The 144179-nt window shown below is 40.6% G+C and overlaps 4 protein-coding genes and 1 pseudogene across 15 annotated transcripts; all 5 read left to right on the top strand.

Annotated features, from left to right (window-relative positions):
• The first annotated feature begins 1007 nt into the window (after positions 1–1007).
• Positions 1008–28786, top strand: PAIP1 (poly(A) binding protein interacting protein 1). Of its 3 annotated transcripts, none has more exons than XM_006056203.4 (11): positions 1008–1141; positions 2449–2618; positions 11368–11553; positions 13691–13803; positions 16322–16433; positions 17883–18008; positions 19166–19272; positions 21285–21402; positions 22121–22175; positions 26951–27044; positions 28424–28786. In XM_006056203.4, exons 2-11 carry the CDS (start codon positions 2520–2522, stop codon positions 28515–28517), a joined length of 1104 nt encoding a protein of 367 aa, XP_006056265.1. In that variant the 5' UTR covers positions 1008–1141; positions 2449–2519; the 3' UTR covers positions 28518–28786. The 3 variants fall into 3 exon arrangements, with proteins under 3 accessions (XP_006056265.1, XP_025126332.1, XP_025126333.1); XM_025270547.3 differs by lacking the exon at positions 1008–1141 and adding an exon at positions 1421–1859; XM_025270548.3 differs by lacking the exon at positions 1008–1141 and adding an exon at positions 1444–1613.
• LOC112580700 lies at positions 19662–21383 on the top strand (annotated as a pseudogene).
• A 6082-nt stretch (positions 28787–34868) lies between the features above and the next one.
• Positions 34869–62555, top strand: C19H5orf34 (chromosome 19 C5orf34 homolog). 5 transcript variants are annotated; one of them, XM_025270546.3, is made up of 14 exons: positions 34871–35209; positions 37661–37791; positions 38800–39089; positions 39244–39333; positions 41656–42299; positions 45663–45764; positions 49394–49517; positions 51421–51512; positions 52400–52469; positions 53118–53288; positions 53723–53817; positions 55376–55474; positions 58493–58533; positions 62143–62555. In XM_025270546.3, the coding sequence occupies exons 3-14, from the start codon at positions 38895–38897 to the stop codon at positions 62334–62336; spliced, it is 1917 nt and encodes a 638-aa protein (XP_025126331.3). In that variant the 5' UTR covers positions 34871–35209; positions 37661–37791; positions 38800–38894; the 3' UTR covers positions 62337–62555. The 5 variants fall into 5 exon arrangements, with proteins under 5 accessions (XP_044788572.1, XP_025126331.3, XP_025126330.3 ...); XM_025270545.3 differs by having other exon boundaries at positions 34871–35062; XM_006056205.4 differs by lacking the exon at positions 37661–37791.
• A 1507-nt stretch (positions 62556–64062) lies between these two features.
• TMEM267 (transmembrane protein 267) lies at positions 64063–84824 on the top strand. Of its 5 annotated transcripts, none has more exons than XM_006056208.4 (4): positions 64064–64839; positions 66818–66941; positions 79234–79621; positions 82945–84824. In XM_006056208.4, the coding sequence occupies exons 3-4, from the start codon at positions 79310–79312 to the stop codon at positions 83278–83280; spliced, it is 648 nt and encodes a 215-aa protein (XP_006056270.1). In that variant the 5' UTR covers positions 64064–64839; positions 66818–66941; positions 79234–79309; the 3' UTR covers positions 83281–84824. The 5 variants fall into 5 exon arrangements, with proteins under 5 accessions (XP_006056272.1, XP_006056270.1, XP_044788342.1 ...); XM_044932407.2 differs by lacking the exon at positions 64064–64839 and adding an exon at positions 65070–65170; XM_006056207.4 differs by lacking the exon at positions 64064–64839 and adding an exon at positions 65178–65316.
• An 18591-nt stretch (positions 84825–103415) lies between these two features.
• On the top strand, positions 103416–127443 carry CCL28 (C-C motif chemokine ligand 28). Of its 2 annotated transcripts, XM_006079320.4 has the most exons (4): positions 103416–103575; positions 115809–115935; positions 119374–119571; positions 127013–127443. In XM_006079320.4, the coding sequence occupies exons 1-3, from the start codon at positions 103506–103508 to the stop codon at positions 119564–119566; spliced, it is 390 nt and encodes a 129-aa protein (XP_006079382.3). In that variant the 5' UTR covers positions 103416–103505; the 3' UTR covers positions 119567–119571; positions 127013–127443. The 2 variants fall into 2 exon arrangements, with proteins under 2 accessions (XP_006079382.3, XP_044788349.2); XM_044932414.2 differs by lacking the exon at positions 127013–127443 and having other exon boundaries at positions 119374–120101.
• The last annotated feature ends 16736 nt before the right edge of the window (positions 127444–144179 follow it).

Consider the following 144179-nt stretch of genomic DNA (forward strand, 5'->3'; position numbering starts at 1 on the left):
CCACTCCAGTGTTCTCCCCTGGAGAATCCCATGGACAGAGGAGCCTGGCGGGCTATATAGTCCATGGGGTTGCACAGAGTGGACAGGACTGAGAATGCACGCCTTCATCAGAGCTATTTTCCTCCTTCATTTAGGTGAAGATGTCAATGTTTTCTTTAGTAGCAAGAAGAAATTGTTAACAGGTTTCTTTTTTCCTAACGAATGATTCTCAAGATGACAAAATAGAAAAACATTAAGCCTTGCTTAAAATACAGGGCTACAATCAATTTGTGAAGATGTTTCAATTTCATACTGAAAAAATCATTTTTTTATCCTTTTTATTACTTACATTATTCTCTCATTTGGCTTTAGCACCATCAGAGCTGGTTTTTAAAAAACAATAATTTACACATAAATAATGGATAGAAATTTGTTGTGCAGTGCAGTAGCAACTAGCCTCAGAGGGCTACTGAACACTTCAAATGGCTTCATCCTAAGTGAGATATGCCAGAAGCCTAGAATACACATTGGATTTTGATTAGTATGAAAAAAAATTTCAGTATCTTTATTAATTACATGTTGGAATGATACAATTTGGAATCTACTTGTTTAAGTAAATGATATTATGTAAATTAATTTCACCTGTTTCTTTTCACCCGCATAAGGTGCATTCTAGAAAATTTATAATTATGTAAGTGGCTTGCATTTGTGGCTCTCATATTTTGATTAGACAGCACTGGCAGAAGATGAAAAAGAGAGGCGTTTCATTGAAAGGTAGTGTATTTTCTTAAAATTTCTGGAGGGTAAGAGAAAAGAGAAGAGAGTAAAGCTTGGTCATACTGTGACCTACTGTGATAAACACCTACAGTGAATTGAGAGGAGCGGGGGTGGGAGGCGTATTTCGATTCTCTTCTTCCTCCTTCCCCCGCGGCTAACGTAGCAGGTGGCAGACGAGCTTCCACTGCCCGGCTGCCCGCCAGTCCTCGGGTCTCGCCGGCGCCCGCACATTGAACACACCTGCGCGCCTCCGGAAGGTGCGCGTCCGCGAACCCTGGCGCCGGCTCCACGCCCCCTCCCCCCGTAATTTATTTATTTCCTGGCCTCAACCGTCAGTCTCGCACTTCTCTCCCGAGAACCATCGCGCAGGCCGGGCCTAGCAGGGGTAAGCGCTCCGGTCAGCCCCCCGCCTGGCCCCCGCGGCCTAGGCGCCGCTCGCCGGACCGCCTGCTGGGCCGCGGCTGTCCGCCCGCCCGCCGCGAACGGGAGGAGCCGAGGCCGGCGCGCCCTGGGCCTCCGGGCCGCGGGGGGCCGCTGTGACCCGCCTTCGCCCCCGCCGCGCCGGAGGCGGGGGAGCCAGATTTGGGGGGAGAATCGGAAAGCCGAGGCTAGCCGCGGGGGGCGGGCGCTCCGAAGCGGCGGGTTCGGCGAGTGCTTTAGCTGCCGTCCGCTCCGCCCGCCCGAAGCGCCGAGGAGCCTAGCGGAGACCCGCCGCCCTCCTCCTCCATGAGGCCTGAGTGAGCGCCGCGGCGAGAGCCGGTCCGCGGCGCCTCCCCTCGTGTCCTCTCCTGAGCGCAGCAGCAGCGGCCCCCGGAGGAGGAGGAGGAGCATGTCGGACGGTTTCGACCGGGCCCCAGGTGCTGGTCGGGGCCGGAGCCGGGGCCTGGGCCGCGGAGGGGGCGGGCCTGAGGGCGCTGGTTTCCCGAACGGAGCGGGGCCTGCTGAGCGGCCGCGGCACCAGCCGCCGCCGCCGCCTCAACCCAAAGCTCCGGGCTTCCTGCAGCCGCCGCCGCTGCGCCAGCCCAGGACGGCCCCGCCGCCAGGGGCCCAGTGCGAGGTCCCCGCCGGCCCCCAGCGGCCTGCCCGGCCCGGGGCGCTCCCAGGTACGGAGCCGCTCTAGGGGACCCCGTCCTCCTGGGCCAACGCTTCCCCCACCACGGCCCTCCGCGCGCCCCTGAGGAGGGAGGCGCGCTGTCCCCTCTTTACACCCCAATTCCCTGAGAGCGTTCCCCGAAGGGCCCGGTTGTTTCGGGGTGGGGACGGGCCCAGAACCGGGTTTGGACGGTGGCCGCCGGAATCCTTTGTGCTTCCCGGCGGGGGGAGGGGCCCGTGGCGCCCTCTGAGTTCTGCTGTCCCGGGAGGAAGTAAAATTCGCCTCCCCTTCCCAGCCCCCGAGGGGGAGGCCTGAGGCGGGCACCCACCTCTTTTTAACCGACTCTTTAGAAAAGAAAAAAGGAAAAATAAGCCCTCACGTGTTTATTTAGAAAGCAGTATGTTCATAAAATGATTAAAGCAAGTCTATTGTTCCTTTTTCAGGCTCTCTGCAGCTATCCTGGCGATAACCTTAAATTTCGTGATGGTTCTTGTTTGACTTAGAAACCAGTCTTGCTCAGATGGCTTTTCCGTATATGTAAGTTATTATCCAAAGGAATGAAAGCATCTGACACCAATTTTTTTTTCCCCCTTTCTCAGAACAAACGAGGCCCCTGAGAGCTCCATCTAGTTCGCCGGATAACATCCCACAGCAGAATTCCGAGTCAGCAATGGCTAAACCCCAGGTGGTTGTAGCTCCTGTATTAATGTCTAAGCTGTCTGTAAACGCCCCTGAATTCTACCCATCAAGTTATTCTTCTAATTATACAGTAAGTACACCTTTTTACTATAATTTAATATTACTGGAAGAATGTGGTTATTACATCATTTATCAGTATGCTGGCGTGCTTTCTGTACCTCACGTAAAAACATGAATGTATTGAAATCATGAGGAAACAAAAGTGATTCAGGAATGTATTTATTATATTCGAGGTAGTTATTACAGTCAAGGTACCAGAACATAAGCTTGAGAGTAGAGAGTCTTGTCTATTTTGTTCATTGCTGTATTTCCACCATCTATAGTTTAATAAATTTACAGTGGTCAAGGACATCTTCAGTTTATAAAACTGAAGTCTGTGTCCTGACTTTATGGACGACCTATAGAATAGTGGCCTGGAAAAGTTAATTTTTAATTTGATTTTAGCGGGACAGCTGGATATTCACTGGTAACTTTAGGGTAAATTAAACTGGTTTTCCTGCGGGCTAATTGTGGTAGGTGTTTGAATGTTAAGTACACATCTGGGCTCTGTTAATGTTAAAATAGAAGTGTTTCTGGTTTTAATTAACGGTTATACAGAAATGTAGGGACTTTTGATAAAGTGTTTAGGTATAAACAACTTCTTCCAGATTCATCTTTGTCAATAATATAAATGTTAGAAATTGGTGTCACCTAAATATCAAGAGAAAACAATCAAGCATGGTTGGGATACAAAGAAAAGAATTGTTGTGATAGTAAATGCATAGCAATTGATTGTAGATAAATAGGGCAGGGACCATTCTGGATTGAAGAAATGATAATACTTTAGCATAAGTCCTGTCTCGCCTGTTCATTTTTTAACATGTAAGTATGCGGAATAGTGTAACTTAGGTTTAGCTGAGAGTTTCACGATGTGAAAATACTTGGGCATCCAGATAATGAAAAGGAACGTTACACCATCCCCACAGCCCACTCTGTCTCCTAATCATTACTGCTCTCCAAAGTCAAAGTCGCTCAGTCCTGTCTCGACTCTTTGTGACCCCATGGACTATACAATCCATGGAATTTTCCAGGCCAGAATACTGGAGTGGGTAGCCTTTCCCTTCTCCAGGGTATCTTCCCAACCCAGGGATTGAACCCAGGTCTCCTGCATTGCAGGCAGATTCTTGACCAGCTGAGCCACAAGGGGAGTCCACTGCTCTCCAAAGGTAACCACTATTTTGATCTAACAGTAATTTTGCTTCTGTTCAAAATTCATAAAAATGGAGTCTCATAGAATGTACTATTCTCTTTTCATTCAACATCAGAATTAATCAGTATTGCAGCATGTTACTGGAGGTGATTTATTCTCGTGGCAGTCCACTGTGTGAATATTTGTTGATGAACATTTGGTTGGCTTTCACAGTCGGGCTATTATGTTTGGGGCTGCTGTTCTTGTCCATGTCTTGGTGGATATTTGCCCTGGTTTGTGTTTGGTATATATCTAGGAGTGGAGTTGTTGGGATATACGGTAGCTAGGTTTAGTAAAGACTTCTGAATACTTTTCCAAAAAGACTGATTCCAGTGTATTCATTGAGTACCATATGGTTTCCAGGTAGTTTAATTCCTTATCAGCACTTGGTATTTGCTATTTTAAGTTTAGCTATTCCGGTGGGTGTGTGTCATCTTTTTTAATTTGAAAAGTCCCTGATCAACTAATGGTAGCACACCTTGTTTGTTGCTTTGGGGGAGAGAGTTAGAGGGACTTTACTTCCATATTTGATAGAAGGTATAGGAGAACTTTTTATTCCATATTTTAGAAACTTCATGCATCTTAGACTGCATTAGGAAAGAGCTTTGGGGCTGGAGAGGGGAAAGTACAGGCATAGCAGGAAGAGCAGTTGACTTGGGGTGGGATGGGCCATCAATCATGTAAAGTAGAAATGAGAGCAGCTTGGATTCTTGCCCCAAAACTGTTTTTGGCTTAGAGAAGAAAGGAACCATTTGAGAGCTTTGAGTAGCTGAGTAACTTAAGGATACTTACCTTAACAGCCACAAATGGTTTCTCATTTGTTTGCTTTCCCAGTGATTTGGGCTGTTGCATGGTGAGAGGAATGTAGTTTTTTCATAATTCTCTACCAGCTAGTTTCTTAAATAGTTCAAGTGACTCCCTGAGAGCAGTGTATTGAGCCATGTTAGTCGACTTCTTTGAGCCATTGCCATCTTTTTGGCACTTCTTAATCTCTTGTATATCAGCTCCAGCTTGGCTCTGTTTGTCAGAGCAGACTGCAGACTGGAAGCCCTGTCGGCATGGCTCACATGTTGCCTGCAGGTGTGTCGTCTTTGGCCCTGAGTATTTTTTAAAGGGGGGCTTTATAATTTACCAGTACTTATATTAGATACTGCAAAGCTGATTTTTTTTTTTTTTTTTTGAGGTTTCTTTGAAATCATAAGATCTGGCCATACTGGACTGCTATTTTGATAGAGCAAATGTTGGCTGGAGCTGAATAGAGGCAGCCCCTTTAGATGGTGTGTAAGCTCTAATTTGCTCACCGGCTTACTTCATTTGCCTGTAATCCACCTGGATTCTATAGGCATTCAAGCTTGCTGAGTGCGTGCGTGCTCAGTCATGTCTGACTCTTGGCGACCCCACGGACTGTAGCCAGCCAGGCTCCTCTGACTTTGGGATTTCCCAGGCAGGAATACTGGAGTGGGTTGTCATTTCCTTCTCCAGGGCTCAAACCAGGGTCTCTTGCATTGCAGGTAGATTCTTTACTGTCTGAGCCACCAGGGAAGCCCCAAGAATGAGTCCGGCTCATATCAAAACTTTAAGGACTAGACACAGAACGGGGGACGTGCCCATCAGAGCACCCACAGGGCTACCCAGGAATCAAACCTGAATCTTTTGCATCTCGTGCATTGTCGGCGGATTCTTTACCATTTCGCCACCTGGGAAGCTTGCTACTCCTGCCCTGATATATCATTCTCTGGCCTTAGTCTTTTACCCTCTGTCAAAGCTAAGAGTTTTTCTCAGTCACAGAATAGCAATATCCTTGATTTTTCCCCTGAGTCTTAGGATAAAGTCGGATTATGAGAGAAGCTTTTCCTGACACTAACCATAATCCAGAGTTAGCTGTATTCATTCACTTCTTCAGAAAATAATTGAATACTTAACCATGAATCAAGGGCTGGGGATACAGCAGTGGATAAAAAGTTCTTATCTTTGTAGAGCCTGTATTCTAGTGGTCTCCTGGCTGGATTTCCAGAAATTCCTTGAATCTTCCTTTGTTGTACACGTGAGAAGCTATTGCTTGATATCCTTGAGCAGGATCTGCTCTCAAGAATGCATGTGTTTTACATTTTTTACGATAGTCTTTTACTGTGCTTTCATAACCTTTCTAAAACTCTAGGTCCTTTTATCTTCAAACCTTCCTTTAATCTCACTGCTAGAATCTTCTTGATATGCCTTCTTACCAATGAGTTGCCGTGTCCATCTATTCCTGGCCATTGCTTTTTCTCAGGTAAACTACTACATCTTAAATATTTAATCACGGTTCACTTATGAGAACCAAAAATTCCACATAGGAGTTGATAAATTATTTACTAAGAGACAAAATCCCCCACCCTCCCCAACATACACAAAAAATCCCAGCTTTTTCTGAGAACATCCTCCAAGTTACTGCCCAGTTTTTCTTGCCTTTTAATAGTGACATTCTTCAAAGGAAAAATTGTTCACTGTTGTCACTACTTTACTCCTCACTGACCATTGAAACCTCTGCAGACTGATCCTCTTAATTGTACTATTTTTGTGACAGCTGAGGTTTTTATTTTAAAATTGATTGTCCTCTTAACTCTCATCTAAATAGACTTCTTGAACACTGTGTGATCTGTAAGGTTGACCTCCTGGTGTAGGTCCTGAGCAAGGTGCCAAGGGTACATTTTAAGTCTTTCAAAATTTCCTCCTTTTTAAGAACTGAATATTTATGATACTAATCTTGTCTTAAATTTTTCTCTCTTCACATAGTTTTGATTACCAGGACTGCAACCATCATTGTCTCAGATTTGAACCAATGAAATTATTCTACAGCATTTGCTCCTATGAGCACCTCTCCTCATTTACCTTTTCCTTTGGCTTCTGTGGCAGTTCTTCATCCTTCGAATTTTCAGACCATTCCTCCTCTACTCAGACTGCAGGCTCTGAGAATTGTCTTTTTTCTGTTTTATTACTTCTCTTGATGATACTACGTGTCTCCTAGAATCTGACCATCACATACCTGCTTGCTGATAACTCTGGAATCTAATTCTTCCTCTCAACTCCAGGCTTATGTTTCCATTTGTTTTGCCCTCTTCTGAGGATTGCACATTCAAACTCAAGAACAAAGAAAAATTCATGTTTTGCAAACCTTTGCTTACATTTTTATATTCTAACTAACTGCTCAGGCTACAAGCTTGTATGGTGTATGACTCACTTTCCTCTTTCACACTCTTGCCCGCTTTTGATCAAGTTAACTAAAATAGTCTTGACTGTTCACGTAAGTGTCTGATCATTTCTTTTGTTCCCACTGCTTTGGTTAGGGGCTTCTCTCTTGACAGTGTATTCAAAGTACCTATGATGTTCCTACTAATCTCTTGTCACAGAATTCTAAGAAAAATAAAACTTAAATATTCCTCAACTTGGAAGCCATTTGACTTTACATTAAAGACTGAAGAAATTTATACTTTAAAAAAATCTGGTACTAGTGAACTAACACAGGCTTTGATTCCAACATTGGAGTGCTCATCTGTTCAGAATACTCTGTGCCTCCCTTTTCCCTTTGTGAAACAGCAGGCTTTGAATCCCCTGTTCAGCTCTATTCAGAACAGCTCTGTTTTCCTCTTTTACTTTCACATTTCAGATTCCCTTAAAAGAGTAATGCTTATTTGGGGAAAAAAAAAACAAAAAACAAAAACTGAAGTCAGTGTTCTAACCTGCATTTTGCTTCAACGAATAACATTTGATAAGAACAGTTAGGAAATCAATACCATTAGCTGGGAGATTTCCTGCTTTTCATTGTCATTAATAGTAGGATACCACAAATGTGTAAATTTTAAATTGCATATCAAAATCTTAAAACTAGTTTTTAATTGTAAAACTCACATATGTTTGTAGTTAACATTAAGTAATTATTTAATATAATGCATTTGTAATGCTTAACCACTTTCACAATTTCATAATAAAGTCAGTGCCGTACCAAATTGCTTCAGTCATGTCCAAGTCTTTGCGACCTACAATCTTGATGGACTGTAGCCTGCCAGGCTTCTGTCCATGGGATTCTCCACAAGAATACTGGTGTGGGTTGCCATGCCCTCCTCCAGGGGATCTTCCCAACCCAGTTATCTAACCCACGTCTCCTGTGGCTCCTACATTATAGGCGGACCCTGAGCCTCAAGGGAAGCCCTAAAGAGTGAGTATTTATAATTGTTTCCTCACTCCATAGATAACTTACCCTTTGTTTGTCTTTACAGAAATTTTCATTGCCTATAGCTAAGAGTTAAATAGTATGAAAATATGGTTCTGTATTCTTTTAATTTGCTGTGTTGACAGTATTTCTGTATTGATACTTGGCTTTTCAGTGGCTATATGATATTTTATCATGTGGCTATAAGGTAACATACTTAACCAATTCTTTGAATTGTTAGATGAATTTTTGGCAACTTACATGTAATTAAAAAAAAAGTTTATAAATAAGTAAACTTATGTGTCAAAATTGGGTTATAGGCCTTTGATTTTTTTGGAGTATAGCACAGAAGTTAAAAGCATAGACTTTGTTCTGTGCTCAATTCTTAATAACTTATGTCTATAAGAGCTATATGAGCATGCATAGATTACTTGAGTTGGTACAACATCCTTCCTTGCCTAAACCCACCCTAACCCCAACCCCTGCTTGGTTTTTTCACTGCCTCTTGAACTGGTCTTAGTGTGGTCCCCAAACCCCACAAGATGTCCCCATTTGCCTCATGGATCGCATTAGCAACTGTCTTATCCTCAGTTTGTGTATTCTGGCATCTCTTAAAGGTATTAGGCAAATGCATATCTCCTTAGAGCCTGTATACTTCTTGTCCTCCTTGCATAAAATCTTTCCTCAGATATTTGTGTTGCTGGTTTTGGGGTTTGTTGTTTTGCTTTTTCTTTCTCAGTTCGGATATTAACTGTTCGGAATTCTTCCCTGACAGTTTTTTCCACTATATCTCAATATCTGAAAAGTGTCTGTCATTATGAAATATAAGCCCAAGAGAGGAAGGAGGACTTTGTCTCCTTTATCCATGATGTGGCAGTATTCCCAGCACCTAGAGCAGTCAAGTAAGCATTAACACTCAGATGGTTTTGAATGAGCAACATGATATATTTGCAACTGGTGGCTATTAGTTTATTGATAGAGGACCATCCTAGGTACCAACAAGTGTAGTTGATCATTCTCCTTTCTGGATGCTTTTTACACTTTAGCTTCTTTAGGTGTGAGAACATGGCTGTTGTATTTGGAATGTGTTTCAGTATTTTCCTAGAAATTTAAAATTTGTTGAACACTTAGTGCCTTACTGTGTGCTGGTCCAAGGGCTTTTACTGATTAACTCACTTAACTCATTAACTCATGTAATTCTGTCACACAGCTGTAATGTTTATGACTCATGAATTTGAATTTCATCAACACTGATACTTACTTTATCTTGCAGTACAGTTACTTAATTTGGATTCAAGTGTGTAATCAGATAGACATTTAAAGTATGCAAGGTTCCCTGCTCTTCTGCTCAGTGAACCCTGTCTGAGCATTATAGGCACCATGCTCTGCTCTTCCTGCCTCTGCTCTTAATTCCTGAGTCCTCTTACAGTACCTGCAGTAGGTCATGTTAAATATCACTGTAGTGTCTAGAAGTATAAAAAAATTATGCAACATGGCCTCTAAATGGTGGTCAGCTTAAGAATAGTGGTCAATACCAGCAGTGTTTGTCTTCTCACTAAGATTATACATCCAGCTTCAACATGGGGCTTTCCTAGGGCAAATTCTGACTAGGTATGATTTTTTTTTTTTTTTTTTTTTTTTTCCTTCCTTACTTTACTCACTGACTTTGGAACTTAACTCCTTCATAAAATGCTTCCATACTGTAGTCATAATTGTTTCATGTGGTTTCTCATTTTGACCTCTTTTGGAAAGGGGTAAATTTTATCAAGCTGCATAGTTATTGGATTTCCCTGGTGGCTCAGATGGTAAAGAATTGCCTGCAGTGCAGGGGACCCACGGGTTCAATCCCTAGGTTGGGAAGATTCCCTGGAGAAGGTAATGGCTGTCCACTCCAGTGTTGTTGCCTGGAGAATCCCATGGACAGAGGAGCCTGGCAGGCTACAGTCCCTGGGATTAGAGTCAAGACATGACTGAGCGACTAACACTATCACTTTCATGGACTAAAAAGCAAAACAAAAACAAAACAGATGATGAAGCAGACATCAGTCAACTTTTGGGCTTCCCTGGTGGCTCAGCTGGTGAAGAAGCCGCCTGCAATGCAGGAGACCTGGTTTTAATCCCTGGGTTGGGAAGATCCCCTGAAGAAGGAAATAACTCTCAAGTAAACTTCAGAATGCTTTAAGTGGTATTCCAGACATTGTGAACATAAGGATTGATACTCAGATCTGTTATCTTTTGCACCAGTCACCCTACTCAACATTCTGCCATTATTTAAAATGCTGGAAACTAATAAAGGTGATAGTGGTTAAAAAAAAAAAAAAAACTTTATTGGGAGTATAGTTGATTTACAATGTTGTTAGTTTCAGCAAAGTGAACCTGTTGTACATATATCTACTTTTTTAGATTGTTTTCTCATAGCTCTTTACAGAGTATTGAGTAGAGTTGCTTTTGCAATACAGGAGGTCCTTAAATTATGTGTTTTGTATACAGTAGTATGTATATGTCAGTCCCATTCTCCATAAGTTTTTTTTTCTATGTCTGTGACTCCCATTTCTGTTTTGGAAATAAATTCGTGTCATTTTTCAAAGACTTGATTGTGCATATAAGCGATCATCATATGACCTTTGTCTTTCTCTGACTTATTTTGATAATCTCTAGGTTCATCCATTATTTTCTTTTTTACGGCTGTATATAAGTACCACATCTTTATCCATTCATCTGTCGATGGACATTTAGGTTGCTTCTGTGTCTTGGCTGTTGTAAATAGTGCTGCTGTGAACATTGAGATGATAGTGATATTAATTGGAAACTTGCTACGATCAAGATTGGCTGGACACAGCAGCCAGAAAGTCTCTTACCACTGTACACTATATTTTGTAGTCATTTAAACTATATATATTTTTCTATCTTTGGAGATTGACAGATGACAAACTTTTTTTTCCAATATAGAAATTGTTGAATGTCTACAAGGAAAGAGAATGGTATATGAATGCCCATGGCCTCAATAGTTAACTACATGTGGCCATTCTTGTTTCTATATCTCTGGTCCCTCTCCCCCTTCCATTTTGAAACAAATCCTGAATCTTATTATTAACTCTTAATTTTGATATTGGGTCTTACAGTGAAATATTGGTTTAAACTTCACTTCTCAGTAATCTTGTAAATCTGCCAGAGGTGGGAAGACAGTTCTCTACCCAGCTAGATGGAGCCCTTCTGTTACCACATTTTGGCTGTTGGGCAAGGAAAAAGTGGACTGAACTTTTTGAAGAAAATAACATATTTTATCAGGTTAAAGATTCTTAAAAATACCATTTGAGCTAGAGACATTCCAATTTAAAGCTGCCTCATGTTTATTTTAGCTAGTTGCATGGATTAATTTTTTCTCTTTTAACCTTTGACCTATAGGAATCCTATGAGGATGGCTGTGAGGATTATCCTACTTTATCAGAATATGTTCAGGATTTTTTGAATCATCTTACAGAACAGCCTGGCAGTTTTGAAACTGAAATTGGACAGTTTGCAGAGACCCTGAATGGCTGGGTTACAACAGATGATGCTTTGCAAGAACTTGTGGAACTCATCTATCAACAGGTAGGTTGGCTGACTGCATGCACGCTCATTGAACAGCTGCCCTGATGGTGGAAGATGGTGGCTGCTCCTTGAGGGGAGCCAGGTTCACGTTCACCAGCCTCGACATGCCTTGACTGTTTATGGTTCATGCGAGCTTTTAAGTCTCTTGTACAAAATTTCTGTAGTTAGAGATCCAGGATTGTAGCCAAGGCTCTGTACAGGCATTTGGAAGGAGTTTTGGACACTTAGGAAGACACTACATGAATGTCTTGCTTTTTTCCAAACCCCTGTTTTATAAGAATCTGCCATTATTGGAGTAGGGGAGAAAAAGTCATGGGAGAACTTTTTTGCCTCGTAAATGATTCTTTATTAAAAAAAAAAAAAAAAGACTATAAACACTGACTTGAATCTTAACGTTACTGCTTGTCTTTAAAATTTTCAAGGATTTTTAATTCCTTAAAAAATGTCAGTCTAGGTTATTTACACAGAGTTTAGTTTTAATCTTAGCATATTGGTCATTGATACGTTAATGGTATTTTAAGGGGGAAAACATTGTACTCAATTTTGAAGATAAATCTAAGGTCAGTGAATGAGACTGGCCAAAAACAATAGGAGGTAAGTGCCGCCCAAGGTTATATTTCTTTTTAAGTCATTGCTGAAGGAGCAGCTCTAACTTGGATATATGAAAGGGTGACTTATGATAGCAGGTCATTTTTTTTTTTTTAACTGAGTGTTTCATTTGACTATTTTTCCAGTTTGTTCTCAATTGTTTCTAGACTCCAGTATAACCTGGCCAGTTCTTAGATTTTTTTTTTAAAATGCCTGAGCTTTTAGGAAAATAGAACTGCTCTGTTTGTCCTGAATCCTACTTTTGACATGAAAACTGTTCATCTTCCTTGGTGTGAAACTAGTAAGAAATATGTAAACTCATATCATGGAGCATGGAGATAAAAAGATTAAAACCTTTTTAGCAGAAAGAGTTAAAATTGGTTGTCAGTGGAAGTAAAGTTGAGGTATAGCAGGGATGCAGGAAACTTTAATGACCAATTTTGTTGTCTTTAAATTTACTTTAAATTTTAAGAGCAAAGGCAGTGCCAATAATGGAAAAAGTATAAAATTTGAATTTTAAGTCTTTTGTGGTACCAGATACACATATATGAATGTCAGTACAATCAGTCTTTCTTCCTAGATGAGAAATGTACAGGGTCCTATGTGAGCAGGGAAGTAATTAGAAATAAAATGTTCTAATTATAAAGTACTTCATGCCTGGCAGTGCTAAAGACTTGACCTGTAGTTAACTCACTTAATCCTTGGTGGTTGTAACATACTACGTTTATCACCATTTTATACATAGCTTAACAGAGCTTACATGACTTAAGGTCACACATGCATAAGTAGACCCACCGTAGGGTTGGAGGGGCATTCAGGCCGTTTGTTATATCTAAACCCTGGTTAACTACTGCCTTGAGATAAGTCCCTTAATGTGTGTGCTCTGCTGTTCTTTAAAAACTGCAGTGAAGATAAGCTTCCTGAGTACTTCTTTGGCTATATCACCCAGTCTTTGATATTCAGTGTTTTTCCATTGTCTTATTAAAAATATTTTATTTCTTTTGATTTTTCTCTTTACCTTGAGTGTTGGGAGTGTTGCTGAAATGTTAACGTTTTGCATAATGTATCTTAATTACCTCTATAGGAATCAAAACTGAAGCTCAGGGAGGTTTAGTAATGTCCAGGGTCACAAATGTCCAGGCCTGTCTTGTTTTGGGCTAGATGCCAAAGATGGTGCCATCCTATTCCTGAAAGATACCTCTGATCAATAGTTCCACAAATACTCTTCATAATTGGCACTATGCAACTGGGTACCTGTACATATTTTATGCAGAAATGAGCAAAGAGATTATCTGTTTGCTTTCTGCTAATCTCGGGTAAATGATGGGGAGAGTTTGCCTTAATGTTTTTCTTTGTATTGATTCTGGTTCTTGGTGTAAGTTTGGGAGAGAGAGTTAATTTCCTTATGCCTAACAATCATAAATGACTTGTACCTTTCTGTATAGTACTGAAGGTAGGAATGTTTTTTCTCTTTAGAAAATTGTTGTGAAGTGTTTGCATTAATGACTTGATGTATCTGTGTCATACAAAACTTTTTTCTTTTTGAAAGGCCACATCTATCCCCAATTTCTCTTACATGGGAGCACGGCTCTGTAACTACCTGTCCCATCATCTGACAATTAGCCCACAGAGTGGCAACTTTCGCCAATTGCTACTTCAAAGGTCAGTGTGAATGTATGAGAGTGAAGGAGAACTCCTCCTAAACATGCTAGAATTTGACCATTCTTCTTGCTAAGATTGAGCTTCACAGGAAGTTGCTGGGAAGAATAGGGCAGACATTCTTATTTTTGAATATAGTATTAAAAGTTTATACTCATATATAGCAGTCTTTTTTCGGTAATGGTCTCTGCCTTTGGTTTTGTGCCTGGAAGGGCCTTTTCTTTTTCCAAGATCTTAAAAATGGTCATTTTATGTATTTCTTTGTACTTACTTTTGGCTTGAGTAAGGATCTAATTTCACTTACTGCACACATTGAACCAGTTTTTCCCATACTACATTTTTGAGTGATCCATTCCTTATTGACTAGAAGTGCTACCTTTATTGCACTACATCCTTACATTTGGGTTGATTCTGGACTTGAATTATATTCTGTTCATTACTTTTTCTCTTCCTGATTTATTACCACGCTATTAAAAAGCTCTTAATTTTCTCAAAACTAGTCTAATTAGTTCCCTATTTTATGTGTGTGTGTGTGTGTGGTCTTTGCTGTTCTGCCATGTTATTTTCTCCAGACTTTAGAATCAGCATGTGAAATTACACAGACCTTGTTAGTATTTATTGATGTTTTGGGATGACATTGAATTTATGAGCTAATACAGGGAAATTTTCTTATAATTTGAGTTTTTTAATCAATAACAAATTGTTTTTGAGTTTATTATAATTTGTCTATTAGCTCTTTGAAAATACTTTTAATGGTTGCAAAGTATTCCATCATGTGGTTAAACTGCACTTTAACAGAATAGATTCCAAAAGTACACTCCAGAGACACTTAAAATTAAGTTTTTGGTGAAGGTGAAACTTCACATACTTTAGTAGAAGACAAACTGTGCTGCTGACGTAACTGGCTAGTTATTTGGGGTGGGGGAAAACAAAGATGGGTTCTTGTCTTACTCTCTACACCAAAATGTATTTCAAATATAAAAAACAGTAAATACTAAGGAAAAACTGACAAAAAAAAATTAGGTTGGCAAAGCCCTTTAAAGTAAGACATAATACCCACAGGCCCTAAAAGAAGATATTAAACTTAATTAAATATAGATTATAAAATTGGGGGGGTCATAATTTATATGAAGTAAATTAAATATAGAGAAATTTGTAACACATGGCAATGAGTCCATTTATTTAATATGAAAAGAGGGGCATCTTAGGAATGAGTAAGAAAAAGGCATGTATTTTAGTAGAAATATTTGGAATGACTCCAGATAGGTGCAGTTTGGGAAAATGTAAATGACAGATTTATAAAAAGATAGCTAATCTACCTAATAATTAAAGAAGTACAAGTTAGAGCTTCTGGGAAGGTGTAAAAGTAGGCATTTGAAGAGGTAGAATGGCAGAAAGGCTTGCTTATCTTCCCTTGTGCTGCTCACCCTTGGAAATGGCCTGAGCCCTCACTCTTGGAAATTCTGATACTAGACTGAAGTTGAGCCTGGGCATGGTTTATAAAGCTCTCCCAAGTGATTCTACTGTGTAGTCACGGCTGAGAACCAGTCTTCTGACTCTTCTGATTATATACCCACTGTGTATGCTTCTCTAGTATTGGCATATGGTCAAAGCTATTAACATGGAGAAATGCTACTCATGTAACAAGCAAAAAGGTAGTAATCTTATTAACTGAAAAATATAGGCATACTTTGAAAAAAAACAAAAACAAAACAAGTTACCTTTACAGCAGTCACCTCTAGGTTGTAATGTCTTTGTTCTTTTTATTTCAAAAAGGTTAAAACTAAAATATAACCATGTGTTGCTTTTATAATTGAAAATCTTTAGCTTAAAGTTTTAGGGTCTTTCCTCTCACCAAGATAATCAGTCATGCACAAGGGTAGGGATTTACATTTGTACATTTGTACATAACTGACGTATATTAATGTATAATCTAGTAGCATTGATAGAACCAAAAGGTCACTTCATCAAAGCTCTTTCCTGAAAAGTCATGACAGGAAGGGCAGACAAAGGAAAGTAGCCAAGGTGCATGGTTAACTGAATTGGCATTAATTAACTGATCCTTTCCATTATTAACCAAAGTATTCTATTTATAGATATCCCAACTTTTTTTCTGATGAATTAATTTAATATGTTTGAAAAGATAACCAACAGTGCTTTCTTGAAAAGCCTAGTGAGACAATAAAATGAGGTGGTGGGTTTTTGTTTTTTTTTTTAGTGCCAATATACAACAAACCTCATGAAACCTGTGCTGCTGTAACTTGTTACAAACTTGATCTAATAGGCTTATTTTCAACTATTGTTACCAATTTCTTAAAACTAGGAATCATTGTATGAAAGATAATACATATTCTGATCTCTGCAATAGACAGGAACACTTTTATTACAGAAAATCAAAATGTTGGTGCATTGTGCTTGCCTCTGTATTGCTTGTCAACAACCACACTGACAAATGGTTATCTTACTTGATTATTTTTTTTTAAAAAGCAATATGAGATTACAAAAGGTATGTCTTTATTAGATGTCGGACTGAATATGAAGTTAAAGATCAAGCTGCAAAAGGGGATGAAGTGACTCGAAAACGATTCCATGCATTTGTACTCTTTCTGGGAGAACTCTATCTTAACCTGGAGGTGAGTACTTTTCAGTAGTGACAAAGCCTAAGAATATAAATTGATCTCAAGGGATTTGTGTTTACCATAGCCTTTTACAACATTAGGGATGAAATGGGAGAGGAAAAAAGTCTCAGTACCTACTCATGGTAGTTGTGGTGGTAGTTGTTCAGTCGCTAAGTTGTGACTGACTCTTTTGTGACCCCATGGACTGTAGCCCACCAGGCTCCTCTGTCCATGAGATTTCCCAGCAAGAATACTGGAGTGGGTTGCCATTTCCTTCTTCGGGGATCTTCCTGACCCCAGGGATCAAACCCACATCTCCTTCATTGGCAGGCAGATTACTTACCACTAAGCCACCAGGGTCTGTCCTTCAAATGGAATACGTACACCATTCTGTCTTCCTGTTCATGGGAAGGGTGTTGGGAGATGGTTACTAAGCACTTTAAAGTCATTATATACTTTTGGAAAGCCACGGTTTACATGTGATTTTAAGCTTTTGGAATACAGACAATCACACTTTTTTGAATCCTTGTTTCATAAATATTAGCACACTTAGTTTGTTGACTTTCAGATGGTGACTCAAAAGTAGCTTGTCCTACGGAGCACAAAGTTTTGAGTGAAGAGGGGAGAGATTAAAGTTTCTGAAGTTGTTTTTTTCCACCTAACTCACCCTCTGTAGTTCTTTTTGGTCCTATTGTGTGTATTTTCCACATAAACTGTATTTGTATGAAGTCTGCAGCTAAATTGGTGGTATACTTGAGTAAGTATATGCTTGTTGGTAGGCAACATAAGTGCTGAATTACTTTGTAATGGATTTGCTTGTTTTTCTTTTGACTAGTTACTCCCAGGTATAGGTATAGGGTCTTAAAACCCTGATTTGGGGACTTAGTATTGTAAATGCCACTGAAAAGAGACATGAATCTACCATCAAATGTACGTCTCAGTGCATCTAGATCTTTGTCCAGTCTTGTGCCTGATTTACTATCCATTTTTACCACAGCCTTAATTTTTAAAAAAAACTCGTGCCTTAATCTTAGTTTATTTTGGTATTAAGCCAAATAAGAGCACCAATATCAATTGTGCTTTAAATGAATTGTTACTTTAAGAATGCTGTTGAATTTCCTGTGTAGAAATAATAATATGTGTAGGGAGAATGATAAAGATAAACCATGACTCCTGTGCCTATAGTTCTTCAAATCAGAGAGCCGAGATACATGTTCCATTTGATATAAATTAAAGTGTTTTAAAATAGTATAAAAAGCCAAAAAAAAAGCTCTGTGTTCCCCAAAAGATACTAACTTTATAGACTAGATACTCCTTTATGAAGCAGTAAAATTAAGAGGCTTAAATTATCCTGACCGTGTGTTTGGTTTTAACCTAAAACACTTTATTTTCCAACATTTTGTTAAACCATTTATATATCTGTATTTTGGCATGGTTGCTTTTTCTTTTCTTTTGCCCCAAAAGATTAAAGGGACAAATGGACAGGTTACAAGGGCAGACATTCTTCAGACCGGTCTTCGGGAGTTGCTGAATGCCCTCTTCTCTAATCCTATGGATGACAACTTAATCTGTGCAGTAAAATTACTGAAGGTGGGTTTTACTTATTTTTTTTCTTAAAATTTAAAATGTTTTATCCCTCTAGTGCATAACTTAGAGGAAGGGAAGTACCATACATATACAAATTCAAGATTAAGTTATATAAGTTAAACACTTTTTTATCTCTCGAATTTAAATATTGGAAGAGCAGTATATACTTACTGCTTAATATAAGCAGCAAAATTTAAAAGTAAAAAATGGAAGTTCTTCACCCTTTCTGTAAAGTCCCTTTTCTTCCTTTCCTCTCTATGTATGCTCTCATAAGATCTTATTCTGTTGTGGTTTGTTTTTTTTTTTTAATCACCCAATGAGAATCTTGGATTTTTCATGGCTCTTTTTTCAGTAGCGTCCTAGTGTTCCATTGTATGCATGCACATTGTTTATCCATTCCGTACTTGAACAGTTATTTTCAGTTTAGCCACTGCAGCACTGTCAGTAATCTTTAATTGTATCTTTATATATGCAGTTGTTTATGTAAGTTAAATTCCTACACATAGATTTGGTGGCTTAAGGAGCATGTATACCTCAATTTGATAGGTAATGCCAAATTTCCCTTCCAAATGCTTATTAACCAGAGTGTATTCCCAGCAACAGTGAACGAGCATACCTCTTTCCCCGTATCCTTAATCAGTGATGGGAGAATCAATCCTAGATTTTATTTTATCATTGTGATGAGTAAAAACCAAAACATTTTAATTTGCATTTCCTTGGTGAAAATCACAAGTGAATTTAAGCTTTTTTTGGTTTATAAGCAATTTTTTTTCCCCACAGTTTTTGTGAATTACCTGTTTCTATCCTTAACTTTTTCCTGATGAAGTTTGTGTTTTTTAAGTTCTGAGTTTCTATACATATTGGATGTTGTATATATTTAAAAGTGTTCGTTAAAATTTTATACCTATTTTAGTCATACAGCAAATCTGTATAGTCATTGGCATATAAAACCTGTGATTAAATTTCTGCTATAGCCTTTTCCTTGTCAAGAAGAACAAAAGTATAGTGATTCTTGAATATTAGATGGTAGAAAATAATTGGGAATATTTAAGTTGCTAAATTCATCCTGTTTAAAGAATGCTTGAACTCCTAAGATCTTTTTAGAATTTCGGTACTTCATTGAATTCCTTTTTTTTTTTAACTGATATTTGCTTGTTTAGTTGACAGGGTCAGTTTTAGAAGATGCCTGGAAGGAAAAAGGAAAGACTGACATGGAAGAAATTATTCAGAGAATTGAAAATGTTGTCCTAGATGCAAATTGCAGCAGGTAGGAAAAGAACTAGTATAGACAGCCAGTAGATATTCCTTGCTTTTTCTTTGGGGGTGTTTTTAATCTGTTGTACTTTAACGGAATAATCTTAATAGAGCCACAGAAATTTCTTCCTGTATCTATGGATTCTGCTCACCTAGCCACTTCCTTCAATGATGCTTATAAATAGAAGTTAAGATTTTCCTGTGGTAGTGTGAGTCCATTAAAAAAATTCATACTTTTAAATTCAATAAATACTTGGATAAAGTACAACTGTAAATCCAGTTGGAGGTATAAAAAATGTTAGCAGGATCCCACTGCCTTTGAGAACCATATATAGTCACAGTTACCTAGAACAAGTATCAAGGCTGTTTATTCCCAAAAAAGACAGCAGGAGCTAGGCAGTGGGGTACAAGCACATAGCTTTCACCTCAGTGCATGCGAAAGCAGTTTGTATCCTTTGGCCAGTGCTGGATGCTGCTGACCAAGTGTGGCTCTTAGAGGTGAGGACTGGCCCTTCAGTGGGCAGCACTGTGGGAGTCTGACCTCTATAAAGCGGAAATTGCTGCCACGCACAGTGAGGCTCAGGTAAAGATCTAGAAGTGGTTCTTTGAAGTCCCTCTTCCTCCCGTGGCTTCAGGTCATCTTTTCCACAGCACCATCAGTGAGGGTCAAAGGCACACAGATCTCACTGGAGATCAGCTACCCTCCTGTGAGAGTCTGAAGGGTACTATTGCCATTGGAAGGAAGAAATTGTTCCCCAGGTCAAGGAGACGAAAGAAGTACTGACTGTAGCCCATGGCACCAACCTTCTGGGGCCTTTTCAAGCATCTGGAAAGGGTCTCTGAAAAGGCTAACAGGGAGCTGAGCCTGCCAACTGGCATTCCCATTGTCTATGAATTGGACAGGAACATGAAGCCCAGCAAGCCTGTGCAGTTCCTAGGGCATGAGGAGACAGTGTGTAAAGCCATGGAAGCTGTGTGCCCAGGGCAAGGCCAAGAAGGAAGAGCAAGCAGCAGACTACTCCCAAGGATACCCTCCCTGCCCCCACCCATTCCTCTGCACTTCCCCCTTGCACATGTCACAGCGACCACATCTGTGTAAGTGGCAGCTCCGGATGGAGACTGGTGACTCCCCATTTTGTATTAGCTATTTTGTCTATTGCACCCACTCCCTTCATACACTCTAGTTAGAATAGCACATCTGGGGCAGGGTCCTCAGTCCAAGCTGAGGGAAGCCTTGTTCAAGAAGGTCAACAGGTAGTAATTCAGGGGCATTTGTCAATGCTTTGTTTATTACAAGGCCTTGTTTGAATAATGGTAGGGTAGCCATGTTAAGGTGTGAGCAATGAGGGGAGGCAGGAGAGCCTATTTGTGTTTCTAGGGGCCAGTCCTGTACTATCCTGTAGTCAAGTGACTGCATGGCTCTAGTCATTACAGTGGGAAATGAATGTAACCTGTGATGATTCAAAGAAATATTTCTTCCCTGGCTCCAGGAGATTGGGATTGATCCTGAATGTTTCTGTGTTTTTATTTTTACAAAAAGTTATATAATTAAAAACATTCTGGGGTTTCTGGTGGCAGTTTCAATATTACCACATGTGGTCATCACAAAATAAGCCATTCCTTACACCATCATGGGATAAGCTCCTTAACTTCTAAAGTATAAGGAGTTCATGCTTTGATGTAAGTTAGAATTCCTCCCCTCCTTATTTTATGGCAGTGAAATGTCTCTTGATCAAGTCCAAGTATGTCTTTCATTGTGCCCTGATTTCTGAATCTTGTTCCAGTTGCTTGGCCTGCCACTTGGACCCACAACTCATTTGAGCATAACTGTACCAAATTTTTTTTTCCAGATCAGTATAATAAAGGAGTGATATTCATTTTTTAAAGGAGATAAATTTGTTTCATTATAGGAAATGTCTAGAAAATCAATGCATGTTAAATTTTTTAAACAAAGTTTTAAGCATCTGTGATATATTAGAGAATAACACTTGCTCACCTTAACTCATTTTTAACTTTTGTCTGCAGAGATGTAAAACAGATGCTTTTGAAGCTTGTAGAACTCCGGTCAAGTAACTGGGGTAGAGTCCATGCAGCTTCAACATACAGGGAAGCAACACCTGAAAATGATCCTAATTATTTTATGGTATGCCAGTGGATGCATTTTAAGTTTGGTTATTGCTTGAATTCAGATTCTGGTAATTTGTAGATAAGTTACATAAAGCAGAATTTAATATAACAGTTCTTCACTGACTTAGGGTCACATGGCAGCCATGGAATCCTTAGTGAAAGGGTAGACTAGAGAAATAGCCATTTAAAGGCAAGGGAAATTGATAAGGCTTGGCTTGCACTTAGCTGAATGTAGGAATTCCTTGAAGCAGTTTTTCCAGAGAATTCATGATCAAAGATCTGTGTTTCAAACTTTTACTGGCATTTTGTAGTAAATTAAGAAAATGAAAATCGTTACCAGGCCAGTGATGCTCTGAAGCTCTCAATAAGATAGGCATAAAGAAACCTTGGAGGAATGCTTTTATTATAATCCAGTCTTGGAGATGGCTTTAAAGAAAAAATGGTGGTGGGAACCACAGCTAAAAATCAGTTGACTTTAAATCACAATGCACAACAGACCAAGTCACTTAGAGTGTGACAGGAAGTAGACAGGGTTAGACATAGGAACTGGAGACAAGGAAACAGTCATCTAAAGACTGTAGACTTTTGCAGTGAAATGGAAATGGCTGCTACGAAGTGTTTTGCTTGTTATTGCATCATCAGTTACAGTTGAGTGACCTCAGCCGTGTTCTATTAATGTGCTTTTAAAAAATCAATTCTGAAATAACATTTTAATCACTCTTGATTCCTCCTAGAATGAGCCAACATTTTATACATCTGATGGTGTTCCTTTCACTGCAGCTGATCCAGGTATGTCGTCTCAGCCATTTTCTGCCCATTTATTGGTAAGATATTGAATTACAGAAAACCATACCCTCACCGGCATGAAGTTGTAGCTTTTTTAAGAATTCACATCATTGTAAAATATAGGGTAAAGTTCTGTCTCACTAGAATATTCTCAGAGTTACTGTTTGGAACCACTTCAGATTGAACATCTGATTCAGTATATAGTACCTTGTCACCTTAACAGTGAAGGATTGGAAGAATCCCTCAATTAAATGCAACCATTTTTATCTTTTCTCTAATACTTTTATTTTTAATACTGTAAACTTTCAGGTAGTTAGAATGAAAGGGAAGGATGGTTCTAGTTCACTGTGTAGTCGGCAGCTTTCATTGGTACAGGTTAATACTTGCAGATACTAAGAATTGTGGATTTTATTAATAGTTGGGTCAGTTAATGAAAATCTAAATCTGTGCACACTTCTCCTTCCAGAAAAGGGCCATTTGTAAAATGATTGCTTTAATTGTGGTAAACAGAACTGAACTGTGAGCAACAGAAAATTTTCCCACTTAGTACAACTTTAACAGCCAGCTTATCAGAATTTTCTCATTTGTTTCCTCTGGATTGCAGACACTGACTGTCCTCTGCCTCTAGCACAGAGGTCAAAAGAACTTAACTTCTCAACTTTAAATTATGAATTACAGACATAAGTACAATTTAAAGTTGAAAAGTTAAGCAGTTCTTTTGACCTCTTTGGTGGTTTTTATATTGTTGAGTATTTCAAAACTGGCCACCAAAAAACTGGCCAGTTTGATTCACTGTCAAGATAAACCAGTTTCACTATATCATTATATATCTTGGGTCTTTTCCAAGAAATAAAACTGTATAGATACTACTAAGCCATTTTCTGTTACTGTAATTGATCTTTCACCCTCAAGTCCAATCCTTCCATAATTTCCCTCCTAGGATACTTACTATCCTGACATTGGTGTCATTGTGTTGTCTTTTTACTTCATATTTCTGTAAGTTATAGGTATTAACCATACACAGTAGTATTAACCTAAAAGGTACTTTATTGTGCATGTCTTTTTGCAGCTTATTTTTTTACTCAGTATTTTTGGTGTGTGTTTGTGTTGAGATATATAAATGCCAAATGATAATCTACTGAGAGTAAACCATAATTTATAGATTCCATCCCCATTGGGGGGGCCCCCCCCGTTTTTTTACAAGGGGGGGGTGGTTCATACTTATTACTACCCATAATACCATGCAAACAAACCTTTAAGAATCTGTGCATATAGAGAAATTTCCGTAGGGTAAGGAAGTAGAATTGTTAGATTATAGGCGATATACATCTTCAGCTTCACTAGATGTTGCTAATCTGCTTTCCGTCATGATTATACAGCTTGATATTCCCACCAGCAGCATATGAAAGTTCCTGTTTCCCATTGTTGGTAACACTTAATATTACCAGACTTATTTTTCTTGCACCAGACCTCTTTTTCTGGTTTCTGTTTTGTTTTTATTAACCTTTTGATTTCTTTGAGAATCACCTGCTTGTGTCCTTTTCACATATCTCTATTGAATCATTTGTTTTTCTTACTGATTTGTAATTACTTACATGGTCTGGAAAGTGATCCTTAGTTTCTCCCAGTATGTGCTATCTTTGCATTTTTTTGTCTTACGTAGAAGCTTTGAGTGTTAGAGTCTTAGTGTGTCTATGACTTAGTTTCCTTACTACAGTCAAATTCTATTGTTTTCTAAACCCTGTTTGTTTAATCCATCTGGCTAACTCTTGTATGTGAGATATGGTAGGAATTAAATATTCTATAGTTTCTCATTTCAGCACAGATGATGCTTCCTCTCTTGGATAAAATATCCCTCTGTGTACCTTGTGACGCCTATAAATTGGTCTTACTCCTGCGTCTGTGGATCTTCGTTTGTCTTGACATCAATACTGCATTTTAAAATTTTATTTATTTTCTGGCTCTGCTGGGTCTTTGTTGCTGCATAGGCTTTCTCTAGTTGCGGGGAGCGGTGGCTTGTCTGATGGCTCAGGGGTTCTAGAACACACAGGTTTAGTTGCTCCGTAGCATGTGGGATCTTCCTGGACCAGGGAACAAACCTGTGTCTCCTACATTGGCAGGTGGATTCTTAACCACTGGACCACCAGGTAGTCCCAATACTGCATTCTTAGTTATTCTAACATAGTGTAAATCTTGCTGTGTCTGGTAAGACAGATTTTCCTTCTTCCCCTTATTCCTTGAAGCTGCCTTGATTCATTTTGGTTCTTTGATCTTCCTTTTTGTCTAATCTGACTTTGCTACTTATTTCTGGTGACTCTGGAAATTCATTTTAGTTTTCAAATAGTTTTGTTTCTGAATTTTGTTCAAAGTATCTTGATCTTAAAGTTTCAAGGCCTTTTTTCTCATTATTCTAAATATGCTTAGTTTTGCTTCATATTTTAATTCTAACCCTACTGTTAACTTCTGTCATATACAAAATTACTTCTTTATATTGTGATATTTTTTGCAATCTCATAATTTAGCTTTCTTAAACTTTTGAAATGTTTTCAAACTTATTGTAAAGCTACAAAAGTAAAAACAGTGGAAAGAACACCCATCTGCCTTTTGCTCAGATGTACCTCTTTGGTTAACAGTGTTTTCTATTTATAATTTGTTCTTTCCACATTCACTCTTTTTCCTTAAATCATTTGAAGTTACATATATTATGGCCCTTTCATGACTGCTCTAGCATTCTAACTACTGCCTGTTTTTCTTTATGAAAAAGCCTTGTGACTTGGATTATAGGAACATGTATCCAAAGGGGAGTTTGTATTTGCTGTGTCAGGAGCCGCAGGGGTAACACTGGTTTGGAAAATAAGAAAATTTTTATTTTCTTGTCATAGAGATTCTTTATGTGGATAATAGTAATTTGAAATGCATACCCATTGTTAAAAATTCTCTGGGGAATTATCCTTCAATTAAAAATAATTTTAAAAAATTATCTAGGGAACCAGTTTCTTCATAGTACTTCTCTCCTGATTCCAAATGCAGCCAGGGACAGCCAAGCTTCTTTGCCATCTCCCTCTATAACTGAGGTTTTTCATTTTTTTCTTGGTTCACCTTTTGCTTGAAATACCAGTTCTTTGTCCTGGGTTTGTGTAGGTGAGATGGATGTGGGCATGAATTCCATCTCCCTGTTTCACGTGGACTCAAGACCTTGCCTTCTGACCGTCTGTGGGTTTTAAAATCCAAGCTCTTTGTTCCTAAGACTGCTTGGTCTACCAGCCTCCCAGCTGTAAGAGTTATGTCATCTGGTAACATGAGCGGGTGTGTGTATGAGTGAGTGAGTAAATGTGAACTCATTCATACATTTAAGAGTGTTTTATCTGTTGCTTTATTTATTGCAGGACCGTCTTATAGTTAAAATTATCTCACATACCAAGATTGGATATCAAAAATATCACTAGCCCTTTGAACTGGAATTAGTTTTATAGAGACTGACAATCTTGGAAAAACATGGTCTCTGTCAAGTTTAATGTAATTATATTATCGTCTTGAAATTTGAGGTAGCTGTTCACAAGAAACTGACTGTAAGATAACTAGTTCTAATATACACTGACCCATTTTACTAATAAGGGGTAAGGGCTTTATACATACTTGTTCATCTTAAAAGATACTCAGTAACTCTGCCTAAGACATTGGCAGATAGAGAGCCATAATACCACCTTCTTACTTAGAAGCCCAACCAACGGAAAGTTGCTGTTACTGCTAAGTCACTTCAGTCGTGTCCGACTCTGTGCGACCCCACAGATGGCAGCCCACTAGGCTCCTCTGTCCCTGGGATTCTCCAGGCAAGAATACTGGAGTGGATTGCCATTTCCTTCTCCAGTGCATGAAAGTGAAAAGTGAAAGTGAAGTCGCTCAGTCCTGCCTGCCTCCCAGCGACCCTATGGACTGTAGCCCACCAGGCTCCTCCACCCATGGGATTTTCCAGGCAAGAGTACTGGAGTGGGGTGCCATTGCCTTCTCCGAGGGGAAAGTTGGTATAGCTGAAACACTTACCAGGTATCCACCTTCCATCTGTCTCTAAGGAGAGGGAAGAAAAGAAAATCTCCTCTACTCAGAACATTTGCTAGGTTAGCCTCCTCTGAGAAACTTTGAGCAATGATGGCTCTTACTGCTAGCCAGATAGCTGAGGAATAATGGAGCCAGAAGCTAGGAGGTTCAATTGAAATCCCTCTTTGTGGAAGGACAAACAGCACTATGGAAGAAACAAGTTAGGACAGTATCTTTTCTGATGGACAGAAACAGAGAATGTAAACAGCACACACATGGTTGTGAAGTGTACTCTGATATGTTCATAGTGGCTTTGAGTCCCATCATATATTTAGAGGAATATTATACTGTTCACCTCTGAACTGCACAGGTCTGTGTCTATGTGATTTTTTTCACTAAATATGTACTACAGTACTTAGGTAGGGTTAGCTAAATCGGCAAATGCAAAGGAACCGTGTATAAGGAGGGCCAACTAAGTTACATATGGATTTTTGAGAGTGTGGAAGGTCAGTGACCAATAAGGGTCAATTGTATAATTTATGAGCACATGGTGTACAGGGGAGAGATAAAGCAAACCAGTTAGAATGTAAGTTGTGTAAAAGATTCTTAAATATGTAAATGGAACCTTAACTGCTATTTAAATGTATCTACTTAAAAATCATAATATTAAAAACAAAATTTAGGGGTAACTTGGCCATTTCATACAAATATTTTTCAGTATTAAAATTTTTTATTTTTTATAGATTACCAAGAGAAATATCAAGAGTTACTTGAAAGAGAAGACTTTTTTCCAGATTATGAAGAAAATGGAACAGATTTATCAGGGGGTGGTGATCCGTAAGTTCTTCAGATCCTTTTTTTGTTTTGAGGGTTTGGGTTTTTTTTGGATTTTTGTTTTTATTTTTCTGTTTGGCCATGTGATGCAGATTGCAGGCGAGATCTTAGTTCCCCTGCAGGGATTGAACCCATCCCCCCCCTGCAGTGGAAGTATGGAGTCCTCAAAACTGAACTGCCAGAAAATTCCCATCTTTAGCTGCTTTCTTTGTGAATTCCTGTGGCCATAGTTTGTGGATGGAGTTTATAGACTAGAAAAGAATGATGAAAGAATGTGCATTTTGATTTAATGATGTTAAAGTAGTATATATGTAGTAGTTATTTACTAGAAATTTTCAGAAAATCATATTAGAGAAAACAATATGACTGAAAATTAAATATAGTTAAGGTGAAAAAACTATTAATGTAGCATATTCAAACAGTTTTTATAAAACAGATTCTATTAACTTTAATACTATAAGATCTTGGGCAAGTTCTATGCCTTTTTCTCCATCTATTGAATAGGAATAGTAGTACCCCTCCTTGAATTTTTTTGAGACCTAAATGAGATACATAAACAACTTGGAGTAGCTACCTGGCACACAGTAAAAGTCTCAAAGCTTGGCTGTTAAGGGATTAAAGTTAAAATACAGATAACTATATGAAAATGTTTGGACTGAGACATATAAGACATATATAGTCCTGTATCCCATATCTCAATCTTTACCTGCCATTCTTTATGACAAAAGAAACTTTTATTGTATTGCTCACTTATCATTAGATCATACTACATTTGTATATAGAAGGACCATGAACTTGAGGTTTAGTCCCAGTTCTGTTAACAATTCATGTGAATTTCATTCATAAGCAGAGGGCAGAAATAAATCCATGACTTCAGTTTTTCTTATCCCATCTCATGTATTGTAGGTTTAAAAAAAAAAAAAAAGAATCACATTTATTCTTTCTCCAGGTAGTGACATTTTAAATATAAGTCTGATTTTCTGATAGTGTCATACTTTTATATACTAGCTTAATAGAGAAAAATACAGGGATGTGCTTCCAAGCACAGTTAGGAAGGTTCAACCCTGCTGAGAGCACCAGTGGAAATTGAAAGTTGTCCTTGCCATTAAATGTCAGGTTATCCTCTACAGTTTAGCTTGGTAAGTGTTATATTCTCTTTGCCCTAATGAACCTGTGGCATTTCAGTATGTGGCCTTGTACTAGAAATGAGGGAAGGAGGAGAAAGACCCATCAGCAATTGGTAGGACTGGCAAAATAATTTGTCACGTGTTGGTGGAAAGGGTCATGGGGGTGGGGAGATACACACTTTCATGACTTAGTATCTTAGACATTTTCTGAATTAAAAAATAAATAAATAAACCTCATCTGTGCTGCTTTCACAGGTACTTGGATGATATTGATGATGAGATGGACCCAGAGATAGAAGAAGCTTATGAAAAGTTTTGTTTGGAATCAGAGCGTAAGCGAAAACAGTAAAGTTAAATTTCAGCGTATCCGTTTTATAAAGCAGTTCAGGTTATGGTGATTTAGCAGAACACAGGAAAGCAAGAAAATGTGTCACACTTATACCAAATTAAGGATGTTGAGTTATGATACTAATGTATGCAACTTTAATTTTGTTTAACACTCTCTGCCAAAATAAACTTTATTCCCTATAACTTAAAATGTGTATATATATATAATAGTTTATTATGTACAGTTAATTCCACTGTTTTGGCTGCAATAAAATCGATTTTGAAAAAAATGAAAAATGTTGAAAGTAAATTTTGCTAGCTGGTTAGTAGCTTATCCTTACATTCTACTTCTCTTGAGGGAAAAATTCTTAGCCTGGAAATACATATAACTGCAAAATGTAGCATCCTTTCTTAGATATGATTATTATAGCTTTCACTTAGTTTTACATTTAGTCTCAATGAATTGAGTTTCAAATATGAATCACAGTCACAAATATCTTTAGGATTTGAAGTCTTAGAAATGTCATTAACAACTGATTTACATGTCCAGATGCTATTTGATACCAAGGGCTTTTAAAATGGCATTTAAAAAAAAAGAACTCCCAACTAAACAAGATCTTCACTGAAGATTTTTTGCAGTTCTAGAATTTTTTTTTTAACCTAACCTCATTACTCTACTAGAATATTATTCTGCTTCATTTATATGGCTTTCTCATTTTTGTTTTATAGCATAAGTTGCATTGACTTTTTTACTAGAGAATTTTACTAGGTCTTTGTCACTCAAGTTTTCATCTGCTTTATAATTGATAAACCTTGAACCACTTTTCTAATACTTTTACTATAATGTGGTACCACCTCAGCCCTACCTTAGTAATATTTTTACCTATGTCAAAAATCTTTTTCCAACTAACTAAAACTTATGTACAAAAAGATTTCTTGTAAATATGCATGTAAATAGTTCTGTTAATAACCCACTGTTTTACATTTGGTACATCTGTGTCTGCTAATTCAATTAGCTTTCTCACTTTTTGGCTTGTTTGTTTGGTCTGGATTAAAATTAGACTTTAAAAATAAAATATAAATAGTTTTGTTTCCTCTAAGTTTTTGGAGTAGTATCCTGGAATTCTAAAGAATTTCTGTTGAATTTTTTTACATGACATCATAAAATTAAGATTTGAAATCAAACTGCTAGGATAGAAGATATTCAATGTCTGTTGAAATGAGTTTCAATAAACATTCACATCTACTTGGAAAAACTAGCAATTATGAAATGTAAACTGTTAGTGTTCTTATTGTAAAAGGCAAGTATATATGTAATTGGGGTTTTTGAAATTTGTAATAGAATTTTTTTCAAAATGGTGGCTATTGCCTCAATCTGAAGCTCTCTGAAGGTTGTGCTCACTGTGAATGACTCTCAGGGATGAGGGGAAGGGTGTGTAGGAAAAAGGCTGGACGTTAGGCTGGGGCCAGGAATGTGCTCACTGAATATACTTTAAACTTTGTGCAGTTACTCAGTGAATAACCACCCAGTTTTATCTACTAAATGTTACCAATATGCTATGCTTACAACAGCTAGCAATAGGATCAGTATGTTCCAGTTACTGGTGCTACTTAAATAACCGGCCAGACTATAACCATTTTATCATGCTCGTGTTTCCCCGTCAGAAAGCAGGGGAATTGTATGATTAGGTATATTATTCAGTCTTATCTGTCATGAGGATAGTAGGGTATGGATTAAGTTGTCATTGTTTTTTTAAATTGTCACATGAAGAGGAATTTGGACAGGGTACAAGAGGGGGTACTATTTTTCTAGTCTGCAACATTTGGGAAAAGTAAGGTCTAGGGATGGATGGCTGGAACAGCTGGCTGCTGTAATCTTTTAGAGTTGTCTTCATGCACATGGCTGATGACTGGGCTGAGGCCATCCTTGACGTGAAGCACCTACACCTGGCCTGTCCACGTGGCTTAGACTTCTCACAACATGGCAGCTGGTTAAGAGGGGGCATTACAAAGACCCAGGAAGAAGCTGCATTCAGAAGCTGCAAGCAGCACTGCTTCTGCTACAGTCTCTCTGGGTTCTGAATAGCTCGCTAAAAAGCCATATCAGATAGGAGGCCTTCAAGGAACGTGTGGACATGTTTTAAATACTGAAAGGAAGAGGTGGCCTTTAGGATTGCCACGTCTTCCACAGAACTACAGATCCGTACATCTTTTGTAACAGGGATTATTAGTACAAATCTTGAATGAACAAGGACACAAAGGTGCTAGTGAATGTTAGTCTTGTAACAAAGTGCAAATAGTCCTGGAAGTCGTGTCATTAACTCAGACCCTCTGTCTGTATTGTCAGTGCCCTGCAGCCAGAGACTACCAGGGCCACACCTGTACCTGAATATGTTGAGTTTAGTACTTGTCGAGAGGCAGAATATCCACCATGGGGAACTGTTGCTAAGTCACTTCCGTTGTGTACGACTCTGTGCAACCCCATAGACAGCAGACCACCAGGCTCCCCGTCCCTGGGATTCTCCAGGCAAGAACACTGGAGTTGGTTGCCATTATGTCAATAAGAGTGTTCAAAAGAACCTATATAGGATTGGTGCTTTGATTGGATAATTTGGGAGAGGGCCTAAGAAACTGGAGATTTGCTCTAGCCTGGATGCCGTCAGAAAGCAGGGGAATTGTATGATTAGGTATATTATTCACTCTTATCTGTCATGAGGATAGTAGGGTATGGATTAAGTTGTCATTGTTTTTTTAAATTGTCATATTGGTGTAAAGAGTAAAAAACTGTGGGGCTGAAGGACTGAAAATTGGCTTAAACTGAAAAAGCAGCAGCCCTGCCTGTTAATCAAGCTGGGAAGTGAGACACAGATAAAGCCAGCTGCAGCTTAATAGACAACGTTTTTCCCAAGGTCATAACCCCCAGTGTGTGTGTGAGACCAGGGCTTTGTTATCACTGATGCTTTCAGACCTGCTTTGCAGTTCTCATCCATCTTTTTGGGGATACCCAGTTGCTAAACTGTCCTCACCTCAGGATAGCAGCCAGTCCCTTAGCTAAACCCTGTTGCTAATCCTGCTACAGAAAGAGCATCCAACCAGGAACTGGTCTCTCTCCCCTTAGAGCTTCCTCAGAATTCCTCAGCAGGAACCCAGACCTTAAAACGAAGATGCCCTCCTCCCCTTGTGGAGAGTCTCATTTGAAGTATACTTTCTTGCTTACACATCGAATATTTTGTCAGACTACAGGCTTGAGCCCAGTGGTCTTTAGCTGACTAGACCTTAGCAGATAGAAATCATTTAAGGGCATATACACTACTGCTGTATCGTGTCAGCCTAGCAAAATGCCGGCCCGGGATGGACTGGACACTGCTCTGCATCCAGGCTGTGGGAGGCCATTTTCTGTTAGGTTTGTACTACTGTAAATCCAGTCACCTTCATTTAGGCTGCCAGTAATCTGTGTTTCTTCATTCTCTTGCTCAATTCAAACCCTGTCTACTCTGTCTGCCTATTTATTCCCTGATGATTTGCTTCACAGAAAGAAAAAAGGTCACAAGAGATGTTCACAAATGCATCTAAATACACGTCATCCCTCCTCTTCCTCTATAGGAAGTATCCCTCCTATTATTAAAGAACAGTTTTTCAACATGTGCTTGAACTCCATGCCCTCTCACTCTCACAAACTGTTGTTACTTGGTCTGTATTTTTTTAAAAAATATTTCTCCATTGGACCTTTGCATGAGTTTGAATATGCCATTCCTCTCATCAAAAGAAATCTGGTCCTCACATTTCTCCCCAATAACAGTCCTGTCTCTGCTTCCTCATTAGACTTCCCAAGTATTCTTTTTTTTTTTTCCATTTTCTTACCTATTTGCTCTTCAAACCCACTGTATATTCTGCCACTAGTATATACAACAGCCCTTATTACAGTCAATGATGACATCCGTGCCATTTAATTGAATAAACACTTAATTGTTTAGCTTATTCTCTAGGCAATATCTGACACTGTCAACACCAAAATTGAAAACATCCCAAGTGGCGTTAGTGGTAAAGAACCTGCCTGCCAATGCAGGAGGCCCAGGAGATGCGAGTTCAATCCCTGGGTTGGGAAGATCCCCTGGAGGAGGGCACGGGTAACTCACTCCAGTATTCTTCCCTGGAGAATTCCATGGACAGACAGCGTGATGGGCTCTGGTCTGTGTGGGCTGCAAAGACAACTGAGCAACTAATACACACACGCAGGCATCTAGAATACAACGGCTTGCTTCCTCCATAGCTTTGTGCTGTTTCTCAGGGTTTGGTACCGGTGTTCCTCAAAGCTCAGTCCTAAGCATTCTTTTCTCATGTCAGCCCAAAGCTTCAATTAGCAGCTATCACTTTCAAATAAATATGGAGGTCAATATCACTGCTGACCTCCATATTTATTTCTAATATCCTGATTCTAGACCTTTACCAATTTGCTTCCACTGGGAGGTCTCACAAAATTTATGTCATACTATACCCTGAACTTATTCTAAACACCCACCTCTCATTGAGGGCACTGACACCTCTCTACTTTCCCCAGCCAGAAACCCCTGGAATTGTTTTAACTCTTACTGTTAAGTCATCTCCAAGATTTAAGAGTTGATCTAAATACTGGAACCGTGTTCTCCATTCTCACTGTCTAGTCTTGAGTCTGAACGTCGTCTCTGCTGTTGCTCTTTCAAAAGCATTTTGAAAGAGCCACACATTGTTCTCATATCCTTCAATTCACTCTCCATTCAGCACTTGCAGGAATTTTTCTAAAGTACTGGATTGGCAAAAAAAAAAAAAAAAATCCAATGCAAAAAGCACCACAAAACCCCTCTGTAGTAGACAAAATTTATATATAGGAGGTTCTTACACAGTGGAAGGGGAAAAGATGAGGGTTTGATAGGACCTAAGTTGGCAGTGTGTAATAAAACTGAGGTTATAGATCATGGTTATCTGAGGTTATTACACCTGACAAAAGACTGAAGTCAATTTGCATATCAGACTTTTTAAAATGGAGATGAATTTAAGGCATTGTATTTTTCTCAGTCCCTTAGTGCTGCCACCTTTGTTTAAAGCCCTTGTAATAGTTTACCACTGCTTTTAAGATAAAGTCCATAATTCATAAACCTGTACTGCGTATCTCTGTAATCCAGTTTCAAGCTTCTCTCCACCAAGAAGAGCCTTTTTATCCTCTTTAAGCATACTTAGAACAAACTGGCTTGCTTTCAACACTTTTAAGGGAGGGGCCAGATTTTTCCTTTGGGCCTCAGGGCCTTAACATATGCCATAATCTCATCTTGAAACACTTTCCCTCTCTAGGGTATTTAGCTAACACCTACTTACTCTTTAGATTTCAGTGGAAATATTTCCTCAGCCTGGATTAAAGTGAAAGTTGCTCAGTGGTTTCCGACCCTGCGACCTCACAGACTATACATTCCACGGAATTCTCCAGACCAGAATACCTGAGTGGATAGCCATTCCCTTCTCCAGGGGATCTTCCCAACCCAGGAAGATTCTCACATTGCAGGCAGATTCTTTACCAGCTGAGCCACCAGGGAACCGCGGTTTAGGTCGCCACTATAAACTCTCACCAGGGCTCCCTGGTGCCTCAGACGGTAAAGAATCCACCGGCAATACAAGAGACTCTGGGTCGATCCCTGGGTGGGGAAGATCCTCTGGTGAAGGCAATGGCAACCCACTCCAGTATTCTTGCCTGGAGAATTTCACTGACAGGAGCCTGGAGCCCTACAGTCCATGGGGTCGCAAAGAGTCGGACACGATTGAGCGACTCGCACACATAAAACTCTCACAGACCTCTGTACTTTATTTTAGGAACACTTACCAAACTTGTGATTAAATTATTGTCTAGTTGTTTCTTTCCAGTTGATCTCTAGCCCCCATCCTCGACCCTGGATCTCATTCCCTGCTTTATCCACGGAGCACGCTTAGTACATAGTAGACTCTCCACAAATGTTTGTTTCAGTGGCAATAAGATACAGCAGACGCGTCCATTTGCTGTTGTAAACAAAAATTTTAAAGGTGCAAACAGTTGAACGACAGTTTCTAACATCAAACTAGGAAAGCAGAGGTCTCTATCTTCGGTCAAGTTTTTTTTTTAACCGCGTTATTGACGTATAATTGTTTAGATTATTTAAATAGTATCACTCCACTAAATTCCAAATCTGTAGCTATCTCGGCTAGAGCATCAAAATGCTCGTCCGCACCAGGCCAGCTCCTTGGGGGGTACCGGAAGTAAAAACCTGAGAGTAGACGACTAACTTCCGGACTCAGAGCCCCTACTTCTCCTACTTCCGGTCCCGCCCTTCTTTGCGAGAGGAGGGCTCAGTTAGGGCAGGACTTCCGGTCTTCCTTTGTAAAACGGGCGGGTTTCCTAGGGTACGGGAAGGGTTGAGTTTCCACTCTTTGCGTTCGGTTCGTCTTCGCGATTGCAGCTGCCGCTGTCCCTGGCTACTCGGACTTGAGAGACCGCCAAACCTCCTCCCTGTAGCCTTAATTCCTCTCGGTTATGACTTTTCTTTCATCGAGAAACATCACTTGCTGGTAACTTGTCAAATTCAATAAATACTCCTCGAGAAGCGTCGTAGGCAGGAACACAAGCTGCTACTCCGAGTATTTTGGCAAACTAAAGCACAAGGGCCATTGACTGGCCTCGTTTCCACGGCTTTAAAGCTCAGAACTGCTTGCTGTGTGAGTCGAAGATGTTGATTGTTTGTATGAGGCCTTTCCTGTAGATATGCGTTTGATGAGGTTCCCGTTAATGTCGAGAACAAAATTTTTGATCAAAGTAGACATGACGCTGGAAATGTAGGTTGGAGGCAGATTATTATTATTATTAATGATGGCAAGAACTTAAGATATTCTCACTGTTTCTTGTGTCTGCTTGATTATTTAAATAATCTAAGTAACAATTATACCAGAATAAGCTGTTGGAAAAAAAATCTTGGCTTAAGATAGAGGCCTTTTTCCAGTTGGTATGAGAAAATATATTTTTCGACTGTGTATCTGCACCTGTTTTTTCTGAAATAGCAAGTGGACCTCGTACGTATATAGGATACATATAGCCGCAATATAAATATATTTAATGCTATGAGTATTTATTGCCAGTTAACAAGTATGTAAAAAAGTGATGTAAAGTGGTTGGTATGGTCTGGGTTGTAGAAAATTACCAATAAGGGAAATACTGGAAATGGATTGGAGAGGCGGAAAACTGGGAAAAGGTCCCAGACGGTTTACAGGAGTGGAGGGAAAAGCTGACCAGCAATAGAAAAGGAAGAGCCAGATTTATGGGAGAGACATACAGAATCAACAGGACTTGTCACAAGGGTGTGAAGGGAAACACTAAGAAGTCAAATTGAGATGCCATTGACTCAAATTGCAAATTCAGGAGAAGCAAGAATTTTAAAATTCACTCATATATTCTTATATATTACTTATATATTTATGATTAAATAGTTATTGCACCCTTATTATTATTGGCCAAGTATTGTTTTAGATGCCAGGGATACAGTGAGTAAGAAAGATGAAGTCCCTGCTCTCGTTGAGTTTCTGTCCATGACCCTGGGATCGAACGCGGTTCTCCTTTATCAGATTCTTTATCATCTGAGCCACCAGGGAAGCCCCATGAAAAAAGACAAGAAGCAAGTACATAAATAGAACCCATTTTGATAGTAATAGATGTTATGAAGAAAAACGATGAAATGGATAAAAAGTCATGGTTGGGAACAACTTTTAACTGGTCAGGTTAGGCCTTTGAGGAAGTTAGATATTTGTGCTGAGATATTAATGGTGCCAAAGAGCCAGTCATGTGATGAGTTGGGGAAAGTGCTAGGCAAAAAGAACAGTGCAAAGGTTCTGAGATGCGTTGCTGCTGCTGCTGCTAAGTCGCTTCAGTCGTGTCCAACTCTGTGCGACCCCATAGACGACAGCCCACCAGGCTCCCCCGTCCCTGGGATTCTCCAGGCAAGAACACTGGAGTGGGTTGCCATTTCCTTCTCCAATGCATGAAAGTGAAAAGTGAAAGAGAAGTCGCTCAGTCGTGTCTGACTCTTAGTGATCCCATGGACTGCAGCCCACCAGGCTCCTCCGTCCATGGGATTTTTCCAGGCAAGAGTACTGGAGTAGGGTGCCATTGCCTTCTCCGATGTGTTACAGCTTCTTAAAAAAACATTTAAAAAGCCAATGTAGCTAAAGTGTCCTGAACAAGGAGAGAGTTAGGAGAAGACATTGAAGAAGTAGATAGGTGCAGATTGTATGGCTTTTATAGGCTGTGGTTAAGAATCCGGATTTTATTCTAAGTGCAAATACTGGGTTTAAGTCAGAAGGGGTTAAATCTCATTTTTATGTTACAAGGTCCTTCTAGCTACTGTTTGTAGGTTGGCATTGAGGGAGTTAAGAATAAAAGTGAATTTGAGGGTATTAACAGAAGTCTTCCTTGAGTGGAAGTGATGTTGAGTTTGATTTATCTGTGGAACCAGGACATGGAGAGAGCTCCTGGAGGCAGCTGGATGCTCAGGAGAGAGGTCAGGTAGATTTGGACGTTCTCTAGAGAAAGAGAATGATTAAAGTTGTGTGAATTTCCTCAGGAGAGATCATGTGGTTTAATATTTATATATTGACATACTCTGCCAAAGATTGTAGGCTATATCATATGTAGCTCATTACATACAGTGAAATGGGTAAGATTTTTTTAAAAGGCATAAAAACCTTTTAAGGGTGGGCATAAAAGCAACATAAGTGTATCTAGAAAGAAGAGATAAAATGAGGACTAACTAAGGTCAGGTGTTGATGAATCCCTTGATTTAAGAAATGGTGAAGAAGAGCAATGGTTAAGCTATTAAGAAGAACAGATATAGAGGCAAGGTAGGGGGGACCATGGCACCCCCACCCCTTTTACATAAAAGGCAGAAGAGAGTTTGGTGCAAAGAAAGACAGAAAACACTGTCACATATTGGCTAGTTTAGTAGGATGAAGACTGAAGTCATTGGGTGTAAGAAGATAGGGGTGACCATTGTGAAACAATTTCAGTAGTGAGGTGACAGAGAAAGCTGGATTGCAATGCACTGAAGATTGTTGGGAGAGAAAGTGGACGCTGGGACTTGCCTGGCAGTCCAGTGATTAAGACTGATGTTCCCAATGCAGGGGGCTTAGGTTGGATCTCTTGTCAGTGAACTGAGATCTTGCATGCCTCGAAGCTCGGCCAAAAAAAAGACCAAAGAAAGTTGACACTGAGTGAATACTACACCTGAGAAGTTTATTGGTAGGAAACAGAGGTAAGCTGGGGAAAGTGGTATCTATGAAAAGTTACTATTCTTTTTTTTTTTTTGGTCAGGTGAAACTTGATCACCTGGGTAACAGATGGAGATAATGTCCTAGTAGGGGATGCAGTTAGTTTTAGAAAGAATTATAAAATTTATTGATCTCCTGCAAAGCAGCATTCACACTACTGGCACTGTTACATATGTTGTCTCATTTAATCCTCACAGCAATCCTGTTACTACCCCCATTTTACAAATAAGGAAACAACCAACCTGAAGTTTATAGCTAGAAACTGGTAGAGTGTGTATGGAACCCAACCCCTTCATTCCCCTTCCATCATACCTATGTGGAAAGCGTAGGTGAAAATACAGAGACATTTTAGAGGTAAAGAAGAGGAAATTGAATTCAGTGAATAAGATGAATCTAATTCACTAGGTGATTAGTTAGCTTTCTGAGTTGTGACATGGAGCTACTTCCATAATGCCAGGTTAGTGGCAGGAATCCAGGTGTTATTTTCAAGTGGGCCAAATAGTTACTTTTGGCCTGCCTTTTACATGTACTACAAATGATTTGCTACATTTTTCTTTTTTAAAAATATTTATTTATGTATTTGACTGCCGCAGATCTTATTTGTAGCATGTGGGATCTAGTTTCCTGACCAGAGATCAAACCCAGGACCCCTGCATTGAGAACATGGGGTCTTAGCCACTGGAGCACCAGGGAAGCCTCTGATTTGCTGTATTCTTTTTGCAAAGATGGAATTTGCTTGTTATTTGAAGTGAGATCCTGAGCATCCAATTTTCAGAAGTTAAACTTCAGAAGTAAAGCTACTAAAATAAGGGCAGTTATAACTTGGTGGGCTGTCTTCCCCCTCCCAATTATCTTCCCACACTACTGAGGTAAAGCCCTCGGGATTAATCAAGGCATTCAGGTCAGGTCAGGGTAAGATCATCACTTTTCATCCAAAAAAGTAAGCTCAGTGGCAGCGTGTTGTGCTTATGTTCATCCATTTATTTTTATAGAACTTTTGTACGTGAAGAGAACTGTTGGTGCTACCGTATTTGCTGTTTCCTTCAGCCTTTTGCCTTGGAAGGACATTTTATCCACAGTCACAGTAATGGCGGCTGAAGTGCAAATGGTACTTTATGAAGATGATTCCGTGCAAGTGCAATATATTGATGGTTCCAGATTGCAGCTTTCTCCCTGCGGCTCTGAATTTTTATTTGAAAAGGCACCTCCTGTTTCAGCACATCCTTTACAACAGCCAGAAAGAATTCGCCAAAGGACACACTTTGTTATTAGCGCTTATCGAGTAAGTAAAGATGACACAAAAACTACTCTTTTTCATACTAAAATATTGTTGAGGTGTCCAGAATATAGAAAGTGGCTAGTATTCTGGATTACTGTCATTCTAAATGGATTTTCAAATCATTTTTTTAAATTACTTGGTGTTTTTTTTTTTGTAGGAGCAGTTACAAGGAGCCCTCGATTTTCGTAACTCTTTTGCTACCTGTCCTTTTTTATCTGAAAGCATCATACCTTCTGAAATGAAAACGGTAATATTTTTTAAACAAATATTCAAGGACAAGTGATTGCAAACTGGTAGTTTAATATTTAGGTTTTTCCTTCATGTCCCTGAGCATGGACATGTTGCTGTGCAATGCGTAGGCCTGTACATTTCAACAGACTGATATTTTCAACTGATATTTTGTCCCTTGAGATACAGAAGTTACATAGTGTATCTCTGTGCCTTTTTTCCTTTTTATCTTTTTTGTATCAGAGGATTATACTCAGAACTTTATAGATTGGCGATTTCCTGATTCTCGAAGGTATCAAAATTAAGAAATTATGTGGCCATTTTCAGTAGCTTATGTGTAATTAATATGTAGGAGAGATGTGTAATTACTTATAGGTATACACGTTTTATTCTATTTTCAACTTTTAGGAGTAATAATTACCATCATTTCTTGAGGGGTTACTATGAGCCAAGTTCTAGGAATGATATAGAAAAATTTTAATAGCTTCAGTATGGCATGGGTATCTGCTAATCAAAATGGATGTTCAAACAATCAGAACAGGTATATTGACTACTATCAGCCCCTTTTTACAGATGAGAGAACTAAATCTCAGACTGTTTACCTAATTTGTCCATGCAGTTTTTCTAAATGGCAAAGTCAGGATCTGAACCCAGTCTATCTGACTCTGAAGACTGTGGCCCTTAACCACTTTCTGCTGTAGACATGATGCTTGCCTGCCTGCTGAGTAATTTTCTATTACATTGTCTCATGGCAAAGGAGTCAAAATTTGTAAGCCAGTAACTTTGTTTACAGGGCCATTTTTCCACTGTATCTTTTGAGTAACAGTTCACTGAAACTATATAGCTTGCTGCTGATGCTGCATTAGATAGTCTAATTCTAGAAAACAATTGTCTTAACTGATCATCCTTATAAAGCACCTTTGCCATCAATGAATACTGGCCTTACTTTTTTTGTATTTCTTTTAATTGAAGTATAGTTGATTTACAATATTGTGTTAGTCTTTGCTGCCTCTGCTGTACAGCAAAATAACTCAGTTTACATATATATACATTTTTTAAAAAATATTCTATTCCATTATGGTTTATCTCAGCAGATTGGCTGTGGTTCCCTGTGCTATGCAGTATCCATTGCTTATCCATTCTAATGTAATAGTTTGCATCTACCAACCTCAAATTCCCAGTCAGTCCATCCCTCCCCCACTCCCTCACCAAGTCTGATCTCTGTGTTTGTGAGTCTGTTTCTGTTTTGTAAAGAGGTTCATTTGTGCCACAGTTTAGATTCCACGTGTAAGTGCTGTCATATGGTATTTGTCTTTCTGTGTCTGGCTTACTTCACTTAGTGTGACTATCTCTAGCTGCATCCATGTTGCTGCAAATGACGTGACTACTACCCTTAATTTTAGCACACTAACATCTGTACACACAGACAGCATTGTAAATTTACAAGGCTTTTGTAAGTTTTAAGGTTTTATGTAAATGGAAGATGAAATATGTGATTTGGCAAGCTTAACTGGTTAAAAGACCATTATATGACACTCACTGTTCTTGTCTTGTATGAAAAGATGCAGCAGGCTCTGTTACCTGTTACAAATCTGTTTGCTGTTGGTTCAGAACAGTTTACCTTTGAGCAATTTGATTTTTTTTTACTGTTACCTTTTAAGGCACCTGGAATTTATTTTAGTGTGTGATGTAGCTCTGTAGGACAAGTACCTTAATACATGTTATCCTATTTAGTCCATGTGATAATCCTTTGAGATAGCATTTCCCAATGCTATTGAATAATTTCAGTACCATTTGTTAAATACTTAATTCTCCCTTTACCCCCTTGTTCTGAAAACCTTATGTTACCATATGTAACATTTTATGATATGGTTGAGTCTGATTCTGTATTCTCTCAATTGTTCTGTTGATGGTTTTTATGCTAGTTCCATACCATTTATGGTATGGTTGCTTTTTCATACAGTTGTGCTGGTCTTCTCCCATTTATATTCTCTTTTCAGAATAGACTTTTGGGGAAGGGCTGCAAATCTGTTTATCTCTGATGCATTGTACACTTTAAATCAGAATATGTTTGCCATTAAAAATCATCAAGATGATTTTTCTTTTTCTTTTCTGTCCTGTTTGTCAGTGTGTGTGTGTGTTTTGTCTCTACTTTTCTGAGAGAGATAATAATATCAAATGTTCTCTGGAAAACCATATATAGACTGACATTTTTCATTCTTTCTAAATGGTAAAGGATAAAACTTTTAAGAGCTTTCTTCCATAATATGTTAAGTATCAAATGATGGAAAACGTGTACTGTTAACAAAAAATACCATTCCTTTTTTTCCTCTCGTCTCAGCGTATCTTGACTGATGTCTCAGAAGTGAGATGGCCCAGTCTTGACACTGGTGATGGCATGACATGTATGCAGAGTGGCACTGTGAGGGTATCATCTTTAGATGGTCACGCATACCTTTGCCTGCCCAAATCTCAGCATGAATTTACAGTACATTTTTTGTGTAAAGTAAGCCAGAAGCCAGACTCATCTATAGAAGTGTCCGAAATAAATAATAAAGGCAAAAAGGACAAACAAGTTGAAAAAGCTGGAAAAATCTGTACACATAGAAGTTTATCAGGACAGAGACTGAAGAATAAAGAAAATGAACTTTATCATCAGATCATGAAATCCGAAGAACCTTCAGGGAAGAGTTGTGTGAATGGAGCCAAAGGGAGGGAGGTGCTGTCTTCACCTCGTACGAAAGACACATGTGTATACACATGGGTAAAGCAGTGCTGGTCTGTGGCCTCCTGTCCGGAGGAATGGAAATACCCTTTGTCTTTAGCACTTCATTTTCATAATAAAATCAGCAGTATGTCTGGAATTGATGCAGATATCACCCAGAAGAGAATGTTAACTTCTGATGTTTCTGAGGAACGAGGAAAAGAAGTTTCTGTTCTTCCCAGGGCCCTGTTACTGAGCTGTCCTGCCCCACACTTGCACAGGTAATGGAAGAATGATTTATTTGTCCTAACACTTTTGTCAAAACCAGACCTCACCTAAGGATCATTTATCTATCTGAATCATCTGATACCATGCATAAGGAAAGTTCAGTTGATCTTAAACTTTGCTTGTAACAGATAGGAAATAATGTCCCTAGCTAATGTGTTACTTATATTTCTTCCTTTATATACTACACTAGGTACTTTGTTAAGCACGGAGACTGTAGAGATGACTAAGACCGAGTCTGTGCTCTCTAGGAGCTTAGAGTCTAGTAGGGATCCCTGTCACCGAAAATCTTGATAAAGTGCAGTAAGTGATGGCACAGAATTCTGTGGGAACCAGCTCTAAGACATGTCAGCTGCTGCTCAGTGGACCCTGTTACTTCTGTTGCTAGAGCATGGACCTGACAAGTTTGTGATCATGATCCTTGTGTCCATGATCCTTATTCATATATAGCCTCAGAGAATACCCTTGTCTTTGGTTAACTCAGTATAAATATGTCTGGGTTTCCTGGGCAGCTTCCTAGGTTTCCTGCCTACCAGTGAAGGTGACATAAGAGATGTGGGTTCAATCCCTGGGTTGGGGAGATCCCCTGGAGGAGAGCATGGCAGCCTACTCCAGTATACTTGCCTGGAGAATCCTATGGACAGAGGAGCCTGGCAGGCTATGGTCCATAGGGTTACACAGAGTCAGACACACTGACATGACTTAGCACGTGTGCAGCATACATGAATATGTCCATTTCAAAAGGGATAAACATGGAGAGACTTCTGGATGGCTAGGTACAAACCTTTTACCATCACTAAGAGATGAATAACCTAATGGTTACAGATTTTTAACATGAACTCTGTATAGTAGTATAGTAATAATGATAATAGCACAAACCACTACTTTGTGTGATGTGCAGTCATACTTTAGCTGTTTCATCCTCATAGTCAACCCTTGAGGTAAGTACTATTATCACCCCCCACACTGTAGAGGAACTTGAGACATGGAAATGTTAACCCGACCAAAGTCTCACAGCTGGTGCTTGTAGAATTGGGATATGATCTCAGGTCCTTTTCTGAGTACTTGTTTGTTACTGAAAAACAAAATGCAGGACTTATTTTTAGGCTTGTCATGATTATCTAGTTAGAATTGGGAATTCCAGTATTGTTAGTATACATGAAAAGAGATTAACGCTTCTAAATGAATAATTTCTCAATAACTTGATTATCCTTAAACACGACTTAACAGGCCTTCCATTATCTGGTCCATTCCTGGATCTGTAATCCTCACCCCTCCTGCCCTTGCTCTCTCTATACTAAATTGGACTTTAATGTGTGTGTATGTTTGGCTCTGCTGGGTCTTAGTTGTGGCTTGCTGAATCTTTTTAGCTGCAGCATATGGGATCTAGTTCCCTTACCAGGGATTGAACCCAGGTCCCTGAATTGGCAGCATGATGTCCTAGCCACTGAACCACCAGGGAAATCCCTAAACTGAACTTCTCGCCATCCCTCAAATGCTTGCCCAAGCTTTCTTTTACCCCTTTCTTTTACCACCTGTTCTTTCCTATGCCTGGAACACTCCCTTTCTCACTCTAAGCTCACTAACTTATGCTCATTTCCAGGTCTTAGCATAAGCCTTATTTCTTAGATAGGACTAGACTGTATACAGTACATGGTGGTGGTTTAGTTGCTAGGTTGTGTCTGACTCTTGTGACCCCATGGACTGTAGCCCGCCAGGCTCCTCTCTCCATGGGATTTCCCAGACAGGAATACTGGAGTGGGTTTCCATTTCCTTCTCCAGGGGATCTTCCTGACCCAGGGACTGAACCCACATCTCCTGTGTAGCAGGCAGATTCTTTACCACTGAGCCACCAGAGAAGCCCGAAGTGCGTGTGTGTGCTCAGTTGTGTCTGACTCTTGTGACCATTTGGTGGATAGCCCACCAGGCTCCTTTGTCCGTGGGATTTCCCAGGCGAGAATGCTGGAGTGGGTTGCCATTTCCTCCTTCAGAGGATCTTCCCAACCCAGGGATCAAACCCACATCTCCTGGGTCTCTTGCATTGTAGGTAGATTCTTTACCGCTGAGCCATCAGGGAAGCCCATACAATCCACAGCATCCAGTAGTTCTCCTTTCTTTATGTTCAGTATCTTCTGTTTAATATCTGAGCTAGATAAAATTCTCCACTGAGGGCAGGGCCCATGTCTGCTTTCTTGAGTGTAATATCCACAGTGTGTGTAGCACAGTATCTAGCCCACCATAAGTATTTCAGTAAATATTTACTGTTTGAATCCTAAATTTTTAAGGTTAGTAAAACTTAACATATGTTTATGCTGAGATTCAACAATGAGATTATTAAAAATACTAAGAAAATATGTGGAAAAATAAGATTACAGTTGACTCTTGGACAACACAGATTTGAACTATGTGAGTCCACTTATATGCAGATTTTTTTCAATAAATATAGTACCTGCATTTTTATTTTTTACATATTTAAGTTACTAAATGTGGGGGAGAGTTTGTGTTTGACTAGAGATCACAGTTTGTGGAATCAGCAGAACTAGGGTTTGAGTCCTGATTTTAGCCAAAGTGTTTCAGCTTTTCCTGCCCGTGGGTGAGTCATTTATCAGCTCCTTTGTTTTTGAAACAGAGATAATAGTACTTGGTTTCCTACTGCACTGGTGTATTGCTGATCCTGTTCACAGCACAGGATCTTGCTGTTCACACTGTTTGCTGAACCCAGGGTAGGCAAGGCGTGAGCTAAGAGGCTGGAAGAAGACTTAAGGAGCTGTAGGAACGAACTGCAGACACGTTATTCTCTCCTGGCTGGCATAACACAGCGTCTCTCCTGGCTGATGCAGCAGCTGGAGTAGCAGCCATAACATAACCATAGTGTAGCCATAACACAGGCATAACATTACCTCATATAACATGACCATGATGCCACTCCAGTGTAACCCTGATTCAGCAGAAGCCAGGGCTTTCATGGTGGAGCTCACACAGGCATACGGCACAGAGTAACCTGTGACTGAGCAAGTACCTCCTGATGCGCAGCATTATAAATGATCTCAGCTGTTACATAATCATTATTTATTTACAAAACGGCACAAGAGCAAGAGGCCATGGGGCGAGAGAGCCTGACCACGCCATCTTGGCTAATTTGCTCTTTCCCTACAACTGGCGTCAGTGCCCCACCCCCATGTTATTCAAGGGTCAACTGTAGTTTTAAATTTTATTAATGTAATTTTGTATTTTTACTTTTTTTAAAATCTAATATAAGCAAGAAATAAGTCTTACTACAGCAGCACTGTTTTGTTGAATTCTAAAGGTAATTCTGTCAAGCAGCCAGAGTTAATAGTTTGGATTTTTGTCCTTCACAGGTGGAACTTTTCTGATTCACTTTCACAGAAACAGTTTGGTGAAGAGGAATATTCCTACCATGAACTAGTCAAAGTGGTTTGGTACAAGGGTGTTACCTATAGGTAAGGCTCTTCTGTTACATTTGGAACTATTTAGCGATATCACAGAGGGTATAGAACTGGCCTCGGAGATGGACTCCCCCAAGAGGATACAGTTTTGCCAGGACCACCATTGTCCTGTGTTGGCCCTGTGTTTTTCAGGTCTCATAGTGCACCTAGGGGCTTTGTGACTGACTCACATTAACCACAATCACAGGATTTTTGTGACAACACCAAAACCAGTGAGGGATTCGTTTTGCTTGAGAATGAAATGTTTTGCCAGTTATTTAGGATACCCCTTCTAAGAAAAGGGACCTTGCCATCTTAGACATATCAGAGGGTTGCCTGTTGAGCATGGAATTAGGGAAGAAGTTCACTAGCCCAGGAGAGATTTTGGATATCATTCATGCAGCAAATATTCACTGACCATCTCCTCTGTATCTAAACTATTCTATAGAATTATCCCTATTCTACCACAAAGTATACCTCTAGTGACTGGAGTACTTAGTGTTGGCTAGATTCAGAGTTTCACTTCTGTAAATAATGCTAGAAGAAATTTGTGAAGTTTTTTTCTTTTGGGTTCTCCTTTTCCTGCATGAAAACCCACCCCCTTCTCTCTCTTTTTTAAAAAAAAATTTATTAAAATAATTTTATTGAAGTACAGTTGGTTTACAATGTTACGTTAGTTTCAGGTGTACTGTAAAGTGATTCAGTATACTTTAGTATGTATATATTTTTTCTTTTTCAGAGTCTTTGCCCTTATAGTTTATTGTAAAATATTCGGTGTAGTTCCCTGTGCTATACAATAGGTCCCTGTTGGTTATCTATTTTATTATAGTAGTTTGTATCTATTAGTCCTAAACTCCTAATTTATCCACCCCCTTGATTCTTTCCCCTTTGGTAACCATAAATTTGTTTTCTATGTCTGTGTCTATTTCTATGTCTGTGTCTATGTCTATTTCTGTTTCATAAATAAGTCCCTTTTTATCTTTTTTTCTTTTTCAGATTTCACATACAGGTGAAAAAAATATGGCATTTGTCTTTCTCTGTCTGACTTATGTCACTTAGTATGATAATCTCTAGGTCCATCCATGTTGCTGCAAATGGCAGTATTTCATTCTTTTTTATGACTGATTAACCCCATGGACTACAGCCTACCAGGCTCCTCCGTCCGTGGGATTTTCCAGGCAAGAGTACTGGAGTGGGTGGCCATTGCCTTCTCCAAGAACATTCCACTGTATATACATAGACAGGTAGATCGCATCTTTATCCATTCATCTGTAGATGGACTTTTAGGTTGCTTCCATGTTTTGGCTATTGTAATAGTGTTGCATGGAACATTGGGGTGTGTTTATCTTTTTTCCTGGGACATGTGCCCAGGAGTGGGATTGTTGTATCATATGGTAACTCTACTTTTAGTTTTTGAAGGAACCACTGCACGGTTCTGCATAATGGCTGTACCAATTTACATTTCCACCAACATTGTATAAGGGTTCCTTTGCTCCACATCCTTGCCAACATTTGTTATTTGTGGTCATTTTTTAAATAATTACCATTCTGACTGCTGTGAGGTAATATCCCATTATAGTTTTGCATTTCTTTAATAATTAGCAATCTTGAGCATTTTCTCATGTGCCTCTTGGCCATCTGTATGTCTTCTTTGGAGAAATGTCTACTTAGATCTGCCCATTTTTGATTGTTTATTTTTTTGATATTGAGCTGCATGAACTGTTAGTATATTTTGGAAATTAATCTCTTGTCAGTAGCATCATTTTCAAATATTTTCTCCCAGTCCATAGGTTGTCTTTTCATTTTGGTTATGATTTCCTTTGCTCTGCAAACCTTTTATGTTTAATTAGGTTTAGAGAAATTTCATTTAGAGAAGTTAAGGAAACAATCCCATTTATCATCACATCAAAAAGAATAAACCTAGGAATAAACCTACCTAAGTCCCATCACTTCATGGGAAATAGATGGGGAAACAGTAGAAACAGTGTCAGACTTTATTTCGGGGGCTCCAAAATCACTGCAGATGGTGATTGCAGCCATGAAATTAAAAGACACTTACTCCTTGGAAGGAAAGTTATAACCAACCTAGATAGCATATTCAAAAGCAGAGACATTACTTTGCCAACAAAAGTCTGTCTAGTCAAGGCTATGGTTTTTTTATGGATGTGAGAGTTGGACTGTGAAGAAGGCTGAGTGCCGAAGAATTGATGCTTTTGAACTGTGGTGTTGGAGAAGACTCTTGAGAGTCCCTTGGACTGCAAGGAGATCCAACCAGTCCATTCTGAAGGAGATTAGTACTGGGTGTTCGTTGGAAGGCCTGATGCTGAGGCTGAAACTCCACTTCATGCTAAGAGTTGACTCATTGGAAAAGACCCTAATGCTGGGAGGAATTGGGGACAGAAGGAGAAGGGGACGACAGAGGATGAGATGGCTGGATGGCATCACCAACTTGATGGACATCAGTTTGGGTGAACTCTGGGAGTTGGTGATGGACAGGGAGGCCTGGCGTGCTGTGATTCATGGGGTCTCAAAGAGTCAGACACAACTGAGTGCTGAACTGAACTGAAGGAGACAGAAGACCTGTGCTCTGAAAACTATAAGACACTGAATGAAAGAATTTGAAGATGACACACACATGTTCTTGGATTTAAAAAAATCAACATTGTTAAAATGTCTATACTACCCAAGACAATCTACAGATTCAGTGTAATCCCTATCAAATTAACAATGGCATTTTTCACAACTAGAACAAATAATTTTAAAATTTGTATGGAAACACAAAAGACACCAAATAGCCAAAACAATCTTGAGAAAGAAAAACAGAACTGGAGGAATCAGGCTTCCTGGCTTCAGACTATACCACAAAGCTACAATAATCAAAGCAGTATGGTACTGACAAAAACAGACACATAGATCACTAGAACACATAGAAAGCCCAGAAATGAACTTAAGCATCTATGGTGAATTAATCTATGACAAAGAAGGCAAGACTATGCAATGGAAGAGACACTTCTTCAAGAAGTGGTGCTAGAAAACATGTAGAAGAATGAACTTAGAACATTCTCTAACACCGTATACAAAATAACTCAAAATGGATTGAGAGACCTAAATGTAAGACCATATACTATAAAACTCCTAGAGGAAAATATAGGCAGAACACTCTTGATGTAAATCACAGCAATATCTTTTTGGATCCACCTTCTAGCGTAATGGAAATAAAAATAAACAAATGGGACCTAAATCCACCCACTTCTGATAATATATTCTTTATACATGTTTCAATAAATTGACTTGGCTTGAGTTTTTATACATTACATACCCAATACCTTTATTGTACCTGGCTGCTCCAGGTACAGTCAGTCACCTTCTTTTAGGGTGGCTCCATTTACACATAGCTAATCTGATTAATCAGGTATTGATTCTACTAGTTTCATTATTACAGAATAATATTATTTTTAGGTTCTAGAGTTGTCATATTTAACTCCTATGCAGTAGGCATTGCTTTGGTGACTTTACTGTGCCAGCCACTGTGACTGTCAGTGGAATACCAGGATGATAAGGTGCCTGACTTCTATAAATTGCCTTCATGTATGTTTTAATCTCAATAAGAAAAAAATTTTTTAATGATTATTTCTTTTCCCTAGACTTACCCATAAACATATGAACTCAATAGAGATTTATCCTGGAGATGGATCTGTTTTCAAATCAGAAGGAGCTTATTTGGGGAACTATTTTACATATTATTCCATTCGAGAAGAATCAGAAGAGGTATGTTGTCAATAAGATCAAGAAGATTTTTTTTCTCTTTTTGGCCACAGTGTGTGCATGGGAAACTTCCCCAAACAGGGATTGAACCTATGCCCCCTGCAGTGGAAACAAGGGGTCTTAATCACTGGACCACCAGGGAGGCCCAAGAAGATTTTTGATAGATAGCTGTTTCCAAATAATGCTGAATATATATATGGGAGCTTTGATCTCTTATAGCATTTCTTGCTACTACTTCTTAGTCTAGAGAATTAATATAATTTTACTACCAGTCATTCTTTTGCCATAGACCTCATCAAATGGAAACACTGAAACGAGTGATATTTGAAAAAAACATAAATAATTGAAGGGCGATATTTTGGGTGCCTACCATGTGACTTAGCACACTGTGCTAATAGATGCTGAGGTTGGGAAGGTCCCTTGGAGGAGGGCGTGGAAACCCCCTCCAGTATTCTTGCCTGGAGAATCCCCACGGACAGAGGAGCCTGGCGGGCTGCAATCCAGGGGGTCACAAAAAGTCAGACATGGCTGAGTGACTAAGCACAGCACACACTGAAGTCAGCAAAAAGATAAAGCCCCTGCCTTCACGGAGCTCCATTCTAGCCGGGCAGACCAACATTAAGTATAAAACTATTGAGATTATAATGAAAACCAAGAAGCAGGGGAATAAATGCAGATTTTGAAGTGAAGGTAATTTCATTTTTGATATGTTGAAGCTGAAATGTCTTTGTGATATCCAGTAGAGACTTAGATACTCAAGTCTATAGTCCAGGATAAACGAGGAGACTGTTTTTTGACTACCTACTGTAGACTAAATTCTGTCCCAGATGCTTTGTAAATGCATTATTTCATTAATCCTTGGGACAGTCTGGATTGCAGGTAGTATTCCTGTCTCGTAGGTTGTAGGCACTGAGGCTTAACAAAAGTTTGTCTAACCTGCCCATCACTGTAGTTTAGTGAGTGGCACACCTGTGAAATGAATCCAGCTCTGACTTCAAAGCCCATCTTCTCTCACTGATAGTAAAGTATGAGCTACATTCTCTTGTGGTTTAGTTCAGGTCTCTACTGCTACTTCGCCCTCCAGCATTAGGTTCATATCTCTCATGCTTTTTTTGAGGAGTAAATGAGATGATCCTTTACAAACTACATAGCATAGCACCCAGCGCATAGTATCTGTTTAATAAATGTTACTTGTTGCTGTTGTGATATTTATTTATTCAGAGAAATAACAAAAAACATTTTTTTTTCTAATTCAAGAAATTGAGCCTGTAAATAATATTCTCTTACACAAGCTAGCAGTTCTTCCATTAATAAAATACAACAAAAGGGGAACGTCTCTGGTGGTCCAGTAGCTAAGACTCCTGTGCTCCCAGTGCAGTTTGATCCCTGGTCAGGGAACTAGATCACACTGCTGCAACTAAGGGCCCTGCCTGCAGTGACAAAGACCTGGTTCAACCGAATAAATAAAAAAAATTTTAATGACAAAATGATATAGTCATTCAATTAAAATAGTTCTGTAAGCTTATACAATAGCCTTTTGGGTATATCTAAAGAGAAAAGGGCACTTATATAGTAGGTTTCCTATTAATGTACAGGGAAATTAATTTGTTAATTTGAGTATAGCCAAGATTTAAATTGAGCAGTAAGTTATAGGCTATTAGACTATACTTTTTATATAAGATGACTTTTGATAGGAGAAATTTTAGACTTTAAAAAAATTGGGAAAGTAGAAAAGCATCATAAAATACCTTTAAAATTTACCTTTTATGGGCTTTTGATTAAGTTAAAATAATTGCTTGCCTTGTCACTATGTAGATAAATATTTCAAGAAAAAAATAGCTAAGTAATAATGGCCAAACTTCATTATTGAGGTTTTTTTTTTTTTTAATTTTAAACTAATTTTCAGAAAGAAGAGAAAACTTACTCAGTAAATAACCTTCCTCCGGATAGGCCAGGAAGTCCATTTTCTGTGTGTTCTCTAATTACACAGGCAACCAGGTAAGTGCTTCCTGTTCAGCTGAATTTGGTGTTGTATGTCTGAGAAACATGATGCATTTTCTAGTGCTTAGGATAAGGTTAAGAATTGATAGGTATAGCGGAAATGTCTTTAGTAAAATCTGTCAGCTTTTCTGGTCTCATCATTTATAAAATAAAGTGTTCACGATGTCATTGTAAGAGTACTTCTGGCTTTGAAGTTAAATATGGAGAAATATCCATATGTGGTGAGCAACCGCTAGTAGAAAACATGTGCCTTTTCTCTGGGTGCTTGAGGCATCGTTGTTGTCCCTTGGGATCAAGCTGACGGTGTGATGATACTTCTAAATCGTCATACTTCTTCATTGTCCTAGAAGCGATCTTGATTTCTGAGTGAACAGAAGACGAACTGTAGCTTGGTTCTCTGGCTCATGTGTTTTTTAATTACTTAATCAGTCTGTGGTGCCTAGAGGGATGAAAGTGGATTGTTCAACTAAATTGTTTTTATAGACTTATGTCTACGCAACTTCCAAAGTAGATTTGAAGGAGTGGAATTGGTCATTTGATTTTCCAGGGAAGTTGATTCACATCCCCGCCACCCTTGGTCTATACCATACCTTTCACGTGCTGTGCGTCTGTCACTTCTTAAAAAGAGCAAATTCTGAAAATTCTCTCCATTTGGATTCTTTTCATTGCCAAAAATTAGAGGAATAACCTTAACTGTGTAAGATTAGCACAAAGAGAAGCAACAATAAGTAGATCCCTTTTAGGAGCTTAAGGAAGAAAAGAGGTCCAAACATATTTTTGTGGAAATGAGTTACTTGCCTCAAGTTCTATAGCAGTGAGAATGGGTTGCTAGAATTGGAAAACGACAATATTTGCAAATGTCTAAGTATTTTTCTTGTTCACAGAATTCTTCAGCATTGTGCCAAGATGAGGCTCTCTTTAAGCCATAACTACCGTGTATGCTGCTGGAAAATGGTATCTTATTTTAAAAGCAAGATATTTTTAATCGTTTTGTTATTTGTGTACATACTTATAAGTTCAAATTACTTTCATCCAAGTCATGTGAGAAATTCTTTGTCACATTAGTACTGGTTTATTAAAAAATCCACTTAATAAACACTACAAAATGCCTGTTGTATTATGCTTTTACTTTATATAGTTTGTTTTTGTTTCTTCTTTCTTAGGAGAGGGGGAAGGGCAGGGGAGTTGATTGAATTTGAAGTAGGTAAAAACAGTTCTTTTAAAACATATTACACTACTCTATGTTCATAACTGTAAAAGTAAGTTTTTTTTTAAATGTTGACTTGGAGGAAGTGATTCTCAGACCTTGATTTCTGTATTTATACTACTTTGATTATAAATCTCTGTGTTGCTGTAGTTCCTATTCTTTGTCTATTTTCTATATAAAGTTTAGCAGAATGGTGACTTTCCAAAGATACTAGAACTTAATCTGCTTATAATGGACTCTTGGATAGCCACTTCCGGAAAAGTCAGAACATGTCTAAGGATTCTGCAATATTCAACTTCTGAATGAGAATCTGAAGTTGCCTCAGAGTTCATTTATCATTTCAGTCTTGTTAGTGCATAACTCTGTTTCCTGCTGTTTTTATTTTCTGGTTTTAGGTGCCTGGAATAAATGACGGCAGTGTGCTGCCTTTGCTTTTGAGAGAATCGTTCGTGCCCGGCGTGGGAAGGTTTCTTGCGTACTCAGATGACAAAGTACATGCTGTCTTTTTAGATGGCATTACTTTAACCCTGAATTGGAATTTTGGCTCTTTTATTGAAAAGAGACAGGTAATTATACTTCAGGCTGAAATCTCTCTTTATCAGTTTTTTTTTTTAATCTGTTGAAATAGTACAAAGAAAACATGATGTTCTCTACACTATCTCAGTTTATTTTTTGAAGTATAAAATCTGTCAAGAGGCTTTACTAAGCTCATTGGATTTCCCATCAAAAATCAGAAAGGTATGACAAATCCTCATTTTTATAAAGATAACTTCATTATAGAGAAAAGGATTAGTATTTTTGTTCTTTTGATAATTACCTATATAAGAGTGGTGATTAAATAATATCCATATCCCTTGTAAAATATAACTTTTAAGTTAGTCAAAATAAAGTTTTAATGATTCATCTACTTATTTTAATTGAAAATTAAGTAAGAAGGAGGTTTTGTTTTGTTTTTCAATTCTAGAATAATAAAACTTACCTCTCCTGCTTGTTTCCTCAGGTAAATCGAGGTCTCACCTTAGGTTGGTGTAAGTTAACTTTTCCTGATGGACAAAATCAGTTAATTCAAATTCAACATCCCAGACCATATGAAAGGTACTGAAAAACAATTAAAAAAAATAACTTCATGTTAGTAAATAACTTCCTTTTAGATGGAGGAAGCATTTATATTATTTAACTTAGTTTTAGACCAAGAGGAAGCCTATAAACATTTAAATATTATATATATACTTTTAGTTTTTCCATGTGGCTTGAAGTCATTTCAGCAGGTTTCAGAATTTACAATTATATTGTCCTCTAGCATAACTAAATAGATCAGATCAGCTTTAATCATTTCCATTTGTATTCTAGTGATTTTTCAAAATAAATATGTTATAACTGGCTTGCTATGGAGGTTGGACTGTGGTCAGCCGTGTTAACGAATTAACTAATTAATCCCATAGCGTGTGCATGCTCAGTTGTGTCCGACCCTTTGCAACCCCATGGACTGTAACACTACAGACTCCTCTGTCCATGGAATTTTCCAGACAAGAATACTGACGTGGGTTGCTATATCCTACTCCTGAGGATCTTCCCGACCCAGGGATCGAACCCATGTCTCCTGCATCTCCTGCATTGGCAGGTGGATTCTTAACCGCTCTGCCACCTGGGAAGCCCATTAATCCGCTAACCAATTTGAAATAAAGTTTACAGCCACAAATAGCTAAACTTATGTATATTTCTATAAAGAGAAATAAACTAGCTGATGATTATTCTTAAATGGAAAAGATTAGGGGTTCCATGGTGGGCCAGTGGCTAAGGCTCTGTGCTTCCAACGCAGGGGACCTGGGTTTGAGACCTGGTCAGGGAACTAGAACCCACATGCTGCAAATGCAAACTAAGAGCAGATAAATAAATAAATTAATTTTTTTTAATGGAGAAGATTATTGAAATCAGCTTTTTCATGAGTGTGCTTTTTCTTTTTTGGCTTATGGAATTTGTTATAATAATCATTCTTCTTGTGATGTTCTTGACATGTCAGCAGTTTTACTTGAGGATCCTCACAAAACAACTGCTGTTTTACCTCTTAATTTATTTTCCTGTTGGGATTTATTGCATTTTAATTTAAATGCTCCAACATTTATTGGTAGTTTCAATAATTTGCCTAAAAAGATAAGCAAATTTGTATTTAGCAAGCATACTGTTTATTTCAGCCAGTCATTCCAGATCATTCATTTTATTGAACTTGATACTTACTTTGTATATCCAATGAGTTATATATAATTATGAATGTGTGTGTGTTAATAGGTGTGTTCTGGTTTAAATTTTAGAAAGTAAATACTCACTTAGTCATATATGTAGAGATATTTTCGTGATAAAATTTAATGAAACTCATTTTACTTTAGAAACTAAAAGGAGAATTTAGGCATTTGAACTTTGAATTAAATCTAAGTGTTACCTTTGTTCTGATTCTTAAATCTCATTTTTATTAATCATGAATGTAAATCATTTCTGATGAATGAGAAAAACTGGCCTTTTTCTTTTACCAATGAAAACAAATTTTCAAATAGCCCTACTTTAGAATTTTTTCCCCAAATTAATAATTTTTTGAAGATTTTTATAAATATTCTACATTTTCATTTTTCAAACATCTCTCTTAATGTGTTCAATCTAGATATGTGACAACAGTAATATCATGGTGCAGAAGGCTGACCCAGATTAGTCAGCAAGAAATACCCATACATCCTTCATCTTCTGTTCCTGAAGAAAGCTGGTATTTATATTTATTTTAAACTTAATCTGTGTAGAAGAGCCAACTAATCCTCTCCCCAAGAAAACTTTCTCTTAAATATATTTAACCAGTATGATTTTTTTTTGATAGCTTAAATCTTGACAATAATTTATCTTTAATTGGATATCTCATTTATTACATTTCATCATAGTATGTTTCATCTAAAGATCAGAAAACTGCATTGAAAACTTCATATCAAAATGGGTGACTCTTAGTGTAAAAAATTCATCCTGGATACTTTATAGAAAACTTTAGAGTTTTTTTTTTTTTTTTTTAATATTTTAGTAATATTAAAGGAAATAAAATGTTGACTAACAAGCTTTCAGAAAAACTTGATTTTTAAATAATTTCTATTGTATTAATTGTCTCCCTCAAATTAATTGACAAATCAACAAATAAAGCAAGATTTCAGTCCCTCCTGTGTACCTTTCTGTGTGCAGAGGACTGGAACTGGGCTTTGAAGGAGTTAAGACATTTAGAGAGGAAGCAAGTATAGAAATGAAAAAGGATATTTTGGCTTGTGGAGACAGTAAGACGTTTTTGTGGAGCAGACACTTGTTTCTTGGGTGTAGTGTGACTTTGATGGATAGGAATAGATCTTATAAGGGGAATTCAGACTTCAGAGAATTGTAAGTTCCTATATGGGGAAAAAATGACAAAAACAAAGATCCTTGGGAAAGTCAGTGTCACTGTGGGTATATTACAAAAGGAGGATACCAGGAAAAATTTAGGAAGCTTTAAATTTAAGTAAGTTGTGGACTTGCCTGGCCATCCAGTAGTGGAAGACACCATGCTTCCCACTGCAGGGTGTGTGGGTTCAGTCCCTGGTTGAAGAGGATCCCACATGCCTGTGGTGTGGCCAAAAAATAAACTTAAGTTGTAAGGTACTTAGCATAGTGTGGTGAAGAATATAAACATTAAGGTGATAACGTTTTCCTGAGTTACTTAGAGAAAGAGGTACAATCAAATCAGTTATTTGAATACCCAGATATCTTAAGGATTCAGCTTTGGTCCATCTCTTCAGCTATGTAGGAACAGAAAAGTTGCCTGAGTAGCTAGCAAAAAATATGGTTGGGAAGAAAGGGAAATTGTGCATGGCTATAAAATTGGTTACTTCATTATTGCTTAGCTGTCAAAATTTATAAAACGTTAGCCTTTTTGTATGAAAGCTTAGAAGAGGGTAGCTGTCAAGACAAACTGAGAATTGAGCTGTTGAGAGAAGTACAGATTGGTGAAAGCAGTTATGGGTGGAAGCAATGCGGAGCAGAGGGGAGACAAGAAATTGAGGAGTGGGGAAGGGAAATACAGTGCATGCAACAGCTCCATTCCCCTCGCAAAGCCTAAGACGTCTGCACTGTGATTCTTGTTTTCTTATAAAAGTGAAAGGGTTGAAGGAAGAGAAGAGGTCACATAATAAACAACTACCTAAATTGTATTTCAGTATTTTTTTTCCAACTCAACTTCTATTATTAGCTTACTGGTTCGACTTTTTAATAAGGATACTTGTCAAAAAATAGGAGATATTTCATAAGAGATTGACTTATCGTATGAGCAACAGCATTAAAGGTAGTTTGTGTTGTTGCTTACACCCAGAAAATGCTTCTCATGTGTGAAAGAGTGGAGGGAGTGTGTGTTTTGCAATGATGAAGAGTCAGCAGGTTTTAGAGTAAGTCACATCCAAGTCTTTACTACAGATGCTTAAAATGATGATATATTTCTCTTATTCTCCATCCATAGGCTGGAGTACAAGGGAAGAGTGCAGGCTGACAAGGTCCATTGTATATAATAAAGTCAGTAAAGCAGACAAGTCTTTTACCCTTTTGTGAACTGTGAAAAGACTTTTCTAGTGACTTGAATAGAGAGATGTTTTAGACGTGAATGTCCTCATTAATTTTGCAGAGAGCTAGTACAGTTACACTATTTTCTAGTTGTGTGCCAGTGCTCACGTTTCATCTAGTGATGAGGGAAAAGGCAACATACACATAAAAGGTTCTCCTGGATTTGTACACATTCAGCCCTCTACCCAATACTGGTTGCCAGTGCCTGTTTCTATGGAACATGGTGAGAGTCAGTGTTCATGTTAACCCTTCAAGCCAAAGAGAAAAGAATGTTTAGTATGCTTCGTTTAAGAAAACAATGAAATGATTAGTCTATTCCAGAAGAAATTTAATAGAAAATAGTTATGTTTGGACACCGAATTCAGTTGTATAAAAAGTTAGCTCTAGAGACCACCCATTCCCTAAAAGTTCCATATAAATGAGGTCTTACTGTATGTGTAAGATCCCTTCTCCTCCAAAGAAACTATCTAGGTGTGAAGATTAAAAAGTTAAATTGATCAAGAAAAGGCATTACAAAGAAGTTTATGATTAATTAACATAATGGTATAGGAATTCAAAGGAGAGAGCATTTCTTTCATAGCAGTGATGAGATTTTAGTAGTTTTTTAAAGTTTGAATAAACCTTGTAGAGGAAAGTAGAAGGTATGCCAGATCAGTACTGAGTTATACCAGAAAGGCTCATTACCTTCCAACCTCTATACTGAATTCAGAAGTCCTTGGGATGGAGGATTTCTATTCACTTGCCTCACTCATGCTTGAGTGCATCCTCAGTTGTGTCTGACTCATTGCAACCCCATGGACTATAGCCCGCCAGGCTCCTCTGTCCATGGAATTTTCCAGGCAAGAATACTGGAGTGGGTTGCCGTTTCCTCCTCCAGCGGATCTTCATGACCCAGGGATTGAATCCGCAGCTTCTGCATTGGCAACCAGATTCTTTACCACTGTACTATCGGGGAAGCCCACTAACTCGTGAAAGACTATCAGTTGAGTCAAGGTGATCTGTGGCTAAATAAAGTCAATATAAAGAGAATTCTTAATTTCTAGGTTCTTCTCTGTTAAAAATTCTAATCTTTATGAAAAAAATTAATTATGCTTATTTGAAATATTGTGGATATAAGAGAATCAGACAACTGGCATTAACCTTTTTTTTTTTTTTGGCACAGGTCTGTGGCTTCTGAACTTGAAAAGATACAGAAGTTTAATTGTATCCTTTAAGCATAATGTAATGTCCTGCACAATTTCTCTCTTTCCCTTGTAGGCTTAAGCTAGCATATGGAGACTTTCACACTTATATAATTATGTCCTAACATTATAACTGAGAACTGTCTCTGACTTCTTTTTTTTGTAAAATCTGTATGATTTTTATTTACTATTATTTTTTTAAAAATTTCAGCTTCATTGAGGTATAATTGAAAAAACTGTAAGGTATTTAAATAGTACCTCACAGTGACATGACCCACATACGCATTGTGAAAGGATTACCCTATCTTGTTAATTAACCCAAGCATCACTTCACATATCTTCCACCTCTCTTTTTCTTGGGGACAAGACGGATGAGAACATCTGATTTCCACCCTCTCAGCAAACTTCAGTCATACAGCACAATATTATCAACTACAGTCATCATGTTATACATTAGATCCTCAGACTTTATTCATCTTATAGCTGAAAGTTTATATGCTTTTACTAACTTCTCCCTCTTTCCCCACCACCCAGCCCCTGGCAACTACTACTCTGCATTCTGTTTCTCTGAGTTTGACTTTTTAAAAAAATTCTACATATGAGTGACACCATATAGTATTGATATTTGTCTTTCTCTACTTATTTCACTTAGCAAAATGCCTTCTAGGTCCATGTTGTTGCAAATAGCAGGATTTCCTTCTTTCTGATGGCTGAATAGTATTCTATTGTGTGTATATATGTGGAAATCATCTTTATCCATTCATCCAACAATGGACAATAGGTTATTTCCATATTTAACTACTATGAACATAGGAGTGCAGATCTCTCTTCAGTAGACTGTTTTCATTTCTTTTGGATATATATACCCAGAAGTGGGATTGCTGGATCATATGGTAGTTCTGTCTATAATTTTTTGAGGAAACTTCCATACTGTTTTCCATAGTGGCTGTACCAATTTATATTTCTCCCAGAGTACACAATGGTTCTCTTTTCTCCACATCCTTACCAACACTAGTTATATCTTTATATATATATATATATACACACATACATACACACACATATATATATATATATATATATAAACTTTATTTTTCTTTTTAAAAAATGTCTGTATTTGGCTGCATCTGGTCTTAGTTGCAGCATGTGGGATCTTCATTGCATCATGAGGATCTTTTGTTGTGGTATACTTTTCACTGTTGACTATATTAGCTATGGGCTAATCATATATGATCTTTATTATGTTGAAGTATATTGTCTCTATATCCAGTTTGTTGAGTGTTTTTCTACATCTATTGAGATTATATGACTTCAGTCCTTCATTTTTCATGTGGTGTATCATATTTTCATATGTTGAACCATCCCTGTATCCCTGGAATAAATCCTACTTGATCATGTATATGACCATTTTAATATATTATTGTATTCAATTTGCTAATATTTTGTTGAGGACTTTTGCATGTGTGTTCATCAGGGATATTGGCCTGTAATTTTCTTTTCTTGTAGTGTCTTTATCTGGTTCTGGTTATCAGGGTAATCCTGGCCTCGTAAAATCAGTTTTTGAAGTATTTTCTCCTCTTCTGTTTTTTAGAAATGATTGGTTTAAATATTTAGTAGAATTCACCAGTGAAACCATCTGTGTCGGGAGGTGTTTGATTACTGATTCAATTTCCTTACTAGCAGTTGGTCTGGATTCATCCTTGGTGGGTTGTATGTTTCTAGGAATCCATCCATTTAAGTTGTCCAATATGTTGGTCTATAATTGTTCATAGTATATTATGATCCTTTGTATTATATGGTATTGGTTGTAATTTCCCCTCTTTCACTAATTTGAGCTCTCTTTTTTTCTTGATAAGTCTAGCTAAAGTTTTGTTCATTTTATTTTTGCAAAAAAAAAAAAAAAGCCAGCCTTTTTTCATTGATCTTTTCTATTGTGTATAAGCTCCTTCCAGGGAGACAGAAACAACCTAGAGCAGGCCAGAGAAGGAATATGGAGATATCACCTGCCAGCCTTCCTCTGCGGGGGATCATACTCTGCCCCTAGGTGTGTGCTAAATTAGAAACTTTTTAAAAATTTGTCTGCGCTGGGTCTTAGTTGCAGCGTGCAGGATCTTTGATCTTTTTTGCAGCATGTAGGATATTTAGTTGCAGCATGTGGGATCTAGTTCCCTGAGTAGAACTAGGGATGGAGCCCGGGCCCTCTGCATTGGGAGAGTGGCCAATGGACCACCAGGGAAGTCCTAGAAGCTTTTAAAGTAGCAGACAGGCCGCTTTTAGGGAAAGATTGGGAGATGAGTGTTTGTCTGCTCAGAGCTAGGAGTTTTAGGGGCCTGTCCCACACTTGGAAGTCTTAAAAAATGGAAGCATTAGATCTTGGGTCTAAACCCTTTACTCCTCAGAGTGAAGCTGGGAATTGTGAATTCCCCACTATTGTGCTGAGAGTGGGGTTTATAGTGAAAGCCTGTCTCATTCTTACCCATTTCTTTCATTGCGGATGTTTTCTTATTCATTCAGTGTATAGCAGTCACTTGGGTAGTTCCTACATTTCTGACAGAATTGCTCTGTATGTAACGTAGATTCAGTGTGTTTGTGGGAGGAGGTGAGTTCAGGAACTTCCTCTGTTACCAGCTTAGACTGGACTCCTACTTCTTTTTCTTGTTAAACCTTTTGTTCTGTGCATTCCTACCCCGCTTATCTAAATTTCTTTTATCCTCTTATTTTTCCGTAATCCTATTCAAATAAAGTAGCTCTGAAATTGCTGCTGCTGCTGCTGCTAAGTCACTTCAGTCGTGTCTGGCTCTATGTGACCCCATAGACAGCAGCCCACCAGGCTCGCCCGTCCCTGGGATTCTCCAGGCAAGAACACTGGAGTGGGTTGCCATTTCTTTCTCCAATGCATGAAAGTGAAAAGTGAAAGGGAAGTCGTTCAGTCATGTCCGACTCTTCATGACCCCATGGACTGCAGCCTACCAGGCTCCTCTGTCCATGGGATTTTCCAGGCAAGAGTACTGGAGTGGGGTGCCATTGTCTGAAATAGCGGACACATTTATTTTCATTCTAGATGTTTTAAGTTATTTAAAAATACCCTGCACAGATTGTTCATATTCCTCTCACCCCTACTTTGTTCCCTTTCATTCCCAAATCACTTCATCACTTAAAGAAATGTTGTTGTTTAGTCACTAAGTCACGTTCAACTCTTTTGCGACCCCATGGACTGTAGACCCCTAGGCTCCTCTGTCCATGGGATTTCCCAGGCAAGAATACTGGAGTGGGTTGCCATTTCCTTCAGGGGATCTGCCCTACTCAGGGATCGAACCTCGGTCTCCTGCATTGCAGGCAGATTCTTAGCTACCTGGAAGCCCTTAAAGAAATGTTACTAAGATTTTAATTCTTTTATTTCCTCCCTGTCACCAAACTTCCATCCAAATACAGACATACATACTGTCTTTTCCTTTCCCCTTCTTATATTCTAACTAGTTTCTTCATTTATATAAGGGATAGACTTGATAAATTCTGACATCCCAACTCTATTATGAATCCAAGAGATCTTCCTCCCAATAGAAAAATAATATTTTAATATGAAGGCTAGGTTTTCTGTATAGGGGGAAAGCTCCTTAACTAAGCAACTTAGTGTTATTGGAGAATAGTGGTGTCCTAAACCAGACTTCTAACAAGAAAAACAAAAAGTCTTTGGATCGTTGTAAACCAAAATCTTCAGAAACCTTGCTAAAAGAAGTTAATGAAAAGAGTGTATCAGTGGCATTGAAAAAAACCTCTGAAATCCTTCAGGATATTGACAATCTTCTATCAAACTCTAAATGGTGAAAAATGGAATTAGTACAATATATTATTAAACCCTGAGGATATTATTTCAAGTGATTGGTAGAATATTACTAGAAAGCCGAGAAATTATATATATACATGACTTGTGTACAATGATTATATGAGAAATGATATCTAACTTTGGAGGTGTTTTATCTAACTTGTAAATTTTAAAATATATATTTGTATATTATTAATAAAGAACCATTTAAGAAACTTGAACAATGTATCTCAGATTTGAGAAGAAAATTTTATAAAACTTTAGAGTTGTTGCTGTTTTGTCTTGTGGAGCATTCACTATTAATCAAGATTTTTTTTTATTTTTAATATGCAGAATTGTGTGCATTGGTCATTTGCTATTTAGTCTCTCCAAGTATTTTTCAGCAGATCTATGAAAAGAGAATCAGCTCTTTCAAAAAAAAAAAACCTTAATGTGGGCAATATCACTGCAAGCTAAGAATGGAGCACTTCAGCTAAGACTAAATTTTATCTGAATTTGTCTCATGTTACCAGATATTTTCATTTGTTTTGAATATCTCAAAAGATCTATGCTACAAAATACATGAAACCAAAGAGAAATAAGCTCACCAAAAGTACTATTTATTGCACCTGTCTATTGGGGAAAAAAAAAAAACCATACTTCCAAAAAGACTTCAGGATTATACCAAATATAACAAGAAATAAAATTAACTTATGATTTCTTGAGAAGACCAGCCTCTTCACATAAAAGGGAAGAAGCAACAGAGGAAACAAGAAAAACACAACGAAAAAAGCAAGAGTGTAACAGGTTAGGAGATACAATGTAAGAAATTTGAGCACAATGCTTTCTTCAGTTTCTCTCCCACTGGGCTCCCTGCCACCTTCAAGTATCAGCACAAATATCCCTCAGAGGGTCTTCCCCCTACTCTTACATCACCATTTTTATTCTTTGTGGTCTATATCTTCCACTAGAATTTGAGCCCCATAAAGTTATAGTCTTATTAACAAGCATAGTGTCTGGCATGTTGTGAACACTCAGTGTGTGTAAATGAATAGCCCCTTTGGGCAGTAGACTGACCACAGAAATAACTAAGTTCCGTTTTGGTCACAGGAAACCATCTATGTCGTCCCTAAATAACTCCAGAAAGCCTCGACTAGAGTAAGACATGTACCCATGCTGCCATAAGGGTAATGCCAAATTGTTACTGCATTCAGACAGAAAAAAAACCTGTCTGTAACACGACTAAAAGCACTGTGGTTAATGTATTCAGCATAACTATGTTTAATAAGCTTTTAAGTTGTGCAGGTAAAATATGTATAATTTCCTCCTTGAGTCATTCCCATTAGCTCAGAGCCAAGGTATTACTTTGCCAACAAAGGTCTGTCTAGTCAAGGCTATGGTTTTTCCAGTAGTCATGTATGGATGTGAGAGTTGGACTGTGAAGAAAGCTGAGCGCCGAAGAATTGATGCTTTTGCTGTGGTGTTGGAGAAGACTCTTGAGAGTCCCTTGGACTGCAAGGAGATCCAACCAGTCCATTGTAAAGGAGATCAGCCCTGGGTGTTCTTTGGAAGGAATGATGCTAAAGCTGTAACTCCAATACTTTGGCCACCCCATGCGAAGAGTTGACTCATTGGAAAAGACTCTGATGCTGGGAGGGATTGGGGGCAGGAGGAAAAGGGGACGACAGAGGATGAGATGGCTGCATGGCATCACCGGCTCAATGGACGTGAGTTTGAGTGCACTCCAGGAGTTGGTGATGGACAGGGAGGCCTGGCGTGCTGCGATTCACGGGGTCGCAAAGAGTCGGGCACGACTGAGCGACTGAACTGAAGAGTGTGTCAAGCAATGTAAACTTCTATAGCAAAAGCTGAGCCACACCTTAAGGTTCCGTGAGAGACCTAGAAGTTTGCTTGAGATGGAAGATTCCTATTTTCTACCGTCTCCTTCAACTATATATTAGTATTGATACAATCCCACTGCTGCCCCTGCACTACATCCAACACTTGTTTTGAGAAAGTAGGTAAGAAGGAGTAAGAAATTTTCCTCTTTGAGTCCCATCTTTTGGGCCAGTACTTCCTAGGGTCAAATGTCAAGCTAGATGTCTCCTTGGTGCTTGGAGAGCACCCACCACTCTCAAAGCAGGGAGTCGGGTTGGAACTGGTCAGACCTACTAAACACCTGCACCTTGTCAGCCCAGTTAATCAAGGTCAAGCTACCCTTTATGTTGTCTCTTTTTCGACTCGAGGGAATTAATAGTCACGATTAAGCCTTCTAGCCTCGTCACTGCCGACCACAAGGAGCGGCCCCTTAAGTCCACTGCACAAACGCAGAGTATCAAGAACTCCCCAAGGGGGCGGTGGAGCGCCACAAAAGAGCTTCAGGCATGCAAAGTCGTGCGGTCTCGCGGAGTGAAAAATTACGCCCGCCGTAAAGGATCCCTTGCAGGAAGTCGGAAACATCTCAATACATTCCGGACAGCCGGTGTCTCCGAGCTCAAGCGTCTAAGACCACGCTTCCCACATTTGGTGAGGTTAACTATGTGTCGCCGCTTCCCGCCGCCGCTTGGGTGGGCTGTGGACAGCTCCGGCTAAGCCGAAAACGAATCCTCATGTTGAAGATGGAAACCAATAAGGCACTTTTCACTTCCCACCCCACTGTCCTAAATGTCTCCTTTTAGGGAGCACGACTTTCGAGGTAACACTAGATACCCACCCTCGCGCCTAATGAACACTCAAGTAGCGTTCCGGTCGGTGGGGAATGGAACCAGTATCCCGGCGTCCTCTCGGCTTCCGTAACGGCGTAGCGAGGAGTGGGGCGATGATGTAGCCGCTCTGGCCTGCGGCGGGCATCTCTATGGTACCGACAAGAGGGTGGAGAGGGCATGGGGGGGCGGGGCCGCCGTTCGCGTCACAGGCTTGCTTCAGCAGGCGGAGCAGATAGTGGTTGCCTTTGGTCCTCAGCGAGGAGCGGACTGTATGGACGCCGCGAAACTGCGTCCTGAGGTGGGAGGCCGGAAGCGGGGACCACTTGAATCTGAAAGTCTAGAACATCCAGGTTCCCGGTGGGGAAGGCGTGCCAGGGAGGCAGGCGCATGGGACCGGGGAGCAGGTGGAGTGTGCTCGACCGGCAGTGGCCCGGAGCCCTTCGGCTTTGTCGCGCCTTCTAGGTCCCATAGGCGTCCAGCCTTCACCTAAGCTCCGCGCCCCTTGCGTTTCCTTGGGTCTGGGCGGGGTGCCGGCGCTCTTGCCTGAGTTGCCCCTTGCCATCCTTACCGGGCTCGAGGGCCCTTAATGCGCTCCCGGCTCAAGTGCTTAGTCGCTCAGTCGTGTCCGGCTCTGTGCGACCCCATGGACTGTAGCCTGCCAGGCTCCTCTGTCCACTGGATTCTCCAGGCAGGAATGCTGGAGTGGGTTGCCGTGTCCTTAAGAGGATCTTTCTGACCCAGAGACTGAACCTGTGTCTCGTTTGTCTCCTGGTTTAGCAGGCGAGTTCTTTACCACTAGCGCCACCTGGGAAGCCCTGAAGGCCCCATAGTTGGTGGCATTATACTGTAATGGAGATGATGTGTGGTCGAGTTTGGCTGTTGCAGAAAGTGTCTCCTGCAAGTCATGGAAATTGATGATCTGGGTAACTGGCTGTTATGGCAGATATCATTACAAATATCTTTAGTTCACAGGCTGAGGATTGCTAACTTGCTTTCCCCTTGTATTAGTATCATGACATATTAAACACCTTGAGCACATTAGCTTCATGCATGACAAGTTTAAAAGAAAATTACAATTCTCGTAATGAACTTGCCCAACAAAAGTGAATATGTAAAATAAACATTAAGCTATTTTACAGTTTAAGAGGTTCTAGAGCCCATTCTATTTATGGAGGAGGAGCAGAAAGTGGGGAAACTGGAAGGGAAATGAAAAATGGGACACTTGGGTGTTCTCAGTTCAGTCGCTTAGTCGTTATCAGACTCTGCGACCCTGTGGACTGAGTGTTCTAATCAGAGATAGTAAGAGGAAGTACACCTATTAAATTTCTCATACCCAGAATCTATTCTATACATCTGCACCAAGAGTTGCAGTGGAATAGATGTTCAAGTTGTGTGTTTCTGGGGCCATAATTATACCTTTCTTGAAAAGAGAAACTACTGTTTTGACTATCCATGCTGCAAAACAAATTACCCTGAAGCTTAGAGGCTTAAAAGAGTAAACAGTTGCTACCTCAGTGTATCTTTGGGCCAGGACTTTTGGAAGCGACTTAGCTGGGTGGTTCTGCTCAGGGTCTCAAAGTTGTAGTTCTAGATGTTGGCAGGGCTGCAGACTGAAGGCTTGACTGGGGCTGAAGGATCTGCTTCGGAGTTTACCCAAGTGTGCTTTTTATTCCTCTCTCATCGAGCAAGTTGCTTACACCTTCCATTTAAAATGTGATTTGTGCTACCCTATTATGTGTATCCGTTCCTATTCATAAACTACTATATAGTTATTTTGTAAACAATTTTTTCTTTTTCAGATCACTTTAAATTTGGATCATCATTTAAATACTTTAAGTGATCTTTTCTTGTTTCATTTTGCTCATGACACTTCATTAGCTACCTGATCATTTTTGTATCTGAACTCATCAAGTAAAATATACGGTGAGTAACATTTAAATATTTATTGATGGTTGAAAATTGTTCAGTGAGTAAAAAAAGATGGACGTAATGAAATGGCTTTACAGAGACCTCATGCAACTTGCAGTTAGGTGGATGATGACCTTTTATTTCTGTGTGCTTTCTGGGATGAGATTTGTCAGTGAATCTGTAATTAAATGCATATGGAAGCAAAGTTTGAGTGGCAGAAGAGCTGTTCTATTAGGCCTTTGTGTATACTGTGCCCAGCCTACGTTCTCCTCGCACTCATCCACCTGACTGGCCGCCTTTCTCCTTAGGGCTAATTTACAGGCCACAGCTTACTGAAGGAGGGGGATATTGTTTGATGCTGTGACACCTCTCTGGCTTGGTCACTAATTCAAGCTTTGTGTGTCCCAGTTTCCATCCAGCTAAGTGGATAATGACGTTATCTTTGGTTTAAGGAATATTTTATAAACTTTATATATACTGAGCCTTTAAACACATTGACTTCTTTATCCATTCAGGTGTCAAATGCTTACTTTGCAAAGTAGAAACAAATGATTCATGATTTATGGAGCTATAAATCTTAAGGTATATAGAAAGGATTCATGACCTTGGAGGTCTCTTTTGCATTTTGGTTGTATCTCTTGGTTGAGAATACCTTGAAATCATTATTTCCTAATCCTGGAAGAATCTGTAGACTATAACTCAATATTTGTGCTTTAGAGAACAATTTTCATTTTTTCATTTTTGCAAATGACTAAGAATTTGAGGGGGTTTCCCTGGTGACTCAGTGGTAAAGAATCTGCTTGCCAATGCAGGAGACAAGAGTTCAATCCCTGGATTGGGAAGACCCCTTGAAGAAGGAAATGGCAACCTACTCCAGTATTCTTGCCCAGGAAATCCCATGGATAGAGGAGCCTGGTGGGCGATAGTTCATGAGGGGGTCACAAAAGAGTCAGACACGACTAAGGGACTAAACAACAAAAGAATTTGAGGATTGTTTTAGGGTCCAATATCATTAACAAAATAGCTGTTCTCTACAAAGCAAGTATTCTTCACACTATTAATTAAATTAATTAATAATTAATTAAATACTTTAAATTAATTAAAATATTAATGGAACCTTCATAAATTTATTTCATCTAGAGATATAGAAATCTTTAATATAGACTTTTCATGTGCCAACCAATACATAAATGTGAATACATTATTTTTATATTATACTATCAATTGGACTTATGAGATTTACATTCAACTTTACAGCTTCCCAGGTTGCACTAGTGGTAAAGAACCTGCCTGCCATTGCAGGAGATGTAAAAGACACAGGTTCAGTCCGTGGGTTGGGAAGATACCCTGGAGGGGATGGCAGTCCACTCCAGTATTCTTACCTGGAGAATCCTGTGGACAGAGAAGCCTGGCAGGCTACAGTCCATAGGGTTGCACAGAGTCGGACACAACTGAAGTGACAGCATGCATGCACACATACAACTTTATTAATGTTTATTAATGTATAGTCTAATATTTTTATTAACATTTATAATGCTATATATATATTTCTACATTTTAAAAAATTACACTTTTATGAAGCTGAGTTTAGCATCGTGGTCTGAGTTTAATTAATTCTAACTAACTTTTCAAAGGAGTTTTATTGGTTTTGTGTTCATCATGCTGCTGCTGCTGCTGCTAAGTCACTTCAGTCGTGTCCGACTCCATGCGACTCCATAGACGGCAGCCCACCAGGCTCCCCCATCCCTGGGATTCTCCAGGCAAGACCACTGGAGTGGGTTGCCATTTCCTTCTCCAATGCATGAAAGTGAAAAGTGAAAGTGAAGTCGCTTAGTCGTGCCCAACGCTTAGCGACCCCATGGACTGCAACCTACCAGGCTCCTCCGTCCATGAGATTTTCCAGGCAAGAGTACTGGAGTGGGTTGCTATTGCCTTCTCCATGTGTTCATGATAGATATTGAAAATTTGGGGGAAATCAAAGAAAGGAAAAAAATAATGATCACATGTAAGCCGAATGAACAGTCTCCCAGATTTTTTACATGTATGTACGTATTTTTAACAAAAATGTAATACTTTATGTATTATTTTATAGGATACCTTTAAAATTTTAATATTTAATATGTCAATAAATTGGGAATAAGTATTTTTTAATGACTGCATAATAATATGGAATTCATTTCAGTAGTCCTGTATTTTGGACACATAGTTTCTAACTTTTCCTTATAAACAATGCCATGCTGAACATTCACGTGTAACTCTTTGTATATATCTAATTAGTTTCTTAGGGTAATTTTGTAGAAATGGAAATGCTGAGTCAAAAGTATTTGCTCATTTATTAATCATTTTTGGTACATATTGTCAAATTGTTTGAGAAAAGTTATGCCAATTTATACAACTGCTAATACTCTATTATAATAAAGTGATCATTTCCCCACCACTAACAGATCATTAGCGATCTTTTGTCAGTCTTAGGTTGAAATCTCATTGTTTTAAATTAAATTCAGTTGATTACCAATAAAGTTGAAATATTTTAATACTTTTCTTGATCTTTGTATTTCTTCCTTTTCCAAATTGCCTTTTCTTAGACATAGCCACGTTATTATTGAGATACTTATTTTTTCTTTGTGTTAATCTTTTTTTCTTTTTTCTTTGGCTACATCAGGTCTTAGTTGCAGCACTCAGGGTCTTCATTGTGTTACATGGGGTCTTGCGTTGTGGCTCACAAACGCTAGCTGTGTGTGGTGTGTGGGCTCCAAAGCACGTGGGCTCAGTAGCTGTGGCACGTGAGCTGGGTTTTTCTGTGGCATATGGGGTCTTAGTTCCCCCTGACCAGGGACTGCACCTGCATCCTGTGCATTGCAAGGCGGATTCTTAACCACTGGACCGTCCCATCTTCTCATTAATCTTAAAAACTCTTTGTAAAGTAAGGCTTCTTATCTTTCTCCATCATAAATTTTCAAAATTGCCTTCATGTATTACTCTTTAACTTTGCCATGCAGTTTACATTTTTATACAATCGTGTCTATCAGTATTTTTAAAATATTTTTGAGCTCCTCTAAAAGTCTAGCCAGCTGGACTATGTAGAAGTCTGTTTACAAATTCATGTAAATATCCCAAATTTGGTACCAAAGTGATTACAAAAGCTCTCTTGACCATGGAAAATTTCCAGGCAGCTAGTCAGTCAAACTGATTCCCTCTCTTAATTTAACCAGAGAAATGGTCTGTATTATTAATATAACACTCTAATCCATGTGAATGTGACATTTTGAAATCTAAAGTTGTTTAAACAACTCCGCCATATAAAACCGAGCATTGTACGGATGATCCAATCTCAGGTTTCACCTGATGATTGACTTTTCAGTACTACTTAGCAATTAAAACCTTTTGTAATGGAACCCGTTACCATTGCAGACTGGTCATTATCCTGCTCAGTACAGTATATATTTGAGATTCCTCTTCCAACGCATGTAGAAGGAGAAAAGAACCACTTTCTACTAGTTATGCTGAAAAGGCCAAATACTATCTTTTCCAACCTCCCTTGCAGCTCAGGAATGGGCATGTGATCTAGGCCCAGCCAGTGCCCAACTCTGAATTTTGTATTGAGAGCAAAGAAACAGAACTCCAAGAATTTTTTTATAACAGCAGCAGATGAGGCAGAACTAGCAGCAGTGCCAGTGATAATATCTGGTGATGGGTTAAGCAATGTAAGCTGGATTCAGGGGCAGGGGGGTCTTCACTGCAGGTGTCTGGTGTCATGTGCTCTGAGGTGCTTGAGGCATAGTTTGCAACTTGTCTCTTGAAACCTGGCAAGTCTGTGATTTCCCAATATCCTTTTAATAAATGCTTTTTGCTTTTATTGCCAGAGTGCTTTCTGTTCCATGTACTTAAGAAACCTAACTGACACAGGATTTGAGTGCAATAATAATTGTTCCTTCCCAATTTGGAATGGTACATACATTTCCCTCTTCTGCAAACACACACTTGATCTGTCTCAGATTCTGTGTTCACCTTTCAGTGTTCACATCACTCTTCTTTTGCAAGTTTGCTTGCTAAGTCTATTCAGTTGTATCCTTGCAACCCAATGGACTGTAGCCTGCCAGGCTCCTCAGTCCATGGAATTCTCCAGGCAAGAATACTAGAGTGGGTTGCCATTTCCTTCTCCAGGGGCACTTCCCAACCTAGGGATCAAACCTGCTTCTCCTATGTCTCCTGCATTGGCAGGTAGGTTCTTACCACTAGTGCCACCTGAGATTGAATGCCAGTCTGAAAACAGTCTGTGAAGCTGCTAAAAGAAAATTCCTGTTATGATTTTGACTAGAAGTGGATTAAATTTATAGATTAATTTGAGGACAGTAATACCATCCATGTTGTCTTCTACAAACCACTCAGTAAAATGGTCTGGCTCTTGTTATCAGTGAAGTTCCATCAAAGAAGCAAAACTACTTTGCATGCAAACGAATGAGAAAGACCTTCTGTAACTGTAGGGGCTGGGAGAGCAGGCAGTTGCCTTTGAGTCTGTTTTTGGGCCTGAAGCATGTCAGCTAGACAGTTGGGAAGGGAAGGTGGATGTGGGTGAGAACAAGGACATTGCAATTTGCATTGGCCTCTCACCAGCTTTAGTTTCGATGCTGTGGGCGAGCTGCAGGAGAGGCCCAGGACTTGGAGAGGGTGAAGGAAGATATTGTGGGAGTTGAAGGAACTGCAGGCCTAGCCTGCCCACGCCAGCAAGGTGAGCTGACAGATCAGCAACAACACGTGCAACCTCCACAGTGTCTAGCACCAACCTTCAGAATTTAAAAATATGGCTGCTGTTTCACTTCTGCTTTCCAAGTTCCATGTACAGAGTCTCCTATAGCTGGCACTACACATACAAGGAAGGGGACTCTGGGAAGTGTATTTCCAGCTTAGCTGGAACATAGCACAAAGCCACAGAGCTCTACATAGCTGATTGACGTAATACAGTTCTGTCATTTTCTTCACGTGTGGTACAGTATCTGTTTAGTTTATCCTTGATAGTTGAGTTTTTATTGCTGTTATGAATGTTCATTTTCCTGTACTTTCCCCTTACAATTATTGCTGGTATATTCATAATTTATCTTGAATTAGCCACCTTTTGCAACTTAAATTCTAGGCTTGGCTAAGCCACCTTTTGCAACTTAAATTCTAGGATAGGCTACGTTGCTTCAGTTGTGTCCGACTCTGTGCAACCCCATAGACTGTAGCTTGCCAGGCTCCTCTGTCCATGGGATTCTCCAGGCAAGAATACTGGAGTGGGTTGCCATGCCCTCCTCCAAGGGATCTTCCCAACCCAGGGATCGAACCCACACACATCTCTTATGTCTCCTGCGTTGACTGGCAGGTTCTTTACCACTAGCGAGACCTGAGAAGCTCTAAATTCTAAAAATTTTCAATTTATTATCTTGAATAGGCAGTCATTTCACTTACAAATTAATGTAATTGTCTTTTCCTTCCTGAGGAGGGTAATGATACATTTTCACTCTCCCTCCCTCCCTCTCTTCTGAGAAATGGAGTAAAAGTGTTAGTGGCTCAGTTGTGTCCGACCCTTTGTGACCCATGGACTGTAGCCCACCAGGCTCCCCTGTCCATGGAATTCTCCAGGTAAGTGTGACCCCATGGACTGTAGCCCACCAGGCTCCCCTGTCCGTGGAATTCTCCAGGTAAGCATACTGGAGTGGGTTGCCATTTCCTACTCCAGGGGATCTTCCTGAGCCAGGGATCAAACCCTGGTTGGTCTCCTGCATTGCAGGCAGATGGAAGCCCCAAGAAATGGAGTATTTTCTGCCAGTAAACAAGGATATCACAGTCATCATCCATTCCGTTCTCCACTGTGAATTCCTGAGCCCTAAGGGAACTCAGGAAGGAGAAGAATACCTGCGACCTCGTAGCCATCAGATTGCAGCCTCTCCCTGGAGTCAGCTCAAGAGACCTCAGGATGTGAAAAACACAGGGTACTGGCCCCAGGATTGCTGCAATGCAAATGAATGATTTCAGTGAGCCCAGACTCTTGCATCTTCTCATACATAGAAAAGCACTAAATTCCTTAAATTGGAATATCTGGTTTCTCTAACAGTAATCTTTTAATGTTCAGACTACCTGCCATTTGTTGTAAAACTTCTATATAACCTGGCTCCTCCCCTCTCCTCCTCAAGCCTAGCTGTTCTCTCAGGATTACTTGAGATGCTCATCTCCTGGGCTTGAAGTCCTAAAAATTCCCACCAAATAAAGCGTAACTCTCAACTTTTAGGCTGTGACTGTTTTTTAAGTCAACACTTGCTTGCTTCATTGCATTGATTAGAAATGCCAGAACAGTATTATAACAGCTGCACTGTTTCTGACTTTAAAGGCAATGTTTCTTGGTTTTCATTCATTTTGGTTCTTATAACCTAGCAATTCTTAATGTTTAGTGAGCATAAGAATTACCTGGTAGTCACACTTGCTAAACATGGAGATTTCCAGGAAAAATGCTGCATTTTACTAAATGCCATTTAAGCATTTACTAGGCAATACCTGGTGGATAATAGATACACTGTATGATGAATTTTCATTAATTCATTCAACAAATACTTATTGAGCATCCACAACCAGAGCATACTTCTCAGATGTAATGGTTTTGCTGGGATTCAGAAAGCTATAGTGGATAAGACTGGCAGCAGACCACCAAACAATGACCATGACCCTTTTTTTTTTGGTGCAACTTTGGCTTTTGGAAGTGCTTTGGAGCTTCTTTTCTGTCCAACTGCTTAGCTGGTTGTCACCGGTTTTCATAAAAAATCCACTTTTCCTTGCAGGTCACAATCTGATTGAGAAATGGTTTGTTGTTGCGTAGAATAAGAGAAGACAACACTTTAAAATGATGGTGGTTTTTTTTTTTTTTTTTTTTTTTCTGGTCAGCTCTTGAGGCCACGCACTTATCGGGCTTTTTTACCTTTTCAATTTGCTACAAATGCCAAACAACTGTAGAATGGTTGACGTTGAGTTCTTCAGCAGCTTCTCATGTAGTTGTAAGAGAATCAGCTTTGATGGTTGCTCTCAGTTGGTCATTGTCAACTTCTGATGACCGGTCACTATGCTCCGTGGCTTCAGGGCCCTAGTCTTATTTGCAAAACTTCTTGAACTACACTGTAATTCGTTAGCAGTTCCTGGGCCAAATGTGTTGTTGATGTTACTTGTTGTCTCTGCTGCTTTACGACCCATTTGGAACTCGATTTTAAAAATCACTCAAATTTGCTTTTTGTCTAACATCATTTCCATAGTCTAAAATAAATGTAAAATAAACAGCAAGTAATAAGTCATTGGTGAAAAACAAAGCGAGAAATGTACATTAAAATGGTATATAACATAACCACATTTAAGAGTGTATTCCAACATCAAATGGCAAAGTTCAACAATGCAAAACTACAGTTACTTTTGCACCAGCCTAATACCACTGCTGCTTAATTTTGTTTGTGTTTTCTAGATAGGTATTTTCTCAGCTTTTTATTTTCTATATTGCTGAGACTTTTTGTTTGAGATGTTTTCTTATGAACAGTAACTTCATAGATGTTTCTTTCTTTTCCAAGCTGTCTCTTTATAGAGAAATTTAATACATTCACATCTATTATAGTATTTGTGTTTGACGTGTTTGTTTCCCTTTTTTTTTTTTGGTATGTGAGGGTGGGAGTAAAATTGTCTTCTTCATAGTTTACTTTTCTACTTTGCTATATTGAGCAAGTTTTCTGTATTTTTCTCTTATTCCCATAAAAATTTAAAAGACCTGCTCCTTGATTATTTTTTCCCAAAAAATTATATATAAGTGTTATAATTTCTAAGGAAAAATCTTAAAATTTACAGTTGTCACATTGATGCTGTAATTTAGTTATGTTTAGAGTCCCTGTTGTCATAGTCCTGTTCTCTCAGAGCTCTGTAATTGTCCCACAGTGTTCGGTGTTGGTGTTAATTACATTCTGTTTCTTTTGCAGATAACTGTTGTTGCTGGTTTAGGTCTTAAGGATTTTATCTTTATTTATTTTTAAATACTTATTATTTTTATTTATTTAGCTGCTCAGGATCTTAGTTGCAGCATGTGGGATCTAGTTCCCTGCTGCTGCTGCTGCTGCTAAGTCACTTCAGTCGTGCCTGACTCCGTGCGACCCCATAGACAGCAGCCCACCAGGCTCCTCCATCCCAGGGATTCTCCAGGCAAGAACACTGGAGTGGGTTGCCATTTCCTTCTCCAATGCATGAAAGTGAAAAGTGAAAGTGAAGTTGCTCAGTTGTGTCCGACTCTTCACGACCCCAGGGACTATAGCCTACCAGGCTCCTCCGTCCATGGGATTTTCCAGGCAAGAGTACTGCAGTGGGGTGCCATTGCCTTCTCCACTAGTTCCCTGACCAGAGATCAAACCTGGGCCCTCTACATTGGAAGCATGGGGTATTAGCCACTGGACCACCAGGGAAGTCCTCTCTTTATTTTTTGAATTTGTTTTTTCTTTCAATGTCCAACTCTTTGTCCTTTTTTTTTTTCTCCCTCAAGCTCTTAGAAAATTCTTTGAATGTATTTTTATTAATTGTGTTTTTTGAAGCATTCATCTTACTATGCGTTGCTTATTTTGAGTTTTTATTTGGGCAGTCAGGTTTTTTATTTCCATAAGCTTTTTCTTGTTTTCAGATTGCTCCTTACATGAAAGGCTGCTATTGTTATTGACAATAAAGTATATTTTCCTAACTTTTAAACATCTTTATTGGAGTATAAATGACATATGATAAACTGCATATATTTAAAATGTGCAGTTTGATACATTTTGGTGTGGGTTTGAAACTATGAACCATGAAACTGTTACCACAATCAAGGTAATGAAGTAATGAATCTGTCTCTCCAGTTTTCTTATGCTCCTTTTTAATCCTTCCTGCACCTCCTTTCTTGCATTTTCTAGAATTTTGTATAAGTGGGATCATACTAGGTACTTTTTAAAAAAACATTTCTAGATAAGAAATTCAAACATAAAAGTAGAGTATAATGAACTAAAGTATATTCATTACCTAAATTTAACAATTATAACATTTTCCTGTACTTTATTTGCTTCTTAAAAATACTTTGTTTTATAACAGTTTTAGGTTTATAGAAAAGTTGAGCAGAGTAGAAAGTATTCCCATATATCCATTCTTCCTCTACACATTTCTCCCTTTTATTAACTTTTTCCAAGAGTGTGGCATGTTTGTTTGGCTTCCCCAGTGGCCCAGCGGTAAAGCATCTGCCTGCAATGCAGGAGACGCAGATCTTCCTGGGTCCGTCCAGGAAGGTTACAGTCCACGGGGTTGCAAAGAATTGGACAAAACTGATCATGCACATACATTACATTACACACACACATTTGATACAATTAATGAATAAGTATTGATATGTTGTTATTGACTAACGTCCACAGTTCACATTAGGGTTTATTCTTTGTACAGTTCTATAAGTTTTTGTGCTAAGTCGCTTCAGTCATGTCCAACTCTTTGTGACCCCATGGACTATAGTATGCCAGGTTCCTCAGTCCAAGCGATTCTCTAGGCAAGAACACTGGAGTAGGTTGCCATGCCCTCCTCCAAGGGATCTTCCTGACCCAAGGACGGAACCTGCATCTCTTTAGGGCTCCTACATTAGCAGGTGAGTTCTTTACCACTAGTGCCACCTGGGAAGCACCCTATGGGCTTTTACTGTAGGCTTCCCCCCCGCTCCCCCCAATATTTTGTTTCTCCAGTTGGGTTTTTCCAGTTTGAAGCTAATGTAAAAAAAAAAAAAAAAAAAAAGCTGCTATGAGCATTGATATGCAAGTCTTTGTGTGGATGTTTGCTCTCGTTTCTCTTAGGTAAATGCCTAGGAATGGAATGACTGAGTCATATGGTAGGAGTATGTTTAACTTTTTCAGAGACTGGAAAGTGGTTGTATCATTTTACATTTCCACCAATAATGTATGAGAGTTCTGATCGCTCCACATTTTGCCAACATTTGGAAATGGTCAGCCTTAAATTTTAGCCATTCTGATAGTTATGTTTGGAATCTCATTGTGGTTTTACTTTCCATTTCCCTAATAATTAATGATGTTGAGCATATTTCATGTGCTTATTGACCATTTGTATATCATCTTTGTAAAGTACCTTTTCACATCTTTCGTACATCTTGGTATCAGCCTGTTTTTCTGTGATCATGTTTTGAGAATTCTTTATTCTGTATACATATCCTTTATCAAATATGAGATATGCAAATATTTTCTCCCAATCTATGTCTTGTGTTTTAATTCTGTTAACATTGTCTTTCAAAGAGCAGAAGTTCTTAAGTTTAATGAAGCTCAATTTATTAACTTTTTTAAACAATGGAGCTTTGATACTGCTACCAAGAACTCTTTGTATAACCCGAGGACAAAGATATCCTCCTGTATTTTCTTCCCAAAGTTTTATAGATTTGTTTTACTTTTACTGTGATCCATTTTGAGTTAATTTTTATATAGGGAGGAAGGTATGGATTGAGGTTCATTATTTTTGCATATGGATATCCAGTTGTTATAGCACCGTTTGTTGAAAGGAGTGTCTTTTCTCCATTGACTTTCCTTTGCATATTTGTCAAAAATCAGTTGACCATGTGTGTGGATCTGTTTGAACCCACTCTCTATTCTGTTGCATTGATATCCATCTTCATAATGGCACCACATTCTTGGCTACGTAGCTTTATAGTAAGACTTGAAGATGGTAAAAGTCCTTCAACTTAGACCTTTTTAAAGGTGTTTTCCTATTCTAGGTGTTTTGCATTTCTCTATAAACTGTTAGAATATATACAGTGATCTATGTATAGTTTTTATTACAGAATGGAAGTTGAATCATTCTCAATAAATCATTTAGTTAGTCATTAATGCTCAGAACTAAGACACAACAATACAAATCAAAAACTTCAGGTATCACACAATATTAATAACTTTAACTGGATAAGTGATGTCAATATTGTATGCCAGGAGAGCACTCAGAATTATGATTGCCTTTTTATGCCAGTTAAGGTCCTTTGGTTAGAGATAATAGTAAGGAAAAGGGGACTTATTGAGAAAATCCTGAAGTAGCTCATAGAAGTGAAAGGTGAGTTGCAGGAACCAGGGCAGCTCTGAGAACCTTAGAGATTGGTCCTGAGGACTTGATGTCCTTATGATTCTTTTTTCCTAGGCTCTTCCGTGTAGTAGAGCCCATGCTCTATAAGAAGTAAAGGAACTTTCTCCATCAGGTCCACTTGGAAAAATTCTGATAAGGAGTCCAGTTGGCCTAGCCAGGGTCACCTTCATCAGCAGAGTAATCACTGCTATTCACTACTATAAAATTATTACTAATTAGTCATTGCTATGTAATCACTACTATGAGTAAGGGACGCAGAGAGTTCTAATTGGTCAGCTCCAGAGTCTGGGTATTGTGATGAGCACTGTTCCCAAAGGAAGGGGATGCTGTTATCAGAAAAAGTATGGAAAGCAGTTGCTGGAGTGGATGCCCACTGCTCTGTAGTACACATTGCCGAAAGAAAGATTTGATGACTTCAAAGTAATAGATTAGTCAGCAGGTTTTCTTAAATTTCCCTTGATGCATGCTACCATCTGAACAGTTGTTCCTACAAGGCTAATCTGTTCTCTTTGAGCCACGTGGCTTATTATATATAAACTTAAGAAATACTATTTCTTTCAATACTTGAAAGTTTCTAAGACAGTAAATCATAAAATGTTCTCACTGTACACACTGAAAGGTACCCATGTGAAGTGATGGATATGCTAACTGTATTATGATCATTTCACAATATATATGTATATTAAACCATCACATTCTGCAGCTTAAACTTACACAGTGCTGTGTATCAGTTATATCTCAATAAAGCTGGGGTGGGGGGGAATGAAATTACAGATAACAGTTAGAGAAAAAAGGACTTTCCTGGCGGTACAGTGGATAAGAATCCACCTGCCAGTGTAGGGGACTCGTTTGATCCCTGGTCCGGGAAGATTCTACATGCTGCAGAGCAACTAAGCCCAGGTGCCTGGAGCCTGAGTTTCACAACAAGAGTAGCCACCGCAATGAGAAACCCCTGCACCACAACAGAGAGCAGCCCCCGCTCTCCACAACTAGAGAAAAGCCTGAGCAGCAGTGAAGACCCAGCACAGCCAAAAATAAGCAAACAGTGAAAGAAACACCAATTTTTACAATTTGATTTTATACTTCTAGAATTATTGCTGGTATTTTTTATTTATATATCATATGGCATCCCACAGTCTTCATTAATATTTTTCTCTCCTTTCTATTTTAGGATGACTGGGAATGTAAACAAGAACAAGCTGTTTGTTTTGTGATGGCTTTTAGCATGTACTGACATACTGTTTGCAATGGCATCAGAGACTGAGAAGACTCATGCTTTGCTCCAGACGTGCAGCACTGAATCTCTTCTTTCCAGCCTTGGTCTGGGCTTATTCTGCACAGTAGCTGACAGACTTCTTCAGTTTCCCATAATTCAACAAAATGCCTGGCTTCGTGCACTTTCAGATAATTCAGTACACTGCGTGATTGGCATGTGGTCATGGGCAATAGTCATTGGAATCAGGAAGAAGACTGACTTTGGAGAAATCATTTTAGCTGGATTTTTAGCCTCTGTTATCGATATAGACCACTTTTTGCTATCTGGATCCCTGTCTTTAAAGGTAAGAAGCCTATATGTTTAATTTTTCTGGTCTTTGATTTCTTTGATACCATGATATTGATATTTATAGAATCAGTTTAGTTAGAGCTAGAGAAGATTAGCCTTATTTTAAAACAAGAAAGCCCATTCATCAAGTTTTTTTGAGCACCAAACACCTTCCTGAGGGTTCATATATGTTACTGACCACATTATATCACATCACAAAGTGCTGTGGATGTGCCCAGAGCAAAGGTTCAATAATTATAACTGAGGGGTTCCATTCTGGCTTTATAGGAGATGTTTTAGCCAAGTCTTTTATTTTTTTAATTGAGGTATAATTGATTTAGAATGTTGTGTTAATTTCTGCTGTACAACAAAGTGGTTCAGTTAAACATATATATACAATCTTTTTTAAAGCTATATTCTTTTCCATTATGGTTTATTGCAGAATACTGAATAGAGTTCCTTGTGCTATACAGTAGGACATTGTTGGTTATCCATTAGCCAAGTCTTGAAGGAAAGATTAAGTTCTATGCTGTGCTGTGCTTAGTTGCTGCAGTTGTGTCCGACTCTTTGCAACCCATGGACTGTAGCCCGCCAGGCTCCTCTGTCCATGGGATTCTCCAGGCAAGAATACTGGAGTGGGTTGCCGTGCCCTCCTCCAGGGGATATTCCCAATCCAGGAAGCAAACCCATGTCTCTGGCATCTTCTGCATTGCAAGCAATTTCTTTACCTGCTGAACCACCTGTTAAGTCCATTAGCACACTGCTGCTGCTGCTGCTAAGTCGCTTCAGTCATGTCCGACTCTGTGCGACCCCATAGACGGCAGCCCACCAGGCTCCCCGTCCCTGGGATTCTCCAGGCAAGAACACTGGAGTGGGTTACCATTTCCTTCTCCAATTCAGGAAAATGAAAAGTGAAAGTGAAGTCGTTCAGTCGTGTCCTAAGACCCCCTAAACCTTGTTCCCATTAGCTCATGGTATCAGAATGTGGAGAAGCAAACCTATAGATTTGTCTCCTGACTACCTTCATAAGGCATGTATCTGGTGTTATCAACTGCACACAGGCCTCCTGAATGGATGGTTTCTCCAGCCCTGCAGAGCCTCTCAAACTGCTTCTGTAAGTGACATATGTAGTAAGCAAGGGCACCAGTATAAAGACAAATGCTAATTGAATAATATCGGAGCAGCATTTCACATACTTCTGACAAGCACAAGCACAGGATATGAAGTAAGTGAAGAACAGAACCAGGAAAAATCATGTCCTAGACCAGGACTGGTAAGAGTTTACCTATTTTTGTGGGCAAGCTGTCACTTCAGTCATATCCAACTTTGTGTGACCCTATGGACTGTAGCCCACCAGGTTCCTCTGTCCATGGGGTTCTCCAGATAAGAATACTGGAGTGGGTTGCCATGCCCTTCTCCAGGGAATCTCCCCCACCCAGGGATGGAACCTGGATCTCTTAAGTCTCCTGTATTATAGGTGGGTTCTTTACCACTGGTGCAACCTGGGAAGCCCTATCTATTTTTTATTTCTATGATTTTATAATATATCCTTCTTTTATTATTTATCTATGAATAAAGGTTCTGCATGAATATTTTAGAAATCAGGCAAGCAACAGAAATATCTTGTTTCCTCTTTGTGTGTGTGTGTTAGTCACCAAGTTGTGTCCAACTATTTGCTACCCCATGGACTGTAGCCCGCCAGGCTCCTCTGTCCATCGGATTTTCCAGGCAAGAATAATGGAGTGGGTTGCCATTTCCTTCTCCAGGGGATCTTCCTGACCCAGGGATAGAACCTGGGTCTCCCGCCTTGCAGGCAGACTGTTTACCGTCTGAACCACCAGGGAAGTTTCTTCCTTAGAAACTATTAATATAAATAGTCAATATCTGTCCATACATCCAGAGCATAACTACTAATCATCTCAACAGGAGGCTGTTGCTCTCCTCCAAGCAGTGACTACCATAGGCGCCCCCATCCCACCCTGTTATTAGGGAGCATGTTATGCTGTGGGTATAGAACTTAAAACCCTGGTTTCATTCCTGGGTCAGGAATATCCCTGGAGAAGGGATAGGCTACTCACTCCAGTAGCTCCCCGATAGCTCAGATGGTAAAGAATCCATCTGCATTGCAGGAGACCTGGGTTCAATCCCTGGGTTGGGAAGATTCCCCTGGAGGAGGGCATGGCAACCCACTCCAATATTCTTGCCTGGAGAATCCCCATGGACAGAGGAGCCTGGCAGGCTGCAGTCCATGGTGTCACAGAGTTGGACATGACTGAGCTGCTAAGCACAGCGCAGCACAGAACTTAAAAACAAAGGTGGAGACTAAAACGGCATAATGCAGAAATGTTTTATGTTTTGACAAAATAGAAATAGACAACTAAAAGTATGGAGAAGGGAGAAGGAATAAGAATGTAGAATAAATAAACTCTTTGATTGATGTTTAGCAAGTTGTTGTTGTTCAGTCGCTAAGTCATGTCTGACTCTGGGACACCATGGACTGCAGCACGGCAGGCCTCTCTGTCCTTCATCATCTCCAAGAGTTTCCCATGGATCATTCACAAATTAAGCCTGGAAAACTTGCATTTGTTTAGATATTGGTTACATTTTTACAATGGTTTAGAAATTCTATTGGTTTATTTAGCTCAACTTTCAAATCATGTTTAAAATAATACACTCTTTCTAATGCTTTTGTAAATAAATTTAAAAGTATTCAGGGCTAATATAAAATAGTTACAACAAAAATACTCCCCTTTTATGCATTTATTAATTGAAGAATGGAGTGGGGAGAGGCAGGATAGGAGAAAGGGATTAAGAGATACAAACTACTAAGTATAGAATAATTAAAATACAAAGATGTAATGTACAGAGCAGGAAATATAATCAATATTTTATAACAATGTTAAATGGAATATAACCAATAAAAATATTGTATAGCTATGTTGTATACCTAAAATTAATATAACATTGTAAATCAACTATACCTCACAGTTTTTTATGTTTAATTGAAGTATATTTTATTCAATTGTGAGACTTTTTCATTGCTCTTAGAGGCCCCAAACAATTCTTTAAAACTCCAAATTTACTCTAACCATACATTTAGGATATAAATTGTATTGTGACTTTTCTGAGCACATAGTAGGAAACTTTAAAAAGTTAGTCACATGTTCTTGAGATCTTGATTTCATTTTTAGTGCAAAGTGTATTTGGAGGTGACATAGAAAATGTTCCCTTTGCATTTCCAGTAGACTGCAGGAAAACATACTTACGATGTTAGGCAGTATCTATAAAGTGTTGTTTGCCAAGGAGGAGATGATACTAGCTACCGCTTTCTCCCTGCAGGCTGCTCTGAGTCTTCCACGACGCCCTTTCCTTCACTGTTCTACTGTGATACCCACTGTGGTTCTGACCCTAAAGTTTACAATGCACTTCTTCAAGCTCAAAGACTCATGGTGCTTTCTTCCCTGGATGCTATTTATATCCTGGACCTCACACCACATCCGAGATGGAATTCGCCATGGCTTGTGGATATGCCCATTTGGAAAAACTTCTCCTTTGCCATTTTGGCTTTATGTAATAATCACATCATCTCTACCTCACATCTGTTCATTCGTCATGTATTTCACAGGGACCAGACAAATGATGTCTTCAAAACATGGAATTCATATTGATGTGTGAGATAACCACGTGGCAGTCTTTGAGGACCACTGGTTGAGACAATGACAACCAACATTAAAGTGAATTTAAAACACATATAAGGCACTTATAGTAATTCTTATAATTCCTAAATCCTCCTGCTCAGGAGGCATGTACATTTCTTAAAAAATTATCTGTATTTGTTGTATTCCTTTCTTCTATAACACTGTAGTGCAATATCAGAGTTTCACTCCGTGGTTTATTTTATTATTTCTTTTCTTTATCTGGCTTTACTAATATTATTAGATTAACATCCAATTAAGTTTTCTGGAAATATACCTTTAAGGTAATTCATTTCCTGATGAAAAACAGCTCAAATTTTAGGATGATTAATTTGTGGAACGTTAGCATTTTATTTGGATCCAAGTTTTCCTGAGATACTGAAACAAAAAAATGGGCAAAGTAAATGAGATTATGAACAAGATGTATAATGAATGCTAACATTTCTTCATTTCATATATTTTGATCCTGACTCATTTGCCAAGTGCTTTAGTGAGTTGCGACTACTGGCAGAAACTGCTTTAGTGCACTTATAATATTCTTAAAAGACAATAGCATTAGACCTAGATTATTGTTTCAGAAATAACTTTGGGAAATTATTATAATGTGTTGGCTGTAGTAACATTCTACCGAAGTATTACTTTTCAGTATCTTTGCCCTCAAATCTCATGTGTTGGAGTTTTAACTGTTTTGAAAAACATAACTAAATTTAACAAAATATTTGTTTAAAGTTAACATTAACAAAATATTGATACTTGACCCATCACCATAGAATTCACAAAAAAGGACCTAACCAATAATGTCATTTCAAATGTAAGCTCCTGAATGTGCCATTAAAATTGCTTTAGTTGCTATCAATTTGTTTATATGCTATTCTAAAATACTATACCAGCTAAATCATTTCTTAAAAATTTGCCTGATACTGACAATTTTTTTTTTTTCCAAAAAAGGTAGTATTAAGAGATTGGCTTTTTCCTCTGTTCTTTAAGTTGATCTTCTGTTTAAAAATGATTAACCTTCATTGGAGAAGGAAAATTGAGTTGCTGTAAGCTTTACATTTGCAGTTTAATGTTACTTTGATATAAGTCAGTGCCCCCAAAGCACCTGTTTTTGTTTTTGTAGCATTTGTACCAGCTGCTGTCTTCAGATTTTCTTACACGTTTGAGTTTGTAATGCTGGTGATTTTGTGCCTTAATCTCTGAGAAGTGATGAAGCGATGCCTTATCCAAAGCAGGTTCTTCTTAATAAGTTAACAGAGTTCTGTAAATTGTTATAAACGGTCAGGCTCTTCAGTTTTTCTTCTTCTTGTTAACTAATTGGTTGCAATCTGTTATATTTTATAAAATAATTCACCCTTACAATCCGTTCTTGTCTTTCCAGAGCAATTACTGTGTCAATTTGGTTGGTTTAATAGTATACATTATATAGTGGGGGTAAATTGATTAAGGTAGAGATTTTTTTAAAGCATTTGATTTTAGAAATCCATGGAAATAAAGTTATCTTGTGTCATTTTTCTGACTGAATTACACAACTCTCCCTTTTTTCCCTTCTCTGTATTGAACAAATTAATATCATAAAAATATAGGGCCTTAAATAAGAATGTCGCATGGGCATTTTGGAGGTTGTCCTAACCTTATTAGAATGGGAACTCACTTTGACCATGTCTCCTTGCTTAAACAGTCACTTCAAATTTTAAGTGTGGCTTTATCTTTGTTCCTACCTCCACCATGAGAAACGTTTATTGTCCTCTAAGTGGTCTCTGAAAGCAGTGGTTGTAACCTGTAGAGATATAGTGACCAGGTTCCCATGCCACCATTGTGTTCCTTCTCTTAGTGGAAGAGCTTGTGTCAATACAACTTATGTTGTATCGTCCTTGTACATGTGTGTTTTCTCTATTCTCTAGACATTCTCCTTTCTTGTAATGTTTCCCTCTTGGCTGTATCACTGATCTGACCTCCCAGCCTACTGTTCTCGTGAGCCACTTCTGTTATACTGGCTACTCGGGAGAACTTCTACCAATAAACTGTTTTCTACTCATCCCAAGCCTACTTTCTTTTAGCAGTAGACTAAGAACCCCTGCCACCTCTTCTTAATATCGTCTGCTTCTGTTAGGTCCATACCATTTCTGTCCTTTATCGAGCCCATCTTTGCATGAAATGTTCCCTTGGTATCTCTAATTTTCTTGAAGAGATCTCTAGTCTTTCCCATTCTGTTGTTTTCCTCTATTTCTTTGCCTTGATCGCTGAGGAAGGCTTTCTTATCTCTTCTTGCTATTCTTTGGAACTCTGCATTCAGATGCTTATCTCTTTCCTTTTCTCCTTTGCTTTTCACTTCTCTTCTTTTCACAGCTATTTGTAAGGCCTCCCCAGGCAGCCATTTTGCTTTTTTGCATTTCTTTTCCATGGGGATGGTCTTGATCCCTGTCTCCTATACAATGTCACGAACCTCCGTCCATAGTTCATCAGGAACTCTATCTATCAGATCTAGTCCGAGAAATATCAATAACCTCAGATATGCAGATGACACCACCCTTATGGCAGAAAGTGAAGAGGAACTGAAAAGCCTCTTGATTAAAGTGAAAGAAGAGAGTGAAAATGTTGGCTTAAAGCTCAACATTCAGAAAACGAAGATCATGGCATCCGGTCCCATCACTTCATGGGAAATAGATGGGGAAACAGTGGAAACAGTGTCAGACTTTATTTTTCTGGGCTCCAAAATCACTGCAGATGGTGATTGCAGCCATGAAATTAAAAGACGCTTACTCCTTGAAAGGAAAGTTATGACCAACCTAGATAGCATATTGAAAAGCAGAGACATTACTTTGCCAATAAAAGTCCGTCTAGTCAAGGCTATGGTTTTTCCAGTAGTCGTGTATGGATGTGAGAGTTGGACTGTGAAGAAAGCTGAGCACCGAAGAATTGATGCTTTTGAACTGTGGTGTTGGAGAAGGCTCTTGAGAGTCCCTTGGACTGCAAAGAGATCCAACCAGTCCATTCTGGAGGAGATCAGCCCTGGGTGTTCTTTGGAAGGACTGATGCTAAATCTGAAACTCCAATACTTTGGCCACCTCATGCAAAGGCTTGACTCATTGGAAAAGACTCTGATGCTGGGAGGGATTGGGGGCAGGAGGAGAAGGGGACGACAGAGGATGAGATGGCTGGATGGCATCACCGACTCGATGGACATGAGTTTGAGTGAACTCCGGGAGTTGGTGATGGACAGGCAGGCCTGGTGTGCTGCAATTCATGGGGTTGCAAAGAGTCTGATACAACTGAGCGACTGAACTGAACTGAAGAACCCCTGTAGTGTATGGGTTAAAACTCCCATTTATCATCACTTCCCTTCTTTAACTTAGACCTCTCTTCTCCCAGGCAGCCTCTTCCTCCCAATCAGGCACATACTTCTTGGCTCCTTTCCCAACTGAAAGGGAGAGGAATAGGGGCTGTTCTGATATATGCTCACTACTGTTACAGCTAAACTTTATATCCATCACAATTCTCAGTCTGCTTCATTTGATATCTCATTATATTATTTGCTCCAAATCCTCACCCACTCAACTACCTTAAGACTCAGCTTCACCTTCTTTGATGATATGAGCCACTGGATCACTTTTTATCTCTTCTGTGCCACTGACTCTCATCACCACATCACATCAGCCATCCGCCAGGACAACAGGCCTCCATACCTCTTTTTCAGGTGACACTGCGCATCTCTGAGATCTCCAACTTTGTTTCCTTTTTCTAGACCAGTTGTTCTCTAACATACAACAGGCTCACCTATGATGCTTATTAAAACAGGGACTGCTTGAGACCCACCCCAGAATTTGCCTTTCCAGAAAGTTCCCAGCAGCTCTTGCTGCTGTTCAGGAGCCATCCTTTAAGAGCCACTACTCCAGACCCAGCCTGTTTCTTTAACTTCATTTTCCTCCCCTCCTTTCTCTTCAGTGATACCTTTAATTTTTTCTTAACTTTCCTTTATCAGCAGGTCCACTAGCCTGCTGCTGAAAGTGAAGTGAAAGTCACTCAGTTGTGTCCAACTCTTTGTGACCCCATAAACACTACAGTCCATGAATTCTCCAGGCCAGAACATTCTGGAGTGGGTAGCTGCTGGGTACATTTAATTCTGTCCTGGCCCCTACCTGTGCAATGCTGTAAGTTACTATTTCAACACCCTAATACTCCAGACTTCCTTGTGTATTATCCAGTTAGTCAACCCAGAATAATCCTTAGTCTGCTTTCCCCAGTTTTTTCTCCTTAAGATCACATGTCTTTCAAGTAGTTATGGAGCCATGCTGACTTGGTCTACTACAGCTCATGTCAGCTAACTTCACCTGGGTACTTAGAACTTTGCTCACTGCCAATTTTTTTCCTAAAATATTGTACGGGACAAGCCAAGGCTCAGAATATCTGTCCATGTTAGATGCAGCCACAAGCCAGTAGGCTCAAAACATTCCGCTGATCTGAGAAACTCTTGTTAATAATCAATCTCCACAGTTAACTTTGCACTTTGCATAAATCTAAGGTATTGCCACATGTCTCCCTTGGCATTTTTTTACTTCCCAGGAATCATGATAATAACCAAAGGATTTCTGAAGCATTTAACCCTTTTGAGTGACCTTGCAAGGAGTTACTTAGCTTACATACCAGCAGCACCAATAATTGCTGCTTCAAGATCTGGGCAGCATTCAAATCCCATCAGCCCCAAGGCTGAACAGGAGGGGAATGTCAGATAAGGGCTCTAACACTCCAGTCTTCTTCAGCCATCTGTGTGAGATGCTCACCAAGAAAGCACCCATCTGAATTCACACATCCTTACTCATTCAGTATTCATTTGACTTAATTTAAGCACTGTTCAGGTTCTCAGATCAGCAGTATTGATACCATGCTCATGAAGTGGAAGTCAGAGGAAATTTCCATAAATATCTAGGTGATGATAAAGTATAAAGTGTGGTATTTATTAAAGGTTATATAACAGACCATATATAGGGGTAATATAAAGCATTCATAAGAAATCCTATCAGGACCACAATGCATGCTGCAGAGGCCCTGCTCTTGGACGTTCAGTTCAGTTCAGTCTCTCAGTCATGTCCGACTCTTTGCAACCCCATGAATTGCAGCACACCAGGCCTAAGCCATGTGCAAATACCATAGTTCCCTCTTCCTGGACCTTCATGGCTGTTTGCCCAGTCCATAACAATAGTCTCTCAGTGTTAGGCCTGTCCCATGGCCAGCAAAGACTATGTTGTTTCTCTAGATTCTAAATTGATTGGTACAGGGCTGCTCTTGGTCAATCTGGCCTCACAAAGTGTTGCACAAGCCCCAGGCCAATCCTTCTGGGAAGGGTTCTGCCACATTTCTTTTTTTTAATGTATTTTAATTAATTAATTCAGCTATGCCGTGTCTTTTTTTTTTTAAGATGTGGCATGCAAACTCTTAGTTGTAGCATGCGGAATCTAGTTCTCTCACCAGGGATTGAACCCAGGCCCCTTCCATTGGGAGCTCGGAGTCTTAACCATTTACTGGATCCCCAGGTAAGTGGCTTTGCCATTTCTAGCGTGTGAAACAGAGCAAACCACTCTGCAAACTGTATGTTCCTATCTTGACAGATCAACCCAAGTGAGATGGGATTAAATAACCCCCAAAGATCTCTGAAAGGATAATAATATTACAGAAGAGTGAGAAGAAAGTAGAGATGGGAAGCCTGCCTATCTGGCCTGCTTATGATATGTGTAGCCTGTATTACTTTTCTCTTGCTGCTATAACAAATTACCGTTAACTCAGTGGCTTAAAACAGACAAATGTATTACTTTACAATTGTGTATGTCAGAAACCCCATATGGTCTCACTGGGCTGCAACCCAGACATTGGCTTGGATGCCTTCACCTGGAGGCTCCAGGGGAGGAGCAGCTCGCTTGCCTCCTTCAGCGTCTAGACGCCACCTGCACTCCTTGGCTCATGGCACCACCCGTCTTCAAAGCCAGCAATGCCAGGTCAGGTTCCTTTTCACTTGGCTCCTCTCTGCTCCTCCACCCATAGTCATGGCTCCCTCTGACCACAGCTGGGGAAGATTCTCTGATCTAAGGGCCCAAGGGATTAGATTGCATCCATCTAAATAATCCAGGCTAAGCTCCTCATCAAGGTTCTTCATCACATTATGAAGTCTCTTTTGCTGTGTAAGTAACACTCCCAGGTTCCAGGGATTAGGACGTAGAGATCTTCAGGGCCATTATTCTGCTTGCCCTTTGAATCGAGCCCTGGTGTCTTTGAACAAGTCATTTGTCCTTTTTAAAAATCAGCGACAGGCCAGGTGTTTTCCAAGGCCCCCTTTCTGTTCTTTCTTTTTTTTTTTTTAATTCCTGATCTCATTATTTATTATGTTTTGGCTGTGCTGGGTCTTCCTTGCTGTGTGGGCTTTTCTCTGGTTGCAGCGATCAGGGGGCTACTCCAGGGGCAGTATGCAGGCTTCTCGTTGCAGTGGCTTTCTTGTTGTGGAGCACAGGTTCTAGGCTCTAAGGCTTTAGTAGTTGTGGCTCCTGGGCTCTAGAGCACAGGCTTGAGCGTTGTGGCACATAAGCTTAGCTGCTCCATGGCTTCTGGGATCTTCCTGGACCAGGGATCACACCTGTGTTTCCTGCACTAGCAGGTGGATTCTTTACCCCACCAGGGAAACCCTGCTCTTACTTTCCAGACTCCTCAGCTCCTGTCCTAGTCATGGGTATCCTCACTTTCTGGGGGAAATGACCTCCAACTTGCCTTGTCAGAGTTAAGTTTAACCTTGGGATAATAATGTCCTTTTTTCCCCCAGCTAGTAACACCTCTGATTGTTATCTCTCTTTATTTTTTTCCATGTAGAACTACCGAATCTTCATACAAATGCTTTCTCTATTCCCCATGAAAAAACTGTTTAATTCATAAATGTCTTGGCCAGTTAAACATTCATCATTCCTCTGGGTGGAAATGAACACTGTACCAGCCCTCACATAACACTGGTTCAGTCAGCCGTGGAACAAATGTTTAATGTGTCCCTGCTGTATTGCAGGCCTTGCATTAAAAACTAATCTTCTAATGGTGAAAATGACACTATCTCTATATTAAAAGAACAGCAAGGCTAGTAGTGGGGCATGCAGGAGATAGGACATTTCAGTGCAGCATGGTAAGTGCTGCTGTGAGAAAGCTCAGGGCCTCTGATGTCCCCCTAGGGAAGAAAGGGGAGTTCCCTGAAACTAAAAAAAAAAAAAAAAAAAAGCAGGAGGGCCCCAGTGAAGGTGAGAGTGAAGTGATGAGAGAGGGGTGGAAGATCCCCAAAGCCCGAGGAAACAGTGTTCACAAAAGCCTAGAGAGACTGCGGATTGTAGATCATTTCAGCATTGCTGGAGCAATGCTGAAATTTTTACCTGTTAAGGAGCTGGAATTTATCCTGAGGGCAACGTGGAAGCATTGAAATGTTTCAGCCTGAAGTTGGCATAATTAGCTTTGCCTTTTTTTCTTGGAGACTCTTAACTGGGAGCTCGATCCAAGAGCACCTGTGTTTTAGCCGTGGTCACATAATCACGTGGCCTTTCCATGAAGAACTTGGGAGGTAGAGGCATAGCAGCATGAAGAAGCCTATGTACTCAGTGCCACTTGCCTCTGAATCTGGCTGCTGCTGCTACAACTACTACTACTAAGTCGCTTCAGTCGTGTCCGACTCTGTGCAACCCCACAGACGGCAGCCCACCAGGCTCCGCTGTCCCTGGGATTCTCCAGGCAAGAACACTGGAGTGGGTTGCCATGTCCTTCTCCAGTGCAGGAAAGTGAAAAGTGAAAGTGAAGTCGCTCAGTCGTGTCTGACTCTTCGCGACCCCATGGACTGCAGCCTACCAGGTTCCTCCATCCATGGGATTTTCCAGGCAAGAGTACTGGAATGGGTTGCCATTGCCTTTTCCCTGAATCTGGCTACTCATAATCTAAGAATAAAACACTAGAAATACTATGTAAAGCAAAATGACCCCTACCTTAAGCAGACCAGGGATGTGGTCCCTCTCCAGTGGACTGCAGCCCTTTGGTTCAGGTCTGAGCTCTCTGCATGGACCACTGGATTCTCTGCAGTGCCTAGAATGAACCGTGCTCCAGTCACCTTTGGGCACTGGACTAGAAGCCTTTTCATTCCCCACTTAAGTGTCAGGGTAGCTCTTACTCTCCTTTCAAGACTCACCTCCATTGTGTCCTATAGGTGTGACTAGGTGCCTGCGTGTGTATACTCAGTCATGTCCAACTCTGTGCCACCCCATGGACTGTAGCCCGCCAGGCTCCTCTGTCCATAGGATTCTCTAAGCAAGAATACTGGAGTGGGTTGCCATGCCCTCCTCCAGGGGACCTTCCTGACCCAGGGATCAGAACCCACATTATCTTGCGTCATCCTGGATGGGCAAGTGAATTCTTTACCACTGTGTCACCTGGGAAGCCCTGTGTCCTATCGGTAAATCATTTTAAATCCTCTCAATCCAGCCTCCAAGGTCGAGCAAGGGCTCCACTTCAGTGAAGTGTTTTGCATTCTTCTGTTTCGTGGTTATCACACTACGCTCTCCTATCCGTATTCAGGTGCTTCAGCCCTCCCCCACCCACCACCACTACAAAGGCTAGAGGAGAAACCTTGCAATTACACAGATCTGGGGACTTCCTGGTGGTGCAGTGGTTAAGACTCTGCCTTGCACACTCTGGCTTGCACACTTAGCCAACGCAGGGAGTGCGGGTTCAATCCCTGGCTGGGGAACTAAGATCCCACATGCCACAGGGTGTGGCCAAAAAAAATAAAAAACAAACTAGATCTGGATATGCACCATTTATAACCAATGCAGGATACTGGGCAAGGCGAACACTACCCTAAAGTGAAAGTGAAAAGAAAGTGAATTCGCTCAGTCGTGTCCGACTCTGTGCGTCCCCATGGACTGTAGCCTACCAGGCTTCTCTGCCCATGGGATTCTCCAGGCAAGTATACTGGAGTGGGTTGCCATTTCCTTTTCCAGGGGATCTTCCTGACCCAAGGATCCAACCCGGCTCTCTCACAATGCAGGTGGCCACTTTACCATCTGAGCCACCAGGGAAGCCTGGTATAGTAGTCCCCAGATATTAATTAACAAGAAACCAGTTCAAAGATATGTCGGTGAAAGGGACAGGACTTCCTCATCTCACCAGAGGTTTGCATGGGAATTAATGGTTCTGAACCTACCATAACCCTGCCCAGCTTCTCCCTCACACTTACCCTTTGCTGGGCAGCAGTAACTGGGCAGAGGAGGAAACGACAGGCATGCAAACTTTGCAAGTCGCAAAGCACTGGTGAGAGAGTTGATTATTTCCATCCAGAGGTGCCATCACCTGGGTGGAGGACACTGAAATGGCAGAGCACTGAAGGGAGAAGGCTGCTGGGCTGGGTGGTTCCAAGATGGGAAATGATGCCCACCTGAGGACGCCCTTCCAAGGTCCAGGGAAAAGTCCTGCTTGCCCCTGAAAAAGAATGGCTCAAAGGATATGTGTTCACTGTGCAGAAAAATATCAGGAAGTATCAGAAAAATTGACAGATGAGGTACTCAAGGTCCCCAAACTTTCTTGGCTTACAGTTGATGTTCTTAATGTTGCAGTAATTTTTTAAACATACCACTAGGCCAAAAGAAACACCAAACAGTTCCTGTTATTTGGTTAGCTCCAAATGACTTAATAGTAGTAGTTGTGTGATGTCCGAGAGTCGTCCGTGGGTGTCTCTTGATGATTCAGAATATTCCACACCATCCCATAGAGTTAGCTTCAGCATCTGGGTGGGCCTTGGCACACACTTTGGGGACTACATTATCAAGGCAACAGCAGCCTTCTTTTTGAGGACCTGGGTTCTCTGAAGCATCCGTTCCAGACAGGACAAAGATTCATGGAGCCCTGAAAGGCTGGGGGTTTTGATTTTCCCCACTTCAGAGTAACCAAGGGCTTGCCCCAGGAACGGAATAGGATGGAGCCTATCCTGGGAATAAACATTGAAATTGTTGCTTTTCTTTCTCTCTCCCTCTACCAGCAAGGACTCCTTGAGGGCAAAGACACAGTCTGCATCTCTTACTCTTTCCCTAGAGCCGTGACCAACGTAACGTGGGGACTCAGTACAGACACACCTGCCTTTCTCACACTTTGCAGATACATATTGTGTATTTTTACAAATGGAAGGTTCATGGCAGCCCTGGATTGAGCAAGTCACTTGGTGACATTTTCCCACCAGCATTTGCTCACTCTGTGTCCCCATGTCACATTTTGGTAATTCTTGTAATATTTCAAAACTTTTTCATCATTATATGTTATGGTGGCCTGTGATCGGTGGTCTTTGTTGTCACACAACTCCGTGAGTGCTCAGATGATGGTTAGCATTTTTTAGCAACAAAGTATTTTAAAATTAAGGTATGTACATTGTTTTTCTAGATATAATGCTATTGCACACTTAGCAGACTAGAGTATAGTTTAAACATAACTTTTATATGCATCAGGAAACCAAAGAATTAGCTTGACTCACTTTATTGTTGTATTTGCTCTATTATAGAGTCTGGAACCAAACCCTCAGTATCTCCAAGGTATGCCTGTACATTTTTGTTGATTGAATGGTTATATCTGTTTCACCTTCCACTATTTTCTTAGAAGATAAGCATTGACATGTCTTAGCTGTAACTCAAGGTTCTTTCCTGAAATGTCAACTAAAAAAAAAGGAAAATATAATTAAAAGTTTCAAAGCCAGCACCAAAGACCTGATGGGAGCTTAAAATTTCATCTGTTCTCCACTCTAAGGGGAAAGGTGATCGAGGAGTCCAAACACAGGAAAAAGAAAGATGGACATTACTTTGATGTTTTTATTATTTACAATTGTGGAGTCTTTTTTGATGCTTTTAAAGAATTGCTAAATTATTGGGGTGGTTTGGGTACAAGCTAGCTATGAGACAGAGGAATACATTAATCTCCTTTTAGAGGCAGCTGACAGCAGTATCTCAGGTTTTCATGCTCTTCCGGAACCTTCCCACTTTCCATTGAGAGGAACAGTTTGTTTATCCTTCTTTCATCCTGTGTAGAACTTCGTGGCTGCCCCAACTAATGGAATGCAGTGAAAACGAACCTGCATGCATTTCCAAGACAAGTCGTAAAAGGCTGTACAGCTTCCATCTGGTTCAGTCTCTCACTCGTGGGATACTTGCCTTGGAAGCCAGCCCCAGGCTGTGGGAAAGACAAGACAGTCACGTGGAGAGGCCCATGCAGACAGCAACCGGGTCCCCAGCTGACAGCCAGCCTCAACTGCCACATGACAGGAGTGAGCCCTCCGGAGCATTCAGGCTCCCAGCCTCCAAATTTCTCCAGATGATGCTGAGTGGAGATGTCAGTCATCCTCTTCCTCAAATGCAGATTCAGGAGCAAACAAAATGCTGGGGTGGGCTTTTGTTTGTTTTGCAGCTCCATACCACCTATTGGATCTTAGTTCCCCAACCAGGAATCCGACCCGTGCCCCTTGCAGCTGGAAGCACGAATTCCACCAGGGAATTCCCCAATACCGTGGTTGTTTAAGCCACCAGTGTTGGCATATTTATTATGCAGCCTCAACCCAAAAATATTTTTTACCACTGTATTTGAAAAATGTGGGACTTCTCGGGTGGCTCAGCGGTAAAGAATCTGTCTGCCAATGACGGAGACTCAGGTTTGGTCCCTGAGTTGAAAATGGCAGCTCACTCCAGTATTCTTGCCTGGAAAATCCCATGGACAGAAGAGCCTGGTGGGCTATAGTTGATGGGGCTGCAAAGAGTTGGACACGATTGAGTGACTAAATAACGACATTTGAAAAGTGTATACATAGTGTAGTAAGGAACATAGAACTCTAAACATAGAATGCCTGGGTTCCAATGCTGCTGCTGCTGCTGCTAAGTCGCTTCAGTCATGTCCTACTCTTAGCAACCCCATGGACTGCTGCCTACCAGGCTCCTCCATCCATGGGATTTTCCAGGCAAGAGTACTGGAGTGGGGTGCCATTGCCTTCTCCGGGTTCCAATGCTAGCTCCAATATTTACTACTCTCAACCTTGGGTAAATTACTTAACCTCATGCCTGTTTCCTTATCTGTAAAATGGAGGTAATAAGAGTCCCTGCTTCATAGGAATGACACTATTTAGGGGACTTAAGATGTGCAAAGTGTTTGGAACTGTGCCCACTGGGAAATAAGCTCTAAACAAGGATTAGATTAGCAGTGGCCACAGGACTAGAAAAGGTCAGTTTTCATTCCAATCCCAAAGAAAGGCAATGCCAAAGAATGTTCAAACTACTGCACAGTTTCACTCATTTCACATGCTAGCAAAATAAGGCTCCAAATTTTGTAAGCTAAGCTTCAGCAGTACCTGAAGTGAGAACTTCCAGATATACAAGCTGGATTTAGAAAAGGCAGAGGAACCAGAGAGCAAATTGCCAACACCTGTTCCATCATAGGACAGGCAAGGGAATTCCAAAAAAACATCTATTTCTGCGTCACTGACTATGCTAAAGCCTTCGACTGTGTGGATCACAACAAACTATAGAAAATTCTTAAACAGATGGAAATACTAGACTACCTTACCTGCTTCCTGAGAAACCTGTATTCAGGTCAAGAAACAATAATTAGAACTGGACATGGAAGAACAGACTGGTTCAAAATTGGTAAAGGAATAGGTCAAGTTTGTATATTGTCATCCTGCTTATTCAACATATATGCAGAGTACATCATGCAAAATGCCAGACTGCGTGAATCCCAAGCTGGTATCGTAATTGTCAGGAGAAATATCAACAACCTCAGATACACAGATGATACCACTCTAACGGTAGAAAGTGAAGAGAAAATAAAGAGCCTCATGATGAAAGTGAAAGAGGAAAGTACAAAAGCTGGCTTAAAACTCAACATTCATAAAACTAAGATCATGGCATCCAGTCCCATCACTTCATGGCAAATAGATGGGCAAAAAGTGGAAACAGTGGCAGATTTTATTTTCTTGGGCTCCAAAATCACTCCAAACAGTGACCTCAGCCATGAAATTAAAAGACACTTGCTCCTTGGAAGGAAAGCTATGACAAACTTAGACAGCATAATAAAAAGCAGAGATACCACTTTGCCAACAAAGATTCGTATAGTCAAAGCTATGGTTTTTTTCCAGTCGTTATGTACAAATGTGAGAGTTGGACCATAAAGAAGGCTGAGCACCGAAAAATTGATGCTTCGATTTGTGGTCCTGGAGAAGACTCCTCAGAGTCCCTTGGACAGCAAAGAGATCCAACCAGTCATCTTAAAGGAAATCAACCCTGAATGTTCATTGAAAGGACTTGATGCTGAAGCTGAAGCTGAAGCTCCAATCCTTTGACCACCTGACGCAAAGAGCCAACTCATTGGAAAAGACCCTGATTCTGGGAAAGATTGAAGGCAAAAGGAGAAGAATGACAGAGGATAAGATGGTTGGATGGCATCACTGACTTGATGGACATGAGTTTGAGCAAGCTCTGGGAGATGGTGAAGGACTGGGAAGCCTGGAGTGCTGCAGTCCATGGGGTCGCAAAGAGACAGACATGACTTAGCAACTGAACAAGGATTAGATATTGCTGCGGTGGTGATAATGGTTTTATAGTTGGTAATCTTGGTGTGTTCGACAGAATTCTAAGACCCCAGTGACTCTGGCTTCCTGGAATCCTGTCATTTGCTTCCAGTCAACTATGGCAAAGACAAAGAAATTTTGCAGATGTGCAGTCCCTAAAACTAACTTTAAGTGAATCAAAAGGGAGATTCTTCTAGATGGACCTCACCTAATGAGGTGATCTCTTTAAAAGAGAATCTAGAGATCAGACCCTCTTGCTGGCCTTGAAGAAGCCAGCCACAAGGAGTGCAACAACCGTGAGGAAATGAGTCAACTACCACGTGAGCGTGGAAAGAAAGTGCAGCCCCAGGAGAAAGTGCAGCCCCTGCTGACATATTGATGGGAGTCAGAAGCTGAGCAGAAGATCCAGGCAGGAAGTCATGCCTGACTCCTGACCCATGGAAACTGTGAGCCAATGAACAGATGTTGTCTTAAGCAAACTAAATTTGTGCTAATGTTGCTCAGCAATTAAAAAAAAAAACATATATATATATATATATAATTAAGGACCTCCATGCCGGTCCAGTGGTTAAGACTCTATGCTTCAACTACAAAGGGTATGGGTTCAACCCCTGGTTGGAAAGCTAAGATCCCACATGCTGTGCAGCACAGCCAAAAATAAGTATTTAAAATAAGATTTAAAATAAATTTAAAAATATATATATAATTAGTAAAAATTCAATCCATAAAAAAGTACACACAATGAAAAGTAGATTTTTCTACCATCGTAGACATTCACCTTCCTCAGAGGCAGCCACTAGGAAGAACTTGGCCCTCCTCATTCCAGAAATTTTCTATGCATATGAAAATGTCTGCATGCATCTGTATTTCATTCATACACATACAAGATATTATAGATGTAGATATATAATATTCTTAAAGCCTAGGCCAAGGGCACTGAGTGAATATATGTTATCTCAGAAATCTGCGTTCTTTAGAATCAGTATAAAACATCTTGCAGCTGAAATGGCTTTTAGGAGAGCCAGGCTAAGTCCTCTTAAGTGCTTAGGTGGCTTCATGATTTACACTCTGTAATTAAATGTGCGATGGGGTTGAGCATCAGTTTGCCAAAGCAAACAGAGAGGAAAGACTATTTTCCACTGCTTTGCAGTCTTTTTCCCTTTCCCGTACAGACCTGAAGTCTTTTCTTACAATACATTATCTTAACTGTTGCAGCAGTCCGTTGTGTGGTGTGCCATAATTTATTTTTCTAATACCCTATTGATATGACTGATAGGTGTGCGAGTTCTATTTAATATTTTGCTATTAAAAATGCTACAATGAGATTCTTATGCATCCATCTTTGCGTACTTGTAGTCTGTATCGTAGAATAAACTCTAATAGTGAAAATCTTATGTCAAAGAATATCTTCATATTAAATTGATAAGTATTACTAAATTAATGTCCTAAGACTTTGCACCAAATTACACTCCTAACTGGTTAATAACCTAACTGGTTAATAACCCACTGGTGATAAATACTAGCTAACACACTTTGATCTTTGCCACTTTCGTAGGTGAAAAAATGTATCTCACTTTACTTTCTTTTTGCTCAAGGAGTTTTGAATGTTGAATAATGCTGAGTAATGTTTATAAGCCTTATATCTATGAACTACCTGTTCATATCCATAGCCAAATTTTCCATTAAGTCACCGGCCTCTTCCTTATTGATACTCAAGATCTTTTTACATAATAGCCCTTTGTCTGTTGTCTTACAAATGTCGCACCCCCCACCCCCACCACATGTACCTTTATGCCACTTGTCTTTTACAGAGTTTTATTTTTCGGTGAAAGAATTTCACTTTTTATACAGCAAAATTTTTCATTCTTCTTATTTTTGAGTCTAATTTTATGAGTCTTATTTTATGCTTAGAAAGTCATTTGCTGCTTCATTTTTTTAAAGTTCATATTTCCATTGGATACCTTTATGTTTTAACTATTTACATTATATACATAGTACATCTGGAATCTAAAGCTTCAGCTTTATCTTTTCCACATGGTTAACCAGTTGCTGCAAACATTTCATTGAATAATTCAGTTTTTCCTGAAGTGAAATGCTAACTTTACTATGTATTAAATTCATACATTATATTTTCTGGATTTATACACTGGTGTCTTGTGTCTACTATGACTCTTTACAATCTCTTGTTTTCTTTATTTACTTTTGGCTGTGCTGGGCCTTCGTTGCTGCATGGACTTTTGTCTATGCAGAAAAGAGAGCGGGGGCTACTCTCTATTGTGGTGCAGGGGCTTCTCATTGTGGTGCCTTCTCCTGTGGAGCACAGGCCCTAGGCAGGTGTGTTTCAGTAGCTGCGGCACATGCGCTCAGGAGTTTTGGCTCCAGGGCTCTAGAGCACAGGCCCCGTAGTTGTGGTACATGGGCTTAATTGACCCACAGCATGTGGAATTGTCCTGGACCAGGGATGGAACCTGTGTCTTCTGCGTTGGCAGGCGGATTCTTTACTGCTGAGCCATAAGGAAAGCCCCTACTATAACTCTTTTAATAATAGTCGATTTGTGGTATATTTCAACACCCAGAAAGACTAGTCATCACTCACAGTTCTTCTTTTTCAGGTTTTCTGGAGGACATTCTGTTTTTATTAGAGTTACTATTCTGCTCTGATTCCCAATTTATTGACTGATCTTAGGCAAGTGACTATATTTCTATACGTCAACATCATAAAAAACTGATGATATTGGACTGAATCTGGATTATTTATATATATGGAAAACATGAAGGCTAAAAAATAAAAGTTATAAGTTTAAGTCTGGAACAGAAACTACAGTGTTAACCCGGAATAAGAATTCAGTGAGAGGGAAATTCCCTGCTGAGGTTCTGCCCGGTCATACTGTTTCCACTTAGTCCCTCATTCACATTGTCTGCTCTGTTTACTTTGGCATACCTGATGCCCAACCCCAGCACACTTTTAGTTAGAGCACAAGTCAGAAACTGCAGCACCAAAAGAGACCCAGCATGGCACTCCTAAAAGCCATCTCAGCTGAAAGATGTTCTATCTGATTTCTAAAGAATACAGATTTCTGAAATATCACATACTCACTCTCTCACTCAGTCACCCATCCTTGACCCTTGTTTCAAGTCTACAAATTCCCTGGTGGGTGAAATATATATATATATATTTATTTATTTATACAGGCTTTCCTTGTGGCTCAGTCAGTAAAGAATCTGTCTGCAGTGTGGGAGACACATTCAATCCCTAGGTCGGGAAGATCCCCTGGAGAAGGGAAAGGCTACCCACTCCAGTGTTCTTGCCTGGACAATCCCATGGACAGAGGAGCCTGGTGGGCTACAGTCCACGGGGTTGCAAAGAGACAGATACAACTGAGTGACTAACATACACACACACACACACACACACACACCTATATAGATTTATTTATTTATTTTTGACTAAGTGTTTGTTCCTGTGTGGGGGCTTTCTCCAGTCGCAGTGCATGGCGTCACATTGCGGGGGCTTCTCATGCTGGGGACATGGCTCTAGGGCATGCGGGCTTCTGTAGTTGTGGCACATGGGCTCGGTAGTTGTGGTGCATTAGGCTGAGTTGCCCCGAGGCACGTGGGAACTTCTTGGACCAGGGATTGATCCCATGTCCCCTTCATTGGCAGCTGGATTCCTAAACCACTGGACCACCAGAGAAGTCCTCAAATATATTTTAATAACTAACCATCCTCCATGCTTTAAGGAAAACTCAATGCATAATTTTTCTTTTCTGTATGGTATAGAAAAACAATTCCTTCTGAGAAATGACCATTTTAAATATTATTACTAGTTGGACTATAGATATTCAGAAGAAGCCACCAGTACTAACAGTGGACTTCTGTGACCGCCATTGGCAAGATTTTGCCCATGTAATGAAGGCTTATTCAAATAATCCAATTTCTTATTCATTCAACACAAACCCTCTAGTATTCACTGCACACTGAGTGAGGCACTAGGGGTATAACGATGAATAGGATACAGGCCCGGTCCTCACTGAGTCCCAGTCTACTGGAGGACAGAGACACACACATATTTACAATAGTGTGAGATTCAGTTCAGTTCAGTTCAGTCGCTCAGTCGTGTCTGACTCTTTGTGACCCCATGAATCGCAGCATGCCAGCCCTCCCTGTCCATCACCAACTCCCGGAGTTCACTCAGACTCATGTCCATCAAGTCAGTGATGCCATCCAACCATCTCATCCTCTGTCGTCCCCTTCTCCTCTTGCCCCCAATCCCTCCCAGCATCAGAGTCTTTTCCAATGAGTCAACTCTTCGCATGAGGTGGCCAAAGTATTGGAGTTTCAGCTTCAGCATCAGTCCTTCCAAAGAACACCCAGGGCTGATCTCCTTCAGAATGGACTGGTTGGATCTCCTTGCAGTCCAAGGGACTCTCAAGAGTCTTCTCCAACACCACACTTCAAAAGCATCAATTCTTCGACGCTCAGCCTTCTTCACAGTCCAACTCTCACATCCATACATGACCACAGGAAAAACCATAGCCTTGACTAGACGGACCTTTGTTGGCAAAGTAATGTCTCTGCTTTTGAATATGCTATCTAGGTTTGTCATAACTTTCCTTCCAAGGAGTAAGCATCTTTTAATTTCATGGCTGCTGTCACCATCTGCAGTGATTTTGGAGCCCCCAAAATAAAGTCTGACACTGTCTCCACTGTTTCCCCATATATTTCAAGCTGGCAATATATATTAAAAATGTGCATACTCTTTGAGAAGTTCCGTTTCTAAGAATGTAAGAAAATTTTGAGATGAGTGAGCAAAGAACATAAAACTGATTACCACGGTATTTCCATAACAGAAATAAACACCAGAAAATGACCACAACCATAAGTTTGTTTCTTACATGTGTGTCTGAACCCGCTCTTGAAGCTCCTTCCCAGTGAGTTCTGGCCCATGTCTGCCTGGTAAATACCCTTTGACACAGAGACACAGGCACCCAATAATCACACCATGTTCTCTCCAGACAGAAATGCCATCAGTTTTGCCCTCACTCCAGTCAAACTGATCTGCTGGTAGATGTCAGGTTTGCTTTATAACACCAGGCTCAATATATCCAAATACCATTTTGGCATATAATCAACACAAAGTTTTTGACAACATATTTTATATTTCTTTGTTCCAAATCTTTGAAATCTAGTGTGTGTTTTATAGGAGTTCCCTGGTGGCTCAGATTGTAAAGAATCTGCCTGGAATGCAAAAGACTAGGTTCGATCCCTGGGTCTGGAAGATACCCTGGAGAAGGGAATGACAACCCACTCCAGCAGTCTTACCTGGAGAATCCCATGGACAGAGGAGCCTGGAGGGCTGTAGTCCATAGGGTCATGAACAGTCGGACACAACTGAGCCACTAACACTTTGTGTGTATATTTTACACTTGTAGCTTGTGTGAATTTGGACTGCTGCTACTGCTACTGCTAAGTCACTTCAGTCGTGTCCGACTCTGTGCGACCCCATAGACGGCAGCCCACCAGGCTCCCCCGTCTCTGGGATTCTCCAGGCAAGAACACCAGAGTGGGTTAGCGTATTTCAAATTCAGGGGGCCCAGGTTCGATCCCTAATCAGGGACCTAGATCTCATTTGCCACAACTAAGAGTTCATATGCAGCAACTAAAAGATCCTGCCACAACTAAGACCCAGCACACCCAAATAAATAAATATGTTTAATTAAAAAGGGGGGCCTACTGCATGACACAGTACAGTCAGAGGAAGCATGGCAGGACTTTGGAGATTATCCAGTGGATTTCTTATTTACACAAAGATTAAAAACATTTGCTGAAGTTAAACAACCAGTTAGTAGAAAAGGTGGGAGTAGAACCCAGCACTCTCAGTTTACCCTATAGTTTTATTCACAAAGCTGATTAGTGACAAAGCTGGACTGGAACCCGCCCCATACCTCCTCCTGGCTGCTCACACCTGTCCTGGGGCTCTTTTTTTTTAACCAAGCATAGCCCCTCTGCGTGTCCTATTACCTTTCTCCTAAATAAGCTAACAGCCTCACTGGAAACACATTGGCTGCCAACCAAGACCAAAGTGGAGTTGAATTTTCCCATCTTTCCACCAGATAATGCTTTTTATGACTTGCCACCTTTGTCCCTAGAAGCTCAGTTTCAACAAGCTACTTAAAAACCCTGATTCCTTTATGCAGCAGTTCTCAACAGAGGTGTCCTTCAGAATCACCTATGGAGCTTTTCTTAAGACTCAGATTACTGGGCCTCTGCTCCAAAATTCTGATTTATAACTCTGTGCAGGAATTCACGTAGGCAGGTATTTTTTAATTGTCCCCGAATTCTGGTGCACACCTCCAAACTCACAAGAACCTCACCAGACGGCAGATCACCACTGACATCGTCTGACCCCCAGGTGGTTGCAAACAGCTCTGGTCCTGAGAAAGAGCCCAGTTTCAAGGAAAGAAACATGAGAAAGAGGTACCCTGGCACCTCCCAGGGCGGGGCTTTCTGGCTTGCTTTCCTCCACGCTCTTTCTCTGCACCCAAGGACACTTTTAGCCTCATTTCCTGATCTTACAGACTCACCTCTGCTGCCTTTGCACTCTGGGGCAGATGGGAATGCAGCAGACAGGACTCGCCCTCCTGGCTTTGGCTGCCTGTGTGGCTTTTCGCCCCTCAGAAGGTGAGTGGGGGGTCCGGGGATCTCAGCCTCCAATGGAAGGAGGGGGGCTGCCTTCCAAGATGGAACTGGAAGGAGTGAGGTACCGCCAGCAGTTAGGTAGGGGCAGGAATTTCCTGTTGTCTACATGAGAATGGCATACATTTCAATCCTTCATCTCCAAGAGGCAATTTCAGAAAGGAACCTCATTTGAACAGGAATATCAGTAATTTGCCACCTGTGCAATTTTGAGTAGTGCTTCCTTTTTTTGATGATACTATCTTAGAAAATCCCCCAATAGAGGCTGAAGGAGAGCCTATTAAAGGCTGTCTTTAGCTTTCGCCCCCTCACTCTACCCGCCAAACTGAATACAAGTGTGCACGTTTCTGGAAGAAAGATAGACTTGACCTCTGGTTTAGGGTTTGGCAAGTTGCAAGCTTTCAGACCAAAGTCAGCCCTGTGGATACTGAAAACCAAAACTTCAGTCTGATCCTACAAAAGGGACTCAGGATAAAGGAGACTGAACCATACAAATTATATCAGAGAGAACTTCTATTTTGAGTTGCTGGCATCTATATGAAGATTATGGGCTTCCCTGGTGGCTCAGAGGTTAAAGCGTCTGCCTGCAATGCGGGACACCTGGGTTCCATCCCTGGGTTGGGAAGATCCCCTGGAGAAGGAAATGGCAACCCACTCCAGTATTCTTGCCTGGAGAATCCCACGGATGGAGGAGCCTGGGTGGGCTACAGTCCACAGGGTTGCAAAGAGTTGGACACGACTTAGCGACTTCACTCACTCACTCATATGAAGATTATAACTGCGTTTGGATCTGAGGCAATCTTTTCTACTGTATTTAGGAAACCCTAAATATAGGTATTTAATACTTGACTGATTTGACTCTTTTCCACTGTCTTCTTTTCTGAAACTTTACCCTGAATAGATTCTCTACATTCAGAACAGAGGTAAAATGTAAATTTTGTTTGGTCTGCTTTTTGAAAACTTCAGGCAACATTTTAAATTGACAGGTTTCACATACACAGAGTTGTGTGTACACACATACAAACTGGATTTTAGGGCTTCTCCTGAAATATCAGGTCTGGCAACACTGGTTCCACTTTCTCTGGCAAGAATGAATAGAGCATACCAGCCCTTTGCTATTCACCTGAAATTATCACAACATTGCTTATTAATCAGCTATACCCCAATACAATATAAAAACCCAAAAAAAAAAAAAAAACTGCTAAAGCAAACTAGCCTCTGTCCTCCAGACAGAGAGAAGGACATCCTATTAATTGCTTGGCTATTAGCATCCTATCAACTGCTCGGCTCCTGTAGGCATTTGCTTAGGGACTCCCAATATAGCACCCCAATGTGCAGAGCTTTACTAACAAGCACAGTTCTTCATCTCTGTCCTTCCATTTTATCAAGGCAAAAAGTTTTTCATTTTATATTTCTGTAAATTTTTCAGAAAATTTCACCATTGAGATTTTAAGACCCAGATCCATTGTTTCTCAAAAGTCTACCAGCTAAGGCTTCATTCCTATTATTGGCAATACGATTTTTTTTTTTTTCACATGAAGCTTCGAAATAAAAGTGTATATGTCTCCCCCATCCGCTTCTTGGCCTGTTTCTAGCCTTCCCTGTGGCAGAGGCAGCAGCAGCACTCCTCCAGGAGAGGAGGGAGGGAAGGGCAGGCGGAGGAGGCAGGGTGATGAGGAAAGCCCTGCCAGACCCAAGGCCAAGGTATGCTTGGGAATGAGTTCTGGCAAAGAGGGTGGGACAAAAAGACACCGAGGTGTTTGAAAAGGAACAGTTGATGATGATAAGAAAGAGCTGAGGAGATGTGACTGTAATTTCTGAGTTAGTCTCAGGGCTTCTCCTAAGGTGGTTTGTGTCAGTCACTCAGTCATGTCTGACTCTTTGCAACCCCATGGACTGTAGCCCACCAGGTTTCTCCATCTACGGGATTTTCCAGGCAAGAATACTGGAGTTTGTCACCATTTCCTTCTCCAGGGGACCTTTCTGACCCAGGGATTGAACCTGGGTCTCCTGCATTGCAGGCAGACTCTTTACCATCTGAGCCACCAGGGAAGCCCACAGCAGTTTGGGTCACAGGAAAATCACATTGTCTGAGAAGGTCCAAGTGTCTGCCATTTAGAAATAAGTGATGTACCTTCCTTTTTTTGGTGGGACATGTATTAATTATTGTTAACCTTAAAAATGCATTCCAATATATATTGTTGTTCAGTTGCTAAGTTGTGTCCGACTCTGCAACCCCATGAACTGCAACACGCCAGCTTTCCCCTGTCCTTCACCATCTCCTGGAGCTTGCTCAAACTCATGTCCATTGAGTCAGTGATGCCATTCGACCATCTCATCCTCTGTCGTCCACTTCTCCTCCCACCTTCAATCTTTTCCAGCATCAGGGTCTTTTCCAATGAGTCAGTTCTTTGCATCAAATGGCCAAAGTATTGGCGCTTCAGCTTCAGCATCAGTTCCTTCTAGTGAATATTCAGGATTGATTTTCTTTAGGATTGACTGGTTGGATCTCCTTGCAGTCCAAGGGACTCTCAAGAGTCTTCTCCAACACCACAGTTCAAAAGCATCAATTCTTAGGCACTCAGCTTTCTTTATGGTCCAACTCTCACATCCATACATGACTACTAGAAAAATCATAGCTTAGACTAGACATACCTTTGTCGGCAAAATGATGTCTGCTTTTTAATATGCTGTCTAGTTTTTTCATAGCGTTTCTTCCAAGGAGCAAGCGTCTTTTAATTTCATGACTGCAGTCACTGTCCAGTGCTTTCTGTAGGAAGCTTCCATTCAAGGGTCTGTGTGTCTCAAGTGCCCTGTGGAGGTTGTAAGGAATGCAGGCTGGGAGGAAGGTCAGGATGGGAGGGAGGGAGGTGAACACCAACTATGGCCATTGTCTCGGGCTCTGGGAAATAAGGAAATGGCCTGTGCCAGTCTGAGACTTGGAAAATATGTTTTGTTTTGTAAGACATTAAATGTTCCATTATCTTAATGGTGCCTACAGTGGCCATCTTGATGTGATGGCTTAGTAACTGGCATTCCCCAAATGTTCTGTATAAATCAGGAAGCAGTTGACTTACCCATAATTAAAAGCCTTGGATTCTACCCAAAGATAGGGCAATACTCCACCCCCAATGATGTGGCTGCCAATTCCCAGAAATCAATTCTGACTCCATAAAAATGTCTATTATTCAGTGGCCAAAAGCCAGATTCTTTAAAGCCACAATCCAGGGTTTGTGGGTCTTTCTGTTTTTATTTTACATTAAAGACTAAATGTCCACTTTTGTCCAGCAGATACAAGTCGGGAGATTTTGCTTCATTGAGTCCCAAATTGGTTTTCTTCAAGTTTCTTCTGATAATCAGCCTTCTCAGAGTAGGATGGCTCCTGATTAGAGATACGTGCTAGGGACTTGCTGCTTGAATCCTGAAAGAAAACTTTATCTTTTGTTTGTTTCAGTTATAGCAGATTCACTACAGAGGGTTGCCAAGAATATACATCTGTGCTTGTAAACTTGGACTCTCCATTCACCAGGAGTGGTCCCCAAGAGGCCAGACATAACATGCCCAGTGACCTTTGGTTTCTCTTCAAATTTGCCCTTCAGTGTCCTTTGTTCTGTTTTTAATTTTATTTTGTTTTTAATTGGAGGATAACTACTTTACAATGTTGTGATGGATTCTGCCATATATCAGCATAAATCAGCTATAGGCATACATATGTCTCCTCCCTCTTAAACTTCCCTCATATTTGTTTTTTTTTAATGTTCTTTTCAATGTCTAGAGAAGCAGAGTGACTTCTTATAATACAGTAGCAACTGTCTCAAATTTCAGTCACATATGGACTCCTTTAAAGAAAAAAATTCTCTTTATTCTTAATGATGACATTTAAATTATTTTACTACATCACTTGATGTATAAACATAAACCAGGCATAGACCCCATATATATATGTGTGTGTATGTATATATATATATATATATATATATTTATATAATATATTTGTTGTTGTTCAGTCACCAAGTCGTGTCTGACTTTCATTCATTCCCTGTTACACAAACATTATTTCAGGGCTCCAAGAAGTATCTGGGAGGACTTAATTTGGACACAGCAGTTTCATGCATCATGGCTTAGTGAGTCCTTCTTGCCTATGTGCTGCGCAGTGGACACCTTTGCTTGTAGGTATTTGCAGTATGATATGGCTCCGTTAAAGTATGAAATTCACTAGAAGGGGAAGTGCATCCCCAACCAACTATAATTGGAACATTTAACTGCTGTCATTCTGGTTTTTTTTTTTTTCACTTAAAAAAAAGTTATACCTATTGCCATTTTTAAATTGTACTTGTAGACTTGAGATACTGACAGAAGCCAAGTGAAATTTTCTTATCATTTTCAGCTTTATCCTGGGACTATTTCTCTAACAATGGCATGTACTTTGCTCTGTTTTCATTCTATTGTGTTCTCTAAAGTGTTATTTGTATTGGTGTTTTCCAAACTGCATTTCTAATAAGCCCCAAAGGACACCATACCATAGCTCTGAGAACCACACTTTGAGTAACCATACATCTAAGTAAGAGAGCAAGGTGGGTCACCTCTCTACAGTAACCGAATCCTTAAAGCTCAGAATCTAATTGTTATATCACGAATTTGCAGTGTTTTACTGTTGGTCTTAAAAAGTCTTGAGTAAGGAAGTATTTAAAGCTTTCTCTTAGTGACCAAAATTGGATCACAGACATAAAGTCAAACCAGAGACAGACATTTGTAGCAAATTAACCATTCAACTCTCTGACACTTAATTCTGGAAACAACGATGACAACCCCAAACCAACAGGAACATTGGCAATAACACTATAATGAAAGATAATGCCTTTAATGATATACTAATAACATTATCTTTAAAATATTAAATAGAATACAAGTGATTTATCATATTGAATTAACCCCTACCTAATTACTTGAGGGTGGGAGGATGGTATGTTTCTGAAAAAGCACTGTGCAGTTTTAGGACACTTGGGACATAAGACCTTGACCAAAAACTTATTTTTTAAAAAAGGAAAAGCACTGATGCCAGGCACTGTGCTATGTGGCGTGGGTATAAAGATATGCTGAGGGAGTTCACAGTCAAAAGGCATAGTCATATAAACCCTAAATTTTATACATATATAAAATATATAAAGCCAGAAAAGCACATGGCACCATAAGACCTCAGATCCACGGGGGGAAAGGGCAAGACTAGGAGCAAGGAGGCAACTGGGATGCTCAGTAGTTCCAACTGATGAGGTCTGGTACTTGGGCAGTGATAATAGGGACAAAAAGCAGGGAGACAAATCTGAGAAATGTCCAGGCAGTAAAATTTACAGGTGTCTGTGACTGGCTGTGGATTGCAGGAAGAGGGAATGACACACAAGTTTCTGGCTCGGGTTAATGGTAAATGATGGTTAAGTGAGATGAAGACCCCGACGAGGAGAGTATTCGTTTGCATTTGAATCCAAGCCATGTCTTGTAAAAGGAGACTGTCAAAACAAACAACCCCAAACCTGACACAATCTCAACAACAGTGTAAGATTTTTTTTTAACCTACGTGCATCAGAAACGGGTAGATCAAGCAACCAAAAAAAACTAACGGAGGTGGGAAAAATATGCCCAACACGTCTGCTTTCCCCTTCAGCTCCAGGAAGGGCTGCCCGGGACGCCGAAACGCGTCCCCTGGAGCTGCGGGGCAGAGGCGGCGAAGTCCCGGCGGAGGGCGCAGGTGCTTGAGATCCCCGGGGTTCGCGGCGGAGGAGCAGGCTCGCACTGCCGGGCGTCTGTGGGCCTGTGAGTAGACTCGCCGGTCGCAGGACGCCACCCTCCTCCAGGCACAGTCCTTGTTATCCCTGACCCGGGTTCCGCTCCCAGTGCTCTCCCAGTGCCCGGGCACCAAACGCGGGCTGAGACAGAAAGCCGCCCAGCAGGTTGCGCAGGCGCAGAGGCCGGAAAAGCGGCCAGACGTGGCCCAGACAAGCTGCCAGCACCACCCGCTGCCCAGAGCTGTCGCTCCGCACTCCTTCTCCCCTTCCCTGAGCTGGGCCCTCCGCTTCAGCACCGAGTCTCCCGACCCGTGGCGCCCTCGCCTACAGATACGTGTGCTGGGACAGCCGTCAAGGTTGGGATACCGTTCTGCTTGAGTCTTTTTCCCATTTTTTGTTTTAGTGTTTCCTCTGATTTTCCTTTTCTAGGGACATGAGTGGAACACTTGTCAACTAAAGAAAATGCACAACGTGAGAGTTGCCAGTTAAGTTTTATGTGGGACAATATGAGGATTGTACCCTGGGAGACAGCACCTCAGATGGCTCTGAGAAACTGTTCCAAAGAGGTAGGGGGAAAGAGAGTATGTATGTGATTCTGGTAAAGGCGGACTACATGCAATCAAGTACATCGTTTCTGTAGAAAGTTTCTCCTGGGCTCCTGCAACTTCTGCTAGACCTGAGAAACAGTTGTCGCCATGAAGAATTTTAGTGCTTTTCTAGATATTAGGATCTACAAGAATTGCACCCATAAAATCAGCTCCTGAGAATATCTGTCTGAAGACCTGTCCTGCCAGTTTCCTTGAGCAGAGTGCCTCATTTCTGCTCCCCACCCTGAACTCCCTCAGGGGGTGTTGGAGGTCAGCAGCTGCAGCCCAGCAGGATTTAATCCTTGTAGAAGCAGATGGCAAGCACCCATGGCAGGTGCCAATTTATGGCTGACACTCAATTATTTTATCCTGTTTGTGTTTTAAATAAATGCACTTATGTTAGACTTAGCTCTGTTCCACCCATTATAATAAATACCATTTCCATTATTTTCCAGAATTAATATTTTGTGATTCGCATTTAGCCTATGAGATGAATGTATTTTTTTAGTTTCTAAGCAAATGGCATTTGTAAATTTATACATAAATTATCTTTATTATTTAGATCAAAGTTTTTAAATGGTTACTTTGCACAGGAGCTGCCTATGCAAAACACTATATAATGGAAAGAGAACTCTTAACTACAGATAATGGTGTAATGTAGGGGAGAGGAAAAAACAACTTTCCTTTCATCCTTCTAGGTTCTTTACTAGGACACCTATAACAAAAGACAGATTAATAAGAAAAAAGCATACACGTTTATTTAATGGGTGCCTTCACAAGGAAATGAAGACTCAAAGAAGCAGTTTGAGTTATGGCTTTTATATAAAGTTGGACAAAGTGGTAATTTGTGAAAATGTGAGAAAACAAAGGAACTTGAACTAAGGCAGTTAAGCATGGGAAAGCGACATAGTTTCACAAAGTTTGTACAGATTTTCCTTGGCTGCAACTTCATGTCTCATGGAGACACCATCTCATTTCACCCAGAATGTTGGAAAATGCTAAAAATTTCTTTCTTCCCCAGGTGCAGGGAGAGTACCTTTTACTTGGAAGTTTTGTATCTTGCTTTTAGGAAGGTCAGAGTGCCCTTTTTGCATTTGCTGTTTTTCTGACTTTAACTTAAAATAATCAACATGCCAGAATGGAATACTTTGGGGTCACGTGTCCTGAATTCTTTCAGGGACAAAATATTAAAAATTGTAGATGAAATGGACAATTTCTTAGAAAGCTATCAAAATTGAGGTTATAGAAAATCTAAATAAACACGTAACTCTTAAGGAAACTGAATCAGAGTTGAACATCTTTTCTTCAGATAGACACCAGGCCTAACTGGTTTTAGAGGTTTTACCAAACAGTGAAAGAACAGGCAATTCTTGTCTTACACAAACTTTTCCAAATAATAGAAAAATAGAGAAAGCTAACTGATGCATTGTTGGTGATTAATGTAATGTTAACACTCAAAACATTCAAGGATAACTTCAGGGGATTAAAATATAGACTAATCTTGTTTATGAGCATAGATGCAAAAATATAAAAATGCAAAAGTAAAAATGTTTTTATAGTCATATGAATTGTTGAAATCAGAGGACATTCCTGATGGTTCTTTTTGGGGCTGCGCTGGGTCTTCATTGCTGTGTACAGGCAGTTCTGATGAGCCGGGGCTACTCTCTAGCTGTGGTGTGCTGGCGTCTTGTGGAGCATGACTTCAAGGCTCTGGAGTACTGACTCAGTAGTTGTGTCTCCTGGGCTTAGATGCTCTATGGCAACATGGGATTTTCCCATAACCAGGGATTGAACCAAACTGGTGTCCCCTGCATTGCAAGACAGATTCTTGATCACTGGACCACTAGGGAAACATGGATTGTTCTTTAAAAATGGAAATATTCTGAAAGGAAGCTGCATGAGAAAACCTCTGAGGGTGTGATGTTATCTGCAAGAATCTTACCTTAGCCCTAGTCCTAACCATCCCACAAGCTTCATTGCCTAACTTGTATTCTCTTCAAAGGATTCTGTCTTTCTTGGCCTATTGTATTTCCAGGTGCCTCACTAGGGCACCAGTCACATCTACGAACACCAAATATGCTTGCCTGCCTCTTGTCTTTTGATAGTTAATCTGATAGGTTAAGTGATCTCCAGGTGAGCCCATCTTACTTTTATATCCGAGAAATGTCATCCAGTTTATTAAGTACATATAGGTCCCGGGTGCTTTTCTGGGTTAAAATTATGCTTTTAATTGATGTCAGCATTCAGATAGCTTGAATTCTTAAACACATAAGTTCACCTATGATTCTTAATTCCCACATAGCTGTTGAAAGTCCATTTCAGATTTTATAGTTGCCTGGGTCACAACTGGGGCTTCCTTTGTGGCTCAATGCTAAAGAATCTGCCTGCAATGTGGGAGGCCCAGGTTCAATCCCTGGGTTAGGAATATTCCCTGGAGAAGGGAATGGCTACCCACTCCAGTATTCTTGCCTGGAGTATCCCATGGATAGAGGAGCCTGGTGGGCTATATCCATGGGGTCACAAAGAGTCAGTGACAACTAATAGAAGGTTCTGTGTAATAGTAACTGTTCATTTTTCTACTCCCAGCATCTAACATAGTGATTCAATATAAAAGAACTTGTAGATATAGCTATAGATAGTATTTCATTTATAAGAATTCACATAATAATTTTTAGATAGTAAGATGGGTGAATGAATGGATAGTTACATGAATAAACCCAAAACCTTGTTTGGGGTATTAAAACAACTTTACTTGGAGAATAGCAGCACAGTGTAGCTAAAGAAAGGAACTATTAGTTTCAGGAAATCAATGCATTAATAAATGTGAGGAGAACCAGTGTTCTGTTCTCCCATTGCCCTTTAAAAATAGTTGAAATAGGGAATTCCTTGGCAGTCCAGTGGTTAGGATTTAGTGCTTTACTATCATGGGCCTTGCTTCACAGTTCAGAGTGGCCAAGAAAAAATGGCATTTAATGTAGAGAGTTCACCAGTGGCCTAGTGGTTAGGATTCAGGGTTTTCACTGCCTTGGTCTGGGTTCAGTTCCTGGTGGGAGAACTGAGATCCTGCAAGCTGTAAGGCACAGCCAAAACAAAAACAAAAATGAACACAGAAGGTGTACAATTCAGTGATTTTTAGTACATTCACAGAATTGTACAACTATTCAGTGAGTTCAGTTCAGTCGCTCAGTCGTGTCCGACTCTTTGCGACCCCATGAATCGCAGCACGCCAGGCCTCCCTGTCCATCACCGACTCCCCAGAGTTCACTGAGACTCACGTCCATCGAGTCAATGATGCCATCCAGCCCTCTCATCCTCTGTTGTCCCTTTCTCCTCCTGCCCCCAATCCCTCCCAGCATCAGAGTCTTTTCCAGTGAGTCAACTCTTTGCGGGAGGTGGCCAAAGTACTTGAGTTGCAGCTTTAGCATCATTCCTTCCAAAGAACACCCAGGGCTGATCTCCTTTAGAATGAACTGGTTGGATCTCCTTGCAGTCCAAGGGACTCTCAAGAGTCTTCTCCACCACAGTTCAAAAGCATCAATTCTTCGGCTTTCAGCTTTCTTCACAGTCCAACTCTCACATCCATACATGACTACTGGAAAAACCATAGCCTTGACTAGACGGACCTTTGTTCGCAAAGTAATGTCTCTGCTTTTGAATATGCTATCTAGATTGGTCATAACTTTCCTTCCAAGGAGTAAGCGTCTTTTAATTTCATGGCTGCAATCACCATCTGCAGTGATTTTGGAGCCCCCCAAAATAAAGTCTGACACTGTTTCCACTGATTCCCCATCTATTTCCCATGAAGTGATGGGACCATATGCCATGATCTTTGTTTTCTGAAAGTAGCTTTAAGCCAACTTTTTCACTCTCCACTTTCACTTTCATCAAGAGGCTTTTGAGTTCCTCTTCACTTTCTGCCATAAGGGTGGTGTCATCTGTATATCTGAGGTTATTGATATTTCTCCCGGTAATCTTGATTCCAGCTTGCCTGTTTTATCACCCCTTAAAGAGACCTGTATCTGTTAGCAGTCATTCCCCATTCCCTCCTACCCCCACCCCTGGCAAACACTAATCTGCTTTATGTCTTTATGGATTTGTCTATGGACATTTCATATACATGGGATTATACCATATATGGCTTTTTAAACCTGGTTTCTTTCACTAATAATCTCTTCTTTTCCCAAGATCAGAGACTTAGAGCTGACACCACTGAGGGGTTTTAATCATTTCTTTTAATCCTAATTTAGGGGCTAACTTCTGTCTGTTACTATAAGACTGCCACCGGCAGCCACCGTTGACCATAATTTCTAACTTTTGAGAAAATGTATTACCCACTTGGAGGAATGGGGAACATAGACTACTGTGTGCAGGTAGCATGGAGGAATTTGCGGATACACATTTTAGTAGGGGACTAGGTTTCCTTTCATTATTTGTGTTGCCCTTTTCTCCTTTTATCTGGGTCACATAAGCTTCTCCTAACTTGACTTCCTGCCCTAATCACACCCGACTTATCCCTACTTGCTCATCACTGCAAGACAAATTTTTTTAAAACCCTTCTCTTTTCTAGATCTTTAATGGACTCCATTTCAAAAAAGATAAACCTCCTTAGACTAACATTCAAGGCGTCAATGGTGTGATGTCAGTCCATCTTTTGAACCATATCCCTCATCAATCAGCTTCCCAGCAGCTTAGTTCAGGCAAAGAGGTCTATTTTTCTGTATTTCCTAAGTGTGCCCTGTGCTTTCTATCTCAGAACTCTTGACCATGCACTTCCTTTAGCCTGGACAAGTCTTCTCCATTTTTTGCCATCCCTCCAAATCCTCAAAGATTCAGTTAAGTCCTTCCTGGACAGTTAATTTCAAACCTGCTCCAGGGGCCCATGTGGTTGGTCCCCTCTGAGTTTTGGGTCACTCTATCAATCTTGCTTCTTCAAGCAAGTCTGGTCGCAACCCCACTGCCCTCATCTTCCCTTGCTTTATGTCTTTGCTTGAGCTTAGTTTTATCTCCCCAAAATACAGTGTGAGTTCTGGAAGGTAGAGACGTGTCCTGCTCTGTGGTCTGCAAACACAAAGTCCCCAGTAAGTGACTACCCCTCGTTCAAGCAGGTTAACATTCTGTTTCTCTGGAGTCTCCAAGATAAAGCCAGTCCAGTGTGCTATAGATGGGGGAAAAGTGGAAACAGTGGCAGATTTTATTTTCTTGGGCTCCAAAATCACTGCAGATGGTTACTGCAGCTACAAAATTAAAAGATGCTTACTCCTTAGAAGAAGAGCTATGACAAACCTAGACAGCATATGAAAAAGTAGAGACACTACTTTGCCAACAAAGGTCCATATAGTCAAAACTATGGCTTTTCCTATGGTTTTACCATAGGAAAAGCCATGGTAGTGATGAATAGATGTGAGAGTTGGACCATAAAGAAGGCTGAGCACCAAAGAACTGATGCTTTCAAATTGTGGTGCTGGAGAAGAGTCTTGAGAGTCCCTTGGACCTCAGGGAGATCCAACCAATCAATCCTAAAGGAAATCAGTCCTGACTATTCATTGGAAGGACTGATGCTGAAGCTGAAACTCCAATACTTTAGCCACCTGATGCGAAGAACTGACTCATTGGAAAAGACCCTGATGCTGGGAAAGATTGAAGGCAGGAGGAGAAGGGGATGAGACGGTTGAATGGCATCACCGACTCAATGGACGTGAGTTTGAGCAAACTCTGAGAGATGGTGAAGGGCAGGGAAACCTGGCATGCTGCAGTCCATAGTGGTCGCAAAGAGTTGGACCTGAGTTAGCGACTGAACAACATGTATTCTATAAACCATATGATTTCACGTTTCTTTCTTTTCTTCTTTTAGCCATACTTCCCATTGCCTCCAGCTGCTGCACCGAGGTTTCACATCATATTTCCAGAAGGCTTCTGGAAAGAGTGACGACATGTCGCATCCAGAGAGCTGACGGGGATTGTGACTTGGCTGCTGTCATGTGAGTGCTGTTTGGCAGGAGGGCTAAACCTGCAGAATGACCATTTCTCCACCAGTGAACCATTGGTTGGGGGGAACTCTGCCTGCTACCCAACATACAGATCATTATTTGAACAAGAAAGGGGAGAGTGGTGTGAATGCACACTCTGTCAGTACCAGGATGTCCAGAGCCCCACGTTAGCCCTCCGCACCCTGCATTGCAGTGATGCAGTGAAGGTGAAACACTTTTAGTCACCAGACAATGTGCATGACTTTCCTCAGCCAAACGAAGGACGTTCTGAGTGGAAAAAAAATTAAAATGGAAAAAAACAAATGAAAACCTGACACCTCTGTGCTGACAAGACAGCTGAAAGATATAGAGTGGTTACGACTTGGTCTCAAGTAAGATGAAATTGGACTATGTCTTATTTTGTAATCATAAGTTACATGATTACATGATAAGTCATCTCTTTCGTGTTTCCTTACATTCGACATATAAAGTTAAATGTTCTCTGTTTCCAAACTGTTTTACTACAGAACATGTTTTTACTTATCCAAAATGTAGTCCCTTAACTATGTTGTTTTTCAAACGTTTTCCAATTTTTGGTGCCCCAGTCTTTCTAGTTTTAGTTTAGTGTGTTTAGTGGTATCTCATCTCAATTTTCGGAGAAGGCAATGGCACCCCACTCTAGTACTCTTGCCTGGAAAATCCCATAGACAGAGGAGCCTGGTGGGCTGCAGTCCATGGGGTCGTGAAGAGTCAGACATGACTGAGCAACTTTACTTTCACTTTTCACTTTCATGCATTGGAGAAGGAAATGGCAACCCACTCCAGTATTCTTGCCTGGAGAATCCCAGGGATGGGGGAGCCTGGTGGGCTGCCGTCTCTGGGGTTGCACAGAGTCAGACACGACTGAAGCGACTTAGCAGCAGCAGCAGCATCTCAATTTTAATTTGCTCTTGTTGAACATTAGTTCACTTAACTTTGAACATGTATAAAGACTTTAAGGTTTGAGATAAGTGTTTTAGACGCAGAAACCATTGCAAGCATTGAAATTGCAATTCCGAAATAATATGTGTTATTAATCTCAATTAACTAATACAACTTAACTCACAGTGAATACACTAAATTTATTTCATTGTCCTTTTCTGCCTAGAAATAGGTCCTTTCTTTTCACGCCCTTAACACAATCACTGTAATATCTGATGTCTGAGACAGCAGTTTGCTTGTTTAAAATTTCTCTATAGTGACTTCATTAAAGAGTTTCTAGCTCTTTCTACACATAAACAAAACACAAAGCTATATATCTTGGGAAGGGGGCTGAGTCTTCTTGAATCATATAGACATTATCCATTAGGCAGAAAATTTAGGATTATTAAATAAAGTTGTTTGGGAGGCTTGAGTATTTTTTTCAAAAATGGTTGTTGAAAGGCTGTTGTGCTTAGAGAAATGGGCAAAGAAATAAATTTTATAGTTATAGTTATAGTTATAATCTATGGCAGGGCCTTCCTTCAAAATCCACTGGACCGTCACTAGCTACTCTTATGTGTAAAAAAAAAAAAAAAATCGAGAGATCAGCCTAATGGTTTCTTAGCATCAAACTCTTCACCTAGAAATTCACAACTGAGTGGCTCAGTGTGCACCAGAATATTATGGAGTTGGAGGAGGGCGGGGAGTGTGAAAAAGACTATCCCCTTATCCTGATGGAGACACATGTGATGCAAGTGTAGGTTTAAGCAGCCTTTAAACTTGGGTTTTAAAACATCAGCACATCTTGGGTTAGGGCACTATGTTCTGGCAGCTGATTTTTCTGCTTGTATTGCATTGAGGGTTTGAGGCCCCACTGAGCAGGCCTTTGAAATCCCACATGGCAGGTGTTGCTTGTGTTCCTGTGCTTTCCTCCTCCCTGGATCCTCTGTCTGCATTCCCCCATCCAGGTCTCTCCTGTACCCCCAGAGCCAATGCCCCTTCCTGGGGCTCCTCACTCCCCAAGCAATGCTGCTTTGAGTCCTAGTTCTCTCCCTTGCAGCCAATGGGCTTATCTAGCTGTCAGTGGGGTCCTTCTCCCCTGAGTGTCTGCTCGGATTCTTGCTGACACCACAGGGTAAGGAGAGAATTTAGTCCTTTGGAAAGCGTAGGAACTTCAGCTCTTTCTTGTTTGTTGATTTGTTTGTTCTCCATATTGGTGCTATAGCCAAGTTTTCTTCTGTAATAGCTTAAGGCAAGCCAATGGGCCATAGGGAGAATCAGCTTTTCTTTTGAAGACCTCTAAATCTAATACACTAGTGTTAGAGAACGTGTTATCCTCCTATTAAGATGCCTCACTTCTTTTAAATTAATAATCCCACATGCTGGCTTTATTATGCTCAAGTGCATTCAAGCCTTTCCCAACTTTTCCTCCCATTTCAGAAGGCCCCACATTAGCTGATGCTTCCTCTTGGGTCATCCAGAGAAACGGTAGCCTCATCTCTATCCCCACCTGTTTTTTTTTTTCCCGAAGAGAAGGGTGAGGGGTTTCCATTTATCCAGATACAGAAATATTGTATATGTATAGCCAGCAGGATTTTCAACAATTAATAAGAGCTGGATGGCATCTGATGGGGAATTAAAAGCCATGTGTTTTGTAACAAGAAATTATTCGAGTTACCAGAAATTGTGAATGGTGTTCTAGGATTCTCCTACACCATTGTCAACATTTCATAATAGAAAAATGAAAACGAGAACAAATTCTGAGACATGGTATAAATCTATATTATAGTAAGATTGTTTTGTTGAAATGAAACCAGATTGTCCTTATTTTTGTACAATTTTCAATTCATATCTATGAGTAATTACTGAATTCCTGCTGTGAACAAGGCCTTTTCAAGAGACTTCCAGACTATTCTTCCTTCAAGGAGCATAACACCACAGAAAAAGAACAGAGTCTGAAACAACTACTCAGATAAAAGATGGAGAAAACTAAGTGCCAGAAGACAGGCAACTGGGGGCCACAGAGACTGAAAGAAAAAAAGAGGCATTTAGCTGAGAGGATCTAGAAAAACCTCATGGAGGGTTTTGTTTAAGGAGGATGTGTTTAAGGTGGGCAATGAGGAAGTCATTGGTTTTTTGGTTGGGTGCTTGGAGTCAGGACAGAGAATTGTTTTCACATGGTTTCTCTCCCTCCATCTCTCCCTTCTTCCACTTTCCTCCTCTTCTTTCCCCCTCCTCCTACTTCTCCCCATCTCCCTTCTCCCCCTCCTCCTCCAATTCCTTCTCCTGCTCCTTTTAACATTTTCTTTGGATGTCTGAGGAACCACAGATAGTGCGGTAGTAAAGATTCATTCTTGTGGTCCTCAGCTTTAGGATTCAGTCTGTGTCCAGACACACACTGTCCCAAAGTGGGACCTGCCTACCAGTTCACTAAGGTCTTACTTACTTGTACCGTCTATCAGTGATTTTTTTTTCTTCCCTTCTTGGCAGCCTCCATGTCAAGCGCAGAAGAGTCTGTGTCAGCCCGCACAATCACGTTATTAAGCAGTGGATGAACGAACAAGCAGCCAAGAAAGAGGCTAAAGGCAACATTTGCCATAAGAAGAGACACCACGGGAGGAGGAACAGTAAAGGGGCACATCGGGAAGGGCAGGAAACACATGGCCACAAAACGCCTTATTAGAGAAGGTACAGATGAAGCTGCACAGAGGAGTCCTGAGTGAACTTGGCCGTGGCTGGTTATAAAAATATCATGTGAATCTTCCCTATTGGGAGCCAACAGGGCAAAACAAAATATATTTTTCAAGGGGATAACTATACAGATGCAAACGTAGCCAGTAATATACTCAACTGAAAAAATGAAGTGAAAAGAGAATACTTATCTTCACATAATATTTGAGGAGCAGCATACAGATCTAATTTCTCCAACTTTTTTACTATGACGTTTTCCAAATCTGCAAAGAAGTTGAAAGAGTGGTACTGCGAACATCTGCATGCCTTTACCTAGATTAATCCTTGTTAATATTCTGCCATATTTGTTTTTTCTCTCTCTTCTCTCCTTGTACATGTATATATAAAACATTATATATACAAAGTTATAAATTTTTTCCTGAACCATTTTGAAAACAAGTTACAAACATCATGACACTTCACTCCTAAATTTTTTTTAGTGTTTCAACTTGACATCTGTCAAGAATAAAGACATTTTCTATAAAATAGTGCCATCAGCTTTCTACCTAAAAAAGGCAGCAGTTTAATAATCTATATGATATAATATATATGTTCATATTCCACAATCATATATATGTTTATATTCTAATATATGAATGTATATATGAAATATGAACATATATATTCGACCCAGGGATTGAACCCAGGTTTCCTGCATTGCAGACAGATTCTTTACCATCTTGGGAAGATCCCCTGGAGGAGGCCATGGCAATCCACTCCAGTATTCTTGCCTGGAGAATCCCATGGACAGAGAAGCCTGGTAGGTTACAGTCCATGGGGTCGCAAAGACTCTGCTGAGTAACTAACTACTTTTCAGGATCACATTCAGATTTCGCATTTTTGGTAAGAATTCTTCCTATGTGAATTTCCATATTTCCTAGTGCACTATTTAGAGTTTGTGAACAGTGAAGTTCATTCTTTACACAGAAGACTGGATTGACAAATTCTGATGCTAAAAACAAAAAAGCCTGGTTTGTTCTGGGAGCCACCTGCCTCCTACAGTCAATTGTTGGAGCAGACTAGTCAGGGGTCCAGAGATGGTCCTGTGTGAGATGATTTCACAGTTTCCTAAACAAGGAGCCTACATCCTTTCATTCCTAACACACCTTTACCACGCCTTGTGGGTCGATCCCCAAGGCTCTGCTAATCTTTTGGCTTCCTTGCTCACAGAGGCTGTAGAATAAGAGGTAGTTTTCGTAAATACCCACCAGATGGCAGGAGCAGAGCGTGCACTCAGCCAAGTGTCAGGCGTCTGGCTCTTCCTGTGGGCCACCCCTAGGTAGTGGCCCGGAGGTGCTGAACCTGATGCAGGCTAAAACTATCACCAAATGACAGTCCGTCTAATATTCCTAATGAACACCAATTTAGCATCAGTGAGCTTTGTATTAATATTTCTAATTTTTGAATGAGGAAACCAGAGGCTTATGGGGTAAAATGACTTCCCCAAGGGCACATGGTAAGTGGCAGGGACAAGCCGTGTCCCCAGGTCTCCAGGTCTCCTATTCTCAGATCAGCCCCAGCAGTGGACCCTAGAAAGTGGGCACCTACCTGGAGGTGGGCAGAGGAGGAGGAATGCAGGTAAAGATCTGTGCATCTGGAGCTCCAAAAGGGCCAGATATGCCTGCAGACAGTTTTACCTGGGTCTAGGAGAAGGCAATGGCACCCCACTCCAGTACTCTTGCCTGGAAAATCCCATGGACGGAGGAGCCTGAGTGGGCTGCAGTCCATGGGGTCGCTAAGAGTTGGACACGACTGATCGACTTCACTTTCACTTTTCACTTTCACGCGTTGGAGAAGGAAATGGCAACCCACTCCAGTGTTCTTGCCTGGAGAGTCCCAGGGACAGGGGAGCCTGGTGGGCTGCCGTCTATGGGGTAGCACCGAGTTGGACACGACTGAAGCGACTTAGCAGCAGCAGCAGCAAGGCAGTGAAGGAAACTGCACACTGTTCATGGCCTTCATTTTGCAAAATCTCCCTCACTAGTGTCTTCTTTTCAACTTAAAGACAGATTTTGTCAAAAAATACAGGCTTTTTCCCACTCAATTCCATCATGCTTTTTAATATAATACGATAAAACGTGTAATCCTGAGGAAAATGATTCCTAAATAGCTTAGTCTGTTCCACCTGCTTTAATAAAATACCACAGACTGAGGGACTTATAGTCAGCAAACATTTATTTCTCACAGTTCTGGAGGCAGGGAAGTCCAGGATGGTGGTGTGGCAGATTCAGTGTCTCGGTGTGGGGGGCTGTCTTCTGAGCTGAAGACTGCTGACTCCTCCCTCTCCGTGTCCTCATGTGGTGGAGACGACAGGGAGCTCTCTGGACCCACTGTTACAGGGAAGGAATCCAAAGACACCACCTACTAATATCATCCTCTTTGGGAATTAAGATTTCAACATATGAGGGTTTTTTTATTTAAGTCACTCAGTCATGTCCAACTGTTTGTGACCCCATGGACTGTAGCCCACCAGGCTCCTCTGTCTATGGGATTGCGCAGGCAGGAATACTGGAGTAGGTTCCCATTCCCTTCTCCAGGGGATCTTCCCAATCCAGGGATCAAACCTAATTCGGGAGATACAAACATTCAGACCATAGCACTAAATACTCTTTTTTGATCCCATAGTCCCATAGACGCTTGAAGGTCCAAGCGTCTTCAAGTTTCAGGTTCTAAAAACTTAAAAAAAATTTACATTAAATTTGTAATGTAAACACGATATTAATTAATGTATTATAAATTAAAAATTAAATAATGTAATGTAATTTACATTACATTAGATCTCAGTTCAGTTCAGTCACACAGTCGTGTCTGACTCACCGTGACCCCAGGGACTACAGCATGACAGGCCTCCCTGTCCATCACCAGCTCCCAGAGTTTACTCAAACTCATGTCCATCGAGCTGGTGATGCCATCCAACCATCTCATTCTCTGTCGTCCCCTTCTCCTCCTGCCCTCAATCTTTCCCAACATCAGGTCTTTTCCAATGAGTCAGTTCTTCGCATCAGGTGGCCAAAGTAGTGGAGTTTCAGCCTCAGCATCAGTCCTTCCAATGAATACTCAGGACTGATTTCCTTTTGGATTGACTGGTTTGATCTCCTTGCAATCCAAGGGACTCTCAAGAGTCTTCTCCAACACCATAGTTCAAAAGCATCAATTCTTTGGCACTCAGCTTTCTTTACAGTCCAACTCTCACATCCATACATGACTACTGGCAAAACCATAGCTTTGACTAGATGGACCTTTGTTGGCAAAGTAATGTCTCTGCTTTTTAATATGCTGTCTGCTGCTGCTGCTGCTGCTAAGTCACTTCAGTCGTGTCCGACTCTGTGTGACCCCATAGACGTCAGGCCACTAGGCTCTCCTGCCCCTGGGATTCTCCAGGCAAGAACACTGGAGTAGGCTGCCATTTCCTTCTCCAATGCATGAAAGTGAAAAAGTGAAAGTGAAGTCGCTCAGTCGTGTCCGACTCTTAGCGACCCCATGGACTGCAGCCCACCAGGCTCCTCCATCCATGGGATTTTCCAGGCAAGAGTACTGGAGTGGGGTGCCATTGCCTTCTCCAATATGCTGTCTAGGTTACATTAAATTTAAAATAATAAAATAATAACTTGAGAGTAACTTAATTGACTTAAAAAGTCAATTAATTGATCTAATTAATCATAACATAGGGAATAATACTATTAATAAATAATGAACAACATTAATGAAAAGCTAAAATGAAAACATTGGTGTCTAATCCTCTCAATCAACTTGAACTATTTTCAGTTTTGTTTCCTTTCCAGTCCAGGTCCAGAATTCTACATACTTTTTTGTAGCTATAAGGACAGTAAGTTTTATGCTATATTTTAAATTTTTGATTTTACTGCAGTGCAAATAAATGAAATTTTCTGTAAGGGAGAACAGCTTCTTAAAGAAATTCCATTTAAAGGGTATCATATGTGCTTATTAAAACACTGCTGTGTCACCAATACTGCACTATGAGTAGATCACCTAGGTTAAGCCTCTAAGGTTTTTTTAGATTACATTTTCATTAAAGCAGTGCAAGTGTGTAGTAAAAAATTTAAAAAGTGCAGCAGAATTTATCATGAACAATAACATCCTCTTTCTCTGTCCTCCCTCTTCCCAGACCTGCTTCTTTGATGCAACTTCTTTTAAACTTTTTAAGTTTTGTTTTTCTGGTGGTGTGTGGGAAGAAAACCTTTTCTTCCACCTTCTTATTTTTCCTGACTGTATCTGAAAATTCAACTGACAAACACAGATTAACAGGAGAAAAGCCTATACCTTTATTTAATATACATTTTGTGTGACATGGGAACCTTCAAAAGGAAATAAAAAACCCCAAAAAGCAAACCTGAGTAGCTTTATGCTGAGTTTGATGGCAAATGGGTAGTCGTTCATTGGAATACATGTGATAGATCAAAGAACATGAATGCAGTGTAGCCAACTTGGGGAAAGTTAGCAAGACCTGTTTGTTGAGAGTGAGTGAAGTCGCTCAGTCGTGTCTGACTCTTTGTGACCCCATGGACTGTAGCCTACCAGGCTCCTCTGTCCATGGGATTTTCCAGACAAGGGTACTGGAGTGAGTTGTCATTTGCTTCTCCAGGGAATCTTCCCAACCCAGGGGTCAAACCCTGGTCTCCCGCATTGCAGGCAGACGCTTTACCATCTGAGCTACCAGGAAGACCTGTTTGTTAGGATTCTTCTTTATGTCCCTTTACCTTCAGAGATAAGGCTGCTCATCTCTTGCACATATAGGGAGGATAACTGTCACCTGAGGATTTTATGACCTGTTTCAGGGAGGAAAGATGGGGGAAGGTCAGAAAGATTATGCCTCTGTTATTTTCTTGAATTCCTTCAGCTTAAAATATTTAATATTTAAGATGCCATGTTTTGGGGTAGTGTGTTCTGAACCCCATCAGTGGTCACTTCCATAATTCCAAATGAAAGCTTAAAATATTACTTATTTATCAATTTTAGGCAATTTCTATTATTTCCTCATTGCATTCTATTTCCCTTTCTTTCTCCCTCCTCATCTTGATAGTTTTATCACTGTTATTTTTCCTTATCTTTATAATTTGAATAGTATACCCACCTTCCTTCATTAGTCCATTAATTCTAGAATTTCAGTCTCCTCTTTATGTAAAATGTAAATACCCTATTCTCCTTTTCTTTTTCTTCTATCCTTCTATCTTGTGTCACCTATATTTTTACATTTAATTTAACTATAATTCTGTACTAAAATAACAATCATCTTTCATGCTTTAAGGAAGAGTCTCTCAACTCTAGGACTACTGACATCTTTGGCTACTAATTCTTTACTATGGTGACTCTCCCATACTTTATAGATGAATTAGCAGTATCTCTGACCTCTATCCACTATATGACATTCAAAGCTGTCTCCAGATATTGCCAAATATGTTCTAGGAGAGGGGAGTAAATTTACTCTCAACTCCAGTTGGGAATCACTAGACTAGAATCTAAGATAGGTTCTAAAATGGAAAACTATGTAGCTGGAAATTTTCTAAAATGACCCCCATAATTCCCTGCTCTGGTATACACACACCTTCCAAACACTAATCTAGGTGTTGCACTTTTAGGTAACAAATCAGTTGATTGTAAAATAGGGAGATTATCTGGTGGGAATGACTTAATCACAGGAGCCCTGTAAGACTAAGTCTCAGTTTCAAAACATGAGAAGGATTCAATATGCCATGATTGGCTTTAAAGACAGGAGAAAGGCCAAGTCCCAAGGAATGTGGGTGGCTTGCAGTTACTAAAAGGGGGCCCCAGATGACAGATAGCAAAGAAGTAGAGACCTCAGTCCTATAACTACAGAAACTTCTCTGCTGACTCAGATGGTAAAGAATCTTCCTGCAATGCAAGAGATCCAGGTTCAATCCCAGGGTCGAGAAGATCCCCTGGAGAAGAGAATGGCAACCCATTCCAGAATCCTGGCCTGGGAAATCCCATGGAGAGGAGCCTTACTGACCCCATGTGACAGTCCATGGGGTTACAAGAGTCACACATGAAAACCGTCACCACCACCACCTACAAGGAGCCTTGTTCAGCCAGGAATAAGAATGAGCTTGCAGCAGATACTCCCACAGAGCCTCCAGAGGGAATGCAATCCAGTCAGTATCTTGATTTCAGCCTTCTGCGACCCTAAGCAGAGAACCCAGTCACATCACCTGTCTGGACTTTTGGTTTACAGACTCTGAGCTACTAAATGGGTGTGGTTTAAATGGGCTTCCCTGGTAACTCAGCTGGTAAAGAATCCGCCTGCAATGCAGGAGACCCCGGTTCAATTCCTGGGTTGGAAGACCTCCTGGAGAAGGGATAGTCTACCCCCTCCAGTGTTCTTGCTTGGAGAATCCCATAAACAGAGGAGCCTGGCAGGCTACAGTCTGTAGTGTCGCAGAGTCCGACACGACTGAGCTACTTTCACTTCACTTCTTTTAAGTGGGTAAGTTCATAGAACTTTCTTAATGCAACAATAAGAAGCCAGCACAACCAATGAGTGGCTCTTTTACCCTCCTGACTACGTAAGTATTGTTTGCTTGCCAGGTCAAGTTGTGTGCTAGAGTTTAATATCCTTCTCAATAAATGAACCCTGCATAATTCACTATTCAGGCAACTTGAGCCTGATAAAACACAACTGCTTTCTACATTATTTGTGTGCTTTAGATATTTGACTTCTTTCTCAGGTTTGCCCAGGCCTCCCTGTGAGCTCTGGATTTTTATAATATCCATGAACAAATAGAACTCGGACACATTTCATAATTTATATGACCGATCTGATGCTCTTTTGACAATTGTAGCAATTTCCTTCTTTTTTTAATTTTTGTAAAATCAGGTTTTCCCTGTAGTAAATGTAAGAGAATTCCAAGTTCATCCTGGTCTCTCCCCAATACTGTGACTATGCTCTATCTTTTAATTCACTGACAGATAATTGGATCAATTGACATATTGTAGTCTCTCCATCTTGTTGCTATTCTACTGCTGCAGAAACTACTGAAACAATAAACATCCCCTTCCTCCATCCAGGGCTTAGCACATAATAGGCACTCAATAAATATGTACTAAAAAAACATGTGTAGGCAACTGACCTCTTGTTTGGACAATTACAGTGAAAATAAGACACCATGAGAGTCCTGCATTCCTGAATGACCAGCCTCTACTGAAGAGAGAGAGAGATACTAAGGGTTAAATGCCGCAAGGTCTGGCCTGGGGGATGACAATAACTAAACCCAGTGTGACTGGGCTCCATTGTTTTCAAGATTTTCTACAGAATTTGTAGAATTTTCAGAATTTGTATGTCTTTTACCTCTTCTCTATAGCTCTGACATCAGCCTGTCCATAAAATGAACTTTATCTCCATTTCTGTTTCTCGTTCTCCCAGGTCATAACTATCTGGATCAGTGAATTACAGAACCTTCTCTGCAGAAGGAAGTAGGGCAGAAGAAACAGCTTACGACAGGTTGACTTTGCTGAACCCAGACCAGACAGCTGAAGGCAAATTGTACAATCATCAAGAAAAGTAGGTTTAGGAGGAAGTGGGGGTCTTGGGGATTATAAAAGGTGAAGAAAAAGGATGACTTCCTATTTGAGTCTCAGCTTTCAGAGTTACCCTGGACTCACCAAAATGGCTAAAATTAAAATTAAGAAGATGCCAAATGTTGGGACTCATGTGTGCTGGTGGGGATGTAAATTAATTGCATCACTTTGGAAAACTGTCTAGTAATATCTACTAAAGTTGGACACCTACCCTATGACCCATAAATTCTATATTTAAGCAATATCCAGTTAAATAAATATGTTCACCAAAACACATACATAAGAATATTCATAGCAACAAATGAGAACTAAGTGCTCATCCAAAGTAGAACGGACAGATTTAAAATGTTACATTCATTAATGGAGAGGATGTGGAAAAAAAGGAACCCCCTACACTGTTGTTGAAAATGTAAGTTGGTACAGCCATTGTGGAAAACAGAATGGAGGTTCTTTAAAAAGTTAAAAGAGAGAAGGAAATAGCAACCCACTCCAGTATTCTTGCCTAGAAAATTCCATAGATAGAGGAGTCTGGCCAGCTACAGTCCATGGGTTTGCAAGAGCTGGACATGACTCAGCGATTAAACAACAATGGAGGTTCCTTTAAAAGTTAAAAATTAAAATGAAAAATCCCAAGAGTTACCATACGATCTAGCAACAGGCTTCCAAGTTAGCGCAGTGGTAAAGAATCCGCCTGCCAATGGAGGAGATGCAGGAGATGCCGGTTCAATCTCTGGGTTGGGAAGATCCCCTGGAGGAAGAACTGGCAGCCCACTCCAGTATTCTTCCCTGGAAGATTCCGGGGATAGAAAGACACACTCCCCAGACAGATGTAGGCCATCACAGAACACCCTTGATGGAGCCTGTTGAGAGAGTCTGAAGCACAAGACCAAGCTCAGCTATATCTGGATTACTGACCCACAGATACTGTAAGATAATAGAGGTGTGTTGTGTCAAGCCATTAATTCTGAGGCAATTGGTTATGCAGCAGTAGATAATGAATATAAAAGAGATAATGTAATCAGAGAAAATGGTAACAAATCCTGAAGTATTTTTTAAATGTTTATTTATTCTTTTACTTTTTTGGTTGCATCCTGAGTCTTAATTGCAGCATACAGGATCTTTAGTTACAGCTTTCGGATTCTCAGATGCAGCATGTGGGATCTAGATCTCTGACCAGGGATCAAACCCAGGCCCCTTGCATTGGGAGCATGGGATCTTAGCCACTGGACCACCAGGGAAGTCTCATTCTTCTTCTTTTTTGTTTTTTCTTTAATTTTTGGCCACACCCCGCTGCATGTGGCACCTTAGCTCCTCAACCAGGGATCAAACCTAGACTGCCGGGGAAGTCCAAAGATTCTACAATTAAAGAACACACACTGAGGATTGGGAATCAGGTGAGGTAGCTTCTTTTAAACGCTTTAATAGAAAATATGGTCGACAGTGGGAGCTATTGATGTAAAAGGCCAAGAGAAACTGAGGAAAAAGGAATTGCTTAACTTCAGACAGAGGTATTCCAAGCCTGGCAGAAACCTGAGTGACAGGATATCTGAAGCCAAATGGAATGAAGATTAATGGAGTGTTTAGGTTTGAAAAACTGCTATTATCTTGAGATGTCAGGAAGGACACTGAGGAATAAGAGGAATTGTTTCTTATTTAATAATTTGAGAAGATCTCATTTCTGACTATATAAAAGCCAAATACTTGAATAAAATATCTTTTATTGACATTGACATGGCATCATATATCTGAACATAAAAATACCAATAATTGCTTGATTTTTTTTTTTTATCAGACTCAGCCTAAATTCTGCTGATTTAGGATTCTGATCAAGAAGCCTTATCCATGGCAGTTCCCCAGGAAGTTCAAAGCCCAAACCACAGGGTAAAATATTAAAAAAAAAAAAAATACACTTACAAGAAAGAAAGGCCTAATGGGAAGGAGGCTAATAGTTAGTAAACACAATAATAATAGTAATTAGTACAAGAATTCATTTGAGTGGCGTGAGAACCAGTCATCTGAAGAAAACTTCTAGACAAGACCATTTTGTTCAACCACGAAATGCCATGAGACTAGTTCACAGAATTTTGACTTCATGCCTTTGTAAGTTATTTTATTTTTGTTTGGTTTTGGCCACACTGCACGGCATGTGGGATCTTAGCTTCTCCACCAGGGATTGAACCCACATCCCCTGCATTGTAAGCACAGTGTCTTAACCACTAGATAACCAGGGAAGTCCCTGAATGGCTGTATTTAGTTCACAGGAGTGAGTGTGCCCATTTTCTCCCCTCTTCCAACCCCAAATGATAAATGTCTTCCATCCAAAATAGAACATTCCCCTTAGCGAAGAGTTACAGTAATCAGGCTGTTTAGGAATCATTGTTAGTTGGCATTCTGGTTCAGATGCTGAAACAAAAGTAGTCCAAACTAGACAGAAGTTTATTTCTCTCTCCTGGCATAGCACTCCAGGTGTAAAACAAGCCTTCATTCCGAGGTTGAAAAGGTGGCTTCGTGGTGTCATTTGCCTTGTTTCTCTGTTGTGCTCTCGTCCACAGGTGAGCCTGTCCCATGGTTCACCACCATGAGTTGGGGCCACCCCCAGGCTGCAGTAATTTTTCTAGGTCTGTCATAAGAAAGTAGTCTAGACGGGATAACCTAAATAACAGGAATTTATTTTCTCACTGTTCTAGAGGTTAGAAGTCTGAAATCAAGGCGTCGGTATTCTTGGGTCTTTCTGAGGTCTGTGAGGGCAGGGAGAGGCTCCCAGCAACCTCCTTGGCTTGCAGATGGTCCTCTTCTCCCTGTGTTTTTTCCCATCATCTTTTCTCTGTGTGTGCCTATTTCTGTGCCCAAATTTCCCATTTATAAGGACACCAGTTATATTGCATGAGGGCCCACCCCAGTGGCCTTAATTAATTACATCTACAACAACCCTATTTCTAAATAAGGTCACATTCTTGAGTACTGAGGAAGAGGGGCTAGGACTTGAACATTAGAATTTGGCAGTGGGGAGGACAATCAACCCAGAAAATGAGGATGAGTGAGATGGGAGTGAGGGAGGAAATGCTCTTTTCTTTTAAGGGCATGATTGGGAGGTTAAATACCATATTGCCTCGAATCCATTGCCAGGAGTTCACCACACAAACACCCAACTTCAAAAAAATAAAAAAAAAAAGAAGGGCTTCCCTGGTGGCTCAGTGGTAAAGAATCCACCTGCCAATGCAAGAGACACCGGTTTGATCCCTGATCTGGGAAGAAGCCCCGCTATGGAGCAACAAAGCTTGTGCCCCACAACCACTGAGACTATGCTCAAGAACCTGGGAGCCACAACTCCTGAGCCCCTTTGCCCTATACAGCCTGTGCTCCACAACAAAAGAAGCCACCACAATGAGAAGCCTGTGTACCACAGTTAGAGAGTAGCCCCTGCTCACCTCAACTAAAGAAAACCCTGCGTTAGCAACAAAGACCCAGCACAGCCAAAAATAAATAAATACAATTATTTTTTTAAAAAGAAAAAGGACATACATTCCTCTCTGGTGGTCATATGCCCCACTAAAACTATTATTAGGGGAAGAATGGGAAGATGGATGTTAGGGTGACGAGTAGCTTTAGGTACATTATAGTTTACAAAAATCTTAGGAAGCAGAGAGATAACTTATGCCTCCAAACTGCACTGATAATTAGTCTTTACTTTGAATACTACCTATTTCTGCTTTATTGACTATGCCAAAGCCTTTGGCTGTGTGGATCACAATAAACTGTAGAAAATTCTCAAAGAGATGGGAATACCAGACCACCTGACCTGCCTCTTGAGAAATCTGTATGCAGGTCAGGAAGCAACAGTTAGAACTGGACATGGAACAACAGACTGGCTCCAAATAGGAAAAGGAGTACGTCAAGGCTATATATTGTCACCTATTGCAGAGTACATCATGAGAAATGCTGGACTGGAAGAAACACAAACTGGAATCAAGATTGCCGGGAGAACTATCAGTAACCTCAGATATGCAGATGACACCACCCTTATGGCAGAAAGTGAAGAGGAACTCAAAAGCCTCTTGATGAAAGTGAAAGTGAAGAGTGAAAAAGTTGGCTTAAAGCTCAACATTCAGAAAACGAAGATCATGGCATCCCATCCCATCACTTCATGGCAAATAGATAGGGAAACAGTGGAAACAGTGTCAGATTTTATTTTTCTGGGCTCCAAAATCACTGCAGATGGTGATTGCAGTCATGAAATTAAAAGACGCTTATTCCTTGGAAGGAAAGTTATGACCAACCTAGACAGCATATTCAAAAGCAGAGACATTACTTTGCCAACAAAGTTCCGTCTAATCAAGGCTATGGTTTTTCCTGTGGTCATGTATGGATGTGAGAGTTGGACTGTGAAGAAGGCTGAGCGCCGAAGAATTGATGCTTTTGAACTGTGGTGTTGGAGAAGACTCTTGAAAGTCCCTTGGACTGCAAGGAGATCCAACCAGTCCATTCTGAAGGAGATCAGCCCTGGGATTTCTTTGGAAGGAATGATGCTAAAGCTGAAACTCCATTACTTTGGCCACCTCACGCGAAGAGCTGACTCACTGGAAAAGACTCTGATGCTGGGAGGGATTGGGGGCAGGAGGAGAAGGGGACGACAGAGGATGAGATGGCTGGATGGCATCACTGACTTGATGGACGTGAGTCTCAGTGAACTCCGGGAGTTGGTGATGGACAGGGAGGCCTGGCGTGCTGCGATTCATGGGGTCTCAAAGAGTCAGACACGACTGAGTGACTGATCTGATCTGATCATACCAGAAATGTTGTATTTAGTTCTCACAATAACTGAAAATTTGATATTTTTCCCCCATGTATTTCAAAAGAAGAAATCCAGGCTCAGAGAGATTAAGCAGCTTGCCCAATGCTAAACCTATTAAATGCTGAAGCCGGGAATCTAGCTGAGGAGTCTGTCTAGTGCTGAAGCCTGATGTATTTTACCACACCCGCTGTATCCCAAACCCTGGCCAGCAGATCTCAGCATGCTGGCCTCACTGATAACTACTCAGCTTCAGCTCATTTCAGCCTCGGTTCTGAATGGGGACTTGAAGATTTGTATGGAAGACGTCAGAAATGCCCATTTCTAAACTTTATGGGTTAACAAAGTGATGGGCAACTGAAATTTCATATAGAGAACACAATGCCATAAATATATATATATATATATATATAGTGTTTCATATATATATATATATGAAACACCCTACACAATACATGTGCATGATAGGCACACACACACACACACACACACACACACACACACACACTTTGCTTTTGTGGAAAACTACTACTGAGACAGGGAGTGGGCAGGGCACAACCTTCAAAAGAATGACAGCTGCTGAGGATATGACATAAACTGGTTAAACTAACTAGGTCCAAGATAGTGAATGAATTGACTTTCACTAGACTTTGAGCCTCAGTATATGCCCATCATTGGAGAAGGCGGTGGCACCCCACTCCAGTACTCTTGCCTGGAAAATCCCATGGACGGAGGAGCCTGGTGGGCTGCAGTCCATGGGGTCACTAAGAGTTGGACATGACTGAGCAACTTCACTTTCACTTTTCACTTTCATGCATTAGAGAAAGAAATGGCAACCCACTCCAGTGTTCTTGCCTGGAGAATCCCAGGGACAGGGGAGCCTGGTAGGCTGCCATCTATGGGGTCGCAGAGAGTCAGACACGACTGAAGTGACTTAGCAGCAGCAGCAGCAGCATATGCCCATCATAATAGCTAAAGAGCATACCCACAGGGTGCTGGGACAGTTCCAAGGTTGACCATAAAAGGCCAAAAAGTGGACTGGGCCAAGTTCTCAGACATCCCCACCCCATTCCCCAAAACAGCTTGAATACTCCAACTCAGTAGCCTATGAAATTATCCAGCCCTATTAAAACTGACAAGCCTGTACCAGGAGTCTCTCACACCCAGGGAGAATGCCCATACCCTGTCTATGGAGTGTGTATCTCCCTGAATAAACCTTCTTTCTATTTACTATGGCTCAATCTTGAGTTCTTTCCTGCACGAAATCAAGAACCCACGCTTGGCAGCCGTCCCAGGGACTCACCTGAGACGTGGGACGTAAGCCTCCTCTTGTGCCCCACTTTCTTTCCTGTAACACCATCCTTTCTTTCTTAACTCCTCACCTCTACCCACAAGGCATCACCTTGCTCAGTTGTTGCTCAAGTTAAAAAATAATCCAATATGATTTCTTAGACATGGAACCTAAAAAAATCTCCCAAATTTGTAGAAACAGAGCAAATTGCTGGTTGCCAGAGGCAGAAGAGGGGCAGTGGGCAAAATTGGTGAAGGTGATCAAAAGCTTCAAGCTTCCAATTATAAGACAAATAAGTCCTGAGGATGTAATATGTAGCATGATGATTATAGTGAACAATACTTTATTGTCTATTTGAAATTTGCTGAGAAAGTATATCCTGAAAGTTCTCCTCACAAGAAAAAGGAGATTGTAACTATGTGTGATGATGCCTATTAATCATTTGCAGTATATATATGGGTCAAACTGTCATCTTTGTACACCTAAAACTAATATAACATTTTTTGTTGATTATATCTTAGTAAAAAAAAAACCCACAATGCTTATTAAAAAATGAAGCCTATAAGTAAGAATTCTCTAGAGTTGATCAAAGAAACTTTCATCTCTCTTCCTCTCCCCAAAGATGAAGACAGATAAAACAGTGCTGTTATAGTTTCAGTGATCTCAGCCCATTTCTTTTTAGGGAGACAGAAAGTTACCTTGGGATGATGATATGCTAGTCTCAATGGTTCTGCAGAGGGTTTCCTGAATGGCTTTCATTTGCTGCATGAATGTAAGATCAGTGGGCGTAGGCAAAAGTCACAATAAGGGCTCTCTCTCCCCTTTATTCACAGATGGCGCTAGTGGTAAAGAACCTTCCTGCCAATGCAGGAGACATAAAAGACACAGGTTCGATTCCTGGGTGGGGAAGATCCCCTGGAGGAGGGACTGCAACCCACTCCAGTATTCTTGCCTGGAGAATCCCATGGACAGAGGAGTCTGGTGGGTTACAGTACATGGGGTTGCACAGAATGGGATATGACTGAAGGGACTTAGCAGGCACTCACTTCCCTTTATGGCTTAGCAGCAGTTTCTTCCACTCATCTATGTAAAATTCTGGGGAATGATTATACAATTTGCAGAAGGAGACCAGAGGAAACCTACACTCTAATAAACGCTGGAATGAGAGTTAATGTCAAGGTAATTTCTCAAGGTCTGCTGGCAGACAAATCACCAGTTGCCACTAAGGGAACCTCATCTGAGCCACAGGATTCTTCTCAGCTGATGACTCAGGCTTGATACCAAGGGCTCCATGTTTGGGTGCAAAGTACATCCTTTTTACCTTAGTGTGTAGTTGACAATCAAAGCTCTCAGGGCCTGGCCAGTTTGGCATAGTATCTGAGCTCATGTGTGACCTGTGGAGCCAAGCATAGAGCATCTCCCTATGCTGGTCTGTGGTTTGGTTCATTGGCTGTCATCCTCTGGACCATAGTGTTGAGAAAGTCTCATGAGAATGGAAGCCAGGTTTAGTGTGTTCCCAGTTATGTCCTTGGTGTCCGGTGCAGCGACTGGTACATAGCAGATGCTTGGTGAGTAGTTGGGCAAAAAATATGCTAATAAAGGACCCAGAATCCACTGACAACACCCTAGCAGCCACACCAACTGTAGATGCTAGTCTCTCTACCTGGTGTTTGGAAAGCAGGTGTGCCTTGTTTGAATTGAATTCTTAGACTATTCAAGTAGTAGAGATAGAGTGGCCTTGAGAAGGAATAAAGGTAAATTGATTTGCAATCAGTTGATTGGAAGCATAAAAGAAATGTGACTGCATTTACATTCCAATCCAGTGGAGCAAGTTTTGCTGGCTGCATAAGATATTATTTCAGATATCTAAATCTTGTAGATCACAGGTGACCAATTTCAAGGTTCTGATTCCCTGAAAGGACAGGTCTGAACAAGGTTTATTTCAACAGGGTGCAACCTATCATATTAAATAAATGAGACAAGTAGGGAGCAGAACATAACCTTTGAACGAATGACTTAGCCCAAGGGACACAACATCAACTCGTTGCTGCGTCGCTTCAGTCATGTCCGACTCTGTGCGACCCCATGGACTGCAGCCTACCAGGCTCCTCCATCCATGGGATTTTCCGAGCAACAGTACTGGAGTGGGGTGCCATTGCCTTCTCCCAACATCAACTCGTTCAGATCAAATCAGATCAGATCAGTCGCTCAGTCGTGTCCGACTCTTTGCGACCCCATGAATCGCAGCATGCCAGGCCTCCCTATCCATCACCAACTCCTGGAGTTCACTCAGACTCACGTCCATTGAGTCAGTGATGCCATCCAGCCATCTCATCCTCTGTCATCCCCTTCTCCTCCTGCCCCCAATCCCTCCCAGCATCAGAGTCTTTTCCAATGAGTCAACTCTTTGCATGAGGTGGCCAAAGTACTGGAGTTTCAGCTTTAGCATCATTCCTTCCAAAGAAATCCTCGGGCTGATCTCCTTCAGAATGGACTGGTTGGATCTCCTTTCAGTCTCTCAAGGGACTCTCAAGAGTCTTCTCCAACACCACAGTTCAAAAGCATCAATTCTTCGGCGCTCAGCCTTCTTCACAGTCCAACTCTCACATCCATACATGACCACAGGAAAAACCATAGCCTTGACTAGATGAACCTTTGTTGGCAAAGTAATGTCTCTGCTTTTGAATATGCTATCTAGGTTGGTCATAACTTTCCTTCCAAGGAGTAAGCGTCTTTTAATTTCATGGCTGCAGTCACCACCTGTAGTGATTTTGGAGCCCAGAAAAATAAAGTCTGACACTGTTTCCACTGTTTCCCCATATCAACTCATTAGAATGAACTAAATCCAAGAGGGTGGACAAGTCGACTTCCACTAGATCTTGAGCCTCATATATTCTCACTGTAACACCTCAACACACCATGACAGCTCTGAGGCCACCGTAAAAGGCCAAAAAGTGGGTCGGGCCAAATTCCCAGAAATCCCCATCCCTTCTCCAAAGTGAAAAGTGAAAGTTTTATTTAGTCACTCAGTGGTATCTGACTCTTTGTGACTCCATGAACTGTAGCCCACTGGTCTCCTCTTCCATGGGATTCTCCAGGAAAGAATACTGGAGTGGGTAGCCATTCCCTTCTCCAGGGGATCTTCCCGACCCAAGAACTGAACCTGGGTCTCCCGCATTGCAGGCAGATTCTTTACCATCTGAGCCACCTTAGCCAGAATAATCGTCTTGCCAGAATAATCATCCCACTTATAAGCCTATGAAATTACCTAGAGCTATAAAAACTGACAACCCCCTACCCTGGGGTCTCTCACCTTCTGAGATGGCGCACACTCTATGGAGTGCATATCTCCCTGAATAAGCCTTCTTCCTCTTCACTATGGCTCAGTCTTGAATTCTTTCCTGCATGCAGCCAAGAACCCACACTTGGCGACAGTCCCAGGGACTCACCTGAGACCTAGGACATAACCATCCTCTACAGCAACACTCTTTCCTGCAACATAAACACATCAATTATTGTTCAGTCCCTCAGTCATGTCTGACTCTTTGTGACCCCATGGACTGCAGCACACCAGGCTTCCCTGTCCTTCACTATCTCCCAGAGTTTGCTCAGATTCACGTTTGATGATGCCATCCAACCATCTCATCCTCTGTCACCACCTTCTCCTCCTGCCTTCAATCTTTCACAGCATCAGGGTCTTTTCCAGTGAGTCAGCCCTTTATACCAAAATGGCCAAAAGATTGGAACTTCAGCATCTATCCTTCAAGTGAATATTCAGGGTTGATTTCCTTTAGGATTGACTGGTTTGATCTCATATTTCTGTGGAAAGGAGGTAGAGAGCAAGGGGTACTCTTTTCATGGGGATTCACAGGAATATGTCACAGGGAAAATGCTGCTACATCAAGGAATGGAGTAGAAGAAAATTTGTGATGGGGCTAGAGTGACAAAGAGGCTATGAGAATAACAAGATTAATCTGGTGGATAAGAGAAAATAAAACCAGAGGTGTATTATTATGAAACCAAACCTGGATCTGCTCACCAGCAGAACAATAGAATGGATCTCAGGTGGTCTTGGCATGTAGCAAGTTGAAACAGATTGAGGTTGGGTTGTGGTGGTTAGCGCACTAGATCCTAGCTTCTATACCAGTGGTCAGAGCTGCAAAGCTCTGCAGCTGCAAAGCTTTGCCAGCTGCAAAGCTGGCTCTCCAGCTTTGCAGAAAAGAATTCCCACAAAGACCTAAAGGAGTGAAACAAATAAAGTGCTTATTAGGAGGGAAAAGAGTACGGTACGTGTGGAAAGACACACACTCTGGTCTGCACTCTGGTGGCAGTTTTAAACACGTACATGGGGCGTTTCTTCTGGGTTTACCCAGAAGAATGGTTTCAATCATTCTTATTTGTCTGGTTCAGAGTCCATATTTGGTATATCACAGGATCCTTCCGTGTATGCCCACACTTCTCTTAGCCAAGATGAATTCTCCTGAAGAGGCCTAAGGGTGGTTATCATCACTTAGCATCATTCCCCTTTGGACCTCCAAGGAGCTTTTCTGTATATGTGTAGTTGGGGTGATCGCCTGACTTCAAGAATGAGAAATATGGTAAGATATTTCAAAAATGAGAAATATCTATTGATGCTTTCAAATTGTGGTGTTGGAGAAAACTCTTGAGAGTCCCCTGGACTACAAGGAGATCAAGCCAGTTAATCCTAAAGGAAATCAACCCTGAAATATTCATTGAAAGGACTGTTGCTTAAGCTGAAGCTCCAATACTTTGGTCACCTGATGAGAAGAGCCAACTCATTGGAAAAGACCCTGATGCTGGAAAAGATTGAGGGCAGGAGGAGAAGAGGTTAACAGAGGATGAGATGATTAGAAAGCATCACTGACTCAGTGGACATGAATTTGAGCAAACTCTGGGAGATAGTGGAGGACTGAGGAGGCCAGCACGCTCTAGTCCATAGGATCACAAGAAGTCGGACACGACTTAGTGATTGAACAACAACACAACAATCTTCTATCTGGGCCAGACTCAGCCTCTTCCCTCAATCATCTTGCTAATTTCATCTTTGAGTATCAGTCCACAGAGAATTAACTCCAATTCTGTTTGGAGAAGGGGCTTTTTGCCCTGGGACTCATCTATCTCCTGCCTCAATTTCATGGTCAGAGAAGGGAATGGCAACCCACTCTAGTGTTCTGCCTGGAGAATCCCAGGGATGGGGGAGCCTCGTGGGCTGCCATCTATGGGGTCGCACAGAGTCGGACACAACTGAAGCGACTTAGCAGCAGCAACAACAATTTCATGGTGGAGAAACTTGGCAAACATGAGCCAGGTAATCAAGGTCAACATCAACAGAGATAAGTCATGGAGAATTAATTCTCTGGTGGTCAGGTCTCTGTGCTTCCACTGTAGGGGGCACAGATTTAATTTCTGGTCAGGGGACTAAGATCCCACATGACATGCCAAAATAAAAACAAAAAACAGTGGTGAGTCATGTTGATAGTAAGTAACCTTGATATGATCTGATGAGAATAGCACCTTGATCTCTGGTCTTCTTCCAAAATATCCCATAATCCTAGCCTAACCTTGGGAAAAATCATCAGACAAATACCAGTTGAGGAACATTCTACAAAATAATCGACCAGCTTTCTCAAACCTATCAAAACCAGGGAAAGTCTGAGGAGTAAGGAACTGAATGAAGGTGGTCAAAAGGTACAAACTCCTAGTTTTAAGATAAATAAGTTCTGAGGATGAAATGCATAACATGGTGACTCTAGTTAGTGCTGCTGTTTTATATATTAGAAATTTGCAAGGAGAGTAAATCCAAAGAATTCTCATGATGAGGAAGAAAAACCACTTATCTTCTTTTTTGGTGTCTGTATGAGATGATGGATGTTACCTAACATTGTAATAATCATTTCATAATAAATATACATATGTATATGTAAGTCAAGTCATTATACTGTACACCTTAAACTATACAGTGCTATATCTCAATTATATCTCAATAAAAGTGAAAGAAAAAAAAAATACTCAAGGGCTTCTCCAGTGGCTCAGTGGCAAAGAATCTGCCTGTCAATGCAGGAGACACGGGTTTGATCCCTGATCTGGGATGATCCCACATGCTAAGGAACAACGAAGCCCGTGAACCACAACCACTGAGCCCATGTTCTAGAGCCCGGGAGCCACAACTACTGAGCCCACACGCTGCAACTCCTGCAGCCAGGGCACCCTAGAGCCCTGTGCTCTGCCTCCTGAAGCCAGGGCACCCTAGAGCCCTGTGCTCTGCCTCCTGAAGCCAGGGCACCCTAGAGCCCTGTGCTCTGCCTCCTGAAGCCAGGGCACCCTAGAGCCCTGTGCTCTGCCTCCTGAAGCCAGGGCACCCTAGAGCCCTGTGCTCTGCCTCCTGAAGCCAGGGCACCCTAGAGCCCTGTGCTCTGCAGAAAGAGAAGCTAGAGCGCGAGAAATAGAGAGTATCCCCTGCTTGTCGAAACTAGAGAAAAGCCCGAGCAGCAACAAAGTCCCAACACAGACATAAATAAATACGATTTTTTAAAATTCTTGAAAGCAAAGCAACAACAATAAAACTATAACAGAGAAAGTCTGAGAAACTCTCACAGCCCAAACTGTCACAACCACTTAATATAATGTGGTATCCTGGTTAGGATCAAAAACAGAAAAGGATCATTAGATAAAGGCTAAAGAATAAAAATTAGTTAATGATAATGTATTGATATTGGTTCATTAGTTGTGATAAATGTATCATATGTAGGATATTAACAATAGGGAAATCTGAATGTGGAGTACAGGGGAACTTTTTTGTATGACATTTGCAACTTTTCAATAAATGTAAAATTAATCTAAAAAATATATTTAAAAAATTAGAAAAGTAGATATTCTTAACAAAATTCTCACTTTCTCCAAAAGGCTCTTTAGCTTTGGTTTCACTTATTCATATCTCTTCCCTCTCATTCCTCAAGTCCTGGAAATTCTAGTTCGCCTGCCTGTCTTTGAAATGGTGCCTTTGATTTCTCTTCTCGCCCTGCATTTGTTCCCATGTCGCTTGCTTTCGTCCTAGCACATCTGACCAGGTTTCTAGCTGCCAGACTGGTAGCTGTGAGTGGTGTGATGCCCTAGGCTGAACAAGACATGGCAGGTCAAGACTGCCAACTTACTGTCATGTCAATAACTCAAACTTTATCACCTTAATAACTTGTCTTTCTTCTCAGAGCAAAGACACTTTCTTTAAGGAGTTGTGAAAACAAGAAAGCATTCTAATTTTAGGCATTTAAAAAAATCTTAGAATTTAAGAACATGGCAGGAACTCTAAATATCATCTGGCCCAAAACTCTCATTTTAAAGATAAAGAGAATGAGGGCCATAAAATATAAGGTTGACAAGGGTAAGCACAAAGCTGGGTTTCCAGATTCAGATAGCATATGTGCAATTCATGACACAAAACTCATAGAGAAATAATGACTCAGATCAACTATATTCATATCAGAATATAGTTATCAAGGATCTACTTTGGACAAAGAGGTAATAGAAACATGAGCTAGAGCAGTAGGTATCTTCAAGGAGCTTCCAATATAGGGATGGGTGGGAAAGAACAGTAGCATGGGGGTAACTATAATGTAAGGAAGAGTATACATATGAAGTAAGAGGTATAAGGTGGTAATGAGGGAGATATGACATCCAGTTAAGTATATCAAGAAAGGATTCATGGAGGCGATATCATTCGTGGTGGACTTTGAAGGGTGGGTGAGATTCTGATGGGTGGACATGGTGTTGGGGGAGACATTCTAGGCAGAAAAAGGGTACAAGCCAAGTCAGAAATGTGGGATAGTACAGAACAGGCTGCATTGGTGGTTTAGAAGCTGTTTTGTCTGACTCCTGTGACACCATGGACTGTAGCCTGCCAGGCTCCTCTGTCCATGGAATTTCCCAGGCAAGAATACTGGAGTGGGTTGCCATTTCCTTCTTTAAATCCTTTGATCTCAACCAGGGATCAAACCCGGGTCTCCCGCATTGCAGGCAGATTCTCTACTAATTTAGCTATGAGGGAAGCAAGAGCAAATCCACTGGTTTAGGGAGAAAATTCTGCAATCAGCCAGGATAATATCACAGAGGGTTTTGAATGCCTGTGACTTAGGCCTTTGAATGCCTTTGACTTTGGTATTTAATTCTGCAAGTGATGAAAGTGACAGTGAAATTCTCTCAGTCATGTCTGACTCTCTGCGACCCCATGGACTATACAGTCCATGGAATTCTCCAGGCCAGAATACTGGAGTGGGTAGCCTTTCCCTTCTCCAGGGGATCTTTCTGACCCAAGAATCGAACCGGGGTCTCCTGTATTGCAGGTGAATTCTTTACCAACTGAGCTATCAGGGAAGCCCTATAAGTGATGAGGAGTGCCTGATTTGTGCTTCTGGTAGGGAAGAGGAGGCCCTTTATCTGGCTCGGGTTGGTGCTTTCACTGCAGAGTGGTAAGAAGGTCAGAGGCACACTTACCCCCGGTGTGGACGCAGAGCATAAAGTGGACTGGGGGAGGGAATGCCCCTTGAATGAGGCGGGAACAATTGGGGAACCACAGTGTCTTATGAGAATACGGGGCTTAAGTAGAACAACACAAGCATAGCCAGGGAAATGTGTGAGCCAGGAGAAATGGGAGATGCATCAGACTAAGAATGGACAGAACTTATAGCCAGTTTAAGAACCAGGGAGGCCAAGAGATTTTCTGATCAGTGAGCTATGGAATAAGATGATGGGAAGACTGGGAGGGTCAGGAAACTATAAGAGGCTCCTTTATTGTTGTTTAGTCACTAAGTCACGTGGCCTCATGGTCTGTAGCCCACCAGGCTCCTCTGTTCATTCTTTTAAAAAAAAATTTTGGCTCCACCCCATGGCATATGGGACCTAGTTCCCTGACCAGGGATTGAACTTGTGCCCCCTTTATTGAAAGTGGAGTCTTAACCACCAGACTGCTGGTGAAGTCCCTGGACTATTCATTTGCTCATGCTGGGCATCAAGGGGTCATAGAAGGAAATTAAATTGATATAACTGAAAATTCCAAAGTGAGCGCTAGAATAAGATCCAGCTTTTCGAGGGAAATACTAAAGCACTTGTTTCAGAATTCCAAAAGCATTCAAGCCGTAGTAATGAGGGTGTGATGGCCAGTTTTATGTGTCAGCTTAGGCCACAGTCCCCAGTTACTCAATCTAACACTAATCTAGGTGTTGCTGAGAGGGTACTTTGTAGTTGTAATTAAAATCCAAAGTCAATTGACTTTTAGGGTGATTATCTGGGTGGGTCTGATTCAATTAGCTTAAAGGCTTGAAGAGCACAGGTGGGGCTTCTTGAAGAATCCCCTTGCAGAACAGCTTCAGCTCCTGCCAGGGAGTTCCAGCCTGCCCTCCCAGGAGGCCTGCCCTAAGGATTGGCCTCTACAACCACGTGAAGTCAATGCCTTGGAATTAGTCTCGTTGTGTACATCTCCTATTATCTCTCTATCTCTGGTTGAACCCTGACAAAGGATATTGATGCGTTGACAGAGGAGGACTTAAGAAACAATACAGTGTGGACACTTTCTTTGGAGGGAGGTATGCTTTGATTTCCTTCCCTCAAGTGAGGTGGGGCTTCAGTGGGACCACTGAGAGTGGTAAAAGAATCTTCCTGCCAATGTAGAAGACTCAGATTCAATCCCTGGTTTGGGAAGACCCCCTGGAGAAGGATATGGCAACCCACTCCAGTATTCTTGCCTGGGAAATCCCATGGACAGAGGAGCCTGGTGGGCTGCAGTCCATGGGGCCTCAGAGAGTTGGATGCAATTGAGCACACACACACACAAAGGATAGACACTTCACACAAAATATGCAAGATGTATCACAATATTTTCCTGATATTCTTTGTAGTTAAGAAACCAGGCACCAGGCAAAATTACCCTGAATTTTTAAAGCAGTTAAGAGTGTCATAAAATATAATTGACTTGATATCACCACAAAATACAATCAAATTAATATCAAGGTATGCCAGTTACATATTTGCTGCTTCTTGGCTACAAATGCAACATTTTTGTTTGCTCTTTGAAAACAGTTCTGGTACCTTTAGATACTTTTCTTTTGCCAGCTGCCATGATGTTAAGCTTTCTCAACAGAGAGTGTGCTAGAAAGACATTGGAGGAGGAAAAAGATTTTTTACATCCTAATTCTGTGTGTGGCTCTCAAGGACACAGTGCCTGGGGTGATGGGAGGTGTGTGGGGTGGGGTGCATGGGGGGCTGAGGTGCATGGGGGGTGGTTGGGGGCGTGGGGAGTAGGGTGCATGGCAGGTACTAAGGGTGCAGGTTGGGTGCATGGGGGATGGTGGAGGGTGTGGGAGGGTGGGGTGCATGGGGGTGGCCCCCAGAGGCCAGTAGCTGTCCCACTCCCCTATACTGGCTCCCCAGTCCTGAGCAGTTTTGTAGCCCAGTGCCTCTGGTGAGCCCTGACTACTTCCCCACCACTCCAGACAGTTAATTTCCAGCAAATTATTAAAAGACCTGGCACCACAGTGATTTCTCTGTCCTTCCATGAGCCACAGCCAAGCTCTCTCCAACAGAATGTGGGGATCACAGCCTGGGGGAGCAGGGCTTCCCCTTCTGTGCTCTCTCTCAGCCCTGAGGGTGGTGGCTGCTCCTTTTCTCTGCTATTCCTGCATGCTTTCGAGTTCCCTTTCCTTCTGAACTAGCCCATCCTCAAACCAGAAAGGGAGGTCAGCCAGTCAGCACTACAGCCAGAGTCATGCCAGTCGGGAAGTGATCATGAATACACTTTTGGACTTCGCCCTTGGAAAACCCATGGCCCAGCCACTATCAGATCTCCACTTCTTTGCAGCACTCGCTCCAGACTCAAGTCCCAGGTGGATGCACCTGACGGATGCCTTTCTCCCTAACTCTTAG

Source organism: Bubalus bubalis, chromosome 19 (assembly GCF_019923935.1).
Source record: "Bubalus bubalis isolate 160015118507 breed Murrah chromosome 19, NDDB_SH_1, whole genome shotgun sequence".
Lineage (NCBI taxonomy): Eukaryota > Metazoa > Chordata > Mammalia > Artiodactyla > Bovidae > Bubalus > Bubalus bubalis.

Coding starts and splice junctions, on each gene's coding strand:
- CCL28 (XM_006079320.4), top strand. CDS start 103,506: ATGGGAATGCAGCAGACAGGACTCGCCCTCCTGGCTTTGGCTGCCTGT. Junction 103,576..115,808: donor GGCTTTTCGCCCCTCAGAAG/GTGAGTGGGGGG, acceptor TTCTTCTTTTAG/CCATACTTCCCATTGCCTCC. Junction 115,936..119,373: donor TGTGACTTGGCTGCTGTCAT/GTGAGTGCTGTT, acceptor CCTTCTTGGCAG/CCTCCATGTCAAGCGCAGAA.
- C19H5orf34 (XM_025270546.3), top strand. CDS start 38,895: ATGGCGGCTGAAGTGCAAATGGTACTTTATGAAGATGATTCCGTGCAA. Junction 42,300..45,662: donor CCTGCCCCACACTTGCACAG/GTAATGGAAGAA, acceptor TGTCCTTCACAG/GTGGAACTTTTCTGATTCAC. Junction 45,765..49,393: donor TACAAGGGTGTTACCTATAG/GTAAGGCTCTTC, acceptor TCTTTTCCCTAG/ACTTACCCATAAACATATGA.
- PAIP1 (XM_025270547.3), top strand. CDS start 1,586: ATGTCGGACGGTTTCGACCGGGCCCCAGGTGCTGGTCGGGGCCGGAGC. Junction 13,804..16,321: donor CGCCAATTGCTACTTCAAAG/GTCAGTGTGAAT, acceptor TGTCTTTATTAG/ATGTCGGACTGAATATGAAG. Junction 18,009..19,165: donor GTGCAGTAAAATTACTGAAG/GTGGGTTTTACT, acceptor TTGCTTGTTTAG/TTGACAGGGTCAGTTTTAGA.
- TMEM267 (XM_006056210.4), top strand. CDS start 79,310: ATGGCATCAGAGACTGAGAAGACTCATGCTTTGCTCCAGACGTGCAGC. Junction 79,622..82,944: donor CTGGATCCCTGTCTTTAAAG/GTAAGAAGCCTA, acceptor TTCTCCCTGCAG/GCTGCTCTGAGTCTTCCACG.